Source organism: Aquila chrysaetos, chromosome 2 (genome assembly GCF_900496995.4).
Source record: "Aquila chrysaetos chrysaetos chromosome 2, bAquChr1.4, whole genome shotgun sequence".
Lineage (NCBI taxonomy): Eukaryota > Metazoa > Chordata > Aves > Accipitriformes > Accipitridae > Aquila > Aquila chrysaetos.
Window position 1 is genome coordinate 8,143,003 of NC_044005.1, and position 144,179 is coordinate 8,287,181.

Sequence of the window (144,179 nt, forward strand, 5' to 3'; positions counted from 1 at the left end):
TTACGGTTCTTCACTCGGGCTCTCTAGCCTGAAATATTCCAGCATCTGCATTTCCTACAAAAATGTGTGAGCACATACTATTTTGGGGGAGATACTGGGCATGGTACATTTGTGTGGCTCTCACCTGTCTTAAAATATGAATTGTTCTATGACTAATGAATTCTCTTAAATTCCTGTACATAAAAGATGGGAACAGATTTACTGGTGGAAAGCATCCCAGCTCAGCAGCTTTTCTCAGCCCTAGACAACTGCCATTTGGTTGCATTACTTTCATTGATCTGTAAATATTGCAAAACATGATGAGTTTACATTTTCATGCTTTAATGTGAGGCTGTGGCTGCACTAAAGGGGAGGATCAGGCTGGGAGCTTGAACACCAACCTTGGTAATTGATAAAAACAACCAAGAGGGATAGGGGAGGTGGCTTCCTAGGGTGTAAGTTGAGCATCATCAGCTGCATGGCTGGAAATGTCCTTTTCAGGTAAGCAGGTAGAAATAGAAACCTCTTGACTGAAACATGGGAGTGAAACTTTTCCTTTTTGAGCAGAGCAGTGAGAGATGATGGTAACGGTCTGAGCCCCTTTTCTCGCTCCATCCAAAAAAAGGGGACAATGGGTCATATTTGTTTTCCTTTCCCTGTTTATGTGATATCTTATTGATAGGAAACACTTTGGTTACAAATTTCAGACACAGCAGAGAATGAGCTTTTGTTTGTTCTGGCTAAGCCTCTCTCAGGAATGGAGTTGTAAGCCCCCAGATAATGCAGGTAGCCTCTTGCTGTATTAAATGAGTCTAAAGCTGCCAACTGCTAGTTGTGCTGGGCTGGCCAGCCCTAAGCCCACTCACATTCATTCATTTAAGCAACTTAGACAAATTACTTGACTTGTAAGAAAATCTCTACATAGTTCATAGCTTTGCTGGGATGGTATAAACCCTTGGGATTTAAAGTAAGGATGCTTGCTTGATGCAGAAGATCTGCTGTGGTCAGATTATGTTAGCAGTTGTGAGCACCTGGCTCTTTCAGTGTATGATGTCTGATCATATGATTAGCCTTTTGTGAGCCAAAGAATAATTTTCACATTGGCTGTCTTTTTTCTGTAGTTTTTCTTTTCTAAATTGCTTCCATAGTGTGTATAAATCATACAACCAAACTGCATATAGAGCAGACTTGCTTTTTGGTTTGTGAAGATATGAAATATGTAGCCTCTATTTTGCATTCATAACAGTCCGAAAGAAAGAGTGTATGCTTTTGGAAAGCATCCTGAAGGTATTTTCAGCATCTTCATTTTTAGGTGTCTGGCTTGAGAGCTTTTTAAAGAATTTCTGCTCTGAAAAATTTATTTGAATAAGCAACAGGATATGGGTAAATTCAGGCAACTGCAGTCACTAGTGACTTCAGCAATTCTGAGGCCAGAGGCAAGGAGAGCTACAAGACCCAGTGTATGGAGAAGGACTGACGCATTAGAAGCAGTAATAGGTGGACCCTGCCACATTAATTCCTCCACCATTGTTTGGGATCTGAGAGGTGCAAGACCACCCTATTGTTTTTAAGGTGTGTTTATCATGCTTATGCCAGTCATCAGGATCTGTCTTACTCTATTTGGCAATCATGCCCGTGTCAGATGTAGGTCTTCCCTGGTCGTAGGGGTTGCTTACTATCCTCAGGAGTGACTAGGCAGGGCACTTGTACCTCCTGCATGGTCAAAAATAATGTTTTTCCCCCCATGTATCCAGTAATAGAAGGTAAACAGCTCTAATATCATTTTATTTGCTTCAGGAATGATAGGTGGGGCTCTTGCACAGAAGTGTTAGCTGAGCGCAAACCTACATCAAGGTGGCAGTAGATGATGTAGAGTTACCCATCAATGTACGTACCACTCTTCCAGGCCTTTTGAAGAGTCATGCTCAAGGGGATACAGCTTGGTTTGCTGCAGCTGCACTCTATGACGTGTCAAAAACCCGTGGGATCAGTGCTGGCTCTTTACGTCCATCTGTGAATGTTTTGGCATGGCACTTGCTGAGGGAATTCTCCAGGATTTGGCCTGTTATTAGCAGTTCTAAACCGATGATTGCTCACAAATCCTTTTTAATAGATAGAGAGACTTGTGTCTGTTTAATCTAAAGCCTGATTACTTGGGTTTTAGGTAGCAGGGATGAATTTCGCCCAAAATGGTTTGGGATGCAAAAAATGGCGCTCTTTGTTTGGTTCCTAGTATTATTACATTGGAAATACATAGGGACTGGCTGGCTGAAAGGCACGTATAATACGTACCGTTGCAATGATTGCAGCTCTTGGGGGCTAAGATTGCTTTGCTCTGACCATTATACCTCACTGCATACCTAAGTATGCAAAAAATCCCCTGGAAGTGTACTGCCTGTCATGTCTTATTGCTTAATGATGTAGCCAGAGGCAGACCTGACATTAAGGCCATTCTTTCCTCCCAGTCGGGAACACATCCTTAATCCCATCAGAGCAGATGCATTTAGAAACTGCAAAGGGAGCTTGCTCAAAGCTGTCACTTTGTTACCTTAATGAGCCCATTCTTCAATCAAGGTAGTTTATTCTCTGGGAGCTCACGATGGTGTTTGAATACTGGATCCTTATGGTGTTAGTCCCCGGCTCTTAACAGCGTAATAGCTGAAGGCACTCATCTCTGCTTTCTCAAGCTGGGTCACCTGGGCAAGGGGAGAGGTGGATAGGATGGAGGGCATCGGCTGAGCTTTGCCATTTAGACTATCTCAAAAAAGGACTCCTGAAAAGCTGAAACCTCGTTAATTCCCTTTCCTTCTGGGCAGGACACTACTTTAATGAATCATGCCAGGCAAGGAGGGGGGAAGGAAAATAAAGTGTAAAAATTAGTGAATTTGAAGCAAGGACTGCAGCACAGTATTGTGCTGACAGTGCTAGGATTCACCTGCCTCTGTCAGCAGCTCTGCCAGCTCCATTTGCTTTGCTTAACTTGGCTTTGCTTGTCTTGTTTTGCCTGGACTACTCCTTTAAAGTAATGGCACTTGGTTGTGGCAGAAGTACCAGGCTGGTGGCACGTAGTGTTTGAGGGAAAAAAATCTCTTCTTCTAGAACAGTATCTTATTTTTTTACCCACTCCCCCTTTTACCTAAACTCCTCAGTTTTCAGAAATTAGTCAGAACTAGACAAGCTAGTGTGGGGGTGTGTGCTTATACTGCATATTGAGCCCACACTGGACCCGTTGTGTCAAGCCTTCGTGTGTTTTCTGTCAAGACTCTCAGGACCTGAAACTGTATGAAAGATCCCCATATCCAGGCCCTGCTAATCACAGATTGCTCTCAGGTCAACATGGAGAGGCAAGAGTTTTCTTGTATCTGTAAGCCACGAAAATGCACTTGACCTGGCCATAGGGTTTCCATAGCCGCCTCCTAAGGTTGCTCAGGCTCGTTGCACTTGCTGGGGAAGCAGAGGGCATTGCCAGCCAGCTCTCTGCAACACTTGGTGCTCAGCCCATCTTGCATACTTATTTGCTATTTTGCAAGCTGTCAAATGCCTGCTTGCATGTTAAAAAAAAGTTGCTGTACAGCTTTTAGATAAAATATTAATGAGTGGTTGAAAATTATCAATAAAAGCATCCAACCATGGCTATGCAAAGAGGAGAGTTAGGGCTTTACCAACACCCAACCTTTCTCACCAAGAAGTTCTGCCAGTTGTCCTTCCTGCCACCGCCAGCACTTTGAAATCAGAGAGCAGCTGTTAACATGCCCACACGTTGGAGCTGGAGAGGAGGCAGCAAGGCTGGCAAAATACCAGCAGTGCTTATTAGCTGATCTTGTGGATATTAATAATCTCTTCTAGTCATGGAGCAGACTTGTGTTTTTTCTCCCTTGCGATGCCAACTGTGAATATAATGCTGGATGCAAAGTGCTTCTTGCCCAAACTTGTTTGTCACTTAACCTGGCTAAAGTTACTCTGTGTTATACTAAAAGGGAAAATTCTCCACCTTCGGTTTTACTGTTCAGTGAATAAGGACAAACAGTGATGTCCCAGGCATGCAGGCAGTGCTTCCTGCTACTTGTTTTGGAGAAAGGCTTGGGGCTTAGAAGTTTGTTCCTCCTCCCCCCAGCTATGCCAGCTGATCTACAAAATGGGGATGAGTGTTTAGCCTTGCATAACAGGTAGTTTCAAGGAGCCTGCTCTCATCTCACTTTTAATCATCACGCTGTCATAATGCAAATAACTGGGTGTTTTCAGAGGAAGGTCACTGGATCAGTAACGGTTTCCTCCCTGGAGCTCTGACACACTCGCGAGTGTGTGAGAGATGTTTGTGCATGTCTTATCTTCATGCACTTATTGCTTCTGTCATGAAAGTGCTTGGGTATTATTTTAAAAAAATACATTTCTTTAGGCCTTGTTTTCTTAAAAAAAGAGGTAACGCTCCATAATTGTGTTCAACAAAGCATCATATCAAAATTGTCTCCAGTCCACAGCCTTGTGCTTCAGTTGCTCTCCTCTTCCTGCTTTAAGAAAGCTTTGCTGTTGCTCATGCCCCCAGTACATGACTCACAGGGAAAAAAAAGTCATAAAACCAAATCAAAACAATATTTTTTCATAAATGAAACAAGGCTGTGTGGAAGCTTGGCATCACCACTGATATCGCAAACAAATCTTGTTTACAATAATCAAATAACCTGTTGATGTTTCTGTGCCAGTAAAGGAGGCACTCGGGAGGACAGTGCACAGCAAGCACCACCTGTGCCTGCTCCTACCTGGGACGGGTTATTCTAGAGCCTAAACAGTGTCTTGCACACTGTGGCTGGAGCTCTGAATTTCATTCCTCAAAGTCTTTGTACAAAGGTGTCCTGCGGGTGATGTTCTTCATACTGTGGAGACCTGGATAGGGTTGGGACCAGGATTGTGCAGATCAGGCTCATGTGCTATTTATTTCAGGGCTGCTGTTCTCCTTCCATGGAGGGATTCAAGCCGATGCTACTGAGGAAGGGCACCCCCCTGTCACTGCAATTCTGTATAGGAGAAAATAGCAATGACCCTCACTTCTGCCTGCCAGGATTGTCTTTCTGGCTGACTCATGCTGAACCGTGCTCTGAGGTGGTGACACGGGAGCACTAGTGAGCACAAAACGTGTCCCTTACGGGCTCGTGCTGGTTTACTGCTCTGCAGCACAAGAACAAAAGCAAGCTCTGCTGAGGCTTTATCCTCTGCAGCCACGGGGTTTATGCACAATACACAGCACGGGTCGTGTGGGAGGAGGAAGGTGGAGGTGGGAAGGTGGGAATTAAAGCAAACATTCTGCTTCCTTCATCATCTTATTCCCAAAGAAAAACTCCAGGAGCTATATAGAAATATACTTTCTCTTCTTGAATATTTGGGCCAAAACCATGACTTGGATTGCAGAGAGCAAGAAACTAAGACTGGTGCTTTGGATCAGATGGCAATATATCTACCCCCATACCTTTCTGATAGGGGTAAAAGAAGCCTGTAAGTGCTGGAGGAATTAAACCAAGGTTTTGTTTTCCACAGACCTGAGCAGACTTTGCTTTCTGTATAACTGTGTTTGGTGGTTCCTGATAAATACAGCGCTTGTCTCCCACAGGCAGACAAACACAGCCTACACCCTACACATGCACTGCACAACAGGTTTCCAGCAGAGGCTGGTCTGGGTAGGAGGTAACACACTGTCTCCAAAAGACTGGACTTTCCATCCATGAATTTGTGGCTGCATGGAGCTCTTTCATTGGGTACCTGCTATCGTGTTAGAAAAGATGGGAAACAATTACTCACTTGTTGGCACAGAGGAAGTAGTGCTGGAATTTCTGTAGATCCAGTATAAATTTTCCTTCCTCTTCCACTTATCTCTCTTCCAGGCTTAAATCACCTGGCCTATTTAATGGCTCATCCCTCAGACTTGTCTTGCTGTCCTTCCATGGACTTAGTCTCATCCTATCCTTTTTTTAGACGGTACGATCCTAATCGACGTTGCGGGTTTGTGTGGTGGTTGTTGATGGAGTTTGGGTTGTTTTAAATGGGACCCCAGGAACTGGGAACATGTGGTTTCATGAATGTTCCCACCACAGTGCTCGCTTGGCTGAACAAACCTGAAATCCCTTGAGTTCATGCCCTTGCTTAGGGCCCTCATGGTCTGTGAGCACCAGTGTTCCCCACTGCCTCTGTGTTTTGGGGCTTCTAGTGCCAGATGCATTAAGCAGAAGGTCAGATGGGATGACCCACCTAGTCCCTAATGCTTTATAAATGAATATCAAGGCAGGCAAAAAGCTGAGTGGGAGCTCCCTTTGAGTCCTTGAAAAGTTAATGGTTGTGTCATGTAAAAGACCACACATTTCAAGGCCTGGCATGTGAGTTGTCTCTTGCTAATTAGAGTCAAGGGAGGTGAAACCATCGCATCAAAAGTTTAAGTCCAAGTCTTTATGCATTTATTTACTATTGTTTTGCTGGCTTTTAAACTATTTGCTAGTACTCATCCCAAATTCATGAAGTACTATAAATACTCACAGAGAAAAACTTCATTATTTTTTCATAAAGGACAAGAAATATAGTTTGGAAATTCAGTTTAGTAATCATGCTTCCAAACAACTGAGAGCTTGCTGGGTTCCCATTAAAAGCTTGTCAGATGGTGCCTATGCTCTGGGCCCTGGGTGGGCTATTCTGACTGTAAGATGGAAAAGTTAAACGTTGCTAATTAGACATATTCCCATATGTAAGAGAGACGATCACCCTCTGAAGGCGTACATCATAAATTCTCTGAAGACTGTGGGAAATGCTCTCTACCTATTACCACCTGCCAAGCTACATGTTTGATTTTTTTAGTCCCAGGTCCTCCTTTAGGTCCCTTCATGCTGCCAGATGAAATGGTTTGGGTATAAGTAGGAACTGAATTCTGCCCATTTGCTAATTATAGGAAATGGCTGCTCAAGGTCCCTATCTCCCATGATTAGCAAATAGCTATCTAGGGTATCCTCCTCCCCCAGGACATAATCAATTCCACTTCTGCCATTCCTGACATACCAATTCCTTGACACCATGCATAAACTCTTTCTGCAAGGGGACCCCAAAACTTATTCTCCATCCCATCAGCTGCTTTGCTGAGTGTTAGAAATGTCAGAGCTATGCCAGCCTGAATTTTCATCTGTTATAATTTAAACTTACTACACCTTGCCCTCCCCACCCTGGATGTGGAGAAGAGTTTATTTCCACTGACTTTGTAGCTGCCTTTATATATATGTGAACATGACTCTGTGTCCTCTTAGGTTTCTCTTTTCTAGGCTAAACTTTCTCTGTGTTTCTTCAGAAGTCATATTTTCTAGATATCTGCATCATGTGGTCTCCTCCAGGTTCTCCTCAGTTAGCCAACATCCTGACTGTATTGTAGTGTTGCAGATGGGAAAATCCCAGCCTGGCCCCATCACTGGTGAATGGGGTGGAAAAAATATTTTGCATCCTACAGGCAATGGTCCTATTTGTGTCTGCTGCAGTGAGACACAACTGAGTCAAAGTTCTTTTACAGTTGGAAGTGAAGTCTTCTAGCCTAAGAAATCAATTTTATTAACTAAAGCTCTCAAACTCAGGGCTTCTGTGTCCTTAAAATTTTTGCATTGTGGCAAACTCCCATTCAGAGCATAACAAACTTGGGCTGATGGAAAACAGGTGCTTTTGTTTCTTGCTTGTGGTGACTTGGTACAAGGCCTGTTGTGGTGATGGAGGGCATTGCTGTTACCCTTAGTAGACTTTTACCTCAGACATAATCTGACCCAATTTTTCATGAACATCCTTTTTTTTTTTTTATTACTGTACTCATTATACCCCCTTAAATGATATTTTAAACTTTTTTCTGAGTCATCAAGTAGCTTTTCTCCTGTCCCACCCATTTGTAATATTTTCTAAATATTCACTTAGGTTAATGCTCAATAATTTAGGTTCCAAAATTAATAATCCCCTGATAAAATACTCCAGTTTAAATTACTTCTTAGGCTTAAGGCAGATGTCATATGTGAGTCATAATGTATTGCCACTACTTTGAGAGGAATATTGTTCATAATGTCACATCCAGAAACATCAAATTATCTGCTGAATATTTAGACATCAGTGTATATTTAGTAACTAGAAAGAACAGATATAAATGAATGTTCCAAAGTGTTGTTATTGTAGTGATACTTGTTAGGTGTTTTTATTTGTTGGCTGCAATGTAGTCATTTAAAAGTATCTGAATTATTTTCAAAAGTCAAATGGATAAGACACTCTTAATGGAATATTTGTAAACATCTTCTAAGCTAATCTTCTTGCAAGCTGGAAGAACATTGCTATATCCCTCAGCCACCCCTTTTACAGCTTGGTCCGTACTAAGCTTGCTTCAGTACCAGGCAGTCTGAGAGAGGAGGTAAATGTGCTGCTCTGTCACTGTCCCGTTACTAGTTTTCAGGATAGTTCTCAATGTCTTGGCTTTTCTAGGCTGCCTTTATTCCAAACTCTTGTATGTACTTCTTTCCTATATCAGGATTAATGTCTAGCCTGTGCAGTGCTGGATATCGGGCCTGGGTTATGGAGCAGACTCCATATTTCACACGTTGTTTCCACACATTCATGCTTTTAGCACTGAAGAGACCCTTACACCATTATCTGATTGCTCCCAGTAAAGCATGAGCTGTGCGCAGCACCTGATGTGGTTGCTCCTGATCTGAGCAGAGTGAAGCACTTGGTGTAGAAGGTGTGAAGGCCAAACTTGCATAAAGTTAATTAAAAAAACCCCACCAAAATAAACACAAACCCACTAGAACTTAGTTTTATTAGCTACTATAGTGAAGCAACAGGTTGGAATGACTTTTGAGACTAGGGTGTAATCTTGGTAGCTACATGTCTATGGTACCAATAAATGCATGCCAATAAACCCCCCTACGTTCTTAGCTTTCCTGCAAAGAGCCTGTTACGTTTTCTGTCCTGGAGAAGAAGGAACAAGGGATTGCTGGGGTATGCCCAAACCCTCCGAGAAGGCAGCTTTAGCTGCCTGTTTGCTCAACCCACATCCCACAGAGAGGGAGAGACGCTGCTGCTGGATCATGGCCAGCGGATCCTACAGTCAAGCTTCTGACATGTCAGCTTCTGCTTGTGGAAAACTCCATCTGCAGGTTTACAGGCAGTGATGTCTAAAGACAGATTGGCACCCAAAGCCAGGCGGTGCCCCTGCCAAAGCGCTGACAGTTGGAGAGCGTTAGCAGCATCCCCCAAGCATGCCAAGGTTTTGAAATTAAAACCAGTTTTACCTAAAGCAGCAATCCAGAGTCTGAAAGGTTCATGTCTCCTTCCCTGGGGATCTCACCCGTCCAAGTTGGCACAGGGACCGAAGGGGTCATGTACTTTCACTTGTCACTCTCTCAATTAACGCGTAAAGGAGTCACAGCAGCGCTGGAGGTGCCCAGGTGTAGGTCATTAAAGAACACAACAGATCTGTCAGGACCAGTGAGGTGTGTTGGCGTGGTGGGAAATGCAGGCATTAAAAACACAGTGCCGATGCCCTGGGGGCTCCATCAGCAGAGCAGATGCGGGGGAAGGCCAGGGTCCAAGTTAAAGGCTCAGATCAGGATCCTTCAGCTCCGTGAATGTAGGGGAAGGAAAGCGGGTAGGAAGCAGGGAAACCCTACAATCCCGGGGGGCACTGCAATTCAAGAGGGGTATGATCAGCGAGACATGCTCTAGGGAAAGTGGTGCTGATGATGGACCTAGAAAGTGGATTTTTTACATGGGAAGATGGAAAGAATGGGGTCTCCTGAAAACAGAGAAAACCAAAGGTGAACAGTCCTCAATTGTGTTAAGTGTGCAAGTGGCTTCAAAGAGCAGGGGAATAATCTGTTCAAGTACCTGGTGGGTAGAATTGGTAATAATAAATTTAAATTAAAACAAGGGAGGTTTAAACTAGCATAAGAATTTTGGCTCTAAGAATAGCAAAAAACTGGAATAGGAGGTGGAGCCCTTGTTATTCAACCTGTCCTTAAATTCTTCAAACAAAATTAGTCGAGGATGGCTCAGGCAGAGCTAGAATCTGCCCCCCCCCCCCCCCCCCCCCCGCCTTATTTTTTGCTAGGGGCTGGAAGGGGGTGCAACAAGGTATTTGTGTTTGTTTTTCCTTTCCTCTTTAAGAGTGGGATTCAGCTTTGCTGCCTTGTATTTCGTCAAATCATCTCTATTTAGGTGGGGTCGTGCTCTGAAATGACAGCCTTCGATGGAGCAAAGGGTTTATTCATTTAGGATGAAACTGTAAATATGGGAGTTTTCCTTTGATTTTTGTCTAAACCTTTCCTTATAAGAAGTGGAAAAAATACTACCTTATATTGAATGGAGACTTGAATCTTGTTCTTGATTCTGCCACAGTCTTCCTGTGTTACCTCGGGTAACTCTCTAATATGCATTAGTACATCATGGTGAGGACAGTAATCTTTATCGTTCAGAGAAAAGGGCAGAAGGGAGGCTGTGTGATTGTACTTTCTTAGTGGCAAGGACTATTTCTTCTCTGCACCGCCCCTAATACGTGGAGACACAGTCACACTTGAAACCTTTGTGCAGCTGCGATAGGCAGTAATCTTTCTTTGTCAAAATCCGGGATCACCGATGTCAGACAAATACAAAAAAGCTCCCAGGCAACACTTCCTAGATGAAATCCAGTAATAATGTGTTTAAAGAGTTCAGAAAAAAGAGAAGAGAGCTCACTCTGGAACAAATGCAGATGGACACACTCATGTGAGCCCAAGGCTTTGTGTCTCGGGGCAGGTGTTTGCTGGTGAGACCTTGTCAGGCATTTCAGGACCGCACTGTACAGCCTGCAGGTCTTGCCGTGCAGTGGTTTTGAGTCATTAACAGCTCTGTGGCTTCATTCTGGGAAGCAGTGTCCCCCAAGTGGGACATGCCACCGCTGCAGGGAGCTTTGTGCTGTAGCAGGTCTGCACTTCTGCAAAAGAGGGGCTTTATAAAGCTTTTGCTTGTTGCAGGGGAGAAAGTAGTTCTTCAGGCTTGGAAACTTTCTCTTCATAGCTGTCCTAAAATTTTTGACTTCTCTTCCCTTGAGAAATTGTTTCAATCTACCTATGAGGATCCTGTAGCCCACCTTGACACGTTTCCTCATCAGCATTGCTCTTGGGCATTCCAGAAATGTCACTGGTCAAGTCCACGCTGCGAAATGGCACTGTTTACTCTGCAGGCGGGATATCCACGGCATGCTAGAGAGATGTGCAGGCACCCGATGAGTCTCTGCTGACCAGGCAGTCTGACAGTCAGGTGGGGATGTATCGCTTTTTGGAACGGCAGATCCCCAGTCTTGCTCAATTTCCATCTTCTGTTGTGGACCTTAGGGTTTTATACCTTCTTAGGTCAGTAATTTTTTGTGTACTTGAGTTACTGTTATCATACCAGCAACTTCACTTCCGTGTCCCCCTCCTCTCTTTTCCTTGCATGGTATTAGCATACGGATTATTGCGGTTCACCAACAGTTTTCCAGGAAAGAAGACCCAATTTTGCACAGTGGTAAGCAAGTACAGATGGGCAGCTGAATCTCGGGCTGGAGCTAGAGTTGTTACCTGATGCAGTTTATGCATCGGCCAATACAGTCAGTCTTGCTAATCTGTGTTGAAGATGCTATAGTAATTTTTACTAGTGAAGTGCTGGATTGCACTTGAATTTCTGCCATTCCCTTCTTTTCCACCCGATAGTCAGTAGATTCCTTTGTTAGGGACTGGAAGCTCTACGGGATGACTTTTTTTTTCCCCAAGGTACCAAAACCAGCCCCAGGAACATACTGTGTCAGGGGCTTTCAGATACTAAAGGAGATGGTACCTTTTAAAACACACACTCATTAGCCTTGATTCAAAATTCTCCGTGTCTTGGAAAGTGGCAATGGAAACAGTTTTTAGCCTGGAGAAGTGTTGGTCTGATCCTGACTTTGTAGTGTCAGTCTGTGCATGGCGTTAGCAGCTGTTTTCCCTGGTGCTGAAGCTTGAGCAATGATGAAACTGAGATAGGGAGAATGCAAAAAGTGGGATGGGCTGAGCCCCTACAGACAAACAGTGAAGTATTTCTGTTCTTAGTTGGTCTGCTGCTGTGCAAATCCATTAATTCCCTTGACATTTCTATAAGCTTATGAACAATTCTTTTCCTCTCAGAATTCAAAACCCTGTGACTCTTTTGTTCCAATCTCTTCCCCATCACCAAGCAAATCCCAGGACTTTTCTCTGGGCACTTTAGAAGGTGGCACTTCTCTCTTTACCTGTTTAAAGCAGAAAACTAAAAAGAAAACCCTCCCGCTGCAGGGGAAAAAAAACCCCTGGCACTGACAATAACAGAGAAACGAGATTGTGCATGGAGGGCGGGCGGGCATGTTCAAGATGAGACCTCTTTGGGGAATGATCCTATTTCAGTGGGTCTGTGCAGAGACAATGATGCTTTCTGAGACAGGATTCAAAGAAGAGCCGAAGAGCGAGGGACTGAAGCACTCCTGGATTTGCCTGTGGAACCATCTTCAAGAAGAGAGCAACTGAGGCAGTGATATAATAAAGCCGAGAGAAGCTGCAAAACCTTTGATTTAAAGCTGTTCTGCTTGAATGGTATTGCTATCATGCACCCTTTTTAGGCACTGAAAGCTTTGCCAGGGATAAAGGAAAAAGAGACAAGGGACCCATACAAATTTTACAGCAGCTTGAATGTCTATTTCTTAGTACATGGAAAACTTTTGGATGCCATGGTAGTGGCAGCAGGAAGAAACATGAAGTTGGATAACTCGGTGTCTTCTCCCTCTGACCCCTGTTTTTGTGTACTGAGCAAGGGTGTAAGAGCACTTGTGGTTTCTCGTGGTATCTGAAACCCCAGAATTCACTCAATACCTGCTTTTGGTCTGGCAGTCCCCTCTGTGGAGAGTTCTCCATTTCACGTCCTGCTCTGCACGTGAAAAAGATGTCTGTCTGTCTGAAGGGATAAGATCTCATCTTGTAACACTTGCAAAAATGCTTATCAAGCTGTGGGACAAAGCGCAAGGAACTGAAGTGAGAAGTGACAATCTGCTTTATGCAGCAGGGAAGCACTTGGCAAAGATGCAATTTATAAATGGAAGAGTTGCCAAGGTTTTTGTTATAATTTGTTCTGCTGACTTTTGCAGAAACATAACCTGGGAGATTGTAGGACGGCTTCTCTGTAACAGATTTCTGTATAAAATGTGGCGTAAAAGAACAAGATACAGTGGGGCAAACTCCCAGCTTCTCAAAGATCATTTTACATTTGGTGTCAAAGTAAAGAAGGTTTGAATTGAACATAATTGTAAATGATAGAGCTTCAGTAATTAACAAATAATTTTAAATTCTTGATGGGGCAGAGGGAGCTTGGGGCAGGTCTGTACGCAGTTACTCTTGTAAACAGGGACTTTTGAAAAAACCAAACCAGTATAAAAGATTATGTGGAAACTTTCAGTTTAGCCCTCATTCACATGAACTCAGCTGGATTACAGGAAAGCTGGTCAGAAGATTTTCTCCGAGGTTTTGTTTTTTTTTTTTTTTTCTTCAGAGGAAAACCAAGTTGCCATCAAACAGCAGAAAAGTGCCTATAAGGCTACAGGTTTATTTCTGTTTCTTTTGGTGGGGAATATAAACGGAATGCTTAGCTTCAGCTTAGATTTGACCTCGACCAAAACACTTCAGGTTGTTTAAATTGACTTGCAGCTTAATGTTGCAATCGTCAGGGCACGGCGAGGGCTGGGGGCTCCCCAGGATGGCAGGACCGGGCATCAGAGCCAGGACCTGTCCCACCACCCCAGCAGGGGCGTCGGGCACCCCAGTGGGGACGGTAATGACGGGCCAAGGACAGGACGTCAGCCTGAGAAGGGATGTGGGTGTAGGATCAGCAGGGCCACGGCCAGGCACAGACATGGCATGAGTGTGCTGGGGCTGGAGCTCTGCTTTTCTAACGGGTTAAGATCTGGTCATATCTTCCATGTTCACTTTAATACCAGACAAATTGTCTTGTACCACTGTATGCATTTCATTAAGTATGGGAGGGGTAATCGCACAACAAGGGAAATGTCACACACTGAAGGTTTTGCAGGCAAACTCAACTATGAGAAGTTCTCACATCATCAGACAGTGTGGGCACCATGAGGAAGCGATTTCTCTGACAAAGTCATAAAGAAGAAAGTTCCTTGTTTTGCACAGGGAACAAGGTTCAAATATACTTTTATTTTAAATGTGTATTTCAATTCACTTCAGAGTCTGTCTCTCCAGTTAGTCTTTCTGTCTATGCTCATCTTGCAGATTTATGGAATATTTGGGGTTCCAGTCTTGCTCAAAAAGGTTTTTTAAATTGTTCCTGGATAGGCAGTTGCCTTTTTTGCAGGTTGGTTGAACTCTGTTTGATAATTAGTTGCATGCCAGATATATAAATGAAATAATCTTCTGACCAATTGGAAGTCCCTTGTAATGGCAAAGTAGCTAATTGGAAAACATTCATTTTCCAGTGCTCTGTTCGATCTGCGTACTTGCTTAGTACACGTTCCTTGGCTTTGCTGATTTGCTGTCTGACTGCAAATCTCATTAGGGCCAATGGTGCAGCAAAAATCAGGTCACTTCTTTCTTAATTTCAGACCTCAAGTTTAGGCAAGTCACTATTAACTGCAACCCTGAACTTTTATAAAAGTCTGAGTCCTTAGAGCCTGTGGCAAAGATGCATGAATCTGCTCATTGTAAATAAGGGAATAGAATGCAGGATTTGGATATTAAGAGGGGTAAAAACCAGCATTTGATATGGGTTTCTGCATTTAGAAAAAGAAAGAAAAATCCTTAATGTACTTAATTCTCTGTGGCTCAGCATGCTACCAGTAAAAAAAAAGTCTCAAGCAGATTGTATACCATCAGAAGCAAAGGAATAACAGAAAATGAGTTTGGGAGCAGAACTTGTTAAAGGAAAATAAGAGGAGAAACCGGATCCTTGATGAACAAATCCTCAGGAGTTGTTCTGAGTCAAGCATGAAATACTTGCTTTTAACCAGCTTTCCCAGCCAAACCTGGGAATCGTCTGGGGCTCTCTCCAAAGCCACAACCATTGAGAACATGAGACACTGTGGAAAAAAATACACATTTTAGCATTTAGCGTTTCTCTTAGTGCTCAACTTAGCCAGAAAAGTTGGCTGTGCTTAAGAAGGTGCTTAAGCATGAAAAAAAGTTATCTGCATATCTATCTTCAAAAGGCAATTCAATGAGAAACAAATTCTATTCAAGACCATTGAAATTGCAAGTTCTCAGCTGGCTGGAAGGTGGGGTTGTTTGCTGGTTTGCATTGCTTGGGAGATAAGCTGACTGAAATGGCAGACCCCTTTCATATTCCCTTTTCTGAGGGATCCTAATGTGAAAGCGAAAAATAAATGCCACCCTGACTGCCAGGAAATGAGCAGCAGTTGATACTTTTGTTTTCCCTTTTCCATTCCTAGAGTTCTGTTCAACAAACAGTGCGTGGAATTAATTCCTCCCAGCAGTTTCTTTTTTTTTTTTAAGGAACAATAATTTTATATACTGGAGCATTAGCTGTCATTGCATCATTCTGAGCACACAGACTGTAAAATTCCTGCGGTGCTTGTCACAGGCTGTGCACTTGGAGTTGTCATACTCCATTCTTAATGGTTCACCATTACATGAAATAATATCTTACTATACTTGACCTACATTATTTTCTTCCCTTCACATCTCTCCTCCTTTACACAGGGCAGATGTTCTGATAAAGCTGTATACTTTGACATGTTTATCTACTTTACATGGCAGATTTACCAGGTGTAGAAGTGTTAAAGGTCTTAATTTTCAGTTAGCAGCTCCTGAGGTAGGGCTCACTCTGGGCTACATGAAGGTTGACTTCACCCTTTTCCCATCTATGTCACAGCTTCATCAAGTCAGCTGAAGCTCTCCATGATGGCAGTGATGCACATCCTTATTTAAAATAAGATATATGCATAATACTATGCACGTGAGGGAGGCCTATGAAAACTGCTGACCTGCATGTAGAAATTATTTGCCATGTCAAACACACTGGCAACAATGACAATTATATTAAATAATAATAATAATAATAGTAATTATTATTATTATTGTCTTACAATTACTCCCTCCTCCTCCTCATTAATAAGACATATCATGTTAGGTGCCCAGCGTGTGCTTTGCCTTGTCAGAGAAGACCTGTCTAGAGATGTCCCAGCCTTGCCCACATGCCTAGGCACAGGTCCTCAAACTGGCTATGGACTCAAAGCTATTAATTTCTGCAAGGCCAGACCAATACTGGACTAACAGGACTGATTGTTTCTTATCATAGCTAAGAAAAGGTAAGAAGCAAACACAAAAACCTGGTGAAGCAAAGGCACAGTTTGTAGCCTTGGTGTGATTAACAAACAATAATAAATGAGTGAGCAAAGCACACAAGTTTTCACATGGGTTTATCACGGTTCAAATTTCTGTGTATTAAGAGAAACCAGTTGCTGAAGTGAAGTTAGATAATTCATGTCAGCCAGTACGTGGCAAGAGGAAATGTCTTCTGGTGAGAAGAGGCTCTTTCTGCCTGAGAATGTTCTATGTTTAACATGCACCTTTGTCAAAAATACGTGCAGTGTAACCATTGCTACTCTTGTAAATTTGAAGTGATCTACATCAAAACCCTAGGGAAAACAAGACAACTGCAGCATTTTAGTTCTCTCCCAGAAAAATGAAAATAAAACAAAGCCACTTTTTAGCAGGAAAGATAATGCCTAAGTTAATGGAATGAAAAGTTATATTCTTAGAAATAAGAGCAGACTACTTAAATTCCCTACCTTCGTATGCATCTTTAGTATTGAATCCTAGAAGGCCGACAGCCCAAACATAAGAAGTGCAGAGAAAAGAATATAATTTGTAAGCAAGGGAGACAGAATGACTAAGAAAACAGGTTATGTTTTTTTGGTGTTTTTTTTTTTTTTTTTAAATCTCCAGTATACTCATTTTCTGTTTTATTCTTAATTTGATTTTGAAGCATACAGATTATGGTAAATATTTATGCCAATACCTCAATTAAAGCTAGGTTTCTATTCAGTTTATATGAGACTTTAAAGAAAAATTGACTTGAATTAGATGACACTGTCATACTTTAAATTGATATATGATGTCTCAAGTATGTTTTAGAGACTGTTACCCACCAAATGTGAATGCTAGAACAATTACGTGGTTTTATGTTTTTGCAGTTGTATCAAAACCAAACTAGTTGGATTGCTAGATTAAAGATAATCAAAACAATTGCATTTAAAACGCGAACAGAATCTCCAGTCATATATGGAAATGCTCCATTCTGAATAACCCCTACTACCTACTTTCAAAAAACTCCCTTGCTCAAAAGACAGTCCAGTGGCTATTAGAAGCATTCACTGATGCAGACTCCATCTCGTTCATGAAAATGTTTTGAACGAAGCATTGATTGTCTGGTGTTTATATAAAAAAGTTAATACCTGTAAAATGTTGGCATCAGTACTACTAGGAGCGTGACAATGACATATAAATTGTAGTTTATTGGCACCATCTTTCACACACTGCAAGTATACTTTGCTGAAAATTTAATTAATCAATGTAGTATATTTCCTCCTTCTTACAGGTTTGTTTTAATTGCAATCTCAATTGGAACAAAATCTGAAGCAAATCTTAGGCCTAGTCTACAGTGGGAATCAAGGGGCACAAGTCGTTTACGATATGGGGTTAACTACTGTAGAGGGGATAACTAATATACATGTAGGCAGAGTTTGGGGAAATCAGGGTGGGCGCAAGCGCCTCAGTGCGAAGTTTTCCATGCAATCTCCACTGTATCTGTATTAGTCCTGGAGACAGAAGTTTGTTGCTCTGTTTTGTAGGAAAGAGTCCTATGGACTTTAGTAGGAGGACTCTTTCCCTTCCTACCCAGCGTGAGGTGGGTGGAAGAGGCCTTTTATGCTGACAGATTTGCCCCTCAACAGCACAAGATGTCTCTGGCAACATTTTGGCAAACCTTGATCCACAGTCCCTCTAACAAGGACAAGGAGAGCAATTGCCTGACAGCTCTTGGCCAAGCGTCTGAAGCCACCCTTGTGCCTCATACACCACTGCTTTGCTTGACCAACGGCTGGTGGAAGTCTAGAAACTTCTCCCCCTGATACAAGCCCAGATAAGATGTCATCAGCCCCGGGTCTACCTTTGCACATCCATGCTGAACAAGACTGGGCAGTGTCATCTGCTGTTTTAAAAGGTCACCCGGATGGGAAATAGGTCTTCAGGTCTTACTATGTGAAGTGGGGCAGTGCCTAATTCGCTTGGGTTTTTTGAGTTGCCCAGTCTTACCGGCAGGAACATTTTAAAGGCGTTGGTCACCTAATCATTCTAACTACCCTTTGATTAAAGCATCTGGTTTAAAAAGCTTTACCTCTCTTACAACATGTAGGATAGCTGCAGTATTCTAGACTCAAAGGATGTGCCCCATTGGATGGTGAGATGGATCAACCACACAAACTACACAGGACCAGTCAAGTCCTGAGAACGGAGCACCCCACACTCGCTCCAGATCTAGACAACTACGCTGCCACTGAAGTTACACCAGAGTAAACCAAGAGAAACAGCAGTGAATCAACCCAAGAATCCTCTCGGGTAATCCTTTCTTCTTTCTTTTCCAGTTGTAAAATTAGTGCCAGCCACCAGGATCAGTGCTGCAATTAGCCTTGAAGTACTGCACTGAAAAGTAAATGCTTTAGCAGTCCAAGCAGTGTTCTGAAACTTTAACAAAAGACTTGAAAGAACTGAAAAACAGCATTCCAACCCATGCGAAAAAACACCCTGAAGTTGAAATAAGCATTAGAAAACAAAGATAAAGAATCAACATCAAAGTTTACTGCACCAGAAGTGCCAGCTATAACAACACAGATATCAAAGCCCAGTTTAGAAACACCTGATCTGAAAGAGAGCCCAGCTAAACAAACACCACAGGCCTTGTCAAAATCCCCAAAAAAGAAACAGAAATGAACAACAGACAGAAGAGAAGGAGAAGGTGGAATTCCCATAGATATAATGGATCACATAGCACGAGGATCCATACAGGTAGAAGGTCTGGAAACAGCACTGCTAAAGCAGAATTACACACAACACCTGACACACTGGAAACAAGAGAAAAGCAAGCAGCAGATAACACACAAATGCTAATAATTCAGAAAACAAAATCTGGGATATTTGGAGTGGGGTGGGGATGATGTCTGTGGAGCAATGAAAACTTAGGAAGGAATCTTTAGGGGAAGTTCCAGAAGGCGTGAAACCTGCTTACATATCAGATAATGGCTCTGCTGAGAAAACTGAAAATGCTGGACATTTTAGATTGCCCAAACATTATTTCACATCTCCTTCCAAGATGGCTAAGGGTAGATCGGGAGCTGAAGTTTTTCCAGTCAGAATATCTTTCTTGTGCAGAAACAGAGGAAACTCCTGCTACTCTTTCAAGGAGTGTTGGATCTAAAATTCTTTCTGTCTGTAAGGGGGATAGAGCCTCTACAAATTTAGAATTTCTGGTTTGGGTTTGTCCAAAGTTGATGTTGGTTCTTCTAAAATTGAACAGCTTTCTGCATTACCAAAAGAGGATGCAACTCTTACTAAATATCAAATGAACATTCCAGAAACTGAATTAAAAATGTCATCTCTTGCTGATATGAATCTTTCTGCAACAGATTTTGAAATTTGAAATGAAGATGGTTCTTTGGAGCAAGAAAGTCTGAAGCCAGGAGGGAAAACATCAGCTCCTGAAATATCTGTGGGTGACACAGAATGTACAGTTAAAATACATAAAACCTGAAACCCAAAATTTAGAATTTCTTGCTGTAAGGGAAAACTGTCAGAAAGTGACATTGGTTCTAAAGTGAAACTTCCTAGGGAAAAAAAAATCAAGTTCTGCTGATGAAGATATCATTCAAAAACCACGTATTAAATTACCCAAAGAAGCAGCTTCGGTTGATCTGAGGAACCCTGAAATAGGAATCAAAGGAATGAATATTCCAAAACAAGATATAGTTATATGTGCAGATATAGTTAAGCATGGTGCTGAAGGACAAAAATGCATACTTCAGAATTCACTCTGTCTTCAGCAGAATTGTCAAAACCAGAAATAATTGCTTCAAAAATTGACAAAAAAAAGCAATTTACTAAAAAAAGTTCCCTACGTGTGCTCTGACTCTTCAAGAGCACAAAGTCAAATCACTGGATATAGAGATCCCCAAAGTAGAAAGGTCTACTGAGTTAGGCAACTGAGGAGTAGAATGTAAATGATCAACAGCTGAAATAATGCAGGTGGAACACAAAAATTATAGTTTTCATCTTCCAAAGGAAGCGCTGGACATTAAAAGTCAAGAGGCAGTAATTAAAACAGGAAAGTTTATGGGTGAGATGAAAATTATAGGAGAAGATAGGCAAGAAAGTCGATTAAAAAGGCCTAGGTCTGAATAGTTTATAAGAAAGGGATCAGAAGATGCTGCTTATGTTGCAGCTAAGCTGGAAAATATAATGGTAGAAGTTTCAGGAGTGAAAATGGATGTGAAAAGTGCTAGAGTAGATCCTGAAATAGAATTTCAAGTGGAAAGTGTTGAAAAGGACGTGTCTGCAGGAGTGGAATAGCATGTAGCAGAGAAAGCACAAGAAAAATTATCACCTAGAGAGACAACAACAGGCAGTGAAAAATTTAAAGCTGATGGGACCCCACCTAATGTTCCAGTTTCTCAAACTATCTTTACATCTTCAGCAAGAACTGAACTGATCTTGTTGGAGGAAGAAAAGCATAGTCAATCAAATATTCCTGGAGATACAACCAAATGAGGATTGTCTTTTATCAATCTCCTATGAAAATAAAATAATAATCTACCCATACAGAAAAAAAAAAAAAAAATCTGTGTTCTTAATTTTCTAGGAACTGAAAATGAAGCAAAACCTAAACCTGACACTTATGAACACTTTGTTGTTAGAGCATTTACCACATATAAATTCTCAAGTATATGAATGTACTTTACTATGCACTAATAACTATATCAATTTGTTCATATCTGCCCAAAAGGAAAGAAACCATGACTATTATCTGCTGAAATACCCACTTAGTGACAGCACAGTTTCTAGATGCGGTGGGAATGATTACAAACAGGTCTGAGACTTTTCACCCATTACAATCCTGAGTTTTATGGATGTGCATGTGGAGACATGTCTCTTTTTGCATCCTGTATTATCTTTCCCTATATTCTTCTCCTTAATATAGGGAAAGCAGAGACAGCAAAACATTTAGAAATTGGCTTGTAAAGGAAATGTATTTGGTTGTCAGACCATCCCTAACTTCATGCATTCTTCATTCCTACATCTTTGAGGTAGGGCCAAATATTTTAAGGTGAACTGCTGGCAGCCTGCATTGCTCACATTCTCTCTGAAGAGGCTGTTCACCTAAGTATTAGGCATGTATCAGTCGTTTGGATCATGCAACGTTTCTCTGAAGTTTTTCCCTCTTTACATGTCATTGTTCAATAGACCCAAAATGACCATGCCAGACAGCAATGGCATACACCAGAACTGAGGAAGAGTATCACGATCAAACCAGGAGAACAGAGGCCAGGGAAAAGTAAGGTATGTAACGAGGGACATCCCATTCTAGCAGCAATTCATGCCTACTTGCAAGGCAGCCTCCATGTGAAGCTTGCCAGGAAATTCTGCCCCACCAAGCAGTGTATTGAGCACTTGCAAACAGAGAATTTTTCTTCTTAGTCTTATTCCTGCAAAATTTACCCCCCATTTTTTTTGCTGATTGCAGTGAAAATGTAGCTTTGAGTGCCATCTAGAGGAGCACATACAAGGAAAATACTTCTGTTGGTCAGACACGTAACTTCTCAAAAAGTAACTGACCAACTATTCACAGGTACTTATTGCTGGGCACTAGGAAAAATCTGTCCAGAGGTTGTTCCTGCATTAATACTGTATTAATGCAGCACACAGTCAGTTGTATTTGTTGGTACAGGATAATAAACCCGTGAAACAGAGCTAATGAAAACCAGCTGGGGGGTGTTTCTACTTTGCAAGACATTTTAATTAGTGAATGGAAATCTCAAAATACTAAGCAGAATCTAGAGAGGAAATGAGGGAGGAGAGCACTAAAATCAACTCCATCTCAGTATGTCCATATGTATGTGAATACTCACGAAATTTTAGTGTTATCTGTAGATATAAGTATGTGCCTTAAAAATCTGCATTAATAACGACATGCATTGGTTTGTAAAGATGCATGTATCATCCCTGCACAGGCTCAGGGATGGAGACTGCTGGGGCTGACTGCAGTAAGGGAAGGGACACCGGGGCTCGGAGTGACAGCACGGTGGCAGGGCAGTGGCCAACCTCCCAGAGGGGAGATGCTCTCAGGGCCCATACAGAATTGAGTTTTTGCAATGATGGGAAACTGAGCCCTGGAAGCCGCTAGCTGAGGAAAAATATGAATCCTATATTTAGATAATATAATGCAATGTAGTGCAGTGCTACCCAGTGAAGAGTCATCAAGGATTTGCATACCGTAGAGATGGATTTGGATGGATGGAGTTTGTCCAGGGGAGCCTGCTGTGAAATAATATTGGGTGATGTGAACATCGGCCCCTAACAGGCTGCTGGTACGTGCTAGTGGTTGAAAATGGAGGTTCAGCTGCACGTCTGAGCTGTGGTTTGGTCATGGAAAGTGCTTCATTTGGGGTGAACTCAGAGTTAAAGTATGCATTAAGATTCCTGAATGGAGGAAATGAAAAAATAGTTTGGTTTTGAGGTCAGGTTTGTAGGTGAAGTGAGTTAGTTCCTCAGCTGGTATTAAGTGACATCTTCCCCAATGGATTTAAGGAACATTTTCTAACCTTGAGTTGATGTTACTGTGTCTTCAGATGCAGGGTTTCTTTTCTCTTTGGGTAAATTTTACCTGGGAGGTGAAATTTTGTTTTGAAACCTCTGAGTATTGCAAGTTGGACTGATTGGAGACTTGGAGGGTTTTGCTGAAGCATGCCTACAGGCTCCTAAAAATCTTAATGGAGATGATTTATAGTCTTGGAAAAGAAACATATATATATGTAAGGGACAGAAATAAGGCTTGCTGGAGTGGTCCCCAATGTTCTTTAAAATAGGAAGATGATCTGATCAGGCAAGAGAAAAAACCAGTCAGCTGGGGTGAAAATGTGTTGGTGGTGTGCCTGTGTTTTGATGCATCAGTGAAAACACACTAAATAGACCAAATATTGTGAACCTGAGCTGCTAAGCATTGTAAACTCGGTCTCCTAAAGGCTGCTGAATGCCACTTGAAATCAAGAAGTAATGAGGGTAACAGGAGCCCATGTCCCTTTCTGGATGGCTTCCTCCATTAGGCTACACCAGAACTGGCATCCCTACCACGAACACTGTGGTGGCATGCGTGAAGGGCTGGGTGGAGAAAGAAGAAGTGGGTGTTGCTTTGGCTTGCAAATTAACATAGTGGTTTAAATGCCACATCCCTAGCTGGTTTCTGCCATTGTCAGCCTTGGTGGGGACTGGAAAGGTTCACAAAGCGTGCCCTGCTCCCCCAGCTCTCCTGCTTGCTAGGAAAGATATTTGACGTTGAAAGGGAAGAGCAATTTCTATCCCCTGCTGCCTCACATGGCTATGCAGCTTAAGCCATTATCTGCTTCTCTTTTAAAGTTCAGTTTTAAGAGATTAATATCAGAATACTTAACGTCAACATGAGTAGGGACCTGTCTAGGTCTTGTTCTAACTTCCACTTCCCACTCCCCACAGCATAACTGATAAAAGTCTTTCGCACTGAAAAGAATAGAAAGATCTGTGTTGGTCCTATCTCTATGTGGGGAAGAAAAGCCCCAAATCCCATTAACGTCAGTGGAAATTGTTAGAGGTCACAGTAGTCACTATCACTGTATTAAATATGAGCATTGCTACTGCTCTTGCAGCAATAAATATTAATGTTTGTAATGCCACAGGTTGTGTGGTTTGTGAATTTTAATGTGCCCAGCAGAGCTCCCTAAAGCTGAATTACTGCCCAGAATCCATAACAATCTAAAGCCTTTTCTTTCTGGTAATTTAGAAAAACAATCTTGCTCTGCCATTGTAGCTGTTGGTTTTCAAGGCTTTCATTACTTACAGAGAAATCATGTTTGACACAATACTGTAGTTATTGAGAACACTGGTTATATTACACAGTGCACCTAATATATCAAACTCCACATATCTCTGGATGCAGACAAGATAATTTCTTAATCTTTTTCTGAGTCATGCTGGACAGCTACATCATTGGTAGAGACCACCAGAATTACAGCAGACAGGGCAAAAATATAATAGAATAGAACTTGCTTATATATCAAACAGTAAATATTTTTTTTTTGCTGTAGGTAGGTTATTCTATGACTTTAGCACCATTGTATCACCTGTTGAACCAGCTGATACCTGCTCTTGGTAGCGACAGGATGCTGGAAAAAAAATAATCCTCTAGTTTTGATCCAATTTTCTCTCATTCCTGAAAGCGCTCTTGGAGATAAAAATGTGCTCCATTTTGGCCATTATTTTCATATGTGAACCTTCTGTAGCGGTAGCTCTGTTCTTTAGGGGAGAAGCACACTTCAAGTTACGTGAAAATGTGTAAGAAGACAAACATGACAAGTGTTATTGATGGCGACTTAATTCATGCTGACATCCCCATACTTCTAATTGCTCTGACTCTCCTTTACCTCTTAGGAGATAGGGGAAGAGTATGTACCATAGTAAAGTATCCTCATCCATGAGGAGATTGCTTTCATCGAAGTGGTAGATTTTACCACATAAGGCTGCTGCTGGAATGAAGGAAATTCTATTGCCTGTGCCCCAGACTATAATTCACATGTGAATTAGTTGGGATGAGGGTGGGCATGGGTGGGGGTGGCTCACAATCTGAATGAGGCTTAAAGGAGAGTAGGACCATCATTTTTTCCTTGATAGACTGAGTTCCTGATCAAGAAATGCAGTGTGTGTCTAATACATTACAGATTTATTAAGAATCCCCCTAAGAATATTCAGAATGAGATGAAAATTAATTCATTATTCATTAGTAAAACTGCTTAGATTTGGAAAGTGTTTGTGGTTTGGATTAATGTGCAAAGTTATCAAAATAGCAGTCTCAGTTAAGCAATCTGTTAAATTGCTGCAGTAAGGAGATCGTCACCTGTCTGTGTGCAGTTTTCTGCAGTTATCTGGAGGTAATTGCATCCCAGCTGTTTTGAGTTCTTTGCTGATATCCTATGTTTTAAATGGTCTATAAGGTAGTTTTCTTCAAAGAACAAAGTCTCCTTTCTGCTTTACCAATCATGTGCTCACACAAAGAAAACGCATCTGATACTGGTTAATATTTAAGAGCTCAGGGCTTTGTTTTGTGCGGAGTTCATAAGTGAGCAAGGCAACTCCTCCTTGCTGAGACTTTTATGCTGCATAAGGCACCTCCTGTAGTGCTAGAAGCATCTGTTGTCTGGTTTTAATGATATTCTTCATAACACCCCTGTATGCAACCTTATGCCTAGGGCCCTTCTCTCCGGTCCCCACTTTCACTATGGCCTGTCTCTTGCTAAAGTGATATTGCCTGGTTGTCAGAGCTACACTGGCCTAAGCGTGCTGAGATAGGCTTTGTTGTTTTGAAGTCCCCTTGCAGAGGCTTAGATGATCACCACTTGGTGATTTTTGCCCACTATAGGTTCAGGGTCTTCTCTCTTTCCTTTCCCTTTTTGAGTGAAAAGTTTCTGAGGTTTCACCATCTGCGTTAGTCTTCTTAGTTAGTCGCTACTGGAGGTTTGCCATTTCTATAGCAAAGCCCCGTTTTCCCCATCCAGCAAAACAGCTTACCCTTTTTTTCCAAAAATAAAGGGAAAAAAGTTTTCAAGAAACCTTGGAAATTCTCCCCCTGCCCCTTGTTATTTGCCAGTGGAGAGAGATTATTAGATTATTTTAGCCCAATGCTCGCTCATTTGGATTTCCAGCTCTTGTGTTTCAAGGCATTTGTCATTGCCTTTGTGCAATTGTTCTGGTCTTTTCTGGTCTCCTGACTTTCCCTCAGGGTTTAATAAAACTTACAGCTTAATATTTTCTCAAATTCTTGGATGCCCTTAACAATCACTTTTAAGGCATAAGGATATAATAATCATTTTCAATTCTATTTTGTTCCTTTTATATCCTTCCAGCAGTAAATGCGTATGGTCTTGTAAGAATGTTTATATGGAGTTGGTAAGTTTATTGAAACCTATTTTGACTCAAAAGTAGGATATCCTTTGCTGGAACCTTTGCTTCTCCCAGGCTATGTGAGTGCTTGTTATCTCCTAGGCCTAAATTCTGCAAGCATTTATGCATGTGTTTAATTTTACAAATTAATTTCACTGGGACTGTCCCTGAGTAAGCTTTTGAGGAATCAAAGCCTTTACCAGCTTTCTGATGCTGTGTCCTTCCTTTCATGCAAATCGTCTCTACTACGAGGTGATCTAGTGACGTCTTTAAGGAGAGACCCTGTTTAAAGTGGGCCACAGGACAGATGTCAGAAGAGACTCTGTCTTGTGTTCCCCGAGGAGCAGAGGTAAGCCTCTTGGCTCTCTAGGTGACCACCTAGGAACATGGGGCTTACCGTTGGGCTCCTGCGGTCCACAGTTACTGGTCAATAAATTGCAAGAGTAAGAGGAATGTGCGAGGAGTCTGCTGCGGGGAAACTCCTGCTCAGTGCATGGTACGTGACAGATGTGGTGTGCAACAGAGAGGCATTCCCATTCCCTGAGGGAGCGTGAGGTTGATCCTTGGCATGAAGATAGGAATTTGCACCTGGAGGAGGTGAAGTCTTCCTGGAGCAGAAGAAGTGAGGCTAGGCTCTCTGTCAAGACCTAGGGGAGCATCTTGCAGCAAGGACGATTCCTGAGATAGAGAGGTATCAGTTGCAAAGGATGAGCCAGGAGAGGCGAAGGGGTTGTGATGAGGAAGGGCTTATAACACCTGGACTTGAATGTTGGCATAGGATGGCCCATGGGACACGCACAAGGATTCATCTTCCTCCACTGAAACCCTGAATTCAAGAGGAGAGAGACCAGAGCCAGCTCTGGGTAGATGGCCCCTGTTCTTTTTAGCCCAAAGACAAGCTGTGATGCAATGGTCTTGCTTGAGAGAGCTGACAGGTAATTATTTCCCTATTTTACACATGGAAGGAGATCCCAGTCGTTTTGTGGTTTACTATAGGAGTTTCAACCAAGTTCTTTGATCACTTGGAGGGAGTTGGTTAAACCTTCCATCCTTGAGAGATGGGAGCAATGAGTAAAGAATCTGGCCCATGTGTCTTTGTCATCTTCTGGCCTTGGGATAACTGGATAACTATATGTAGGTCTGCTTGCCTTTTTTTTTTTTTTTTTTTTTTTTAGGAGGGGAGTGCGTGATAAGGCAGTGAAAAAAGAAAATGTTAATGCTTTCCAAACACAGACCTCCAAACACGGGTTTGGAACAAGTTAAGTGCTGTCTATCCAGTAAAAATAGTGTTTGGATTTCTCCTTCTCATTCCTTTGCAAGCTGTGGCTGTGTACACATGCACAGCTATTGCATCCTCAGTATCACAGTGGATCACTTTAAAGAGGAGAATATTATTTTCCAAATTAAATAAATCATGAAAATATGGCATCTTCTGGGGATGCTTTCAGCCATCCCTCAGCATTAAAAGCTTGAATTCAGCAAGTTTTTTCAAGTGTGCAAGTAATTCTGTTTCTTCTTTGGTCGCTGTTTAAAGTGGGTGCTTAACTTCTGCAGCATGGGAGTAGTCTTGTCTCATTAATTTTTAGCCCATTTCTACTTTACATGTACAGAATAAAAGGGCCATAGAAAAGTGACGAATAGCTTGCTTTCTCAGAATACATCCCTCGAGTTTCTGGAGCTGTTCATTTCTGTACCAGTGATAGATCTTGAGCTCTCACTTTCTATGTAAGAAGCAGGATTATTATTATGGGGAAATGACAGTAACTGATGAATAGGTAACTTTATCAAGATTGTTTTCATCGTGCTGCTATGATGAAGAATAATCTGTAATTAGAAAGCTGTGTTGAAGTTTTTAGTCTGGAATCATTCCACATCTTCTCTGACAGGCAGGCTTATTAATGTCTTAATTTCAGTTCTGTGATTGCCCCTTGCTAAATCCATGCCTTGCTGTGCGGTACTTAGTCTGATCATTTATCATATTCTTCTTGTCAGTTAGGAGATGACCAAAGATAAGAGTGTGAATTCAGTAAACTTCAGAACCCTGAAAAGGTTAAAATCCTTTATCTCCATTCAGATAAATTTTGGAATTCATTTGGAACTTAAGTTATGGGACATTTTAATTTTTTCTTTCAATTTTATAAACATCTGAAACTTGATGAGTATTGTAAAAAATTGGCTAAAATTTATTGGCTATTGCAGGTTTCATGTCATCATCAGCAGTGAAAGATTTAAGTGTATTTCAGCATCTAAACTGTCACCATCAGCTCTCCCCCTTAGAGACTTCAAATTTCCTTAGGTAAGTGTTTGAGGCTGCTTGCGAGATTAGGAAAGCAATGCTTTTTCTTGGCTTAGATGCAAGTTTGTTCTCTAAAATTTTGCTTTTTGAAACGGTGGCATCTAGAAACTTATTTTTGTAATAGATACTGGAATAGAGCTCTGGTGAAGGCCACAGCAGAACTGGGAAGCAAAGATTCCTCTAAGTCGCCCTTGCTCCTCCACCCTTTTAACAGGGGCTCCTGGCAATCCTGCTGGGTGGCAGGTTCCTCTTCTGCAGCTTGCTGCCTTGTGGGACATGTGCTGTTCCCTTTCCGCTCTCCAACAGTAGATGGGGATGCTCCATTGACAGAACAGATCCTCTCTACTGCCTCAAAATGCGATGAAGAATTAATTGTACAGTTATTTAGACTTCAGACAAAAATGTCAGCCCCCATCCCAAAGAATCTGATGCTTACCAAATATCATCCTAGCTTATCTGAGCTGTGCTGTGTGTGTACTTTGAGGCAGAAACATGACAATTTAGAAATTGCAGCCTGGATGAACCCTTACCACCTTTTTTTTTTTTTTTTTTGCTTTCCTTTTTTTTTTCTTCCATTATTCTGATTGAAGTAATTGTGTGGTGGATAGTGGCTGCTGCAGGTGGCTAGAGGAGTCAGGAAGCTGCACTTCTCCCAGGGAGTGTCACCATACATTTTTCGATGCCACCCTTCACATTTGTTGCAGCGATTGCTGCCTTGTTGCTGGATATCCTGGACGATGGAGTGACTGGCATCACAGGCTAAGTTCTTTTCCCACATCAGACATAATGAACTCATATTGGGGGTGACAGGCAGTGCTAGGATCATGATTACAGGGAAGGGCAGAGTTGAAATGGTCAAAAGTGGTAGGGAGTGAGGACATGCATGTGACTACAGAGCATATTAACCTGCATAACTGGTGTTTGCAGACTAAGCTAAAAGGCTTGTTTGAGATGTTTCTAGTGAAGTTGGTGCTGATGCTGACAGGAGCAACTATGGCTCTGAGGAGCAGATTAGGCTTGCAATGGCCAAACTGTTCTTCAAGCAGAACCGGGGTTTGATAGACTAGAGATTTCCTTCTATATTGGGGTTTGCCCCAGCCCCCCCAGCCCTGTGTTGCTCACTTGCTTTCCACGTACACCGAAGCCTGAGCCTCTGCACCAGAACAGCAGCGTGTTTGGTCTTTGCTGATACAGAAAGTCATTTATCTTCTTGTGACTTGCTGTGCAGAGCAATAAGGGTTTCAAGCAGACAGGGCTTCTGGTTTCTGGAAAATAAGCTAACAAACTCCACTTTGCAAGATTACCATTTCCTCTTACTATTTTTGGATGTATTTATTTTAGAGCCCTGAAATTAATCTCAGGAATGCCAAGCAACACTTTAAAGAAGGAGGGGTGATGGGGCCAGGGGAGGAGGGAACTAGAGGAGAGCTTATGTCACCAAGTTGTCTTCATGTAATTGGGTTTGTTCTTTAATCACAAAAACCAGTCATCTGGTTCTGAAATAACTGTCATTGCAATGCATCCTCCTCTCTTCTGATTTCTGCCATTTTTGGCAAATAGTGCGTACAGTACAAAGGCCCTTGCAGAGTTATTAATCATGTTTGGCAGCCAGGCTGCACTAATCTACTGTCTGGAAGCACAGAAAAGTACTAACTTGTGTGTTTTGAGATGTAGTGATTAAAGCTTTTGATACCTTTCTCGTCACAATGAGAACTGCAGGAAAAAATGGATGACCACGGAAAAAACAGAACTCCTCAGCCCTTCCCTCCTGCCCCCAGCCCTAATCTGTACTGTGCTGGGACCAGAGTTGGGGCCAAATTTACACCGCTTGCAGGATACAGTTGGTAGCAAAGCACTGGGGAAGTGGTAGCTGTGATGGTGTAACGCAGCTTTTGCATAGCAGATGGATGGGAAGGGCAAGTCTTCATACACCTTGAGGAATGGGGAAGGATTGGGAACTTTCCTTGCCTGATGCCATTAGGAATGATGAAACAATCTTCCCAGTTGAAGGAGGATAACTTGATGGTAAAGGGATCAAAACCTCTTTCTTTCTCTCTAGCCCAGTGGCAACACCCTTCATGCCTACATCTGTAATGCATCAAGTATGGAAAGTGGTGTCAGTAATCGAGAACCTGCAGTCAGCAGAAAGTGACTGTGTGTGTGCGCCTTACTCTATCAATCAGATCTTCACAAATGCCGGGCTAACTGATAAAGTCATTGCTTTGGCTATGAACACCTTCAAGTTTCAGCTGTACTTGAAGTTCAAACACTGACATACATTAACTCTTCCGTATTTGACAAATGGTTCCTATCCGTCCAGCAAGGAGAAGCTGACTGCCAGCTCTGAAAAGACCTGCAGTGTCTCAAATCTGGGTGCAGATTTTTGGTCTAATTCTATGACCCAGCATGTTGGGAATAGAAGCCAGATCTGTGATTACAAAAGGTCAGATTGCTTGTAGCAGACAGACCTGTAGTGATTTTTCACTTCATTGATTGCCAGCACATAAATGCTGTGTCAGTTACATGGAGCAGTATAGCAGTATAGGATACTCTTGGGTGGGAATAGTATGATCCATCCTTCAGCTCTATTATTTTCAGTCACACCTTTTTTTATTTATATACAGTGCTTCAGTTCTGTTAGGAACTTACTGAGCAAGTGGATTTTAAAGAAAGGTTTCAGTTTGCCAAATAATTGAAATGAAAGCTAATGATGTGTATCACTCCTTGTTTAGTGGAAAAAGTGGTCTAGGTAAAGGTACTACTAACTGAGAGTGTTTGGCTTCTTACCAATGGTAAAAAGTTTCTAAAAGAGTGTTAGCAATTTGTTCAAGGTCTGCCTAATCCATTTCCAAGAGAGTTAATGCGCTTCTTTTTTTAAAAATTCAGAAGTTACCATGAAGGTAAAAAGTCAATGTGAGCCTCTTATTTTACCTCACAAAGAGAACCTGAGAGTTTTGGGAAAACCAGTAAGATATGAGCACAGTTTGCCCCAGAAGAAATATTCTTCTTTCTCCTGGCTGAGAATTTATGGATGCTAAAGCTCATCTTCCTCCGGTTAAGGAAGGCCAGCACCAGTGATATTCCAAGATCACATTTTCTTCACGTGGTATGCAGTGACAAGGGCAGCTACCATTGCAGAGAGAACTCGGTTCTGCAGCACTCCTGGGCACCAGGCTCAGAACTTATCTTGTGAAAGCAAAGAGAAGTCCCATAGCAGGTTAGGAAGGATTTCAGTGATCAGTGATGAAACCTTGCATGGCTGAATCTCAAGCGGAGATAGCAAGTGTTAAGAGTCCTCTGCTAAGATCTCTTAATTATCCTAGAACAATTTTAGTTGCATTGGTTTAAGATGGGTGTAGGGACTTGCTGAAATTATAGAGAGTACCTGAACAGGGCAACCTGCTTGAGCTGACCCTGCTTGCGCAGGAGCATTGGATGAGATGGTCTCCAGAGGTACCTTCCAGCCTCCTCCCTCTGGGATCTTGTGGTTCTGCAACAGCACAGGACCTGAGCTACACAGTGCATTACACCGCCTGCTTCCATCATAAATATGGAAAAGCCGCTGAAAACTCAGAAGCAGGGCTAAGCAAACAACTTAATGCTTCTAGAAATGTGGTCTATTTTCTTTTTTTCCTGGTCTTTCATTCAGTTACCTTTTGAGATTTTTCAACCCAGTAAGAAATGACATAGGCAGCAGACTTGTTTTCATGGACTTTATATATAATGGCTTTAAACTGTATTAATTTACTGCCCTGAAAACATAATAGAACAGTAATGACTCAGTGATCTGCAGTGGAAATCGAAAAAGATTAAATTCCCTTTTTTGCTGTACAGGATGACACTTCTTGTTGCATCACACAACACAGAAATAGGTCTGAGGTACCTCTTGAATTTGGTGTTAAGCACAGTGAAACTAGTGAGTATGAGGTACAGAGAGGTCCAGTCTTAATCTTAGCAGCTGAAAAACCTCCTCTGGAAAAGCCAATTTTTTTAATAACAAAGCCTTTTCAAGTAAGAAATGATTTAATGAAAACCAGACTCATTCATGAAATCACATTGATTTCATTTTCCTCTTCAAGATTCTTAAAGAGTTTTGGCATCTATTTAGTTTGTATTTCAGTTATTTTTCTGGGACTGATTTATTATTTCTTTTAGTTTCCTGTAGTTTCTGTCTTATACTTTTGTTCTCCAAGTACTTTTTTGTTGTTGTTGTTCCTGTCCCATTAAGCCTGATGAAAAGGCTCAGTTTTGAACCAAAACTGTATTTATAATTTCTAGCTATTCCCCTTCTTTCTTTAGAAGTGATCTATGTTCCATAGATCAGGATGGAAAGAAATTTCCTAATTACGGATTTTTTTGGCAGCGCTGAGTTTGCTTTTCATCTGTGCCTGCCTGTTATACAGAGTATCACAGGGTGTCACTGGGGATTTGTATGCCAGCCATTGGATTTAAATTTTCAATTGCTGAGCATTGGCTTTGGATTTATTGGTATTCCTGATGAGACTGGATGTTACCTGTCGTGGTTTAACCCCAGCCAGAAACTAAGCACCACACAGCCGCTCGCTCACTCCCACCCAGTGGAATGGGGGAGAGAATTGGAAAAAAAAGTAAAACTCGTGGGTTGAGGTAAGAACAGTTAAATAGAACAGAAAGGAAGGAACTAATAATGATAGTAATAACAATACTAAAATGACAATAATAATAATAAAAGGATTGGAATATACAAACCAAGTGGTGCACAATGCAATTGCTCACCAGTCGCTGACTGATGCACAGTCAGTTCCCGAGCAGCAATCCTCCCAGGCCCACTCCCCCCCAGTTTATATACTGGGCATGATGTCACATGGTATGGAATACCCCTTTGGCCAGTTTGGGTCAGCTGCCCTGGCTGTGTCCCCTCCCAACTTCTCGTGCCCCTCCAGCCTTCTTGCTGGCTGGGCATGAGAACCTGAAAAATCCTTGACTTAGTCTAAACACTACTTAGCAACAACTGAAAACATCAGTGTGTTATCAACATTCTTCTCATACTGAACCCAAAACATAGCACTATACCAGCTACTAGGAAGAAAATTAACTCTGTCCCAGCCAAAACCAGGCCATTACCCCTGACAAAATAATCTAGTCCGCCACTGATAAGGTGCTGAACACACCAGCAAAGTGCATTATTGTTTGGAGCACCGAGGGGGGTTGTACAGTTGCTTTTCTTGTGGATGCTATCCCATCCTCCATTCCCAAGCAGCCCTGGCCCTTTTAGATGCACAAGCAGGTCCACGGCAATGCTGAAAGCTTGCTCCAGTTTACGCAGGAGCAGGCACTGCTGACTCCCAGGGTTTGCATTTATTGGATGGGTTAATGTTAGTGGTGCATTTCCTAAGTTCCTGCAGCGATGTCTGGGGTGAGCTGTCTCTGGACAGCCTCGCCAGCTTGTTCTGAATTTTAAGATGAAATCATGGGGTCATCTCTAAATGTTGAAGCGTGTCTTTTGGTGAAGAAAATGTGAATGTTCACCAACTCCATTATAATGTAATGCAGGGCAAAGTGAGAGGGACTAAAATGGCTTTCCTGTGCCTTATGCTTTACCCTTTCTGGTGGTGATCTGCATGCCTTTCCATAAAGTTTAGGAAGAAAAATGTGGTTTGGGTCCCCCAAGGTTGGGTGTTAGCCCAGTGGGGTAAACGCTTGTGTTTGATGGTAAGGAAGAGGGGAAGCAAATTGTTCACAAAATCCTCAATCAAAGCTTGGCCAGCTGAACCTGTTAGATTTCAAGAAGGTGCAAGTACCAGCTTAACAACAGCGCAAAGTTAAATTTTGTCTGTTTCCTTAACCAAACAAACCAGAGTCATTCCAGTGGATGGACAGAAAGCATAGCTGATGCAGGAATCTCTCCCTCTAACGAGGGGGTGAGTTTCATGCTAAATCCCAGTTTTTACTGTCCTGAAGTTGTGCTACTAATTTGATATTTTGCACTGCTGCTGCATTTTTATGACAGCGTATCTTAAACTGCAGTCATGAGCTGTTAAATTCTTTTAGCCAATACATTTTTTTCATTTTATGGAGTATTTTTATAACATGTTGAAGCCGCAGTAGCTTCACCTGTCTGAAACTTCCGAGTCAAAGAGATGAAAATTGTAGTTGGGATTCCCTGATGAGGAGCCTGCTTTGAAGAAAGGTGAAGTGAGACTGGGAGGATTCTTCTCAGCCTGGATATATCTGAGCCAGGTACGAGATACTCAACAGTGAACTGTTCAGTAGGGAGTTCCACAGGGACAAAGTCATCTGGCTAAAATAATACCACGGAGACTACTCTCCATCGGGCTCCTTCCACTGGCAAAGGAGCCGTATATTCAAGCAAGTAGTAACTGTTGCAAAAGGTGCCTCTGCCAAACTTTTTTCCCTGAGCATCTTCTGAGCCATGGACACGTGAATTTGGGGTGGAGGATACAGGTTTGCAAAGTGCTGACTGTATATACTAAGGATTTGTGGTGATTAATTACATCCCCATTGCTAGGAATTGTCTTGCTGCATCCAGAAACTCAGAGCGTAGTGTGGCTGGGATCTGGATACCGTGGTCCTGGGGTGTTTGAATCATGAGGGGTGTATCTATTCATACAGAAAGCTGCCACTGTGGCCTTACTGTTGCTCCCCAGATGTGAAGCAGAGGTACCGAAGCCAAGACTCCAGTGGACAGGGGGACTGGGCTGCAGGGAGGGACAGCAGTGAGTGTCACAGCTGCAGGATGCACAGCCAAGTATCAGAAGGTTATGTCTGGAAATACAGCGGAATCTCAAAGCCAGTCTTTTCTGCTTTCCTGTACCCAGCTGTGCAGAGAATAAAACACAGATGAGAGAAATAGTGTTGGTGCTTCTGAGCCCAAAAGTGACAAAGGCCATTAAGACCATTACAGTAAACTTAAAAACCTCAAATAAGAATTTATAGGTGAGTTTGTCCTGCAGTGGCTCACTGGAGGGAAAGGAGGCTGGTGCAGAAGACACACGGAGCAGCATCTCCTCTCTCCAGAAGATGAAGAGGGTTGTGACATGCTGGGTTGTACTGCTGCAGCCCTCTGACCACACAGCATCCCCTTCCCTCCCATATCCACCTGCCATGGGACAGCTGGGATCATTTTATTTAATCTCTAGTTGAAACCAGTCCAATACTACTTTACAAAGCAAGGGTAGGGATCTGGGGGTGCTGTGTTCAGTTAGTGCTGAATTTTGATTTGTATCTTCAGGTCCCTCTCAAAAAGCTTAGCTGCTGAAATAATATAAATATTTACGATTGCTTTTGCTTATTTGAAGTCTACAAACATCTTCAGTCCTATGCCTTTATCTACAAGCATTAGCTTTCACATGCAAATCAGATCATTGCCTGAGCAAATAATGACTAAGATTCCTAATTCTTTTGTTTGCACAAATACCACTTGGCATGTGAAAAATTTAGAGTTGTATAACGTATACTGAGCCTTGGCTCCCCAGGCACCGGAGTGGCAGAAGTCAGTAGACAAGGCAGCGTCATGTAGAAAGTGATTTTTAGTTTCTAGCGTGACTCACTCTGATATCCTCCATGACAATCTTTCTTGTCTGCTAAATTAGCATATGGGTGATGTGCTTTAAGTCATAGAATCTCAAATATTCTGCAGCTGGCTTCCAAGGGAAACTAATTTTAGCTCAGACACTTGCGAACAGTTAGAAGAGGTCTTCTGGGTCATCAGGTCTTTCTTTCTGTCTTCCAGAAGGCAACGAAAATCTGTCCTGGAAGAAGTTAGAATTTCCCTTTGCCTCTGTTCTTACTGGAAGATTGTCCAGAAGATCTATTCTCTTTTTTTACACATTGAATATATCTTTATTGTAATGCAATCACAGAAAAGGGCTGGAAAGCACATTTTCAAGGTGTCGTATCTAATTGTCAGTTTATTTTGCATGTAAATTCCAGTATTTCAAAGAGTGCAATTAAATATTCTGACTATCATTTAAAATATTTACAATTCTCTTAGTCAGATAAGACACAATATTTTTAGTTGAAGATATTCCCTAGACAGCTGCTTTTTTCTAGCCCATATGGTGGAATGTGTGCCACATCTTGTCTGTATGTTATGCTGTATAGTTGCTGCCAAAAAGGAATCTAAGTTACTATCTAAAGCAAAGCAGTTCAGTAATCTGGCAAAAAACCTTTCCAGAACTCTCATGTTTTTCACGATGTCTGAGTGATCAGACATCAGTATCATAGTCTACCCTTTGTTTTGAAATGGGTCCTATGGAAACCAAGGAGATCCAGTATATACTTTTTAATGCAGAATTTAGTTCCCGAGGTGTTGTTCAGCTGGTTGGTAGTATCTGTGGCTGGTGCCATGGAGAGAGCTGTTGAGTGTGAGAATCCTCTGGCATGCTTTTTTTGAACAATACATATTTATTACACAGTTATGTCATGAGTCTTCTGTTGGATGGCAGAACAAGCATGCAGATACTATTCTTTAAAAAAAAATTGTATTACTATCTCTCATGTGAAAGTATAGCATGTTAGTATAGTGCCCTGCACCTGAAATTTCTTAGGATGTTTATTATCAATCAGCATCTCTTAGTAAAGTGGCTGTTGAGCCATAGCTTCAGCCAGATGTTACTGGATCGGGCAAACCACTGTGCGTAATGTCTGTAGCAATACTTAATAGATACTTAGGCCTAACACAAGAAAACTCTGAGCAGAAAGCTTGGAAAGCGAGGGAATCGTTGGTGTACGAGCTTAGTCCATGACTCTTTTGAACGAGAGCAAAGAAGTTATTCAGAAACCTTCACAATCCTCCAGCTGACCTGTATCTGTCCTGGTGAGGCCCTGTCACCTATGTATTTTTTTCTCTGTTCTTCTTGTTGGTATAACCCAAAGGCTGCAGTGAAACTCTCTTGGTTACTGACTGGAGATTGACTAACAGCAAAATCATATACTAATGCCTTTTTTTTGCTAGAGATAGCAGTCTTCATTCTAGATTTAGACTTTTTCTGCAACATTTTGGGGAAATGAGGTTTGGTTTAGTCTATTCTCCAATTAAACCATGATTTATAAACCATATTCTGGTATCTCAGTCAGATTAAAATGGCGGTGCTCTGTTACTCCTTATGTATAGATGTGGTGCCAAGGATTAATATAATTAAGACTCTGAAATTTGATTAGAGCTATGTGACAGACATCCCAGGTTCATATTCTAAGTGTTGGTTGCCTTTTGCTCACACCAGAGGTGTAAGTGTGTATGTACATTTTAGCGAGAGCTTAAATCGCTCAAGGCACTATGCTTTAAAACTGCTGCAGTATATTGTCTGCTCTGCAACAACAGGAGTCCCTGAGACTCTCATATTGAGCTGTGTCACCTCTCCTTGCTCTGTGAAACATTTTGAGCAGCTGTGCACTGTTTACATCAAATGAGGGGGTTCTACTTTTATACCAATGTATGTTATTCATGAGTTAAACCCAATGTAGGCATCCAGCTGGGTTTAAAATTACTGCTGAAATGTTTCTGTACCTGGTGCTCAAAGGATATCTTCTTATAAGCCTCTTCTTTCTCCTTTCTTAATGATGTCAGCTTCCTCACCATCCCTATGGAGTCAGCTGCTGTTACTGGACAATTAATGTAGAAAGACATGTGTAAGATATCAGCTCAATAAAACTATTCTTGCTGTGTTGCTTATCAGCTAGGGTCTACTTAGTTTCATGCATTTATGCTGGAGGCAAAAGGCGTTTGCATGCAATCCTCTTACTGTAAATGATATTTTCCTGTTCTGCTGTCTAGCTCAAACATGATGTCTGCTGCAGAAATATTGCGGGGAAGAGGTATTGTGCTTTTTAACAAGGTGGGGAATGTAGGGGATTCTCTCTATTTTCATGTCCTGATCTTGAAAGAGGTGAAATGCAAACACCACCAACCTGTTAAAAACCCATTCCGGTTTTTGCTCACCTTAACCCTTTCCAATTATTTTTCAAGAGTTGCCTGTTCATTTTTCAAGAGTTGCCTGTTCATTTCCTACTGCTGAGGAAGAGGTGTGAAATGCCCCTGAACTTTGTCTTAGTCCTGTGAGTAAATTCTGTTGCTGGATCCTCTCAGTTCAGCTGTTCTCTATTGAGGAGACCTTACAGCGTGTTTCTCAGTTGTTGTCCCTATTACCCATCTGTGACATTTACTTTCTCTTGCTGTGACTCTTGTCCTTCCCACACTCAGCAGAGTGGGTGGTGGGGAATAATTGCACCCCTTTTTATTTAGGTTTTGGTGCCTTTCACCAGAATTTTTATAGGCCTCTTGATATTCTGAGGACCTGTCTTTGCCTTTTCCAAGTGTGTAATTATTCTTGTTATCTTTAATTAATATGTGCACGTAGGTATGCCAAATTACTTCCTTTTCTTTCCTTACCTTATTATAGCTCTTGAATAGGGGCAGTTCTGTTATTTTTTCTCTGGTGAAGTTCCTGGGAGTACTTGTGTAGCTCTTACTAGGTGAGGACCATCAGCACAAACCTAATACTGACTTTCTTGATCGGTGCATCAAAACCCAAGGTGCTTTAGGAACAGCACAGCATACGTTTTACGTTCATCCCACTTCTGGTTTTCCCATTGGCACACGATGGAGTGGGGTCCTGATGTGTTTGGGGCCTCTCTATTCTTGCTTAAGAGAGAGCTCGTGCTGTGATGTGTGCTTGCTGCTTTTGGTAAGGTCACCATCCCTGCTAGAGAGCCCTTGTCAGCATGGTTAGATGGTAGGTTGCAATGAGTCACTGTTCTGCTGAAAGCTGGCTTAGAGAATCAAGGTGAAATAATGTATTTTCAACTACTTTTTCTTGTACTTGAGAGTGACAATGTAAGTTACGTTCATTTACATGTGTTCATCAGTCTGACCTGTAATCAGTGTGATGTGCCAAGACCCTTTGTGGTGTTGGAGAAAGCTTTTATATGACAAAAATGTATAAATATATATATAGAATTATAGAATCATTTAGGTTGGAAAAGACCTTCAAGATCGAGTCCAACCATCATCCATGCCCACTAAACCATGTTATGGAGTACCTCGTCTACACACTTTTTGAATATGTATGTATAAATATATATTAGACCCTCAATTTATGGAGGCATTTGCAGTGCTATACTTTAAGGGATACCTTACAGGATGTGTTGAACTGGAATGTTCTGAGCATGGTCAAATGTGACAATAAATTGTAGAAGTCAGGGCCCATTATTAAGCACAACAAAATAATGCAGATTTCAGGAACACATACATTCGGGTTTTTGCATCTTCTTGGCAGACAAAGGAGCTGGACTGCAAAATTTTGCTGTTGTATATATTTTGTTCCCCTTTGAACTTCTCCACAGGGTGTCAGGAAAGCCACTGGTGACAGAGCTTAAAGTGCCACTGTTGCTGGGAGGGGGGGTCTGCTTTCCTCTTCCTACAGCTACAGAGATGCAGCCAGCAGTCGCCTGTGGGCAAAGGGACTGACCGGAGAGGAGCATCCACAGCTTGGCTAATGAGCCCCAATTAAAAACCTGACCTGGTGTAACCTAGCACGGGGAGGAAGGGTAGAAGTCACAGGTGAGGAGCAAAAGGAGGAAAGCTTTTGAAGTAGCCTCTTATGCAAACAATGCAAAAGCCTTTTACTTGCCTATATTAATCTTGAGAAATTAGCATTTAATTTCTGTAATTAGCCTTTCATGCACTCCAAGGAAGCAAGCATACACTTACACACTCATTCTCATTTCTTTTAAATCTTGAAGGCTTGCCGTTTGGTTGCTAAGGGGAAGAAAAGATTTTAGTCAGAGATGAACAAAAAGAAGAACTTGCTCCCAGGTGTTGGTGAATCATCAGGGAATGAAGCTTTTTTAATAATGTCTAGAGGAAGGGAGGGGGGAAGTGTGTGGGTGTAAATTTAGTTTTCCTGAAAGGTGCTGAGCCTGACAGCCCAAGGGCTGCAGTCCGGTGAGTGCAGAGCACCGGTGGGGACATGGCTGGCTGCTGTGTACCTGTCCTCTCCCCCACCACCTCAGTCATCACCTGGACAGGATGGTCCTGAGCTTCAGACCAGCACCCTGGGTGCTCATTTGGGAAATGGCCAGCGTGGCTTGTAATGTGGATGCTCATCTGCAGGCAGATGGACTAAGGCAGCTGCTCTGCTGCCCATGAACGATGCTGTCCCCTTCCGAAGCCGGGGTCAGCACAAAGGATGAATTAAGGGAAACTAGGAGGGGTTTAGTGCAGGGCAATGAGTGTATTTTACAGGCAAGGAAGCTTCTTCTGAAGGAGATGGCCTGGAGGGAGGCTGTTTAGTGCAGAGAAGAGAGGTTTTTTAAGAAAAGAGAACAGGGCAAGGAGGCATGAAGTCGTAAGTCACAAGAAAATTGATCAAGATTTTCTGTTTTCTTAATTTCAAAAATAGGGAGATGCTAGGTGGAGCAGAAAGCTAATGAATAAAAAAATGAGAACCGGAATAAATTCTCCCACGTAAGTTACTGATCATTAGATAACTAAGTCCGCAGAGTAAACCTAGGGACTTTTATGCCACAATTTTCCAAAGTTATTACTGTTTCTTAAATGTATACTACACTTTCAATATTTGCACCATAAATCTGATCCTGAGAGTTGCATTTTTTAGTCCTGTGGGTGAAATTCCCCTGTCAGCAATTGATGCAGATCAAATTTTGAACTTCAAATATGTGCAGCAATCCACAGATCAAAGATTGTGCATGGAAATCTTATCAAACAGCCTATGAGTAAAATGGAAAAAATCTGTACTCTGCTTGTAGGTAGCTTGCAAACAAGAAAAGCAGGGGGGTGGAGAATGACTTGAGCAGTTTACTATGAAATATCCACTGGGATGTAATACGTTATCTGTGGCTGAACATTATAAAGGACTGCTGCAGCTTTGCCAATAAAATACAGATAGCTGAGTACGAATTGCTGCCCAGCTGGAGCTTTCTCAGAAAACAGACATAATTATTTAGATTCTTTAGTCTTTGGACCCTCATCATGTCAACAAAGACATCCAGCAATTATTAGGTGCCAGGTGATCTGTGTTATCTCTCTATAAGGGATTCACACTTGCCTGCTGTTCTCTCAGCAGCTTCTGCCATAAGACTGAGATGTGTTGCATCATTTTATTCCAGATCAGAAGACTTGGTCTGACTTGAACACTTGCTGGGGGATGGATATACCACCTTCCAGGCTGTGCTCAGCCACCATTGTAACCTCCTGCTCGATGTATTATGCCATGCGTGCTCCTTTCCCCAGGAAGGAGTTTTTCTTCCATCTTATCAGTGCCTCTTACGTGGATCCTGTGGCTTGACCCAGCTGCGGGCAGTACTAGTGGTAACATCCAGCACATGTGTCCTCCTGGGAGTCCTCCTCTGCACCCACCTCCCCACAGCAAAGACTGCAGGAAGATGGCAATGGGTGATTTGCAGAACTTGACCTCAGGTGCTGCTGAAATTCAACTAGTCAAGCAAGATAAGGGGCAGTGGGCAAATGAGAAACTTTTAGAACTCTCTTTCTCAACCCACAAAGAAAAAAATGCTGATATTCTGTACTGTCTGGTTGACTGTGCCAAGCCATCACTTGGAGATGGACAAGGTGTCCTTTCATCTAGTAGGAACTGTAAGAATTAAATACTTTGGTAGCCAAATGTCAGCTTGGTTAGTCAATAATGTTGCTTCTGACTTTCTCCTGATGCTCAAATACTGCAAAACTTTGCCAAGGAGATTATTTTCTGCCCCTGTTTGTTTGGGGATTTTGGAGCCTTGTTCTTTCACTTGCGCACAGTGAATGACCTTGTCTTTGTCCTTCTGTTCTGTAGCGGATAAACTTCACAGCTTTTAATACCTGTTAGGGTTTTAGCATGGTGTGCAGGCTTTCCTCTTGCGGTATGACTGCTATAAAAAGTGTCTTCCATTTTGAAGTATTCTGTTAGATTGAGGTTTTAAAGACAGAAATTCACTTTTTTTTTTTTTTTTTATGTTCTTTGGTATGTTTTCCTCACCCCACCACACTTCTTGTGCCCACCTAGTCAAGACTCTGCTGAATATGTTACTGGTATTTCATCTTGGTTCTGTGAACATCATTACTGGATGTGATGTACGCTCCAGAAGGTTGTTGATTATTTTTATTGCTGTCTTGGAGCTCATCAGTGAGCTGCCTAGCTCAGAGCTGGAACTGGAGCCATTCCCAGGCTAATGAAAACTTTTTTAGGGGGGGATTGGAGCAGAGTCATTCCTCCACATTCTAGTATCAGAGATGAGAAGCAGTTTGTCTTGCTTGCTCCCACTTCTAATAGTCTTGCATATTTAGGATAAGTAAGTAATTTAGGACTAGAAATGTTACCTGTTAATTCCATCTGGAATCAATGAGGTAGATTAAAACTGTATAGTTCAGAAACACCGGAAATAGAAGGAAAGCACTGCAAAGTTACTGGTGCTTGAAATTTTTTGTTATTCCCTGCAAACAAACACAAAGCTTGATGATTCAGTGTGTCTGCAGTTTCAGAGAAATATATTGGAGATTAGAAAGGGAAAACAACATTATATTGCTATGCAAAGCCTGCAGAAGGCAGGAATATACTCTCACACCTTCTGTGGGACATAAACTGGTAAAATCTAAGCAAAAACTTATCACATTGCATGAATTTAATTTGTTTAAAAACAAAATGGGTCGATTCAACAATAGGAAGGGCTAGTTCAAGTTTTTTATGATGAACTTCTCAAAAAAGGGAGTTTATAGCCAGTCATTTTATTCACTTCGGTCTGTGACTTCTCCTATATAATCTGTGTCCAATAGAGAATGTAGCTGGTATTTTGCTTGCTTGCTTTCTTCCTTTGCCTTCTAAAAGCAGAACATGTGGGAGTGTAGGAAGAATACCTTCCAGTTTCTGAAACATTATTTCCTGTAAGATGATTATGATGATACCCTGGCAGTATTTTTGTGTATGTATATATGCACCTTGAAATGAAAATCCCAATAAAAACAAAACCCGAGAACTAAAACAGAATCTTAAACTCCAGGCACTTGTTAAGTCTAAGCTAAATTCCCTGCAGGGCCAGTGCTGGGAAGAGCCTTAGCGAAGCGCTGGGTGGAGGGAAGCGTGACAGTGAAGTCACTTCGAGCAGTCACCTCCACCTGCGCAGGGCTGAAGAACGGGTCTGAAAGGCGGAGGCCGGAGTGCACTGAGCATCTGCCACAGCACTGGTGTGCTTCTTATGGTACTCTGCCCTTTTAAAAGCTCTGAGAAAGCAGCAGTAACATGTGTAGCACAAGCAAGTTTCTGTACGCCTGCTGGTTGTGTTCATGCTGTTCTGTTACAAGTGCCCATCTGTGTCCTAAAAACTAAGATCTCATGCACTGTGATGGATCCTTTGGCTTACCCTCCTAGGTGCTTCCCCTGGGAAGGCTGGAGATAAGCTCAGGATACTTAGAGCATCTCAGAGGGCTCCCACTTACGTTTCGCAGGACCTCACTCCTGCAGTCTTCGTCTGTCAACAGGTATCGTAGCAAGCTGCGTGGCATGGCCCTTGCTACCACGGAGTCCCACTCTAGTATGCCTTTTAAAAAGCTCCTGGCCTTTGAATCACATCTACAGGCAGAATTATTATTAGGTGGTACCATCACATGGTCAAGCCCCAAGCTTGTAACTCACAGTAGAGTGTGGTCACAGGACCTGCTCTTGCACCCTCTGTGTCATTCGTAGGGAGTCTGTGTCATTTGTAGGGACTGTGTGAGTTGGGGAAAAGATTAGCAGTGGCCAGGTCAACCCTGACAGCCCCTCATGGTGAATCTGCAGACCAGCTTTCAAGTGTGCCCCCAGCCAAAACAAGGCCAGGGCTGAGGGGCTGGAGGGACATGTTGCTGTTGCAGAGCTGTTTCAAGATAGGGACGTTGCTCAATTTATGGTCCTCCAACCTACCAAGTTTGGGGATTACAGTTGTTTGCTCTTTGGCAGGGTCTGACCACTGACTGTGAACATGGAGAATCTTCTTTAAAGGTGTCCCCAGGCAGAAAAGCTCCATACAGAGAAGAACAAATATCCTCCACTGCTGCCCGCAGCTGTGAACTTTTGCTGTAGTCTGTAGCGGTCATGGAGTCAGATTGCATTAACATGGGTGAATTTATCATCTTGGACTCCTTCACAAGGGAGCTGGCCGCCTTGCTTAGCTCTGTGTAAGTCAGAGCCCAGAATAAAGGCTTCTTGCAATGTTGCTCTGAGAAGGAAATATGCAACAGAGAAATGAAAATATTGAGTAGATGGCTATTGAGTCGATTGCTAAAAGCCCTGTCTTCAGGCTTGGATGTTCAGATATGCCAGCAGAAGTGCCTATCTTGAATCTGCCTGCCCCAGTGGTATACATGTGGAGACAATTTAGTTAGGACCTAAGCTTTTTTAGCCATATAATCTTTTGTATTTGGTGTTAGCGCACTGGTCCATGTAGAAAAAAACCCTGATTCTCATCTTGCTCTAAAATTGATAACAATCAAAATGAAGCCCTTGCAGTATTCTTCTGTTTTGTTTTGCTTTTTTCCTTAGCTCTATTGAGAGGACTTGCAGGATTAACTTCTCATGTGACTACTTTCCACCCAGGTGCAAATGAGCAAAACCAGTGACTGCATATGTTGCATTCTCTATCATTTGAAGCTGAAGCATCAGGATTGGAAATTTTTCTGAAAGCTGTGTGTTGGGTGAAGCAGAAGCCTTGTGGTTATCATGTGAATGATGGGGTGAACTTCTCTGAAGTGTCACCCAGGAGGTTAGAAGTTAGACTAGGCTAAAAGTTCAATCTTTGCTTTATCTGGGGCTCTCTCCAAGGTCTAATGAGAACCATTTTATTCATCCTATCTCCCTGCTCTAATTCAGTGGTGGTTTGTAAATCTGCAGGGCCAGAAAGGAGAATTACTGGCCATCTATTCTGACCTCCTCCATAATAAAGTCAATAATGTTTCCCAATCTAAGTATTTATATGAACTAAAGGAAATCATTATTTTAAAAAAATAAAATTAAATAATCCAATCTTCGGTTAAGAATTACTTAAAATGGTGAATCCCCTGATGTAAGGCTTGAGAGATAAGTAGTTGGTCCCAAATTTTAACATCCTTGGGATTTAACCAGGTTTTTGAAGTTACCTTTTACAAGACTACTTTTAAGGTTCGATAGAAAAAAAACCCCACAACTCCTACCATGAAGTTCTGCTAGACTTACTATCTACTTTCAGTCTTCAAAGCATGTGTGGGTGGTGATTGATGCAGATGTATTGCAGAGTGAATATAAATGCCAAAAATATTAAAGCTCTTCAAATTTTCTGTTTCTATAGAAAAATGTATCTATTCCCTTTCATTGCTGTAAAATGCTGTAGTTGGTATTCAGTTGTCTTGTTTGTGGAGACTAAGAATCAACATGTGCTACTTTGTTTCGTTTGGGTCTGATTCCCACACTAAATGCGTTGTGGTTTGTCCAGGATTGGAATATAGTCTTCCTTGCTGAAACCAAATACATATTCACATCTTGTTCATATCCGTACGATGATGTATAGGTGCATTTCTTACACAAATTTTTTATTTGTATTTAAAATGTAATAACTACTGCACATTTAAAATATACTGTTAATGCTAATTCTGCAGGAGAAAGCTTTACCCTGTTTTTTAATGGAACTTAAAATGGTTGTCATTATTTTCCCTTATAGTAAGTGGTGGAAGTTTTTATACTCTACAAAACAGTGGTATATGACACTTCATTTGGGATGTCATACCATTTTGTCACCTACTTTTATGGATACTAAGACTTAAAGCCTTGTTTGTGGTAGGCGCTGCACAGACACCTCCCAGGGATGTGGTCTGTGCCCTGATTACAAATAGAGAAGACAGAACCAGTGGAGAGTAAAGCAACTTGTCTCAAGTCACAGAGGAGATCAAGAAGAGAGCTAGGAACAGGAGACAGGTATCCTGCCATTCCAAGCCAGGCTGTGTGACTTCTCGTGATGTATACATCCGAGACTTTCCAAAGAATTGGAGAGTATTCTATCAAGAGCAAAGTTTTGCTGGCAAAGCAATAAATCAGGTGGTCTCTGACGGTCGCAGCTAACCAACAGCATTACGATAATTAATTACTGTTCAAAGTGGAAAAAGGAACCTTTAAATAACATTGTTGTAACTGTTTAAATGCTCACCTTTCAGCAATGACTGTGGTAGCTCAGAGCCTGAAAGTATAAAAAAGTCCATTTTCTGGAGAGTTGGCTGACTGACAGCTGGTGATTATTTTTCTTGCAAACTATTTTGTGTGTGTATATGAAAATATTGTTTGAGAAAATTGGGAACAACACATTACCTATTTCTCTATGTATGACAGGAAATGTGCTACCACAGAATCATTGCACTCATCCCTACCTGTTTGCCTCAAGCTTGTGTGGGGAGTTAAGTTACAAGAACAATAGGCTCCACCTGTGGTTATCACTGCAGCTTATTTATCTGAAGTGAGACTGGTGGACTTGGAAGAGCAGCATCTTTTTGGTGCTCTTTATCTTGACCTGAATGAGACCACACAACTAATTAGTGAATTACTATAGCTTCACAGAGAGAAGGGATGTCACTTATCCTGAAATATACCCTTTTTAAGCAAGATACTTAAATATATGCTTTTCTTGAAGCAGTAAAGAAATTAAGAGAACTATTACCTTGCTTTATCAGGTTATAATTGGATAGAAAATGGAGAATTTTGATAAATTAAGGATACTAGAATTTAAACGGAAGTTACAAAAGAAACAACTGGATACGAGGCAATCCTGGAGATGGCAGGTACTAGGGAAAAGAAGTAGTAAAGGCCATAGACTTTTGGGAACAGAAATCTCATAACTGTTAGCTTTGACCTTGTATATTAAGCTGTGGAGGTGAAGGAAAGAGCTAGGCTTCTGAATTTAAAAGACCTAATTTCCCCAGAATGAGGGAATTGATAGGCATATATAATTGGATGTTATTACTGTAGGGTCATGGTGGGGCAGGGAGGTTAGCATGAAGGTAAGGCTACAACTAATAATGGCTCAGCAGAACCTGTTCGTTCTGGAAATAAATATTTAGAGAGGCTGGAATGACTGTGCCTAATAAAGAAATTATGCATGCAAATTATGAAGGAAAGCAAGGCTTATAAAGAGATTGGGAGGGTTACTAAACATGGAGATTGACCACAGACACAAAAAGTGACTTAAAAGAGTACAAAAAAGAGAAAATTTTACATAGAGTCCACAAAATCACTTAAAAAATTCTTTCTGATAGCACTCTGAAAAACAGTAAAAAGGGATGTTATGTAGATTGGCTACTGCATATTTAAATGCAGGTCAAAATATGTTGCTACAACAATACTTGCTAGAGCAGTCTTTGAAACAGAGAGATGGAGAACTCATGAATTTTTCTCTCACTGTTTGGAGTAGGCTGTAAGGACCCTGGGAAAATGATTATACATTCACATTGCACCATCTTCTAAGTACATGGAAAATGCTTTTATACTATGCCGAAGATTTGCCAGCTTACTACAAGGTCCTTACATCGCATGTTCAACAATGTTCAGCACAAACGAGCTACAGTTATAGTTTGGGGTTTCTCTGAAACATCGTGTCTCTTTTTCTACTTTTCTTTGTGATGTTTTGTTTTTTGTTTGGTTATTTTTTTAGTGTTTCCTCTTTGCTTTTGGTGTTTGCCACAATGTGGTTTCATTAGGAGTGCTTCAGTTTTAGTTTTGGTCAACATGCTTGTAATAATGTCTCCTCCAAAGGTGTCTGAAGGAGTGTGCGTCCTCACTGAATGTTGTAGTCTATTTAAGTTCTTTCATTATCTTATTGTACCTAACGTTATTTTGGGGGTGTGGGGTGGAATTCAAAAGAACCTTAGACCAGATTTTAATGATCATTGGAACTTGTAAGTGCTGTATGAAATATATCGTAGGGTGATTTGTGATTTAGGCTGGAAAGGACCTCTGGAAGTCTAACTACCTCCTCTAATTAAGGACAGATTTTTCAGGTTGCTCAGGGCCCTGTTGAATCCAGTTCTGAATATCTCCAAGTATGGAGACTTCAGCTTGGGCAACTAATTTCAGAGTTTCACAGAGAGAATTTTTTCTTTTTCGGGGGGGGGGGGGGGGGGTGGTGGTGGTGGTGCTGGTGCTGGTGGAGGTGGTGGTTTATGTCCCCAGTCTGTACTTGGAATTACCATTTTGTCCATTTTTCCTTGTCCTATCACTATGTACCTCCAAGATAAAATCTGGCTCTAAATCTTGCTAGTAACTGTATGAGATATTTGCATTTCTGAACTTTTTTACAGCAAGGAATGTATCTCCTCCTAGAGGTCACCTGTAATTTTAAGTGTGGAAACACCTAGAAATCTGGTCATGAACAGGTGGTAGTGGTAGTGAAGGTTCTCCTTTGGTTTATTTCTCTTCCCCAGTAAATTCCTGAATCTGATATCAGGGTTAAGTTGTGTAATACCTCAGAGAACATAGACTAGAGAAATTACTGCCCTGTGAATGCCTATAGATAACAGTATTGTTCCATGATGCTTTGCTAACGAAGCAAAGATAAAATGTGTGTGTTTAAACCAGCCTTTCAAATGCATTTTTACTTCCCCAACAGTGGCTGCTGAGACATCAGGTTTTTACTCTATTTCAGAATGGGTCAGTCTTGGGTTTGTCAAATAATCCACTATTTCCCAGACTTAAAGCACTCCAGTTTTAAATCGATAACTTCAAAAGTCCCTTTGAGTAAGAGGGTGCCTATGTACTATATCCACTATATATTGGTACATAATTTCAGTGCAGTCTTAGTGTAAGTTATTAATTAGGCTAACATAATGTTCATAATCGCATAATTTAGACCTGTTAAGCTCTAAATGCAGATATAAACTTTTTCTTAAAATTGCATTCTAACTTGTAATTAGTGTCTTGAAACAACTGAAGGATTTTCTTTTTTTCTTCCTCTAAAATCACTTTCTCCTCCCCTTCCACTAATTTGTAAGTGAAGCTTGATAAAAATGGGGCATTTGCAGCCAATTCTGGGGAAGATCTGGGACATGAGATACGTACTTGGAAAAGTCTCAGGAAAGATTACAGGTGAACAATTATCCACAGGGATATGTTGGAAAGAGATTAAGGCAGAGAAATGTCAGCTATGTGGGAAATTGTATCTATTTGGATGCATTCACAGTGGAATTGACTGCAAAGATAAGAAATTAAGGAGTTCACTTTGTAAGTGTTACTGATGACTGCAATCATCAGTACCCTTCTTCCATCAGTACCTCTTCTTTCTCAAGTTGCTGAAGCAACAGTGCTATTAGCAAAGCTTCTCACCCCCCACCCCCATTTATTTAATGTGTTCTTTTAATGTGTTCTGGTTTTTGTTCTTAAGTAGAAACAAAGGAGATGGAATTTCAAAGACTCTATTGTGGTAGCTGAGGCATGAGGGTGAGATTAAGAATGCAAACCAGGCAAGAGAGTGTCAGGTTTCTGCAGATGCTGGTGGGTTTTCCTACTCGCTTCCCCTTTGCTTTGCGCAGTAACATGGACGAATGCTGTGGTGTTGGTTCTGATTTGCAGTCTTCACGTTCAGCTTCACAGCTCGTGTGGGGTTCAGCCATTCTCTTGGTGCTCTCTAAACACAATCTTGAAGCTGAATTTTTTAAGGAGTTTGTTCAGTGTGTTGCAACTGGCTGGAAAAATTCAGACCTAGTTAACTTCAAATATCTTTATCTGCCTGTTGGTTGAAGCTGTACTAATCACAAGATGAGGATATCTGGGAAGGTTCAACACTGTTTGAACTAGTATGAAGTTAGAAGCTTTGGTGTCAACACTTTGCTTTTTAGCCCTTCTGCAGCCATGTCTAGTCACCTGACTGGCAACAAATTTTGTCCTAAAGTTTGCTGTGGGGAATGACCCTTTCACTAGTGCTCGTGAACAGGAATCTTCTGGCTTATATATTGCCTTTTGCCTTCAGAAGAAGGGAAGCTCCAGGTCAAAGAATGCAGACATCTTCAGGCCTTGAAAGGTGACACTCTTCCTCTTGGAGAGTCTTTCTTCAGGCTGTCCCATGTGAGGGGGTGTGTTAGATCCTGAGGTTTTCACATGGTCATAACCACTTAATGATGAGCAACACAACCAGCTGCAGCCTGGAGTGGTCTCATTCAGCATAGGTGCTTTGTGAAGCAACACAGACTTGCACCAGCTGAGGATGTAACCAAGTTGTTTCGTACTTTCACCTCAAAGCCTCCTTGTTAATACAGCAGTAAATGTACTCATTGCAATTAAAATTACTACTTCTCAGGTAAACATATGGTGAGGTTTGCGCTTTTTCACTTTGAAATAGGATTTCCCTAACTTTGCTAATTAGTAGTGTTGTCCAAACAGAAAGAAACATATGGCTCATGCCATGCTGACTTGAAGTCTTTGGAGTCCCACTGGAGAATAATTAAAGTGATTTTGATTTACTGGTGTGATGAAGTACGAGCCATTCTCATTTGGCCTTATGTCTAGAAGCTCTGAGACAGTAAGGTACCTTAGCAGGAGAGCTGTAATAATTAACATGAGCCAGACTGTTATTTTTCAGATAGCTTTGTTGCCGCTAACAATAATTTGTAATTATTAAGAGACTTTACATAATCCATGCAAGATCTCACATTTACCCATCTCTGGAACCGCATGGTTAGTTGGGCTTAGTTTAGACTGAATGGTTGAGAGATTCCAGCGTTTCAGTTCTTCTTGAAATCAGGTAGGTTATTATAATGAAAAAATCTCTCGTGTCAAATGGAATCCTTTCCCCTTTTTTTTTACTGCCAACACCAAGGAACATGCTGTCCAGTGCAGTTTTTCAGACGTCTATATTTATCTTTGTTTTTCCCTTTTGGAAACAGTTGATGAAGACAGATGTTCGTGGCAAGTGCAGATTTCTTCATTGAACATGTGGAAAATTTTAAAATGAAAGTTTTGACTAAAATATTCAAAAACAGCTCAACTTTTTGTCTCGAAAACAGACAATAAGAGGTGTTCATATGAGTAAAAACTCAGCTTCCTCCTAGGAAAAAGTTTAGGCACAATTTTTACCCAGCATGGATAATTCACTCTGCTCTCCTGACGCTCACCGTGAACTGGAAATAAGGGAGCCTGTTTGCACTTCACTGTAAATTTTACTCCACAAATGGCTGTTTAACAAAGGTATGTGTCGTCTCCTGCAGGTTACTGAATGTAAACATGAGTGCTGCTGAATAAATGGAAATTAAACTGTGTAATGTAGGCAGCGGATGTCATAAATATACACTGCTTAGAAAATGCAGAGTAAATAACTGATGTCAAAACCTTTGTTCAGAGGCAAACAGTATGAAGACCATGAAATAGGAAGAGCTTGAGCTTCTTGATTGCGAAAGTCTTGCCAATTAATTTTCAAAATAGGTTTCTCTGGGTTCTATTTAATGTAAACTTTTAGTGATGCTCTAAGATATCAGTATGTGAATCTGCATAAGTTGAAACTAAAGGCAAACCACGGTTTAGTTTAGAGTCAGGTTGAAACTTAGGTGCTTGGGAGGCTCTGGCTGAAGCTTAAAAATTGGAAGGGTGTCTGGAATCAGGTGTGCTCATGAACTCTTGGTCAGACACAGTCTGATGAGAGTGGTTCCTCTTGAAGGCTTCATCCTGCCCTGGAACTGGAGTACACTGTTTTGCAGTTTTGAAGTTAAAACTTTTTTCTCTCAGGAGGTGCATCTGAATTGTATTGTCTGAGCTATAGAACTGGGTTTATGCCATACATGGGATTTTTGGGAGGCTTTTGAAAGTTTTAAAAACAACGGAGTCTTTAAACTTGATTTCTTTTAGTTAATAGTGGAAAGTTACTGGGTTTCAGATACCAAAACTTCTAAATCGGTGTACAAATCTTACCTCATAAATGGAAAATTGATGTTGATTCTGTAAAATACTTAATATTTCATGTGCTCCTTTCAGAAAACCGTTGGAAATCTGTGCTTTGGGAATGTTCCTTTCTAAAGTAGATGGGTGACTTTAAGTATAGAACTGCCCTTTTTTTGGAGGGAGGGAGATATATCCTGCGACTCATGTTTTGCTTGTTTTATCTTACCAGGGCCAAATTCTACATTGCAAAGAGCTCCTTATGTTTTTCTTGGCCCAACCTCCTATACACAGAAGTCAGCTTTCTGTTTTAGACCAATCATAGACCTCAGGAAAGTAATTTCTTCCCCTTCCTTGCTGACAAGTTCAGGAGGCAGGTTTCTTAGGACTCAAATATGAGACAGAAATGGAACAGAATTTTGCAGGTGTGTGATGCTGCATATTCGAGGAAGTTGCAGAGGATCTGTGCACGAAGAATCAAGAAGCCTTGCCTTTTGTATGGGAATCTGCCCCGCAGCTCTCGGCGCTGGTGGAGGGCACTATGTAGACTTTGGTACCGAAGTAATTTACAATTAGTTGAAAACTGTTCTCTTACATTGCTAATATATGTTCTACTCAAACAGAAACTGTAAGATTGATCTAAGTGTGAATCTTTGCCTCTCTCTCAAAGAGCATAGCTCTCTTTCAAAAATGTAACGCTGCGTGTGACGCAGGAGTTGCCATGGAAAAATACATTGAGCCAATCATTCATGATTTATTTATAGCAATTAGAATGCACATCCCAAGATCCAATAGTAACTTTGATTTAAAAAAAAAAAAAAAAATCCAGACAAAGGATTGAAGCACATAAATTGTTGGGAACATTTGTGAGTCTGTATGGTTAATATATTATTTAAAAAATTGCCTATGCATGTTCCTGGACAGGGCCTTGAAGTATCAGTGCTGCTGATATTTGCTTCTGTATTTCTGCTGCTGATAATGTTATTACTGCTGCTGTATACTTACCATCTGTTCAGTGACTATCTAGGAGGTATAGTAAATATCAGTTCAAAGTGAGATTTTTCTTCTAATCATCTCTTTTTGAAAATGTTTTTGTAAAAGTGAATGCTTTGGAGAAATCTGTACACCTGTACCTTGCTGGGAACATGGTGCCCGAGGTCCTTAGAGCTGGATACACTTGCCTGTGATGCTTAAACTACAACAGGCAGTGAATGTCTTCCTCCTGATGGCTTTAAATCGCATTAAGGCAGAAACCTTTTATTTATTTATTTTGATAAGCATTAAGTGTATTTCAGTGTTGACTTTTTTTAGGCAACTGCTGAAGCATCAGAACTTTTGTTGATATCCCCCACCCCTCCACCCCCGCAATGTGCTTTATCTTTTGGCAGTGGTGAAAATCAAACAAGCAAATGCACAAGTCTTCAGGTTTAAGTATTTGTGTTTGTTTGTTTAATGGGTGGGCACCCTTTGGGGTTTTCTTTCTTCTCCAGGGACGTGTCTTATGGAGACTTTGACTTCGTTAGAGGCTAAGGAACTCCTCTGGAGTTTATTGCCCTTGTCCTTCTATCATTATGTGGCTTGCTGAGTTTCATTTCAATTTGGCAGTGAGTCGGGAGTGTCAGCTCTCTTTGATGTATAGCTCCCTCAGAGGTTCAATCAATAGTGTTTTAAGCATATCGCTTTCTTTCAATGAGGCCATTGCTGGGGGAATTCTTGCAATTTTTCAGCTTTCATATTTTGCATTGAAAATGTAATGTTAAGGAACAAAATCTACATAACAAAAATCTGAAAGCAACTACTGCATAGCTGGTTTTAATTACCTGGAGTTAATACGTGGAGTAGAAAATGTAGGTTTCACTGCCTTGGAGCTGGGTATGTAAGAGATTTTTCTGATTATATCTTGAGCCTTGTCTCATTCTGTCATGGTTCATGGGACTGATGGAGGCTTTCTTTCCATGGACTGATTTTGTATTCATCTCTTGAGACCTGTTGACCTTCTAAGTCTTTGTGTGGGGTGGGAAGGAAGATGGGCTTTAGCTGGTCATGTGCGTGCCTGTCAATCGCTCAGCAGGCCACGTGAGGGCTGCACTTGGACCCTCGATGGGAAAGGCTGCCACGTAGCTGCTGGAGCACGTGGGCTCATGCTCCTGGGCTTGTACTCAGTGGGGCTTCCTGAGTGTGATTTCTTACTAGGGAACATGCCTCCATCTGCTCCCACACAGCATCCTTCACTTGGTCCACCTCCTCTGCCCAGAGGGCTATGGGGCTCCACTGCAAGCGTGTAAGGGGTAAGGTATGGCAGGGAATGAGAGAGAAGAGTCAGAAGACTGAGGTTTGGGTAGGATGCCTGGGATTGTCAGGAAGCCCTTCTGCAAAAGAGAGGACCTTTGAGAATTATGCTGGCCATGCAAGCAGCATGAGACAGTGGCTTCAAGGCTGGTGCGTCCTTGAGCATCCAGTTTGAGCACTGCTGTTTTAGGCCACAGAATGCATTCAGCTAGGTGAGGATCTCATCCCTCAACTGTCTCTTGCATCCTTGCTTGATTTGGCAGCAGACTAATAACGGCTGCCCCTTGATGGGTTTTACTGTGTCACTTATGCGTGCCATAGACAGTATCTCACTTGTGTGGCGTTTTCTTTGGTGTGTGCAATAATTTTGCCACCCGGGAGGACTTAAAGAAATCATAGGGTTCTTCTGGAAGTAGCCGTAGAGCTGTGTCTCTTGAGAGAACAAAACACCAACAGTGTTGAAGCTAAGTAAAAATTCACCTTACCCTATATCTTTTCTGCAAAACCACAACTCCTAAGCCTCACAAAGAAATAAGCTGCCAAACAAGAGATTGTTTTCCTGCATTGGTACTAGAAATTACAACTACGGTTGACTGGAAGCTTCCTTTGTCTGCAGGCTGCAAGTGTAACAAATGCTCTCCCGTCTTTATTAGTACAGTTTTCACCTCCAGAACTGTAGAGAAATGCCTGGGGTTGGGATTACATTTTGAGCTGGGATTCATCAACTTCAACTAGTAGACACCTGCACTGCAAGCAGCTAATCTGACTTGTTGTCAAGACTCCCTTCAAAGTTGATGGAGTGAAATGGATATTTTTAAGAGGTGATTTATTTCATGCCATGACAGCTATCCAAAATCAGTCAGATGTATTGAACCCTAGAAGTTTCTATTTCTTCATTAGTCAGAAAGGAGTCTGGACAACTAACTTTTTCTTTGTCTATTTAAATTTTGCCTAGATGAATCCAAACCTTGAAATCTGTATTCTTGTTCCTCTAAGCAATATTTTGTTCAAAGGAGGCTAACACCTAACAGTGGATAAGCTGCTCTCCGCTTGTTGCTTTTGGGACAATATTTGCTGGCCATACATTCTTGCTCAGAATGAATTACCCTTAACTTTTCTGGTGATACAGACACATGAGCTTGCCTCTGAATATTTGCATGAATCAGCTGAGCCCCTGAAAGTCCCTTGAGATTGCTGTGGGAATTAAGTGACCAAATACTTTGAAACACTTTGGAAAATCTCAGCCTATGGCCAGTTTTAGTGTTTGGTAGGAAACGGAGTGTGCTTTTCCTCCAAGAAAAAGTAAGTTAAGACAAAGGTCCAGCTCGCTTCTCAAAACTTCTTGCTTCCTCCAGCAACAAATCTTTCAGAAACTCAGAGATGTTTGGCTGGCTCAGGCCCCAGCAGTTTGCTTGGTGGGTGGGCTGCCTGGGCTGGCCGTGTCTGCAGGAGGGCTTCTGGGTAGCTGGAGCTCTTGAGGAGGTTGCCTGCTGCCCCTGAAACTTTGGTGGCATGAATACGCTCCTGTGCAACACTCTTGATCTTTCTGTAGGAGCGTTTTTCTGACAGAAATCTCTTCCATCTGAAAATCTCCAGCCAATTTTGGCAGATAGCATGGATTCACATGCTGAGCTATCTGGAGAACATGCCACATGTTCGTTGCATTAGATAGGGCGAATGTGCAGAGGGAAAATATTTTCCAAGCCTGCTGTGATGGATAATTGAGCTTTACTTCCTTCAGTGAATTCCTCCCGCCTTTCTCCTTTTTATCTCCCCCACCCCCCACTCCACTCTTGGTAAGGTAGGCAGGCTTTTTCTCATCTCTCAGTATGAGCTCTGATATTTGGATACCATAATGTTGTCCATTGGTCTTTTGTTTCCACATACTGCCAACATTATTACATTTCTTTTTAGAGACTTTAGATTTATGTTTCTGCCAATTTTACAACACCGCTATGCTTGGAATAGAAAAGTAAGGAGGTTTGACTCTGTGCATGGATGGATCGCTTATACCTCCTGGACCTTTATTCAAAGCTATGCTTCCTAGAAGTAGCCATGAGATACCTGATGTCTCATGTCATGCAATTCTTTCAGCAGAAATTGGTTATATGACTCAGTTACAATCTTGAGAAGGGTTATCTTAGTGCTTATGTACAGGCATAATATCTTCAGATTTTCAGCTTGCTGACATTAACTGTATCACAGCGAAGATACCAATTGAATTATCTGTCCAGTGAGACTTCTGAGAGCTGGGAAAGTAACTCGGCTTCCTGCTGCTTGGCATGTGCTTGAAGGTAAAAATTGCCTGGCGGCTCAAAGAAATATTTAGAAGTGATCTTTAATATTAAATGTATTCAGATTGATTTTTAATGGTTGTAAACAGAAATACCATTCTTCTGTCAAACAGGAATATGGGTGGAGGATGCTTATGGAAGTTCAACACGCTTGGGGTTTTGGTTTTTTTTTTTTCACTCTGGTTCTTCCTGGGAGGGCTCAAGTTGCTAGAAATAATTTATCTCAAAGTCAGGTGAAAATTCTCAATGGAGATTCTTTAGGTCTTGGCTGTGAAAATTGGAGCCAGCTTAAAACCTTCTTGTCTTTCTCCCATGTTGCTTCTTCCTGCTCCCTCAGTTGTACGAATATGGTCTTTTGGAGCTATGCTGTGTTACAGAAAAGATGCAGGTAAAAATATATTTCTAGAAAAGGAAGGATAGGGAGTTATTTTTAAACTGACTTGACCTCTAACATTATTTTTGTGCAGAATGTGGACATAACTGTTAGAAATTAGCCACTGTGGAAGTAAAAGCTACTGAAAGCTTCACAAAGTGGCCACTCTGTGTGGGAGAGGACATTTTGCCTTAAGTCTTGGACTTTAAGGATTGGAAGCTGAAGACACGGTGCATATTGGAGCAAACACAGACAAAGCACTGCTGTAAATGCAAAGGTAGAAGGCTGCTGGCAAGAGGTACATTATGCTACTCTAAAGCCTGTTAAAATATTTCCATAAAAACTGGTTTTGACAGAAAATTCATTTTTTATTAAACAAGGCTTTTTCTGTAGAAAGCTGCCCTCCCCGCTCCCCTTTATTTTAATACAGGAAAAAAAAAAATTCAACTATTCATCCAGAGATTGATCTGGCACTTGCAGAAATACCAATGAGTCAAAAAATACTGGAGTCAGAAGAGGCTGTAGTTATGTATTTTGAGAGTGCAACTGAGGAGTCCAGTCCAGGTAGGAATGTGAGTCAGAGAGTTATGTAGGGTCCAAAATGCACTTCCAACGAGGCATGGAGGGAAAGATCTCAACTGCAGTTTCCTAGACAAAAGCTGTCAGGTTTTTGTTTAATTTCTCTGCCCTGCAGTCAACATTTTCCAAGGTATAGCTGTCAGATACCTGCTACAGCTGAAGAAGCAAGAAATGTGTTGACCCAACCATAGCATGGGCCTCACCTGCATGCCTAAAGGCTCTGTCACCACATCAGCTCTAAGGGTATCTGCAATTTCCAGCCCTCCTTTTTTTTAAGCTCTGTTTGCTTCGTGTGACTTTCTAGTCATACTTTTTATGCTCAGGTTTAAAAATTCTAAATACAACTGTAAACAAAAAGCTGGGCTACATGTGCCCTCATGGAGAGAATGTTCTTGTGCTGTGAGCAGCTGTAGCACATGGACGCTGCAGTGTCGCTTGTTCGTTCTGGGGAGGGCAGAGCACAGCGCTGCAGCCAGCATCTTAGAGGTGGTTGTGCTTCTCTGCTGGTCATGGGCAAAAGAAGAAAAATGCAGCCTTAAATTATGTGCTTATGCTGGCAAAAGCAAGAGAGCTCAGATGTTTACTCTGGTGTAATTGCCAACTTAAATTGACCTGCAGCCACGTACAGCTGAGAGATGTGATGGAGAGGGGCTGTTCATTTTCTGGCTGGGTTAGCAAGATGCTGGTCAGTACTAGGGATGTGCCTATCCCAAGGTACGCACTAGTGCCCCTTGAGTGATGGCTGAAGAGACCTTCTTTCCCTATGCAAAGCTCAGCTGACAGCAGTCAGACTTGTGCCCTCCGAATCTTCCCTTAACTCATTCATTCCTTCTTTGCAAGACTAACTCTCCTTGAGAAGGTGAGACTGAAGCAATTCTGTCTGTCCCAAATCAGTTTCTACTGGTGGGACCTGGAATAGGTATCCCAAATGAAGCCAAGTGTATGCTCAGTAGTGCCACTCTATTTTTCCCTGAATGTGTTCCTTCGAAAGATACTGGGATAAGAATAGTGAGGGCACTTTTACTTTGCATGGGGGGGCTGTGCATGCAGTAAGCAAGCACTTTAATATTTCATGAAGGGTTCATCTCCTAATGGCAGGAGGATTTCCAAACCTCAGGCTATCACAGGGGTGCCAGTGCTGATAAGAACTAGCAGATTTATGACACTCTCCCCCCTCCCCCTGCCAATGCCAAATAGGGAATCATCAGAAACGAAGGCAGAAGTCTTGCAAAAGCTGATGTGGGAGGCAGAAATAAAGCTGTTCAGAAACTGAGCTCATGCACCTTTGTGTCTGCTGTGAGTTGTCTCTAGTGGGCTGTAGTTAAACAGTAATGGACCGATGCCAATCTCACATCCTCCAAGGACTGTGCATATAACATGCTCTTGTTGGCATGCAGATCAACAGTTTATATTTAACCAAATACATAATTCCATATGTAATTCTGATGTTCCCATAGCACTTAGGAGACAGTCATTATAGGACTCATTTAATATGTACTTGGAAGTATTACAGACCCCAGTATTCACCTCTCCTGGTATCAATGCAATGTCTGGCCACTACCATATTCTCAGGCAGCTGCCAGGAACTTTGGCAGGGTGCAGCCTGCTAAAGTGTGGGTTGAGTGATTCGTGCCCTTGTGTTGTGAAGTGCTACTGACTGTGTGCTGTGACTGTCTGACGTCTGTCCTGGCTATGCCAGTCTGCAGAGGTGGAGACATTTGCTTAGGTCATAATTCTTTGGTACTGTTTTTTCTTTTTTCTTCTATGCTGAAGTGACTTGTGTTTTATTTATTGGTTTGTAATCTTTGCCCACTTACCAGCGCGCAAGATTTGGAAACATAGCCTGTTGGACAATTCCTTTCTGCTCTTACTTGCTTCTCACTGCCTGAAGCCATCCCAGATCCTCCCTAGCGGCTGTTCTTAAACACTTCTCCATCAGCCCGTGCCTGCTTCCTCCTCCTCCTCCTCTCCTTTTTCTGCAACTGGAGGCATCTGACTTTACCTCTTTCCTCCACTAGCTCTGCCTTTCCAGATTGTGACTGGGCTTGGGTTGAATGCAAATTTGGGGAAAAGTTTAGCTGGCCCAAGGGTTGAATTAATTTTGGAACATGCAGTACCATGGTACCTAGAAGAGCAGCGATGAATGCTGCTTGCACTGTGACCAGAAGGAGAATAAACTAATAGCTCCAGCAAAAGAGCTGTTTGTCATAACCTGTGTATTATCCAAAATCACTGAGGAGACAGCAGTGCCATGCTCAGTTTGATGGTTTCTCAAATGGACAACTTCTTATTATTTGCAAACAGCACAAGCATTTCAGGATGGTGGGAGCCAATAAGCTTGCCTGCATAAATTAAGATATCAAAGTGCTCATCTATCTCTTCTATGCTCACCTGGGTTCAGGAGATACGATGAAAAGCTGGAAATGAAACCCAGAGGTTTATTTTGCTTGCTTATTCAACAATAGCCCTTGGATCTTGGTTTGTGACTCAGATTTTTGTTATATTCTATGTGAATCCCCAAGATTTGCCTGTCTTAAGCTACTTACTGTATAGGCTATGTATAATACTTACTTCTGAGACAGAAGATGCACTAGGAATAAATATTCCCACAAGCTATTAAAAAACCCCTCAGCATGTGCTAGGTCATCCCCAGACCAATCCCAATTCTGCATGTAAAAAGTTGTGCAAGTTTTACTCTTTTAAAACACAAAGTTTGAGAAGGTAGGTGCTAGGCTTGGAAAACGTACGGAGCAACCAAAGCAACTGCAGCCGCTATGAGCCACTTCTTATTTGGTGGGTGAGGCAACACCTGTCCGTTAGGAACCCAAAATCTACTCACATGAATGTGAACGTACACCGGGAGACTCCCTGAGACCCAGGACTTTGGCAAGTTCATATCATAAATAGTATAAATTGCAAGCTAGTGCAAAGCACTCTGCTAGAGCATTAACTTTTAGACTGAGATGCTTTTTGTGGGACTGCCAGGCTGAGTCATCAGTTGATGTATGGACAAGAAAGGTACAATGCATATCTATCCTCTCTTGCTAAACATGCTGTGAATTAGAGAAGGCACTTTCGTCTGCAAGTATAAACTTCCTTTATGTTGCTTTACTGCAAAGTGAGGTGGGGGGGGAAAGGCTTGTTACCAGACTTGGATAGACACTAAACATGTTAACGTGGCTCACTTTTTGCTATGACATGGAGCAAAAAAGAACATTTCTGCCTCAAATTGTGTGTGGACTAAGCCGAGGTTCTGACTGGCTACAGAAAGATAATTTGGAAGTGCTTGTGGCTGTTTTCTGTAACCTTCCCCAGGTGATACAGCATGGAGAAGGAGGGAAGAGAGGCCTGAAGCGGTTCTCTGGAAGACTGGAAGGAGCTTCTCTTAGTCATGTGGGAGGGAGCATGGGGGGGGATGTAAGAGGTGCTGGGGTTTGAAATCATAACCACTGTAGACTGGCTCCTGGGTAGTTCTGTGCTTTTGATTAATCTGAGAGATAATAAGGAAAGCAACAATGCGGGTGGCTTTGAAACTAAGGGCAGATGATTTAAATTTGGTGAGATACAGAAGATGACCTGGGTCTAAACTTTTTGTGTCAAGTTTTTGCTCATAAAACAGGCATAATGATCTTTTTTTTGCTCTTGTCCACCTTTCACTTACCTTTATTTTAAATGTTTTATGTCAAAAAGGCCTCATATATTAATTTCCACTTAGCATAATGGAGCAGGCATCACAGTTGCATTTCTTATTGGTGCTGCAAATACCAGGAGTGTATTGCTTGCAACCCCTTTTCATTGTACAGTTCTATATCAGTATAGAAAAATCAATGAACTTGTAATTAAGACTTTAAAAGAAATGTAGGCTAGTACCTTAATCCTAGATCAATTTGCTTTTATTTCATAATAGCATAAAAATTTCTCTGCCAAGAGCATTATTAACTAGTTTAGTTTTTGGACATCCAGATACAACATTTAAGAAAAAGTACAGTGAAATGATTTATTTCACATGCAGCCTGAAATGCCTTACATAATAATAAGCTTTATTAAGGGAGAATACTGGAAGACACTGTGTTTGTATTAAAGGGGGAAAAAAGGCCCTAGATACAGAAGACATTTCCCGCATCTGAAATTCTCATGTCACTGTGGAAATCCAAAGAATATATACTATTGGTATGTTTTTTTGCTCAGGAATGTTATAAATATTTGAGCAAGATCAAACAGAACAGCAAAGGAGCACTGGTTTAGTTGTGTAGCTTTTTAGAAAAATAAAACAGATCCGTATCCAGTGAATATGGACTGGCGTCAGACAAAGCTCAGTGCTGGTGGTATTTAGTCTGGGATATTCTGTTAAGCAGCATTACAAAAACCATGCTTTTGAATACAGAAACGCATGAGGTGATTTCGTTCCTCTAGATGCCCTCCCATGTCCTGTCTTCTGGTTTGTGGAGCAATGGGCATTTGCAAGAGGTGGAAGCCAGAGGATGGGACTTCTCTAAGCAGCGTAGTCCTCTGTTCAGTCCAGTGACCAGATATGAAAACATTTGGCAGGAACTGGATGTAATGTTTTTGCTTTGAGTTTTAGGTGCTGTATTTTTAAGCCTGATAAGGTTATCTGCAGCTCTCCATTTGGTATTATTTCTACACTTTGCAGCAGCCTTTGCTTTCCAATTGTGCTTTTGAGAGCTGAACTTGGCGTTGTGGAGGAGAGGCACTAGTTTGTCCGGTGAATTTTAGTGTCTGGATCCAACTGACAGACAATACCTGAAATCACAAGACATTTAATTATTTGCCTGTGTTGCTGGTTAGGCTTTGTCTTAGCAGATTAATTCCAGCTACTGAGAGGAGGAGACCGTTTGAAAAGCCAGGAGGTTATCGCAGAGAAAGCAAGGCAGTGTTTCATGCTGAAAGAGTAACAGTGCGAATTCCGGTGCCCTCCTGGCCCATGTTAACATAGTTTGGCCCTACAAAATAAGCATCGTGCCTCATGTCAAAACTTGGATGTGAGTTAACCTCTGTAGGGACTGTCCACTATGCATGTGTCCATGCCAATGCATTACACCTAACCTGACATGAGGCTGAAGTAGATCATCCTCTGGGAACTGGTGCCTTCCAGCGAACATTTTGGCTGTATCTCCGTAAGTGTGCTGCAATGGGGAGGGAGCGTGGCTTTAGTGTCACTTGCAGTCCCTGCCAGTGACATCCCTGTTGCAGCCAGGCTGCCTGCCTCTCTCTGTCCTGGCAGTTTCTGTGGTCTTTTGGTGCTTTGTCAAGATAATTTCACTGCCTTTCCCCACTCCGGCCTGCCTGTTTTAGCTGTGAAAACTACGTTTCATCTCTGACATTCTATTTCACTGACTGATGGCCAGAGTAACAATTAATCCAGTGGGACATAGGAGCAATTTTAATTTTTATTCAGGCTGCTGATGGAATAGCGCAGAGCAACTTAAAAGCCTAGGCAGACCTTTCTTTGTCAAAAGGCACAGCCAAGTTACTTGCTTACGTTAGAGGAGGTCACTGTGGTTTGCAAACATTACTAGCAAGTAGCAAGATCAGTGGTTGGGACCAGCATGTGGAAAGGTATTTAGGCACATCATTTCTTCTGATTGCTTGCAGGGGACCTTTAACACCCAGCCCTAAATTTCCCCCCTCAAGGGCTTGAGGTCATCAATATGATGGCTAACTTAGGGTGTCCTGTTGCCTAGTCAGCAGCTGAGGCAGGTACCTGAGCATGTATTTCCACATCCTCCATATCCAACTAGGAAAGGAGTCAGAAACTTAAAAATTAAAATCTAAGGAAAGAGGAGGAGGTTGGCAGTGCTGGACCAAAGGCCTGTCTAGCTTACCATCCTGCCTGTGGCAGCAGGTGCTCAGGGGAAAGTTGTCCTGGGTCCTTGCTGCCCCTTAGCCACCAGTGATGTCTTCATCTTTAATAGCCCAAGGGGGGATTTTCCTTCCATGAAATTTTCTAGCAGGTTTTTGAACTCTGTGCATCCTTCTGATGTCTGTAGCCCCAGCGGCAGGGCATTACACAGCTTAATTTTAAGCTGTTTTTAGAACTGCTTCTGTTTGTTTGCCTTAGAGCCTGATGCCAACAAGGTTCATCGGATGCCCTTTGGCTCTTGGAATGAGAGCGGTGGTGAGCAGCGCTTGCCTTCTCGGTGCTGCTTGTAGTCGTGCAGAGTGCGGTGTAGAGCAAAGCACATCACCCTCCTTGGTGTTTCCTGCCAGCAAACACCTCGCTGCTCTCAGGAAGGTTTAAATTGTACTCAGGCTTGCAAATAGATGCCAGTCTCCACTCAGAAGCCAAAACATCGAATGTGGTGTGGATGTCAGTAGGAGCAAAAGCATTTCCCTTCTGTATGTAGATGCATTGATAGCACCAGTCCTATCTGTTCAAATAGGTCTGTAATTAGAGCTAGTGTCCAGGAGGTGCTCAGCTTTGCTTTCTTTACATCTCCTGCCAAAGAGAGATTTAGACCTGTTTCTTCAAAATGGCATGAAGGGGAAATATAGAGCTAAAGGGCTATTTTGAGTTAGACTTCTTACTCACTTATCGTGAAATTGTCCCCATTTGTGCAGAAGAATTAAATACCAATTGGCCAAGTCCCAAATCAGCCTGTGATTTCAGAGGGAAGTCTGGGCACCAATGGGGCAGAGGAAGATCTCCGGATTTGGGTCTGTGCCCCAGTTAATGTCAGGTTTTATCTTACAGAGGTTTCTCTGCCTGCACACCTTGCTGCCTTCTGGGTGGCATCAGAACTGAGAAAACATCAGAGATCCACAGCAGACACAGAACCAGTTTCCTCTTCATTTAGGTTGTGATCTAACAGTGGAGAAGCTCTGGATTTCAGGACAGCCCTGTGGCAAGACTGAACCCAGCTGGGCATGGGCTGGTTAACATGCAGGCAGTGATGATAACACTTCTGTCTTCCAGAAGCTCAATTTTCTTGCTGTGCTGATCTCCAAATACAGTGATGATTCAAATGGATGCACAGTGATTTTTATCAATTGTACTCTCAGTGTATTTCTGGTGTGGATAAAATATCACAGGTAAAGAACCACAATAGTAATGAAAGGAAGGAATTGACTTCCAATGGATAGATGGGTGGATGGATAGATAGATAGCTTCCCCCTCCCTCCTTATGACTATGCCTTAAAGTCTGTTGTACTATGGAAAGTACTTTGGTGGCTAACAAGATAGAAACAGCAGGTGAAGTTTTTAATGTCTTAGGAAATGTTTCCAAAATTCCCCCAAATCAGAGTGTCTCTCAGTTTCCTGGTGTCTAATAAGAAGGGAGCTTATGTTAAGGCAGTATTGTTTTGGGATCTTTCTTCTCTGTTATTGAAACATTTAATTATTGAAACTGTAGGAATCTTAATATGTTTTGAGATATCTTACTCCTGTGACAAATCAACGGAGGGGTTCAAAACTTTTGGGAGAGTTATGTATGTACACACACTGCCAAGTGGCATCTGTTGTCTAAATTTAATTCTGTTTGGAAATGAAGGCAAAAATGGGCAATGGTGACAGAGAAATGCTTGTCTTCCAAAAGAGATTAAATGAATGATGAGGTTTGAATTTGAAATAGGAAAATTAAATTACTGCTGGAGTAGAGAAGACATTGCTGTCAAAAGCATATGCTTTAGGACCATGTCTAGAGAAAAATTGGCAGTTTTTGTGAATCCCTGGTTTGTGTTAACAAAGCCGGTCTATTATAGATGGATTGAACTCCTTTACAGGATGTGCTTTGTGGATGATAAAAAACTCTTTGAGATCAGAGAAGGAACAGCACAGGATCCTGGTCTGCTCACAAGCAGACAGTTTGGATGCAGCTGTGTTCTTAAATTGATTTTCTGGCAAGCAAAGAGAAAAATGATATATTTTTTTATTGGAAACATATTGATTTATAAAAATAGTTGTGCCTTGCATTTAGAGATATAATAAGTTTAAATTCTATAGGTGAGAGATTTCCTCCCCTCCTGTTATCTGACATGTTTGGTGATAACCTCTAGTGCTATGCTGTCTGCGTCATTCTGTTGGAAAGGTGCAGGATGATAAAATCAGATATTCAGTCACCTGGTTCTGCTCTTCTTTATTAGAACTGATATGATACAGAGTCTGTAAGTAATGGAAATCTTCCCTTTGACCTCAAAAAGCAGAGGATCAGATTTAGTGATGAATACAATACTCTACAAACAGGTCCCTTGCAGGCATGGGGGGAAAAATTGATTCACCTGTTAAGTTGCCTGAGAACGGGAGGATCTGGGCTTAAATTCAGTTTTCAAAATCAAAGATTAGTGTTTTACCAGCAAGCCACTCAGGATCAGATCTGAGCTCATAACAGGCTCTTCAGATCACTCATTGCCTTAATGTTGGAATTGTGTAATATTTAAGCCACTTCTCTATATGGTTCACATAATAACGGCCACTGTGTCAATAATAAAGGCTCCTCCTGGAATCTGCCAAACAAGAATGCTTTGATTTTTTTCTAGTAACTTCCTGCGGTATAAATGATGTTTTGTACATCTGAAAAGTAGTTTTAGAGGGCTGCTGTCTCCGGCTCAGCTTTGGGGTGTTGGGTTCAGAGTTGTTTTTAAAATTTATAGTCCACTTTGACTTGACTACACTTCTGGAATGGCCTTTCTGGCTTCCCTCAGCATGGGAATGACAGAAATAAAAACATCCCTTTTTTCCCCCCACCGATTTCAAATGCTTCAAAACTGCTGATTGCAGCACAGCCTGAACAGCAGGCATTTTTTCTGCATGTTGCTTTTATGCAAGGTTTAGATTAAAAGCACAAAGAGCAGAGAGTAGCTCACGCAGGTACAATGAGCAGAAGTTTACCCATGTTTCTCTGCTGTGGTGGCAGCTACTTTTGTGTCTTTTTTAACTGGTTCCTAGTAGCGGTCCTGACAGAGCCAACGGTGGAAAATACATATGTTTCAGTAAATGCAGCGAGCTTTGCTTCGCGTTGCGGTCCTGCCCAGAGGGTCTCCTGGGAAAGTCAGCACTGGTGCTAAGGGCATGCCAGGTGTTACTTGGAGGAGCAGCAGCTCCTGGAGCAAGGCAGAGCCCTGGCAGGGAGAGCCAATGCATAGGTGGCTTTAGGGGAGGGGAAAAGAGCGATGAAACTGGGCACCACTCGGAGCACCTGAAGAGACCCGTCAGGCCACAAACCTAACTCCTGAGTCTTCTAGACGCTCTGCATTCCCCTGTGTTAGCTTTGTGTCTTGTGGATTCTTGGCCTGATGTTAAAGCTTCTTCTGCCTGTTGGCAATTGTGTGTGAGTATCATCACTTGGGTTGGTCTCTGTGGTTTGAAAAGTAGGAAGAGTGATGCTACCAGCAGAGCTACACCGTGGACGTGACCTTTGGATTAACAAAGCCTGACACAGAGAGCTTTCTCCTGCAAGAAGACCCAGTCCTGTCATGTGCTTGGCGTGCTGGAGTCCTATCTTGTCTCTGTGCACATTACCTGCCCCAACTGGCAGAGGAGACTGCAGCTTGTTTAGGAGTTTTCTTTGGCCACCTGAAAAGCCCTTCAGCAAACCTTAGGGGTATACGTGCTGCTATCTGAAGAGGCTGGGCTGCCCTATTTCTGTAAGCCCTGCATAGAAAGCGGGTTGCTGAAGGACACTTCTTTCTCTTGGTACTCTATGTGTGACTGATCCAGAAAAGATGGTTTTGTTGAGACTTGAGTATTTCTGAAGGAAGGGGTGCATATGCGCATATGCATGTGTGTGGGGAATAAAAAAAGAAACATTAGCGCGTTCTGACGGAGTCACGTCCCCACTTAACTTAATGACAGACACCCACCGACTTCACAGGGGTCAAGATTTCAGTATCCTGTGTGCGGGGGATCTGTCAGTAATGCTATCCTTGTTATAGCAATAGCTGAACTCCTGTTAGCATAACAAGCTACGGGGAACTGCCAGTTAGCAGCTCTGTCACTTATGCTCCCTAATGTGAATGTTTGCATTCGATTGCTATCTTGGTTAGCCAAAAAGTCTTCATGTTCCTGGAATGTCCCTGGAATTACCTTAGTGTTAAAAGACAATGAGGGAAGAGTTCTCTCAAGCTGGACAGCTAAAGCCCCATGTCCTTGTCTTGGGTCATCTCACATGAAGATCACCTTACCTCTGCCACCCCTCCTGCATTACCTCTCCCCCTAGACCCTGTATGCATGAAGCCACCTCTGACTCTCATATTGCAGTTCAACTCTTCCCAGGCTTGGATCTGTTTTAGAGAGGAGTCTTCTGGTCTCTAGTCCAGTAGAGGAAAATAAGCATGGGCTGAGAAATCGCTAGCGTGACCCTTGGGGAAAAAATGAACAAGATGGCAACAGCAGTTTAACGCTGACTTCATACTCAATGAACCCAAACTCTAGAGCTGTAAAGGCCCTCTGAACAATTAACTCTGCTCAAGCCATTTTCTGAAGATGTCTGTTTAATCTGTTCAAACAAACCTCTAATGAGGATGGTTTCACCTGTGCACGGGTGCTCTGTTGACATTGTACTCTTCAGTGCTTAGTTGGGTTTAGTCCTTCTGGGACCCTGTTTGTGCTTGGTGCCAAACAGACAAAAAGTCTGTTTCAGAGTTATCAGTAGGAACGAGATCGAATTTAAGAACAGCTCATCCTCCAAATAACTACAAAATAAAGCATGCTTGAAGTATTACATCCACTGTGGAAGTGTTAATTCCTTCAGCAGTGGCTCTCGGACTAATGTCTGCATCCAGGATGTGTTTGGCTGAAGGTTCAGTTGTCAAGGAAAACGACAAAATCTCTCATGTTTCTGTTCTCAAATACCTGATTCTCGCACTTCCTTCACAATCTATTTGAAATATGACAGCTGATTTCCTGGGACAATTTGCATCTGTTTTCTGACTTTCTGGTCAACATCTTGATAAATTTCCAGATGATGTGATGCATTTTGGTACTCAAAGCTGTTTTCTGCTTATGGGGAATCTCTTGACTAAACTGCTGTGGCACTGCAAGCTTGAAGAGGACTGTATCTTTTTATTCTTTGCACTATGCAACTTCTGGAATTCGTAAAATTTTCCCCATTTTACAACTTCAGAGTGTTGCCAATAAAAAGGTAGTGATTTGAGCCAGAAATAGCATTTTGGAAACTTACATTTCTTCAATTGAAAAGATATTGCTGTTTCTGTTGCAAATGCTCTTCTGCTCTATAAATCTTCTGTTTTAAAACATGGAAAACCTGAAAGCTTTTCAGGTGGTGCTTTTTGGGTCCCACGGAGGTTACATTTTGGCTCTTGTGTTCTTACTTCTGCATTTTCCATGTTCTTTTAGTTGACTTTGTATGCATAGGAATACCCCATTGTCATCACCAGCTTTGCCAAACATGCTATGCAAGTGCTGCAAAGGTTTCTCCTATTAAAGTTTTAGATCTGTGCTCTAGCCTAAAGTCAGCCTTTCCAGGCTCATACAGGCCATTTTCAATTAAAGTCCCTTCCAGTTTCTTTTAATTGGACATCTCTGGCACACTATCTGCTCTAACACCCAAGACAGACACAGGCACCTTAGTTCAGGAGAAGGATTCAGATTTCTCACATCCTGGAGATGTCTCCATGGTATTGTTGTCTGTGCATATTTGTAGGGGTTTGGGTTTTTTTTTTCCTGTTCATGCTTTGTGATATACAAATGATAGATATTGGAGAAAATCATATAGCAATGCTTTAACCAGGATAGTATTGAAACTTGGGAGCATGTAGCTTTTCTTCTTATCAAGAAGAAATCAAAGGCTGATCTTATAGCTTCAGGTTGATGTGGGGAAATATGTGAAGAAGGGATTGTTTCTTAAAATTTCATAAGGCTAATCTTACTCACTGGAAGCTGGTATATGTAATTGAAAACTGGCAAAACATTTGATGAACAAATTATAACTTTCTCTCAGGAGACAGGTGAATTTACAGGGGAGAAACAAGACGTTATTCATAGCTTACTAATTTTAACTAAAAATCTTTACGAGGTAAAGAAAAGCAGAGGCTTAATTTTGGTATGACATGGAATACATGGCAAAAGTAAGTTGCCCTTGATGTGGCTAATGTCTGATTAAATAATTAATGTCTGATTTATTAATTAGGAAACAGAATAAGAGAGACACTGAAGTGAGAGGTCTGGAATGCAGACAATTTTTCCAAAGGACCAGCTTGTTTAAACCGGGGTCCTTTTTGACTAGATGAAAGAACTTGGTAATATACAAGATATTGTGCAATACTTTTAAATTATATAATATTGCTGTAATTAAGTAAACGTAATTTAATATTACTGTGACACAAACTAATACACTTATCTTAACCAAATAACTACTCCATATTTGTCAGAGTATGTGCACAATACATAGTTAATAAGTATATGTGAAGATGAAAGGGGGTTTTTGAGCTGTTTCTAAAGATGATGTGGCATCCTGCCTGCTGCTAATCTTGTTTTAACACACTGGGGTTTAGGTTGGAGTTAGTTTAAACAAATTCTTGTGATGATGATTAACTCAGTATGTTTGGTTTATGTGAACACATTTCTCTGTAACAACTTTGGTCCTTCTTAGCAGTCAAGGGGTTATCAGTCTGAGAAATGAGCTAATAAACCGAAGAAATAATTAGATCTTGCTAAGCAGACAGATGGCAGGGTCATGTCCTTTGATACCAAGAATACCAAAAATCTTGTCTATTTTTCCAATTAGATTGTTTCATCTAATAGTTAAAAAAATACAAAACCAAACCAACAACCAACAACAAAAAACCCAAACCAAACAAAAACCAGTATAAGCTTTGTTTTTTCATGTAGAGGCAATCCTTGCTGCAGCAACATTTTAACCATGATATAAAGCCTGATAAAGCTATTAGTGGGATCCTAAGCATCAAGCCCAACAGAATAACGGTGTGTTGTTAAAAAAACCCCAACACTCCCCCCCGCCCCGCCCCAACCAACCAAAAAAAGATTTCAGGGTTATGACAGCTCCCTTCAAAAGTTAAGCTGTTTAAGCTCATCGTTTTTAGGAACTAGGTCTGGCGTTGGAAGGCAAGGAAGAGAATATGGACTGATTGAGCAAACACACAAACTACTAGAATAGCAGCAGAAAGACATTTGCATTTGTACTGGATTTGGGTTTGCCAAGTTCATAAGAGGACATCAGCTGGGAGGGTGCCATAGGACAATTCAGAGGCAACACTACCAATGGAGGAGAGGACAGGAAGATTCCTGGCCTTCTTGGTGTAATCAGAGTTGACAAAAAACTAGGTTGGAAAGATCTAAGCAGTACCAAAGAAGTGATACCAATTTTCTTATTGCTAAATGGAGAAAGACATATTGGGCTTTAAAATGGGGTATTGGCCAGTTGCTTGCAAGTCCTTGCCAGCAATGTGATGGTCAGAAGAAGGGCTGTGCAGAAGAAACATTCATCAGTGCAGCAATGAGGCTTTTTGGATGTGTCTGCTGAATGACAGATGACACGGTACAGAGGGCTTTTGTCTTTGCTTTGGTAGAAGGCAGCAGACTGCAAGCCAGACCATGGGTAAAAAAAAAACAAAAAACCAAAAAAAACCAAAAAAAAAACCACGACAAAAAGTATGGAACAAGAGCCCCAGAATGCCACATCCCAAAGGGGAGGATAAAACAGTGGTACCTAATCCACAGAGTTCTCTTGGTCATTAGATGAGGTTCAGAGGGGAGCAAAAGACTGCCACTGAGAAAGAAACATGGGAATGTTTAATCCTTCATAGCTGCCATTTGTAGCCATAAGAAACTATATACTGTGTGATTTCAGGAGACTTCAGGCACTGATAGATGTATAATCATATGATGTAGAGCTTTACATACCAAACTGCACCCATTTACAAACTTTGTCATGCTTTGTTCTCTATATAGTAGTAAATTCCTCATTGTAGAACAGCTTATCAAACCTTTCAATCGTTAAAATAATTCCCTACTCACTTCTGAAATGTTCTATAACATCTATAAAGAAGAAAAAATAGAAAAAAATCTTTATGTTCTTAAAATAACTCAGAATGTAAGAGAAGGCTTTGAGTTCAGTATTGTGATTCCTGTTCTCTGCTTTACTTTCGCTAATCCTGTTATTGACTGGGTGTAATGGGCTCACTTTATGCTTTAGCCAAATAGATTCAAGAAGCAATCATTTGGCTCAAGATTCATTCTTTTGTTTTACCAGGAGCTCCATTATTGGATCTCACAAGGCTCACAGTCTACTTATGAAATATGGGAAACGACATTTTTAATTGCTTTGGTCACTACTGTTCTATGGAAAATGAGTATATCAATGGATTTCATCCAATTAATCACAATGCTTCTTTCCATACCAGGTTCTGAAATAATAGTGAAGATCCTAAAATATATAAGTAGCTGTAGAGGGTTGTGGACAACCACAAAGGCTATTCTCTTTCTGGGAGGGTGGCCCCTTTAGGCTTCATTCAGAGTTGATAATGAGAGACATGATCCTCTGATGCTGAATCAGGACATGTGAATTAGGTTCCTGGACTGACTCTTGCTCTCTACAGGAATTTATTTCTCTTTGCTGACTGTGAAGGAAGCTTGGGAGCCTTGTCTCCTTATGTTAACATGAGCCTTTGAATAACTGCTGAAGACTTTATAACCTTTTTTTCCTAATGAAGTCCATTAGTGTAATTTAAATCTCATTAAGCTAATTGTACTCTGTTAGACTATGCATCTCTGAAAATATGTTTAAAAAACACGAGGGATGTTTAACAAAGTAATGTGCTATATGAAGTACTCAATTAATATCTGAGTAAATTTTCCTTGCAGTCATGCTTGTATCTGAAGCAGTTAGGCTAACCGAAGGGATATTCCCCATAAAACATCAGTAAATTATTGTGAAGTAATTGTCTTTTTCTATCAAATATATCAGTATTCTTCCTAGAAAGCTAACCCTTTAAAGTGATGGAAAGATGAAATGACGTTCTTAGAATATTTTCATTCAGGGTATGGAACTATATATCCAAGTTTTGCCATCTATTGGTACCATTTAAAATACAAATCAAAGTGCCCTGGCTTCTGGGATCCCTCTCAGGTGCATTGAGATGAATGCTGTTCCCTCCCTGTGAAGGAATGCTTACAGCTTCCTTTCTTAAGATTGCATTTCTTTAAGAGGTCTTCCAAAACAGAGACATCCCAAAACCCTGCGCAGCCTTGGAAGAATCTTGGCTACTGTCTAAGGCTATAATACAGAAATAGCAGCGTCTGCTCTCCTGTGTTAGAAAGCTATTCGACACATTCGTGTTACTGCAAAAACTTCTCAGATCTTTGTCTCCCCAAAGAAACGTCAGGCTCCAGCCTTGAGTGAACACCTGCTCCAAGAGGTTGGCTTTGCTTGGTGCAGGACTCGCTTCTGACACCGGGGAAGGAAGGCTCGCAAAGTTGTGGGGACCTTCGGAGGCTCTTGCCAGCAATATGCTGGTTTTGGCAGGGCAAATCCAGCCAGCTCTGCTGTGCTGGGGGAATGAAGCAATTTCTCAGTATGCAGATCTTATTTCATGTAGGTTTTTGTAGGTCAGAGCTTACCTCTGGGTCCTCACAAAAGCTGTGGTTCTGACTGGGAGCATACTGGGACTATGCGTTCACAGACTCCATCTGGTGAGTCAGTAGGATTCCTCCTTCACCACATTTTACTTCTGGTGCATATCTGTGATCTGGCCCCCTGGAACCAGTACATAGAAGTAATGCACTCTAGACATGGCAGTGGGTGGAGATCAGGCTAACAAGAGGTGCAAATAAGAATTAGTGTCTTTGTTTCTTGATTACACACAGAAATTCTTCAGTTTTTCATGTTAAGTTATCACTTTCCCATTCCAGCTCAGCTGCATTGCTATTAAAACCTCTATGAACATTCATGGGGATCTCAAACATTAGCAAAAGAACATCTTCCTTTCTTTCCTCCATGTGCTGTAGTCACTTGGCTTTCCAGATTTGTATCTTGGTCAATGGTGCAAATCTCCCTTGGGCTTGTACCCTACTGGGATAGTGAAATCTGTAATGAATGGAAGTGGTGAGTTATGGTGAAAGACTTTGCTATTTGAGAGGTAATGTGAGAGAAGCCTGTACTAATTAGTAAAACTTGAGTTTAAAGTATGTATGGGGTGGGGAATGAGAGAAGAGGGGTTGCTGCAGCAACAAAATCTGTGCAGGTGCTGAATATGTTAATTATAAGCCTGAACTCCTTGGGGAAAAGGGATGGTAATGGCTTATTGCTGACAAAAAGTGATTTAGAAGGCAAATTGCAGTATAACATGTTTGGATATGTAGTAGCATTACTTGTGGCTTTCAAAGCGGCAGAGTTGCTCTCTATTCTGCTTAGCAATGGGGGAATTTAATGTTAAAATTGGGATTTGTAACAGGAGTAGGAATCAGAGAGCAATGAGGATAATTTGGCTTTCAAAATCAGGCTGATAGACTAGTGCAGTGGTTGGTATCAATTCTTGTAATGCTTGGTATATTTCCAGTGGAAAAGTATCTGCAAAATAGAGTTGTGCATTTCCTGAAATGACACAGGAAATTTAAAGTTGCTTTCTAGGTTGTGGTAACATACTGAGGAACAGATGTGGGGCATGACCACCAGCACTGATGTGGCTGGAGACCAAAGAGCAGCAACAGGAAGGTTGCTGTCAGCCAGAATGCTGCCAAAGTTATTTTCATCTTTAATGCTCCCTCTAGTCCAAGAGCAAGGATTTTTGTTGCTGCTGTTGTTGTTTATTTAAAATAAGATGTTCCTTGAATCATATATCTTTCCTGGGAGGAGAAGCAAGAATAAACTATTGACAATGTTGGTCAGGTTACTTGTCATAGTACCAGAAAGCATCATGAATGAGCTCCAATAAAGGAAAAAAGCAGTGTGGGGAAACACGCTCCAACTGCAGGGCACAGAGGCCTGGGGAGAAACACCCTAAAAAGAGGGAGGAGAAACGTCAAAGCAGTTCTGAGCTGGGAAAACTGCAGGATAACATGAAATTTTACACAGAACATTAAGGACTAGTAAAGAGATATGGCAAGTGTTAGTGAGCTTTTTTTGCCCTTGGTATTTTGTCAATGAGAAGATATTCCAACAGGAGAAAAATGGCATATTTGTCAAATTATGAAAGAGAAGTGACCAATAAGGAGGCTAGACTTTAGCTTGAGGTCAGGCACTCATCAGGTTTTCATCTTCAAGCTATAATTCAGGGGAGCACTGAATACAAAAGAACATTCTTTGTGAAATCTGTTTGAGCAAACACTGAGAAAAACATTGAACTATGTCTCTTACAGTTCAATCTGGCATATCTTTGAAGGAGTAATATTCCCCCAAAGATGTAGAAATTGGTATGCAGATCTGCCTGTTGTCTGTTGACTCCCTGGCACCGAACAAACGAATCTCTGTCCTCTTTGCTCTTCTTCTGACCTTACAACTCTTAGGTTCTTGGCTACAGAAGGACTTTGGTTTTTTAATTTGTGCACTGTTGTACAGAAGACAGAAATCAGGATAGGCATGTCAGCTGCTAAGTGCAGAAGAGTTCAACCTGAATTTTGATTTCTCTAATGTTCTTTTCTGCAATCCCCAAATATAGACCTACGTCCAAGAGTGTGGCAGTTTGATACGTGTCCTCTTGACTTCAGCAACGGTTGACTTTTAAGTATCACTTATTCAGCGTACTGAAGTGCGAATCGTTGTGCAATGTGTAACTAAGTAGTGTGAATTTTATTCTTTGAACAGTATTTTTTACATACTGCAGACCTTGACATCACGCCTGTGTCCTTTTGGATTCTGGCCTCAAAACGCTAGAGCAATGCTTGAGTTCAGCTAGGACATTTCTGAGGCTTTTAAAAATGTGACTTGGGTTCTCTCTCAAATATTCTTCTGCCTTTTTCTGCTAGAGCTCTAAAGAAAAACATATCTTTTGTAAAAGATACCCAATCTTGATTGAAAGACCTCAAACGAAAGAGGGTAACATGTGGCATACTTTAGCTTGGGCTGTGGTTAAACACACCTCACGTTTTGCTCATTGCTTTTTGCCTGAATATATTCTAACTTCAACTTCCAGTCCTCGAATCTTGTTATGTTTCTCTGTTCCAGTCATGCACTAAACTGTATCTGAAATCTTGCCCCCAGTAACATTATGATAGGTGAAAGTGCCAGTCTTCTAAAGCAGACACTACGTAATGTGGTAAAACACAATAAGCAACCATTTATTAAAAGAAATATGTACTTATGCATCTCACTGTTTGATTTGAACATCTAGATGATAAAAGGAACCAGCACAATGAGGATACCGTTTCATTCCTCCATTCCTGTTCTTCAATAACCTGAGAATTTGAAAGGCATAAATATGCAATGAAATGTTTGGGGTTTTTTTTTCCCCAGTTCTTTTTATATCACAATGCATGATAAGAAAAGATACTTTAGGTAAGGTATTTTAATATTTGTCATTTTTCAATTGTTGACAATTGAAAAACATACAGCAACACTAAGCTACAAAACCTGACCATGAGGCAGCTTCTAAATAATTACTTGATGATGACAAGGCACAAGCTTGTCAATGCTATATTAAAGCATTATTAAAGTTAGCGGAATAAAATCATCAAGAGCTGTTTATCAGCTTGCTTATGTATCTGGAACAAGTTGGAGCAGACTGGTAAGGGGTTTTCACAGCATGTGGGAAAATGCTACAGTTCTTTCTTTGGGTGGATTGTCCTTAGTACTATTGCTTCAGCAGTTTTGTAAATTGCTCCCTTCTCCTCTTCTATGTGTCCTTGTCCCACATACACAGGCAGAATGGGGCAGGCTTACATAAAAATGAGGGAAAGATGCTTTCTGGTGGGACCTGATTCTGCAAGCTTTAAAATGCCAGCTTTCTGCAAATGTTACTGCTCTCCAAAATAAACAAATAAATTAGTTTGGCTAGTCATTTGACTGCAGGAATCCAGACCATAATGGATGTGGAAACAAAGAACGCTCACCTTGGAGAGTCAGGCAACATTGGGTGAAAAGGTTCTGTGGTGTTTTGAAGCATTTCTTATCCCATGAAGAAAACTCTACCTATTTAGGTTTAGAAATCAAAAACATATTTAATATACCTGAATATGTAAATCAAGCAATCCAAAGATGAAGTACAGGAAACAGAATTACATATAACGTGTGGTAGAAATTAAGTACTTCAGTATGTCTTCAATATTTTGTTCCCATTTTGCCCAAATAAGTTGTGCTAAATAATCCTTTGAGTGACAGAAATGATACCTTTCAGTTCACATACGCATTTTAGTTAGTGAAGTCCTGCTAAATACAGCACAATATACGTGTATCCGGTGACACGAATTTACAGTGCATAACAGGAGACTTAAAATGCGATGTAGTTAACTTCACTGCAGAGCAAAATAAGACAAACTGCGTAGTTGCGTTGAGGATGCCCCTCCTTCATGGAGTATGATGGAGATGGCTGTGTTGAAAGTATGGTTCCCCTCGAAACAGCGCTTCCTGCAGCTTGCTGCTTCTGTGTGTACACATGGTTTCTCTGAACAAACAGGCTTCTTGCAAAAAATCAAACATAGCATGGTCAAACTCAGACGCTTCAGTGGTGTTTCTGAATGCAGCATAACTACAGCGTACAGCAAAATCTGACCAAAGTGGCACAATATGTCCCCAAGAAGACCGACCCAATTTTTTTCTGAGCTTTGTTTTTGTTCCCCGCCCCTCCCATCCTCCTCCCCTTTCCCCTGGAAACCTGGACAGTTTGGAATCTGGAAATGCTGCTATAATTAAATGTGTGGTATGTAGCACAGCAGCCTTATCTCCCTCGTCTTCCCTGTGAGCTAGGCTCTGGGGTGGCGTGCGTTTTCTATAAAGCGCAATGGTTACCACCCATCATGACAGAAGATGAGGGACAGTTGCTCGGGGATGGCTGTGGACAGCTGATCCTCCCTCAAGAGAGACAGACAGAGGTCTCTTCTCATCTCATGTTATTTGCAAAACCAACAGTGTGGTTTGACCATAAGGATGTTCTTGTGTTCTCTTAGCGGAGTATTAAGCCTTTCCTAAGAGGAGCACATCTTGCACTTGTTCAACTGTTCCTTCTGCAATCCTGAGGAAGACAAGAGGGTCGTAGCATGGGCCAAGATGGGCCATGCTTATGTGAATGTATTTTTAGACCTTGCATTTTGGGCACAAATGGGTAGGAAATTCTGTTTAAACATATGAAAACTTTTTTACTGTGAATGTGGTCAAAGAGTGAAACAAGTTGCCCGTAGAGGTTGTGAGTCTCCACGCTTGGAGCTATTCAAAACCCAGCTGGACACAGACCTGAGCAGCCTGCGCTCCCTGGCCATGCTTTGAGCAAGGGGCTTTGACTAGACCATCTCCAGAGGTCCCTTCCAGCCTCAGCCATTCTGTGATCAGAAACTTTCCCAGACCAGGAATGACCAGTCTGCCCTGTGTGCTGTTACCAGTCTGATGCCCTGTGGGTGAGGAAAGGTGGAGTGAGCCAAACACAGCATGCACAGATAACCTGCAAAACTATATGTAGTAAGCATTTTTTTCTGCTAGATACTTCTGTGTCTGTCCTTTGACTAGCACTGTTGAACCCTGTGTCCTACTTCCCAGTATCCCAGTATGTTCCATCCTTCCCAAAGGCCTGACCCAAAGCCAGCTGAAGTCCCTATGTTGTTTCCCACTGACTTTGGAAGACAGGGCTTCAGTTCCTAATCTAGCTTTGTTCTCTGCTGGTGGCAAATCTGGATTGTAAAGAGGAGGCATTTTCCTGATTAATGACTGAGGCTCATGCTGCTGCCTGGGCTATTCTAGGACAGGATCAGATGTAAACTGCTGTTCTTGGTCTCTCTAAAGGAAGAACCTGAAACTCCTCAGTTTTGAGACAGCTGGTGGTACTGCTTGGGATGCACACATTAATCACCCTCCAAAATTATTTGTCTGCAGAAACCACTTCTATGCTGTCACTCCATGCAGCCCCCCACTGCATGTGCGCACGCACACACACACTTCCCTGCCAGTCCATCGTCTCTGAGTGGCAGCTATTTTTGCAAAGCTGCCTTCTGTTTTGTCTCCTGCTTTCCTGCCTTAGCTCACATGCGTCTCTCACTGATGCCATCTCTCCCTTTCATAGGCAGGGAGCTCTTCTCCCACTTAAAGCTGCTTTGCTTTTCATCCCACTCCACCATCTTCACCATCACGGGCAGTGCCCTGAAAGTCATTTCAAAGGACAGACTTCCAGTTTACACTATTGCCAGACTATTTCTTTTAATAGATAACCATGTGCCATATGCCTTTCCTTTCCAACAGAGACTTATTCTGTAGCAGCCTTTGTCTTACAGACACCTGCACGCTCTCTATTGATTTGTCTTGTCAGCTCTCCCTGCTCAGTCTCCGCACTGTCAGGGTCTCTGGCTCTGTTTACTTCCTGCAGCTTTTCTCTTCTCCTTGCATAAAAGCACGGACAGATATACCTGTGAGGCCTCTCTTGTCAGCAAAAATGGACTTCCAATGTGGTCAGAAGCAGAAATAACTTCCTTGTGGTCTCATCCAAAAAATAAATTTAAACAAAGCCCTTTTATCTGTCTGCACCCACAGAAAGTGCAAAAGGCTCCACTACTGTGTCTTCTATAGCTTTATAAATAGACTGTTCCTTTCCTTTCCCTGCTTTCTTATTGCAGCTGAATGAATGCTGTCCAGAGATATTTAGTGCCCCTGCCCCCTCGGTAGACATGGCATTAAAAAGAAAACAAAAAAGCAAAAGGGTTTGATGTAAAATAACCATTTGCTTCAAAAGAACATTGATTGAATAATAGATCAAGCTTCACTTTGGTGCAGTGTTTTTAATGAAAGATGCACCTTTGCCCACATGCTTCTGCTCAGCATTAACTTGGGAGACTGAAATGTTTTGAGTATTCTTTTTAATTTCATAATCAGTGGTGAATTCTCCTCTGGCCTCTTCTGATCCTTTTGGTAGCACTCATTTGCCACTAAAAATATGAAGGTGAGACTTAAATTGAGCTCAAACCTCCAAAGCTTTGATCAGCAGACCAGGTTGGTTTTCTTTGGCATAAACTAATAGACACTGGTGTTCAGATTCCCAGCTTGAGCGAAATAGCAAAGTGCTCCCGCAATCTCTGCAGCAACGTCGGCTTCTTGTGGTGGCACAGCTGATCCCTGTTTAGGGATAGGGCTGATTCAGTCGCACTGAAGTTTTAACACCTAGACTGTCTTATGTTTTCTGGGGAGTTTGCCAGTGGTTTAAAATAGAGAATTTGGGATGGTGTATCTTTGATTCCAGTCCCATGTCATCACAGGTGAAGTATTACTCTTCTCCAGTCCCCCTTGCATTTCAGAAGTGCTGCTCCTCCTGGCAGTCCACACAGTGCCGCTGTAGCTTTTTCTCACAGTTCCTGTCCCATGAAAAATGCCTCCTTTCATCCTCCATGTGAGACTTGCTGAAATTCTCAAGCCCCCATCACATTACGACATCCTCTTCAGCCTGGCACCGTGGGTTTTTCTGCTCCAGCTCATCTCCCAGCTGAACTGGATTAAAGGCAGTTGACCTTCTCAGTCTGCAGACTGACACTGGTGATTGCTTTAACTGAAATTGTACTTCCATGGGCTAATTTCATGCTAAACTTCACGCTGGCTTTTCTGAAAGTGAAAAATAAGATTATTTGTAACTTGTACAGTGTTGATTTGCTACATGTTAGCCTTGACTTTATCTACATTCAACCCAAAGACATTTGGGACATTTGTTTTTACCTCTGCAAGAAGGGAAAGGATAATTTCAGATTTTCATCTGGTCAATTAAAATCAACCCCTGTTCTTCTCAAGGAAAAAAACCCAAACCAACCTTTATATTTTTGCAGTTTTCAGGTGGTAATCTTCTGTACATGGTTTAGAACCTGAGGTCAGGTTTAGTTCTGCTGCCAGTTGCTCTCTATGGAAACTTTGCCATTTACATGAATGGCAATAAAATCAGGGCAAAACTATTAGCATAAACAGTTAGACCACTATTGCTTTAGTCCAAATTCAAATTGCTTGCTGATAATTTGAGCAATAAACTGGCTTTGATAAATTCCTTTCCCAACATTATTTTATCATCATAATTATTTGCTGTTCTGCTTTGAATCTGCAAATTATTTCATACAGTTACATATGCAATAAAAACTGGGTACATGATCTATTGTCTTGCCAACAGTAAAATAAATAAAACAGTTTGTGAAAGATTATTACTGACTTTTTGGCGGAGCTGTAATAAATAAATAAATAAATATTTAGATGATAGATTCTTAGAAGGGATAAGTATGAAACAAGTTTGAGATGCAACACTTAGCATATACGCTGCTGTGGAAGTTTTGTCTGAAGGCTAATTCTAAAGCCATATTCAGATTAGAAATGGGATTGCAATAGATTTCTCATTTTGAAACATATGCTGATAAAATATTCCTCTGTAAAAGGAACATAGTCTTTGAGCATTTGTAGGTTAGCTAATAAACCTGTCTAAAAGGAACAGTGGATGAAGGTACATCAATTGCATTTTATGATTATGATAGCAACATGGCAAAGAAGTAATGTACCAAATAAGTGTTAAAATTGATGGCTGTACCCTTTATAGGTTATAAAGAATAAAGGCTTGTGAGATGTATATATTTTCAGTATTGTTGGCAAATTACTCGGATATTTTGGATACAAATATTACAAAATCAGATTTAGAATTATTGGCATGCATTTTTATTTCCAAGAATGTGTAAAAAATGCTGATTGAGAAGGACCACCAATCATGTGCAGAACAGAAATCCACTCAAAGGCGTATTTCGGCAAATATGTCTTAGAGCCTGCTCTTGTGGTTTATACGATCCTTTAAATTAATTTTCTGCATTTACTGATAAACCAAACCTTTTGGTTAAAAACATTTTTAATGAAAGCAGTAAAGTGTCTGAGAGTCTTATGTGAACATATTTAGGTAAAAGTTAGCAAAAGAAATTTGACTTGTTTTTCATTTTGTAGTTGACCCATGAACCTCCACATCACCTTCTAGATTTGGTGACAAATCAGTACACTGTATGTACTGAACAATACATAATTCATGAGCAGCCTTCACTCTGACAGAAGTTGAGAAAGACTGTTGCAGAAATGTAACTGTGAAAAAAAAAAAAAAATCATGGTGGAAGTGATTTGTGAAATGGAAATGGGTCAACAATGTCAAATTACCGATTTCTTCTGAATGACTCACCCAGCTGTAGTACTTACAGTAGTGTACAGTCAGCAACAAGGAATCAGGACAATAACTATGGATTTCCTTCCTTCTTCCCTCACATTGGGCTAAAATGCAAACTATCCAAAGTACTGCTAGGACAGGGTATATCTTACTACCTCTCCTGGGTTTGTCCATCGTTTTTCCAGTCCCCCAAAATCTGGTGGCAGCTCTTCAGGTTAGCAACACCTTTTCTATTGCTTCATCTTCTCAGTTTTCCTTACCCAAGCAGAGTCAGGCTTGTTCCCTGCAGTGGTGTAAGCCTTCCGTGAAAAATTGTGGTTACCCTGCAAAGCTCTATTGAAATAGGTAGTGCATCTCCTCACTGAGTTAGCGTTTTAGGTATTGTATCTCTGTGGTCAGCACGTTCCCGAAAATGTCATGGACTGAAGGAGGTGATAAAACCATGGCCATAAAAATCCTTCCACAAGACTCTAGACGTTTTCTCAAACAGACTTTAGGTGACCCACTCTGGGTAACGAGGAGCCTGTAAATAGATCCTAGTGCAACCAAGTCACACCTCACCTTCACAACTGACAAGACCTTATTCTCTGCTCAGAGATCACGTACATGAGTTAGTGGGAATCCTGCCTGGACTAGGAAGCCCAGCTGAGACGTATGACTCGTTAGTGCTGTTGTAGTCATTTGCTACAGTCTTTACACTGCTTCCAGCCCAGAGTGGCCTTGTGGCCCAATAGCTCAAAGGGTGAGGAAATCTTGCCAGTGACATACTGTGTTCTGGTGGCTCAATATGCCTTCAGAACCGCCTCAGTATGTTCCCTCCGAGACTTCTGTTTGATGCAAACGTCCTCTCTCTCTGTTAAACTTGTGGGGGGTTGTGTGTGGGCAGCCTGGCATGTCCTGAAGGACTCTGCATTTCAATGTGAGTGATTGATTCTTGGGTATTTGAAATATTTGTTGGGTGTGGGTTTTTTTTTTTCCTGTGCTTGTTCTTCTGCTAAGTGTCTTCTGATCTTTCAGGATAGGAGGCCTTACTCTGTAGTAAGTCAAGATTTGTTCATTGTGCTGAAGAAACATTAAAGAAGGTAAAACCCCCTTAGGTTGAAGAAGAAAGGACCAGGCATGACCCTAACCTAGTACATATGCAAGGGTTGATCAATTTGCCTGTAAGGAATCAACACAGACTCCTTGCATTTACATAGAGAAGTTTGCAAAAGCAGGGCAGAATTATTGCAGGCAGCAAAACCCAAGTTGTTCATCATCAATTCAGGTGAATCAATTCAAGGGGGAGCTGCAGCTGAAGCTCAACATGTTTTTTTTTTTTTTAATTTTATCTTTGCGTGCAGATTACTGCACTTTAATGTCTTCTTCCAACCTGCAATACTTAAAAAATTACTTTAGGTTTCTTGTAAATCAGCACTAATAATGGCCATTGAAGTACTCTCTGCCAGCCTCCTTGCACGGTACTGAAAGTAATGGACTCCTCAGTGTAAAAGTAATATGCATAGAATGCAACATTCCCTTGGGGAATAATTCATCTTCCCATATTGCCTTGCCCATACCCTTCAGGTATACTTTCCTTAGCTGTGATTACTTTGCAAATAAGGATATTGGCTTTCACATTGCTGCTTAAATGCTGCTGTGTATTGTTTGCCTGGGGTAGTGGTTCTTTCAGCTTTAGTTCTGAAAGACTGTTACAGCACTGAAGCAAGCTATTGGAGTAAGTCCTTCTGGCTTTTACCTACACTGGCAAATGTGGAAAAAAGTTACAGAATATGAACTGTTTGCATAGAATGCTCTTTTACCTTGTACATGAGTTGTGCGGGGATGTCTGTATTAGTTTAGAAATACCTTTGCTATTGGGCAGAGCTATTTCCACCCAGACTTGCTCTGGTGTGCTTCTGGAAGGTATCCCTGAGACTCATATGCCTTTCCATAAATATGTAGACACCTTTCCAGACATGAGAATGGGCAGAATGGACAGGGGTAAACTGCACTGAGAGTACTTGTAAATGCTTTTGCTTGCCTGTGTAAGGTGTTAAGAGGTCCATCTATCTGGAGGCTTCTGTGGTCCTCATTTGCCTTGTAGCACCTTGTAGTCTTCACTGGACTTCAGGCTTGCTAAGTTCTGCAAAGAAGAGAAGTGGAGTGATTATCTTCAGCCAGGGAAGCTGAGATCCCTGTCAGATCCAGGTAATTTATGAGAGGTTGTGCAGCTCATACTGAACTGTGATTTGAACTGGAGTCTCCAGCAATGTCTGGTTCTCTTGAAAGAAATGAAGGTCTTTCACAGTTCTCACCAGGAGTCTCTTCTAATGCAGAGAACAGAGCTACCATGCTGAAGACTCTTCTCCTGGACTACACACATCTGTTTCCAGGTCTGCATGGCCTTTGGCTGTAGGAGTACAGAGCACAGTTTCTATCATCTGCCACCTCTGTTCTCTGCTCTTGCTGCTTTTGAATGGGTGAGCCTTGAGCAGAGACAGGTAAATTCTTGGCTGCTCTTTCTCAGTGTGGCAATCGGTGATGCTTTGTGCATGAACAAGGGGAAAACTTGGAGTCAGGTGATGACTCCCAGAAACAATGTATTTTCTGTCCCATTTCTGAAGGGGTGGAACCTGAGGGTGTTTCTTACACAGGGCTTGTGACCAAATCACAGGATATCCCGGAGCTACTCCTCTGCCGAACCTTTTATCAAGTGTTCGGGAGTCGAACTTTATGGAATAACATGGTTACTACTTGATAGCTGTTTCACTTAGCGAAACTGAAGCACGCATTACCCTGTGAATATGACTAATAGCACTCATCATAAAGGCAGGAGAGGAAAATCTCAGTCCCTGCGCTGCTGCAATGCTAGTAGGGCTGATTATTGGCAATTAATTATGTCCTGGAGTCTTGTACATCCTGTGTCTACCAGAACCCCTTACAATTATTGCTCACCTTCCTTTTACACTGTGTCACAATGTGCATATTGTGCTCTGAAAGCACTAAGTGCCTTGATAAGTTCAGAGGAGATTAGCTCAAGGTAAAGAAATTTCAAGGTAAAGAAATACGGGTTCTGCTCTTTAGAATAAGCCCCAAGGGATGTGAAAATCTTCCCGCAGTTTCAAGAACTTTATCATTCCAGGTCCTTAGTATCCATCCTGCACATACGATATTTAGACCTCCCTGTAAGGATGTCCAACTCCACTAGCATATTTGGGCATTCCCTTTTTCTTGGCAAGTTGTACTTTGCATGAACAAATTAAATGCACCTGGAAATGTAAAATGTGAGCTGCGGAAATGGACAAAGGAGCCAGTAACAGCTCATCTGGAAAATGTACTCACTCCCAAAAGCCATTTAAATGCTGTCTGTCAGATGTTGGAAAGGCACCACCATGCTAATTTAGCAGGGATGGGATAGCTGTCACCCAAATGCTAAATCAAAGGGCTTTACAAACTGGAAATGTGGGCTCCTTAGTAACATACACAACCTTCTAGGACTTCTCCTGCTTTGAACATGGTAATAGGTTTTCAATGAAATGTCTTCATTTCTGCACAACAGGGGAACTACACTTAGGATTTTACCTAGTTCATGGGGGTGTACCGAAGCAGTGTTGCACATAGACACCAAGGAGTCATGGCAGTAGGGGCAAGGAGTTTCAGCATGAAAACTTAGGGTCTTTTTGTCACCTGAGTAGCAGAAACCCTCCACTAAACCAAAATATCATAGCACTTACAACTTCCAGCCACTAGCACGTTCGTTAAACCAATGCACAGGTGTTCTGGCCTGTGGGTACGCACTATGTATTTGTTGTGTATCTTGTGAATTATACTAAAGATTGATTGAGCTGCACTAGCCTCTCTTGGAAGTCATCTGACTCAGTGCACTCTAAAACCAATATAAGTTTGTAAACCTATTCAACCTTCCCATTTGGGAATGCGTTTCATTGAATATAGCAGCTTGATGTTCATTAAAATTGAAGATAGAAAATATTATTAGGTATTGCAGCCCTTTTCCCTTGGCAGTGTACAGCTGGCACCTCCTTGGTGTTCCAGTTTGACCCTTTGTGCTGTTTGGAAAAGTTGTAATTTATTTTCACATGTTATTGGGATATTTTCTCTGATTGATCCCCGTACTTCTTGTACATCGCCATCACCCAGACTATCTTTCTCCATTCAGATACTTTTGGGAGCATGGAATACCTACAGAGAAGACTTTTACACCTACTGGTCTTCCATCTAGCATATAACAATAGTCAGTTTAGGACATGGACTCACTCTAAGCCAAAGAAAGGAGATGTAGCTGTCAAGGTACAAATAAATGTTTCTTGCATGGTGGGCATCACTGTGGTTGGTTGAGTCTAAAATAACAACAACAGTAACACTAATTTTGTAGATACTATATATTGGTTACAGCTACAGAAGTCTGTTTCCAGTGTTGCGCGTATTGACTTGCTGGATCAGTAACTGCACGTTTTTTCAACCTAGCACAAGTCTGACCTCCCTCAAGTTCTGGAATTGGGCTGATTTCTCTCAAAAGGGAAAAACTGGAAATGAGTAGCAGTTTTAAAAATGTTGAATGCGGAAGATTATGTTTATAAAGCTGTAGCCCCAGGACTAGAACAGTTACAGATCCAGAAAGGCAATAAATAAATATTAACGTATATAGACTCTTTACAGAACATCAGGATTAACATAATGGACCAAATGCATCCTGGGTGTTAAGCTGTCTGAGGTCACTGTTGTACCAGAGATGCTGCTGATGTATTACATGAAAGAAAGTGTGCTCTGTTTTTTTTCTTTGTGGAGACTTGTTGCTAAGCAATCGGGAAAACAGTAAGGCAAAAGATATGAAAGCATAATTCACTTTGTAAACAATAAAAATCTTTACAATTTTGGAAGAAGCTGCAGCAATAATACATAACATCAGAAAGGAGAAGCTCTACAGAACATCAATAGAACATTATTCATGCTTTTTTTAAGAGTGCCAGATGATTGATGACTCTATGCTGATGTAGAATTGAGTTACCATCACTGATATCAATCATTCCCCCACCATGGTGCACAGTACCTAAAACCACAATAAAGTTAGAGAGGCACACACGTGCACATGCTCACACTGCAGGTTTATTTCACCAATGTAACTTTATCCCATCAAAACTGGTGATAAAATTTTCCAATTTGCAGGTGGGGAAATTTTCTTCACATTAATCTGATTTTGTACAGTTAGCTCTTTACAGATAGTTTTGTGTTGTTGGCTTTTTTTTTTTTTTTTTTTTTTTTTTTTTTTTTTTTTTTTCCCCCCCAAGAGTGCCAATACACATCTATGTTGCAGTGGCTGTTGCCTATGTATTAGTACAGGAAGCACTGATTTCTCAAGGACAGCAGAAAATTAGCTACTGCTTGTCCTTACAGATGAACAGGTTTGGGAGATGAAAGCAGTCACACCTATTCTTTCCCAATCATAGCATTAGCAATTTCTTGTTTATCACTTTTCCAAATGGTGTTGACTCCCTGGTTGGGCAATTCCAACTAAGCACCTACCTGGGGGTCCTGCAGCATTTTTCCATATACCAATCCTTGTCTGATTAAATTGATGTTGCCCTTTTGAAATCAATGGAATGAAGACATTTTCCATTGCCTGAGGAACTGTCCCAGTGTAGAAATCCTTTTCTATCAGCTCTACCAGCTTCAGTGGCGTTTTCATCCAGCTTGGAGGTGAGTTTGAAGACTGCAGTATACTTTTATCTCTCAAATCAGCTACCAGTACATTAAGAAAGGGTGGCACAATCTGTTCTCCTGTTATCTTTATAAAAACGATTCAATCTTTTCTTTGAAACTCCCAAATTTCGGAGTCCACATGTGCTCAGTGCTCCTGGGTACTTTCTGAGGGGTTGCTCAAGCAAGATCATTCATGTGTTTTACACATGGAGATGTGGGAAGAACACACCTGGATATGTGAAACTGATTGCACAGAAAGTTTTCTTCTGCTTGTGTTGGTGTTTAGTTGTATTTCACCATGACCTCTTCTCCTTCAGCAAATTTAGGGGAGAAAACGCTAACATTCCTGTTTAAGTGTGGACTGTGACATTCGGAAAGAGCTCTTGTTTTAAATCAAAACATTTCTCTTGTTTATTTTTTCACAGCTAAGTCCTTCAGCTGATTTAGAAAAAACCTTTTCAGGAAACTGTATTAATCCTTTCTAGCGGCCAAGAGAGTGAAAACTTTTTGAGTTAACATTTTATCCCTTTTGCCAGCCTCTCTCATTTGCACTTAGCTGAGGAAAAAAAAAAAAACCTGATCCCAAAGCCACTCCTTAATCCTCCTGCTACACCTCTGGATCGCTGCCAGCTAATGCTGGCAAGTGCAGTGTACCACAGCTTATCAGATCAGTCGTCCCTATTACCAAAGCAAACACAATTGCAGCAAGCACTGACTTCATGCATCGCCTCACCCGCGCAAACCCATGTTGCTCCTACCTTCTCTTTTGTTCCGTTCCTCCATTGGTTTCCCCCAGCCATCCGACGTTTCTCGGTGGGATGGGGTGCCGGACCTTGCCGAGCTGTACGTCTGTGCTCTCCTGGCATTATCAGGAGAGCTTTTGCCTTCGCTCCAGCAGAAAGGAGAACTGCAAACAAGATTGTAAATCCTTAGGCGAGCAACGACCTTTAATGTCTGCCCTGAGCAATGGGACCTCTGGTAGTAAGCCTTTAATTAAAGGTCTGAAATTAAACTCTAACAAGTTGCTATGAAGCCTTATGATCCTTTGAAATCAATGGCCCAAATCCTATGGATCGCAGTGGATCTGGGCTTTGTCCTAAGGTGTTCCTGCTTTATTCACATCCTCAGAAATGCTAAGGATGCCGCAGCGTCTGTTCGTTTGAGGAAAAGCCCTGCAAGTTCACAGAGGCAGGCAGTGGGTTTTGGCCTTCTACAAACAATATGAATGTTTGTTTTTTAAAGTTTCAATTTGTGTTTTACATTTTCATTAAACAGCAGCAATTCACATTTAATTTTCTGTGCAAGTCTGGTAATATAAAGAGTTTGATTGGTACATAGGTGAACTCATCCATGACAAATTACATGGAAACTATGGAAACACTCTGCTTAATGGAGTACAAGGTCAGGCTGTCTCATGCTAAAAAATTAATCATTCCTCTGCTTTTTTGCACGGGGTTTCTTGGGAGGTGGGGAAAAGAGGTTCAGATTAGCAGGACACAGGAAGACTAAATAATGGAATTGTTTAGAGTTAGTTGAATTAATCATTGAGAACAAATTACCTGACAAATTTCATCTTTTTCTTTGTAATTGGTTCCCTTTATGTGAGAGGAAGTGTTCATTTTTGCAAGTGTTGATCAAATGATTTACCTGAACACATTTCCATTTCTGGAGCACTCACATCACTCACAGATGTGCCCTTGTGTCCCCTGGGACTCATGTGGGTATTGAACAATTAACAGCCCAAACGAGGACATAGGGTGGCCCTGTGGGTGAGCAGAAGCCCCAGGCAGGGCTGGGACCCTCAGGCATCTCTTGCTCTTGAGTGGCTTTGCTGGTGGTGGTTGAAACAGGCCTTTGTGCTATAGCATGCCAAAATATTTTCAGGACATCAGACATGGATACTGTCCACTCAGCCTGACTGCAGGAGGGTTGGTTATGTACTGGGTACTTGGATTCATCCCTGTAATGAAATTTTGTGTTTGCCTTCGTGACAGCAATTAACTTCTCTTTTCCACAGAGACCTCCCATCCAACACAGGTTTATCTAACAGGTGTCCCGCAATCACTGCGGTGCTTAGCAGAGCAAAGATAATTTTTTATGGATTTTATCTTAGATTTATTTGGGTTTGGGGGATTTGATAAGATTTCCAGTTGTTTCCCCCTTTCAGTATTTTCAGATTCTGATAAAAGCTGAACCAGCTTTATTCTTTTAATACTGAGATAATCCAAATGTTTGTTATTCAATTTACTGTATAAGAAAATAAAACCGTACCTATGGTTTCATACCATATGAAAATTACTACTGTGAAGAAGAAGAGATGTTGCATATCTGCCACCTGTATCTTTCTTTCTTGGTCTTTCTCTTGAGTGGAAAGTGATACGGTCAGATCTGTTTAAAAGAATGAGTTCAGAATTCTGGATGGGGAGATTTATGGATTTCAGAAACAGGAGAAATGAGCTGCCATATGTCACCCTTAGTCTAACTTTATTTAATGCAAATACTTAAGATAATGCAACAGAGTAGGCTGTACTGAGTAATTTGACCTCAATAGGATTTCAGCATATACTTGAACATTATGCTGATTTCAAGTTCAGAAATATATTTAATTTTGAACATTTTGATGAAACAATGCATTCACAACTACAGTTTACCATAGAGGTGGGTTGTTTATAATGATATTTTCTTTAGAGAGGCAGAAAGGGGAGGAGGGGCTGAGACTCCACTACCAGCCAGTCTGACTCTGGCTGGGCATGCAGGAGACACCTCTCCAGGTCTGTACCCTGCCTGTGTCACAGACCTCTAATGTGTAAGGATCTTGGCTGTGAACCAGACTCAGTGTTGAACCTCAATCTTTCCCATCTTCCCCATCCATTTATCCTGAGGAGGGTAAATAAGCAAATCTGTATTTCCATGGCTACATTTCCACTCAGAAAATTTCCCCAAAGACCTGTCTTTATCAGTGTTCTTCATCCAGGAAGATGAGTGACCAACTTCCAGAACAGGTTGAGTTTTAGAGGTATGTGAAGTGCCTGGACAGTAGATGTGTCCATACATATTTTCTGGCTCGTGAACACATATTTCTGCCTGGAGGTTTGGGTATGGAAAGAGAGGAGCCCAAAACCTGCTAATTTACAGGCAGCTGTATTTCCAAGCAAGCAAGGGGCAGTGTCTGATGGGACTGGTTTGAGCCTGTATGTTATGTCCCTCTGAATCATTTTTTTGAGTGGCAGCTCTGGAGGGAGGGAGATTACTTTGTGCCTGGGGGACAGCGGAGCCTGACCAAGGAAGGACATTTCCAGGGTGCAGGTGATAAGAGGAGAAAAACAGGATGAGCATTACAGCAAAGAGTCGGAGAAGAGCATGGGCACAAGACCTCACAGAGGATGGAGACAAAAAGCTTCCTTGGAATTAGGGGGGATTCACCGACTTTTTGTGACTGAGGAAGTCCTTGAGCTGGCCACAGCAAATCCTGAAGGCTGGAACTAGGTCTGCCAAGATGTAAAGGCAAAGTAGCTGGTAAGCCCCTTTTTATTTGTCTTCTACCTTTCTAGCTTTCCTGGTGATTTTCAATTATTCTTTCTGTAAGAATTCTATTCTGCTTCAAGTTCTTATAAACCTTGACATTTTTGAGTTTTTCCTTTTTTTTTATCAGATAGGAAAAGCTTTCACAAACCCATCTGAGAGCTCTGTTCACCTGGGCTCATCTCACCTCTCTATTAAGCTCCTGACCAAGATTTGTCATTTTTTCATAATCCTGAGTGTCCTGCAGCTCCATGACATTTTATTGTTTTGCCTGACACTAATTTCCCAGTTTCATATTAGAACACTAGTATTTAGTTGAATATTTTGCGCAGACATAGAAAATGCCACTTTCCCTATCAATTATTTCTGTGAATTTGGTTTCCTCTTCACCCTGCTCTTGTTCCTGGATGGTCTATAGCTCTGCTTTCCTCAAGCTTATGTTATAGCTGGTATTCTCTGAGTCCTGCCTAGCTGGAATTCCTTGCTTAGCATTTACCTAGGCTGGTATGAACTAGGAATGTACGCTTTTTTTTCATGAGCATACCCACTACTCTGTAAGGCCAGAAAACTTGCAAAGATCTGATTTCTACTCTCCTTCCCATTTAGGGTTATAGACACAGACACACCTGATCCTTTTCTCTCTGAAGCTGCTTATACTGGGATGAATGATGCATGCAGGGAAAGGATAACTTAAACCTGGGAAGAAATCTTTGGTTGCCATTCAGATTCCTACAATTAGACCCTCTGGCATGTATACCTAGAAGGAGCATGAGTCATCCGGCCTAAACTTTTTCGTAGCTGAAATTCACTTCCCCGCAGGCCGATTCAATATTGCCATAACCCTTATGAGGCAAGGCAAATGTTAGCTTCCTGAGTGTGAGTTCACCCACCTTTTGTTCAATGAAAACAAGCTCATATTGAGCATCATTAATAACTGCCCTATGTGTGGATTACAAGTGGGTCCACGTTTACCCTACTCTCAAACTTAAAACAAAAGTGTTTCTGAAATGCAGTACAAACTTGTTCTCCTTCTGCCACCCCCTTTACCTCCATCTCAGCAACCTCCTTCTCCAGGCAGATGGTTCCCACCCCCTCCCAGCTCCCCTTGACACCCTGCCAACACCATGCCCAACCACCCTTGTCATCTGTCTCTTGTCTGTAACCCAGTTCCCTCAGATATGACAGACTACAGTCTCCTCTTTTTCCCTAAAAAGAAACACTGCACCAGCATGCCAGTACCCGGAAAACCTGGTCAAACAAATGTGGTCGAGGATCAGAGAGGGGGTGGAAGGCTTCCCTATGGAAGATTTTTGACTTTTCAGCCAATAAAGCTAGAAACTTTCAATTTTTAAGCTATTTATTTCTTCCTGTCCAAATAAAGCAAACACATGCTCACTTCCTCCTCCTGGCCTGGTTAGGAATGTTGCTGAAGCACAACGTGGGAGCTCTAGTTCAACGCCTTGTGCACCCATTCTCTCCCGAGGCTTCCGGATCCCCCCTCCTCCCAAACCACCCCTCTAAGCCTCCTGAATCCTGTCTCCGTGCTTCCTATAGGAAACCCAACCCAGAGAGATGGAGAGAGCATGTGGCATTTCAACATCATGCCAGACACATGTCATTTTTTTGGCTGAAATCTGAGAACTTTTCAAAATCCAAGTGCTTTGGTTTTCCATTTTCTCTAGCAAGTTGAAATTTTTCAAGAAGAGCAGAATCCCTCTTTTTATGAAAAAAACCCCAACCAACAAAATGCAACCCAAACCAAAAACACTAAGAAACCCTGATTCCCTTGATTTCTGTTGAAAATGTTTTGATCAACTTCAGTAACAAGCTGTCTGCTGTAGTGTGTAAGGTAGCCATAAAATGTGACTTTTCTTGAGACATCTCTTTAAGATCTGCTGGCTCCAAGCTCAATAGGTTTTTCGTCTTTGGTACTACTGAAGTTGTCTGATCATAGTACTCTGGTCAGGTTTTCTTTGCATATTAAAGAATGTTGTGTTCTCATCTCCCAGCATTAGGCTTGCACATAAACCTTTATAAATTGGCCCCAGGAGATCCTGGGGAATTTATAATCAGGATCATAATATATCTTCAATCAAGTATCTTCATATAAGATTTCACATTTGAAGTTAGACACATACCTTTCTAGTTCAGGGAACAAAATGGGACTGCGTCTGCCCTTAAACTCATATTTATAAACTTCACTTAATCCAGTGCCTCCCACCGGCACATTGGGGTTTCAGTGATCTGTTAGGCAATATGTTGTCTTTCTCTCCACTGATCCTTTGTTAGTTTAATAATTTTTGCATTCCTCAGTCCTGCAATGATGTGGTTTCTCGGTTGTGTTTGGCTTAGTGATACTGGAGAAGGCATGTTTAAGAAACACTTCTGATTCTCCTTGCCTTTTTAATACCGCAGTATGGAAGCTCTGTCAATAGAACAGTGCTAGTACTGCATCGGGTTGCTAAAGAAGTTCTTTTAGAAAGTCTTTGAGGTTTCTCTGCGATTGATGTTATATATGTAAGAAGATGCAACCGCAGGTAAGGGAGCATAAGAAATCAAGGAAAAGGCTGCTGTAATTTGTCACCATGTCATATGGATATATGTTATCACATGAATAGATATATATCTGTACCTTGACAGCATGCCAGTGGATGTAGAGAGGTGCATTCATGCTGCATTCCTCAGTGTTGTGGCATCTGCGGGAATAGCTGTTCTTTGAGTTTTAATTTTGCTTTACTTGTATCTTGTACACATAGAGTTATCAACGAGAAATGTGAGCTTAACTTTTGGTGGGGAATCTGTGCTAAAATTTGAAAACCTCACTAATTCCTTTTATAAGCCTAACAGAGGTCTTAGAAGTGGTCACTGGCAAACCGAGTGAGCTGCTTTCTTCTGAGACATTGAGCTGTTATCAAAGAGTCTATAGGGCTGAAAATCCCATCATAAAAAACGTAGCCATGCACTCTATGACTTTTAAAAGCAGCTTGGTGTCTTGGGTGGCAGTTGATACACTGAAAATTAGTGAGACTTTTGCTCTTAAGCAATTTAGGTAAAAAATCCCCTCCTGTATTTCGTTTGATGCTAAAGCTAAGACAGGCAAAATCATGAAAGTGAGAGGGGAGTCAGTACTGTTGGTTCCACAAAGCTGAAACAATGATTGACCAGGCTGGGTTCCCACTTTCTCTAGAATTACTGAAGCTCTCAAGGAGAGAGTTGTGTGAAAGGTCTTAATATTTTTGCTTTTATCTAATTCACCCAGGAAGACTTTTTAATATGTTACTGACTTCCAGTGATTTTTACCACTAATTCTGCTTTTGCATTTATTTCAGCCTGGACAATGGAAATTTCATTGATCTATTTCTAGCCACAGAAGATTTTTTGTTATCATGTAGCAGCTTAGCAATAGCAGTGGGAATTGAGAAGAAATTTTTTGGACTTGATAAACCTTACCAAGCATAACTGCATGTATTTTGTATTTAAATTGCCTGAAGGGGCACAAATCTGCCCTCCTTAGCTTTAACACAAAAAAATGTCATGTTCTTAATGTAGTTGTAAAATGCAGAAGAAAATGAAGAATAATAAATTGGGACCTGTGATCAGGGTCTTTGTCTTTCCTAAAACTCTTTCTGAAGAGTTAAATGCATAAAGCTATTAAAAAGAAGGTGAATAAGTAAACACTATCTTTCTGCAGCAGCTTCTTCTGGGATGCAATCTAACCAGCCTTGTTTAGAAAGCTTCAGGCTCCATGATGTAATTTTAATGACATTTAAATTTAGCATTCATATTACAGAACAAAGAGAGAGTTGCCCCCATGCAGCAAGGCTTCCCATTTCCATGTAGGAGTGAAGTCAATAAGGTTTCTGCTCATGGCACCGCGGATAGTGTCCAGAGACACGGTCATGACTGCAAGTGAAAACAACTCCTCATTTGCCCCCTCATCGTTAAATAAATATTTGGCAAATTAATAAGTGCTCATAGTTTTAAGCAGTTAGGTTAGCATAAACAGGGAGAAAAATAATCAATTTGTGCTGGCTAGGGCAGCAACCCTGCTGACTGCTTGAATGTGATAAACAGCAAGAGTGGAAGAGGGAGCAGACATTCACAGTCATGCTCAGAGACTGCAAATACACTGAACATGTGCAGAGAAAATATTCCTCATTTTTCCATCAAGGAACAAGGAGGTCAGTCTGGGAATCAAGATTTGGGTAGTCCATGTAGCCCGTGCTTCCTTTCAGCCCCATCCAAAGACCCACTCAGCAGCTCTCCAGGGAATTGGTCTACACCAGTGTTACCCATCCTAGGTCACTGGGGACCTTATTTCAAGAGGAAGCTCTGCCTGCTCTGCTCACCAGCTAGCACATTCCCGTGGCCTGAATTCTGTCCTCCTCACCAGATATAAGTGGCCTGTGTAGCACTGACTACCTGTTGGTGTTTTGGTTCTGCCTCTGTTCAGAGGAGAGTTGCGGGTTTGTGGTAAGGCACTGAAATGCTCTGAAAACACTATTTGCTAAACTGATTGAAGTCTACATTGCTGCCAAAAGCCGGGGTCTTACCTTCCGCAGTCTCTATCCCATCTCATTGGTTTCCAGCCCAGTTCACCATGCACCTAGGGCAGCCACCATGGGGAGGTAGAAGGGGGACAGGGTGGCCTTAGGGCAGGAACGGGCAGCTGGGTGTGTGGGGACAAGTACTCCAGAGAGGTGGCTGTGGACACACAGGCGAGGCACGAGGGCAGGTGTGACCCTTGGGTATCACAGGCCAGGTGCTCTTGGTCAGGAGGTGAGGAGAGGTGGCATTAGAGACCATCGCCGGAATAACATGTTCAGTTCTGGTGGCCATCCTGGAAACTGAGATTGGAAAACTTGGAAAAGAGCTACAGAAATGGCTCCAGACCTGAAATTGTGCCCTGGAGAGACTGAGCTTGAAGGTGGCTTTAGCGTACCAGCTCTGTAGATGGGTGACCTCTGAGATGGGGGAATGGTCTTCAAATTAGCAAAGACAGAATGTGATCAAAGAAGTGAAACAGGAAATTCAGACAAAGTCGTGCTGGAAACAAAGAGTGTGATTTTGATAACAAGGATAATTCCCTCCTGAAACTGCTTATGAGCAGATATATGGGAACAAGTCACTGCCCTAGACTTGACTGAACAGCCTTCTAAAACATGGGCAAGAGTTTCAAAGAAACTGTGGGTTTGATGCTGGTTTTGGGGTGGGGGATCTTTGATCCACAAGCTGTAAGATGGTACAAGGCTCTGAACAATTCTGTATACTTTAGAGAGAAGACATTGTTGGCCACAATATTTGTCGTTACACACTTGGGGTATTTCTCTGTGTCTTGGAACGAGTAAAATGCTAATCTTAACGTTACGTTGTTTTTCATTTAAAATTGCAACATTTGAGTGGGATTTTTTCCCCTTAGAAATGTATTCCTTTTCTCTATTTTTATGGCCTGGAGGTTTTCTCTTTCTTTTTTATTTATCATCTCATATTGCTATGGTTTGAAGATATACAGCAATGACGCAGGCTGCTGTTGAGTTTTGGTTCTTTGACTGGTTTCTATTTTTAGAGTGTTCTTAGTTGCACTGAAAACAAGCAGCAGCAACTGTATTGACCCCAATATATAGCACAGTTTTTGTCAGAAGGTACAATGTGAATAACATAGCTTGCCCTATATTTAGGGACTATGCAGAACATGATCCTTTTAAAGAACATACTCTACCTATAAAAGTAATATGTCTTGCTGTGGCTGCCCAGATCCCCCTTGGACAAATGAAACCAGAATTAATCACCTCGGCTCAGCATCCTCACTGAGACACAGCACTGTGACCAGCTGCATTAGCTCACCCTACAGAAAGTGGTGAACTATAGCTCTTCTGCTGTCTAACTGGCCATTAAATACTTAGCAGGCGCTGGAGCACATATGTACTGCTTTGCAGGTGGATGCCCTAAACAGCCCAGAGGATCAGCCTGCCTGTCTCTTCTGCCCAAAGTTTGATTAAAAAGTGGAACATCACCTCCTAGAGGGGAAGAGTCTGGCACCTCGAACCTCAAAGCAATTAGAGATGACAGACGAGCTAGGATTAACTCTTCAGTCTGAGCTGGCAGAGCAGTGCCTCTCCCTCAGCTTGCCAGAGTCCAGGTGAGCATCCTTCATGCAATTAGTCACGGTCTCTCTTCTTTGCCCAAGCAAAAAACATTGAGCCCTAATTTTCTCCCAAGGTATTTCCATGGGTCAAAATAAATAAAATTTAAAAAATCCCTGCTCAGTACTTAGTATAGCTTTTTATCAGTGTTTGTGCTTTGGTGGAATCAGGAATTCCCAGTTCTACCCTTTCATGCAGCCACCTTCTGTCTAGCTCAAATTCCCCATAGGAGAAACATCCACTTGGGATAAATAAAATTAAGTAATTTTGCTAGCAGTTTCCTGTATAAGAAGCTTTGCCTGTGAAAGGGTTCTTGAAATTTATTTTCCTGATATGTGATTTCCTTTTTTAAACTTGAATTTCCTCTGAGGTTTTGTCTCTCTATTTTTGCCTGATTTACCTGAAGTAAGAAAGTTTTAGCTGAGCTGCTTTTGAAGAAGGAACACCAGTATTAAGAAAGAAAGATTCTGTTTGTCATTTCTACCATTTAAAAATAATCCTTAATTTTGGATCCAAAAAAAAGGAGCTGATAATGGTGAACAGGGCTAAGTGAATGGAAATGCAGACTGAACTGTGGTGTGCTTTTTGAATAGATTTTGAAAAGATGCCTTTTCCCAGCCAGTGTGAAAACATTACCCATGCCAGGCATTTAATGCTAAGGCACAGTTCTGTTAGCTATATAAATCTGCCCTGGGTGGGGGAAGACTCTTGTACAGGCTGTATTACTTCTCACATTTTCATTTGACTCCTCTTCCCGGTCATGTTCCCAGGTCTTGCCCTGTTCCTGTGGATATTTTGAGCAGTGAATATCACCGAGCAGACCGTGTCCATGTTGCAAAGTGCGGGTCCAGGCCCTTTCCTGGGGTTGAGCTGGTGGCCCAGGACTGTAGGCATCAGTCAGGCACCATGAGATTTATCTGAGGGAAAAGCCTCAGCATGCACTCAGACTCCTTCATACCACATGGAGAGATCAGACACAGTCCAGGCAGTGAACTGGAGTATCTGACAGCTCTGTCCCTAGCAAGTATAGTCATAAATGCCTGTTTTAAGTCAAACCCACTTAAATCTGCCAAGAACCAGCTATATGCTCAGCATCCGCATAGAGTGTGGCTCCTGATATGTTTTATTCCATTTGACATCCTGGTTTTATCACCCTTTCTCCAACACAGACCATGGGCCGAGAAGTACAAGAGAGAACCTCACTGTCCTATTTTCCATCTTGAATCAGATCTCATGGACATTTGCTTTGTGATTATTCTTAAGTAATTCTGTCTAGCATCTGATTTAAAAATATCTTAGACAAAGTCAAGCTTCATGCAATATCATCTGTTCCAGGCAACACCTAAACTGAACTGTAACTGTACCCTCAGTGCCCCTGCTTTTTTCTGAGGAGGAGTGAGTTTGATCCAGGAATGGAAGGATTTCTCCAGCTTCTGTATCCACTGCTCTAAACTTTTAGCTTAGGATGTTTTCTGGACTTGTAAAAGGCATAAGACCTCTTTACATCTCCATCTATTTGCAGTTGTCCTTATTAATTGCTCCTTTTTCTTGCCCAACTTAAAATCAAAATGTCACGTGGCAGTATATTTTGCCCTAACTAAAGGCATATTAGAAACTGCTTGAAAATAGTTTGGTTGTGATTTTGCAGCCCACAGTAATTGGAATTTCATTAAAATACCCTTCTCTATATCAGCCCTGAGTCAGAAGCCCTTACAACTATTCCCAATATCCAGTATTTTCCCTCTTGACATCAGTCAGCATTAGCCTGAATTGCTCTTTTTTCCCCTCTTGTTCTTTTGTGTGCATTGCTAGTGGCTAAGCGTGGTCCTAATGTCATTTCTAGGGCATGTTCCTCTCTCTCCTGCCTGGTACCCCCTTCCATAACGAAATACGTTGTGAAGCTCTGGAGGAGACAACTGTGTGTGATGAAACAGGCAATACATGGGGTTAGGTATCATAGTACCTTGGTAATCACTGAATAATTTGGGTTGGAAGGGACCTCTGGAGGTCTTCTATTCCAAAACAGGCACAGCGCTCCAGATGCGGTCTCACGGGCACTGAATAGAGGGGAAGGATGACTTCCATTAACTTGCTGGCTATACTCGGTTGGTCTTTTTTGCTGCAAGGACACACTGCTGATAAACTATAGCCAAATGTGATTAAAGGTTTACAAATGGCCCAAGAGGGTGAGGCACACTGCTGCAAGTGGTAATGAACTGAGAAGTAAGTGTGTGCATTGCTCACACCCCCACTGCCCCTGTTGTTACGAGCATCTGGGCAGCCTGTGGTCTCCAGAGAGACGACTGCATCCTCTTAGGCGAAACTTGCGGGATTTACCACAACATCACAGACAAGCTCCAAAGCAGATGTTAGAGGCACAGATGAGAGTGGGGAGCACCGGTGAGATTAAGCCTGCCCCAAAGCTTGAACTCGTGTACGGATGATGTACCAGCCTGTAAACCTGTGCACAGCATGTGTTCTTCCCAGGGAATTAGCTTGTCCTAATATCAAATATACTTCCCTTCTCCCTTTTCTTGGTGTGTGATGCAAGTCACCCTTCTCTCCAAAGCAGCTTTTGGGTTTCACCTGGAGTTTCAGTTCACCGCCTCATCCACAGGGTCTGCCTATATCATCCCTTACTTTGTTTTAGACCTGGAGTTCAGGGCCCACCCTCTGTGTTTGTCCTGTTAACTTCTGAGACATTAAGGTTCGAGGCAGATGCCCTCGAGGGAGGTTGCAATGGAAGGAAACACCAACATTTCTTCTCCAGGGCTTTTGCTGTTGCACAGAGCCACAGATGGGAGTGATGTCCAGGATGATGTGTGAAAGCAGCGCTGTTGAGGAAGTTTATTTAATGTTTCCCTGGCTGTGGGCTTGAGCTGTGGATCCAGCAGAACACCAGAGAGCAGGGTAAAGGGTCAAATCCTGTGTGTCCTCCCAGGGACTGCATCCCTTGAGAGTCCTCACATGCTCAGGGAGATGAGGTTTGTACTTCCCTGCACCAGAAGGCGGTGGACCAGAAGGCCATAATTTAAATCCAGAAGAGGATGTTTGTAATACTCCATTCCCAGCTCCTGCCTAACACGGGCCAGAGAATTCCTCCCAGTAATTCCTGCCTTGCGCATTGCATCCCAGCCTCTGTTTGAGCTAGAACAGATGTCTCAGAAATAGGGGTTTATTCATGTTTTAACAACACTATAAGGTGCAGAATTTGCTGCTTCCCTTGGTAATCTTTTTAATCTATCCAAGCCCTTGAGTGGGAGAATAGGCCTCAGAGTATTCCTGAATAAGTTGGGACTTTAAACTATTTTATGAAATATTTTTTGAAATAGATTTGCTAACTATTAGGAGCTTAATCTTACAATTCTTCATCTCGAAAAAGGTGACTTGACATCAGAAGCAGACCTGGCAGGCACTGTAAGTCCATTTCATTTGACCTTTTCCTCTGGATAGCTAAGAAATGCTATAACTTATTGCTCCACTATCTTAAAGTTATTCTTATAGCCATTACCTTTTCCAGTAATGCAAATATGTGACTGGTGTTGATGCTGTTAATTAATCACATTTATTATTTGAATCTCCTTTGGTAACATGCATTCCAACTGCTTATGCAGATGCCAGTCAGGCAATAAACCCCCCCACCCCAAAAGACAAAATCATGATGGATGGCTTTCTCTCACAGCACTCATTGCCTATGCATTTGTTGATAAGTCCAATGCTTTTTCTGCATCATTAACCAGGAGTATGAGACTCCTGTTCTTTTTTGTTAGTAGCTTGTAAAATGCCATTTTGACATTCCTTTCTTCCTAAATGCAGCCTGAGATCTGGGTGAGGCTTTGGCTGTGCAGGCAAATGATCTGATTGTCCTGAAATTCAGAGATAGTTAACAGAATTGAGTTGAAGTGCTAATACTGTCTTCCCAGGTCTGTCTGCTCAGCCATGGAGAATCCTTCAAGGCCGTGCTAGGTATGAACGTGCTCAGCCCAGGCCATGCCAATCAGCTCTCATTTCAGATTCAATAAATTCACTTCTCTGCTTCCCTGAAAGCAAGGTCCAGACAGCTTTTGGGATCTCCAAATGAGTAACTGCTGTTAGGAGGTGCCCTTGGTTATTAAGGTAACCTTGGTAAACTCTAAACCTTGGGGATAACATGCTGAAATTCCCCCTACCTTCAAGGGCAGCAGTGTGGGTTTGAGAAGGCAGTAATTCATCAGTGTCCCAAGAAGCAGCAAGCAAGAAAAAATAACGGGGTGAAGGACTTCCCTGAGAAGCTGTTGAGCTGAGGGATCCTGTTAGAAAGATTTTGTGAGCCCTGTGCAGATCAGGGATCCTTTAACAGCCCAAACATATTCACAGCAAATGTGATGGTGCCTGTTTGTGTGTGCGGTTCAGCCATGGGGTGCATGAGGGCTGGACTTGTGGGACTCCTGAGAGGTATTTGTGCATCCATAGCAGCTGTTTGCAGGCCAGGTGTCCAGCAAACAGTGGTTGCCTCAAAAATTTGGGAAAACTTATTCCCTGGATACTTTTCTCAAAAAACACATCCCTACATAATAGGGATGGCCTATGTTCCTCAGGGTATCCAGCAATCAAATCAGTCTCAGATTTCTTTCTGTCTAAGGGCTGAAGGTCTGAGCTCCATGGGACTGTTCTTGAACTATGTATGCAAACAGAAGAAAAGGGGTAGAAGGAACTTTCTGCACAAACGTGTCACTCAAAGCCAGAGAATCCAGGGCGATTGTTCTTTTGGAGAGATTATTAAGTCCTCTGTAGTGGAAACATTGCTGTACTTCATACCCGTGGCTGGAGCTTCACTGAAACTCTGCTGTGTGGTGATTCAAAGCTGTTTGCTGTGAGCGAGGGCAGAGCTGCGTCCCCCTGACAGCAGAGGACCGGCTGCAGCACAGGCAGGATTGCGCTGGGGAATATGATGTCGGTACCTGCAAGTATCTTTCCACTTGAGTTAACTTTATTATTATAAACTTCTGACCTCACTTCAGGGAATTGCTCATGCCAAATTAAGTTGTGCCCCACAAGACTGCTAACGTGATCACAGCTGAAAAGCTTCTGGGGATAAGAATGGGATCTGAGATTATACCAGAAACTCTGCAGTATCTGCTTACTAGTTTAAACTGTGATGGTGACTGCACCCCATTTCCCTTTATTTTTTTGTCCATTTTTTTTAGAAAGTGAAATATTTAGCCACCTTCCCAGCACAGCCAGGTGTCGTACCTGGTTACAGAGTAACACCTCTGGCAAACTCTGTGTGGAAACGTATTTCTTCTGTCAGTCCTGATGAGAGCACACACTCCATTTCACAGTTAAGAGACCCTAGTGACAGAGATGCCAGGGCAAAAGGGGTTTTATTATGATAATCCAGAACTGGATTATAATACCTGAAGTACTTAAAAGCCGCGCCATGAGGGTTTCCCAGAGCCTCTGTCACTCCTACAAGCCTGCATGTGTTTCCAGGTTTTTTATAGTGTAATAATCCTCCCCAAAAATGCTCCTTAAAAACACATTGAAATTACTTTAGGGGGAAGCAGTCTGATCAAATAAGTGTTACTTCAAACCTCCCCTTCACAGGCCCACTGAGCCGGGATGACACAAGCCCATCACCTCTGCATGGTGAGAGAGAAAAGGTGCCATTCTAGCAGCAAAACCACTTTTGCTGGATTTTCTGACAAAGAGCTGTTACCATCAACAGGTGGCATACATACCCTGGCAACATACATATCATGCTACCATATTTCACAGAGTTTAAGCCATTGTAATTACCTGGTTTGGTATCCTGCACAGAGAAGCTTGTTTTTCTTGGAGTCAGGTACTTTGTGATTGAAATGGAGTATACATTTTAATAAAACACCCGATCCTCACTTACAAAGGTCAGATGATGGTATACTATATTATAGTAAAGCATTCTGCTCCAATGCGTAGTTATTTTCACCATTCAAAATGTCTTATTCTGTATTTGGACTTTGCAGACTTAAACCTCCAAGGATTGGAAATTGTTATGTTTGTTGGTTTAACGTGTCTTTTGCATGGGGCCTGTTTCCACTGTTCCTGTCTCTTACCTTCATTTAAATCACATCTTAAGTTTCTCTCTGATAAAGAAAATAGCATAAATGGAAATCGGAAGTTCTGTTCTACAAAAGATAACGGATTGTGGTATTTACTTTAGTTGGGTCAGAGCACACCTTCAGTTAAACTGTATTGGCAAATGCAGGTAACCTGTCGGAGCAACATCAAGCTGCAGTGTTTTGATATGACATAAATACTTCAGTCTGTGTGGTTTTGAGAGAAATTTTATTTAAACGGACAATTTTGTGTTGAAAACTTTTCATATGAAAAGATAGTTTCGGATGTGAGATCAAGCTGTTGGAAAATTACTGGTTAGCCTGGGCTCCTTCTCTTTTCTTTCAAGATAGGTCTTTAAGATAATGCAGTTTCCCAACATCCTTTTAGAAGTGTGGATGTTCCCTTGTTGAGTTTTTATTCCATATGTGGAGGAAATATAAACAGAGTGTATGACACCCCTTTACAAATATATCCAAGGACCTTTTAGGCATTCTTGTCTTTATATTTTGTTCCTCTTATTTAATTTTCTTGCACCAGCTTCCTTTTCAATAGTTTTCCATATTTTGTTGGTCAATTACACAAACAAGCTGCTAAGGAAGACATTTGCTGTCTACTCGTGTCATTGCTGTGCATAGTTTGACCAGATTAGACTTGCCATGCCACCTTGCTTTGAATCTTTCTGACACTTATTCTGCCAAATGCAACGTTAACCTATTTTTAATAAGTGCAGTTTAGTGGGTTTATTGTCGGAGACTTTATTAGCCAATAAACCACCTCACAGCTTCTTGTTGCCTTCAGCTTCATAACATGATCTGCTTGGGAACCAAATTACTACTTCATAAACAATTCTCATTTCTTTTACAAACTGTAGACATCTCTGTATTCTTTATCTTTGCATATTTTTACAAGTGCTTCTCACCCTTACTGTTTGGTATGCCGCTGATTGTCGGCACCGGTATAAATCCACAGAGGTCAGTCTGTTCACTCAGCACGGAGCTGCTGAGAACTTAGTCCCAGATAATTTCTCCTCCAAATTTTGTACGCTTTCTTTTCTGTTAGACTGGCTTTAACGATGGCTCCCTTCTAAAAATGTTCAGAAATGCACTTACGTTATTGCTAACTCACTGATAAGCCTCTCTTGTGGATGGAAGACCCCAGTGGGAATGGGTTACCTTACCAGGTGTGGACATGAGGGAAGATGGGGACGATGCACAGCAAGCAGTATTGAAGTGTTCTTCACCCACCAGTCATACGTGTAGACTTTGGGAAGATGAGGTGCATGCCACATCGCTGTGGTCTTCCTGTCAAGTGTCCCTCTGTTCTTGTGCTGGTTCTGCTGCCATGTTAGGCCCCACAGCCACATTTGCCCTATACACAGGTGTTACTGTGGCATCTTTGGTGGGAAAACTTTAAAATTTCTTCTGATTGTCATGTTTTCTTTTATTATTGTATTTATAACTCAGGACCAGGGTCTGAAGGCTAGGACTATGCTGTCCTACTTGGTCTGTGACCTTTGTTCCCTGCTGTTTTTCATCCCAGACAGGACTGATGTGTACCTTGTGGGAAAATTCTGTTCTTTAGGAGGTCAGAACCTTTTGATCTTCAATTGCAGACGGTAACTGTGAAGTGTCTGATCAAAGGGGAAAGGACTCAGGAGACGTAGGATAAAGCCATGTCCATGAGATGAGATTCAGTCCAAGTGTGTTTCCAGCTCCAGAATGTATTTCTCCCTCTAGTTTTATCCCTCAGATGAATTTATCCAGTTTCTAAGTGACAAATGGCTACTTCAGCATGGTCGTTGGTTTCTTTTCTATGTCCGCTGTTTTGCTGATATATAACCTTGACATGTAAACTCTTCCCTATTCTTGGGGAGTGAGTGTCCTAAATCTGAGTCTGCAGAATTGCTGCTTTCCCCACTACTTTTTATTTATGATACAGAAGGGAACAGATCCAGCAGGAGAAATGTTGAAATGAGACAGACTGTCACCATTAGCCAAGTGCTTGGTTGTGAGAACATTTGCCTAGATTGCAGGAGATTTGGGTTCATAGTCTCTACTGAAACCTCATACACCTACTGGCACACTCATATTGAGGAAGAATAATCTTGTTAACTGCCCCTTTCCTGTTTGGGTTGGGTGAAACTTTGTGTCTCATTTGAATCATTAATTCTGCGCTGATGTTAATAAACATTGCCCAACCAAGGTTTTAATCAAAATCAGTTTATTTATTTCCCTGAAAGAGTTTGATTTCAGTCAGTTTTTGATGAACAATAAAAGTAATTTTATCTCCCTCCCCCAAAATTCCAGACAGGTCTCCTAATTACATGTCTAGCAAAAGATCACAATTCTGGTTAAATACTCAGTGGTAGCAGATGAGGTCTGAATCTTGGAAAGATCCTCTGTTCATCCAAGTATCAGGATGCATAGCCCAGGATATTGCATAAGTATGTAGGCTATCAATGGCAAAGAGAGCACAGGATTGTGCTTAAAATAGACAGAAAAATATAGAAAATGATATGTCAGCAAAATCATCTCCAAGCATGTTTCAGAATTTTCCATGAGGCATCAGGGATCTTTGACCTAAGCTGAAAAAAAATTATTCTGGCTTTCATTATGTGTCTTAGTCACAGAACGACACTTTAGGTTCACTTCAGCAAAGTCTGTGCCATCAGAATTCGGCATGAGTTCTCCTGTGACAGCATTAGATCAATCATGTTTTAAACAACGCAAGTAATTGCATCTACTCCATCTTCCCAGATAGTCCAAAACTGACACTTTGGGTTTACTGTAACCTGAGTTACTAACACAGGTTGGAAGGTGAGAGAAAAGTATCACAAAGCTGTATTTTTAATATTCTTATCTAGAACAAGATGGGTTCAAATTAAAAAAAAATATGAACAAAATACCTGGAATTAGTATTTGAAAAATGCAATAAAACTCGCGGACTTCACTGAACCTAAAGCACTGTTAGCCCTTATTGAACATACACTGAAGTTATAATTTTAATGGGTAGGTCATGGTATTTGAAGTTCAGACATCTGCAATAACCTCTGTGAACGAGGTCTTTAAAGGGAATCTTTACTACAGTGACTGATCTAAATAGAGAGTATAAAATGCCACTTGGGTGTTACTTCTTGGTGAATTCATTATGAAGGGCTGGTACGCATGGTCTTTGAGAAAAACAGGTTACAAGCCCAGCTTGAAAGAGCTTTTCCTTATGCTGTAGATACACATTAAGGCAATCATGATATGTGCATCTTTGCTAAACTTGCACTTCCTTTTCATAGTCTTGTATGCAGGCACTGGAAATTCAAGTCAAGCCAAAACCAGACTAGAAACAGACTGTGTTTTTCATGGCAATGGCAAATAATCACTGGAGCAAATGCAAAGCATTCTTGTCAGTTGTCTGTTGCTGGCATCTCTTAAAATGAAATTAGGTATTTTTCAAAATGGCACTGGACTTGAAATGGGGAGAAATCCTGGGAAGTTCTCGGTTCTACATTACACGGAAAGTCAGACTAGCTAATAGCAGTATTTCCTCCTGACCTTATAATCTAAAGGTATATTAGATACCACATGGTAAGGCTGTACCACCAGAGAGGAAAGGCTGTGGGGCAGTGGGAATTAAGACATTTTCGCTGCTGTGAATTTGTATTCAGAGAGCAGTCCCTCTAGCTTTACTGCTGCTATCCTGCTAACAGAAATGCCCTACGCATTTCTCCTTCTCTTCCCATGTCCCTCGAGGGGCCCTGCTGGGTGAAAAGGTCCTCTAAGGGCATCCTATGTCTGCCCCTCCTGAAGGCTTAGCTGAGTGCTCTTGTATGTGAAGGGGGATGAGAGACACTAGACCGGCTATTGCCTTCCCCTCCTTTGCCTCATGTCCAGATGAAGCTTATCCCTGGCATTTTATTCAGGTGGCAGGAGGGTGAGCACTAAAAGCAGTAAGAATTACATCTTCCCAGTTCTTTGGGGTTTCTAGCAGGTAGCAAGTCAGGATGGACCAGCACAAGTCCTACCAGATAGCGATGGAGAAACAAAGGCTAAGGGAATGATACAGGCACTAAACTTTCTCCTTCCCATTTCAAAATATTCTCGTTAGTCCTTCTCCATCCACAGGTAAAGATGTGTATTTTGTAGTCGCTGGCTGTGACTAGACCATGAGTGTAAGATCTGTGATGAGGTAATGAGGACATACCAGGATAGTTTTGTCTCTTCTCTGCGCCTTAAACCCTTCAGTTTTCTACAAAGAAATGAGAAACAAAAGGTTATATTGATAAAATTAATCATTTGAATCTGTTTTTCATGTGACCTTGATACTGTAAAATCAAGCACCGCACTCCTGCCAGGCATTAAAATGCCAGATTTGAGGGTCATTAAAAACAGCAGCGTGCTTAATCAGGAGCCCTTACAGAGCAGCACAAAGCTGCTCCTCCCTTTCTGTACATGATTTATTTTTTAATAAGGGTGACCAAGATGGCAGCCCGTGCAACGCACTGTGCTGTGCGAGCTGCTCTGCAGTGGGACGTGATGATTTGCAAACTCTCTCTGCAGTGTTAATGTCTATGTGAACAACTTGGAGGAAACAGTGCCGCCTTATTGCTTTAAATGCTTTCACCAGTCATATGGGCCTGTCTGATTCTGGGTAAAGAAAGCAGTTGCAGGACTCATTATGCAGATATGAATTTTTAAATGGTGTATCTTTATTACCTTCTGGTTTCCTACACAGACTCCAATATTGGGTAACCCAAGGTACAGAAGCTCACTCCCTGGGTCTTTTGTGAACTATCTAGCCTTCATCAGAAGATGCTAGCTGCCCTTTACGGTAGGCCTGGCTTATTAGCTTCATCCTCAAATCACAAGCAGGATGGATGTGGGACTAGATGAACTTCAGCTGAGTTTTTTAGCATGGGATTCATCACTCAAGTTAAGCACGGGGTCTCCTTGACAGGTGGCATGGACCTCACAGTGTCATCATCTTCAGAGCAGTTTGGAAGCCAGGCCACGTGCACCAGCTATCCACACATTTTATACAGGAATAATATGGCTTCATGTGTTCCCATCCTGAAAAAAACCAAGCAACCAACCTACCCCGCACGGTCTGCTACTGTCCCTTCATCCTTTCCGTTGGGATTCACTGCTCTATCTTCAATCACCACAGCCACAGTTGCTTGGAGGCTGGGTGGCCCTTACTACCTCCTCTCTCCAGCTCTGCCAGCCCCACCTGGAGTTCAAGTCATCAAGCCCGGCAGCACCTTTTGGCTCGGGCTGCAGCCAGCAGAACCTCAATGGTGAAGGACCAGAGGTTTGCAGCACGCAGCCCTGATATAGGTGCGCACCCAACTTGACTGCTCCTCCTGTAGCAGAAGTGTTGCAGTTAGACCAAGTACCTCAGGGCACGGACCTGTCAGAGGTCAGGCTGGGATATAGCTAGCATGTCCCAGAGGACTGCACCTCCTCTGTCTTCCCACCTTTTCCCCTTTGGGATACATTACTATTATGCTAACCTTCACAGAAAGGCAAGGTTTTAAAGTGGTAGAGGACAGCCGCAGGGAAAGCTGGCGATGACATGTGAAGTCTACATGAGCGAGATAGGTACCTGCTGTCCTAAAGCATTTTCCAATGTTAAAAAAAAAAATATAATTGGGGGCATAAGTTGAAAGAGTGCACAGGGAGCTTTAAAAGTGGAGGGCTAGTGCTTACATGAAGGATTGCCCTTTCGTCTCTCTGATCTTGGCAGCCTCCAGGAGCAGTCATATTCAAATGGCTGAAGGATTAAGAAAAGAAGTTCCATGTGGTGGACAAAATAAGTATCACATTTTCCCTTTCCTTTCAAGTCTTCCTTTTTCATTCTGAGTCTTTGCTAAATAAACAAATCCTCGCACTGCGAGCTACCATTTATTTGTCTGCATTTCTGACATAAACCTGCCTCTTTCGTGATCTGTTTTGTGAGCCAGGGAGACCATTCTGAAACCCTGGAGAAATGCAATTGTGCATCTAATTTCCTAGTGGTGGAGGTGAAGGTTTTCAAACGGATCTGATGACTGTGGGCAACCGCTTTGAGAGAAACATGAAGGGAACCTGCAACTCAGAAAATGCTGAGCCTTTCGAAAGCTGTCTGCTTAGACAGAATTTGATGGAGGGAGAAAAGTTTGCTTGTTTTTTCCTTTTTTAAGCTTGCAGATGGAGCTCCATTCTTATGAGAGCAAGGAATGAGTAGCATGGATATGAGCCAGACATAGGACTGGTAGGCTGTGTTGCGACTGCCCCAGATAGATGTGTTGATCCCTTGGCGTGAAGTATCCTCTGCCGTTCCCATCCCGAACAGCTCCTGATCACAGACTAACAGCTGAGCTGTGGTGTTGATTATCATAACACTCAGGGAAGGTTATAAAGGAGCCTGCTTTTTATCAGAGACTGAACTGGGAGAGTTTATTTCCCTCTAATTGAGCCAAAGTTTTCAGACCTGGTGGGTACGTTTTACTGATCTTGTTGCACAAACTCATCCCGCTTGTGTGGCCCCGAGACTGAAATATTTGAAGATTACCCTGTGTTTGCTAAGTATACATGAGCTGGTTCAAAGGGCAATGAAGACAGGAGCCTCAGATTCCTCTGCCTTTTGTGCTGAAGGATCCAGAGGCATCTCCCAAGTTATAAATAACCTACACCACTGAAGTGCCACCATTTTTAGGAGTGACATATACTGCGTAGCTGTGGGTACAAGGATAAGTAGCCAAAGGATGAGTGAAATCATGTCGTGAGGACAAGAAGATCCATGAACTCCTGAATGACCGTGTAGCACAAGCAGGATTTAGCGCTCATTTGAAGGACCGAGACTGGTTAAACACTTGGTATTCTTCTTCTGTATTTGGGCATACTGAAGTGCTGAAGGGACCATGCCAGCGTTTGAACTTCTGCCTAAAAGACATTGATAAACTTCAAAGAAGACGAAGTGTTATAATGATATCAGGTGTTTTGCTGTGTGTATCCTGGTGTAACTATAAGACAGATCTTATGTTTCCATCACCATGGTAGTTCTTTACCTACCTCTTGCTTTTTTAAAAGAAACCTATCCAGCCCCAAAATCAACCCCAGATCTCCAACAGGCAGCACTGATCACAGCATATGAAAAGCCTCCAAGGGAAATATTTTGAAAATGTTGCAACTTGTTATTGATAAAAGAATATTCGTTGCGCTTCTGCCAAGAGAGTTTGGCTTGGCTTGGCTGTACTTCTCCTTTGTATGTTAGTCCAGAGCCTGAAAAGGAAATTGGGACCAGGCAACCCAAGTCAGCACTTCCCCATGCTCCCAGTCACCACCTGCCCCACTGCAGGGACAGGCTGGGGACACTAGCCCTGGAAGGCTGATGGCAGCTTAGGCTTGGAGGGTTGTGGGTGGGTGTCCTTCTCCAGTCCCATCACTAGCTTACACATTACTTTTGGCGTGGAGCCCTGCCTTTCTGTCTGTACTGCCCTATTAATGCAGTGTAGGTAATACCTAGCAGTTTGCTTGTGAAGTGCTCTGAACTCAGACTATTTCATTATAATTGTGGAAAATGTGATTATTTTCTTCCATGGTAGAGATGAAGCGTAAAGTTGCAGTGAGGTGACAAGGGGTGGTGTAGCAGACACAGGCTATGTCTGGCTCTGGCAGCCTCTCCTTGAGGAATGTGTGAAGAGGGCAGCCACATTCATATGTCAAGATAAAGTGGTTTTGGAAGGGTTAAAGCCCTTTGGAAGGTTAGAAGCCATTAATTTCTCTGGGTTTTTTTTCTGCCTTTTATTGTCTGGCATTGTTAATATTCCCAATGTGTGGATTTTTTCTTGTAAAGCATGAGATAAAAGGGCAGATCAGTAATGCTGAATAAAATAATTCCAATTATTTCAAAAGGATTTTTGACTGTGGCTTAGGTGAAAATTTAAATTTTCTTTGGGATGATCTTTTCATTTTGTGAACTGCCCCCCCCCCCCAGAATGCACACAAAAGCCAGCAGAGCTGTGATATGACCACAGAAAAGATTTTCTTTGAATCATCACTGTTGCATGGCCTGAAACAGTGCTAGCTTTATGTGTGCTTGCATGCTTAAGACATGAAGCATCAGCGGGGAATACAAACAGACCAGAGTTTGACCTAATGGACATGGAAGATACACATATCCCCTGGAAGAAAATCTCCCAGCAGGGTCTGGATGTGTATGACATGTTCTGGCCTTTCAGACAACCGTTCATTTCTCCCAGATACTTTTTCCCCTAAAAATAATGCTGCTCCTTAAAGACCTTTCTGTCATGCTGCTGAGACCCTCCCAAACAGGAGCACATTAGTATTAGCGAGCCCACTTAATGAGTATTCATAATTAATGAATATGCCATAATTTGTATTCACTCAGCTATTCCCCACCCCAGCCCCCCCGCCTCCATGGAGGCATCAAAGTAGATACAGGGGTTTTAAATGTGAAGGGCTGATTAAGAGGAGAGGGGAAGACAAATTTCACACTTCAGTTAGTGCTTTTGAGTCAGTCCCTCTGGTTGCAGATTGCCTAATGCAATCGGCTGCTCCCCACAGCTGCTGCTGAACATGAGAAGCAATCCAACTTGCCCTGAAGTCTCTGGGTAACAGCAAAGGTCATGGGAAAGCAATATTGTGGTATTCGACAAGTTAACACTGCAATTAAAGAGAGGCTAGGAAATAGAATCCTGCTGATGGTTGGCTTGTCAACGTCGTATCTCCGCATTCTGACTGATATTCAGGACAGATGCCTATGAAAAGCAAATGAAATCTGTCCCTATTGCACAGCCTGCAGAAGGAGTATGTCTTTCACACCAGGAAAGGCACAGACAGGACTCAGAACCGCTCAGATGCACGCCCTGGTCACATCCTGGCAATGGGCCCCTCTGCTGAAAGCAGCATTTGGTGCAGCGCAGCCATCTCCACAATCTCTCCAAAAAGGTATTCGGCCATTTGTTCTTTTCTGCCATCCCCAGGTTCATGCTTGTGGCCTCTTTCAGACCCTTTAACTTGCCCCCCCCCCCCCCCCCCCCCCCCCCCATTTCCTACCCATTTTAACTCAGATGTAACTTGTGATGCCTTAGACAACCACGTGGATTTTGCTGCCAGTGCAAGGATCTCGAAGGGTCAGGCTGAAGGACATTGCCCCTCGCTGCATGGAAAGGGTGGTTTGATAGGGAGGCAGGATGGGACAGAAGGACACCGTGTGTGCTGGTAAAGGTCACATTAGCAGCCTCTTGGCTGCTAACAACCTCTCTGGTCCCCCCAAAGGGTATCGTTGTGATTTCATGGCATGCATCCCACTTGAGGGACCAGGCAACACATTGGGGTCTCTCTGGAGCTGGCAGAAGTCATCAAACAGCACTTTTTGGCTTTTATACCATGGGCTAGCAGAGAAAGTAGAGGAGAAGCCTAGACCTCCCTGTTGTACATCTCTCCCTGCACAGGGCTGTGCAGGGCACCAAGAGGACCTATTTGGATCCTATCCCATTTGAATCCAGTTGGTTTTCTCATGATGCCTGGTGGCTGGAGTGGAACAACATGCCCTGCTGCTGCCCCAGCGCAGAGCTGTGCATCACAGCCTCTGCATGTGCATGCTGCCTTCTCTGCTTTCTCTTGGGTAAATTTGCTCAAGATTTTTGCAGTGTGCAATGCTCACCTCTGGAACCCTCCATATTATCCCACAGCTGAGAAAGCACTATTCTGAGATGTGAAATTTATCAGTAAGGGAAAAAAAGATAATATTTATATGCCCTCAGAGTGTGCAAGCCCTTGAGTGTGTTGGAGAGGAAGCGATTCCTTAAATAAACCTCTTCGTGTGAATCCCCCAGGATGCTTCATCTCCGTTGCTCCCACTGCCCCGGTGGGGGTGGTGAGCTTGTGCAGGCCAGAAGGAACCACAGAAATACCTGTCGTCTTGTCTGTTTTCTGCAGAAAAAGACCTTTCCAAAGTGCTTTCCCATAAGGTGCTCACCCTCCCAGAAAAGCAGGGTCTGGTTAGGAAGGAAATGCACACCAAGTGAGTAAAGGGGGTGCCTCTGCACACAAACTAAAATTCTTAGGGGTGTCTCCCTCCCCTCTTTCTCAGACACAAATTACTTAAAAAAAAAATAAATTAGTGGAGGATATGAGACTATTTAAGTTATGAAACACAGGGACAAACCATTTGTGACCCATTCTGTCTCTGCAAATTTTGTGCAAGACCCACTGAAGTCTGCCATGGGTAAATAGGTTCCCTTAACTCTATCTCCTTTTCTTCCCTTCTAGTGCTTTCTGAAATAGGTTTGCTTTTCTTTGGTTTATTAGATTTGCCTGAACCTGGCTTTGTAACATCTTGAAGTGACCAAGACCTCTCCTGGCTATTATTGCAGGCTGAATGTGCTGCGTGCAGCTCACTGCTGTTGCCTATGAAATATTCCTTGGTGCTTGCCCTGCAGGAAGAGGAGGAGGTTCTGGTAAGGTAATAGGCCAAGAAACAACTGGAGCAGTGCCCCATAGCAGTGTATGAAAATAGGCCTATTATATTCCTCTGAATTACATTTGAAATTCTATTACTGAAGGTGGCTGGTCAGAAAATGGAATTTTCATTCTGCAGGAAACTTACAATTTTATTTTCAAACCAGCACTAGAAGTCAAATTAAATACCATCTGAAGTTTGGGAAATTTTTTGTTCCTGAAACATTGAAATTACTTTCTTGAAATGCTTCGTAATGGTAATTTAGAACATTTTGCTCTTATTTCTGCTTGTCATAATAGTAGCTAAAATTATTCTATTGAAACAAAATGATTTAAATGTATCACAGTGAAATGCAATTTCCTACTGAAAGGACTCATGGAATTCGATACCTTCCTGTAAAATTTCCCGATTTTGTCAAAAAAGCACTTGTTGTAAAACTTGAACAAGCAGCCTTTTTGGACTTGTTTTGATTCCATTGTCATTTGTGATATTTTCTGTAAAAACAGCAAAAATATCAAAGCCACAGAACAGAAAGGCAGGTTCAGATGTCTTAGATATAGATAACTAACACGGAGAAAGGAATTAGGGTTTTTAGTCCGTGTTGAGTGTGGTTTTCTGTTCAGCTGACCTAATAATTTAGTCTCACCGAGTCCCCTTCCTCCCTTCATGGTATCTGTCTAATCACGGAGATGTAAGTCTAGCACATGATGACAGGAAAATCCATTAAAACTTTGTGATGACCATCTTCCTTCTCATCTTCCTTCTAACATGGAAGATACTGTGTTTTTGCAGCACCAGGCTGTGGTACCAGACCTGAGAAGACATTCTCTCTCCATCCTGACTGGACTGGTAGCCACGTCTGCTGCACTCAACATTTTTGGCAGTGCCTTAGAATCTGCCTCTGCACAGGATGCCTCCAGTCCCCAGGATGCCTACAACGTGCTTAGTCTCTGCTCGGCTTTCTCTGATAGAGGCTGTGACTGTATTTATTTCTTCTAGAACTGAGCTCGAAGGGCTGTAACAGCTAGAGAGGGTTATGTGTAGCGGTGGAGGAGACGATAGCTATTAGATGCTGTTTCACAAACTGCTTCTCTTTCTGGATCAACTCCTTCCCATCTGTGTTTTTTGAAGACCAGTCAGCCTTTGAACCACTTGGGAACTATAAATGATAATCCTTTGCATCATGTAGGCAGAGGGGCACCGTTAATGCTTACAGGGGCTCTTGAATAGGAAGATCCTACCCACATGGAGTTACTCACCCGCCTTTGCAAGCATGGCAGCTCTCTAACACTAATGCTCCTATTACTTCTAACATATCGACTTTGCTAGGCAGGGGCATAAAGCCCACATTATTAGCATCCAAGATACATTTCTATTAATAGCTGTTCACCAATTCTTAATTAGATAGGCATATATTGAAGATATGTAGCTGAATTAAACTAGACTGAATAAAGAGCTACTATCAGACTTTCCAGATATTTAACTGGATTTTCCATTGTTGTCTTGTCTTTATAACTACAACGAAATTTTCCTTAGGATGCTGCCTTGACAAAATACAGGGCTCCTATAGAGAGATAATAAATAACCTGGCATACATTTCCCCCCACCCCACTCCCTTCTGCATGATTGAATTTTTCAGCACCTAATAACAGTTCTTGCCAGCACAGCAATATCATTTCTAAATCTCAACACACAGAAAAAGACTAAGTTTAGACAATATTGAAGTGAAGCAACTAAAAGTTGGAATTGAAGTCTTGGCACTGAGTACGAAGTCTGCCATTTATTCAACTTCTAAAACATCCCAGGCTCCATTTCGGAACAGGCTATTGTGGATATTTTAATTCAATGTCTGAGGACTTTGTGACTTCATTCGGGGCTTTTAGAAAGTCTATTAAATGTTCCGGTTGCTTTTGCAGAATTCACAATTGTCCTCTGTGACTGACTGCTTTTTTGTTATTGGGTGGGTTTTTTTACCTCCAGCCTCAATAATTCATACCTGTTAAGTGCTGACTGATTTTTTTAATGTCTTGAAGAGCAGTAAAATTTCAGCCAGGTTCTGTAGATAACTTGTTCGTGCTATGAAAATTCATAGGATTTCCAAAAGACCTGGCTTGTTCCCACTCATGATGCAACTGTGCCAACTGATTTTAACACTTTTGACAGACATACAGTGATTGGTGAAGGCAGGCGAGGGAGAATAATATATCACCAGAGTATAGGATCAGTCAGCTATAGCAACAACAACGAAACCCAGCAAAGCTGTCCTCAAACTGAAATAGAAAGTAATGTTTTCAAAAGTAGACACTCATTCCTCCAGTGGGAGTCACTTGCTCAGGATGCCATGCACCCACGTTTCATGTACCCTATAGGGATATCGTAACATAAGCTCCATGGCCAACAAGTATTTGTGCTTTTATAACACTTAATGTAATGTAAACTAACTGCTGGACAATGCCTCAGAAATGCCTGTATGGCCTCTAACTTTGCTTGCGTCAAGGGATTTTATTTGCTTTTGTTACACAAGCCAGTAGTTGAACTCACCTAAATGTGCCAAATCAGAAATGCTGGAGTGAGATTTCTGCAGGAACTTCTTGTCTCTTTGAGAGGTGCTACACCAAGTTGGGGAGCGGGGTTAGCATGGAGGTTTGCTGCATCATCTACATTAATGTGAAAGGAAGTGAATAATGAAATGACTCAATGACTTTACTGATGGAATTAAACACTGTGATGAGAAACGGAAAGTGCTGGAAGTGAAAAGACAGTTCAGGAAATGGGCAAATACATGAAAAGAAAACCTGTCATTTGTCCATAGGTATTAACTTCAGAAGAGACTGGCTAGGTGGGGGCATGGTAGCTATTCTAATGAGATATCATTAGACACCTCAGGAGAAGTTCATCTCATACCCAATCTCTTTAGTCAAGTCTTCAGTTAAATGTATTTTCATTCCTGTTGTATATCCTTAATAATAGATATGTGCTAAACAGAGGAGGGTTGGCTCTCCTTGTACAGCAGGCAAATGAGAGAGAGGCATGACTTGTGTTATTCAAAAGGTCAGCAGCAGACCTGAAACTAGACAGCAGATCTTCTGTTTGTGTCTCTAACCACTAGGAACTGATGCTTTCTTTTACTACTTGTATCTTGGGAGACCACAAATGAAAACACTAAGAAATAATACCACAATAAATTTACATGTTGCTATTATATGGAGTTACACAGTGAGTATTTTTAGACAACAAAGCTGATCATAATTAAACTAGCATTATAAAGACATGCCATGGCTCTTGGGCTGTCAGTTGTTTTAGTGTCAATCTGGATTAATTGACCATATGAGAGAATCTGCCTCAAATTTATACTGTTGTAATCAAGATTGAGAGCTATCCAGTAATGCTGCATTCTTGCCTGAGTCTGTAGTGTTTGAAATATAGTTTTACTCTGAAATGGACAGTTGCATGCTACTGTTGGTGCAGATTTAGCAATTTAATAAAAAATCTGCATATTTCCAATTAGTATGTGTTATCTTCTGAACAAGAAGATACAAAACTAGGAGCTTTGGTCCTGAATGCTGGTCGTGAGGCATGCATTGATTCGTATCCTGATGAAAAGAAAATAGCTGGGGTTGACTGCCCACTCAGGCTATTTGTGTGGACAGCTAACAAATGCTCCTTCAGCATCTGTTCTTCAAAATCACAGACATGTGTAATGGTGGAAAAGAGCTTTTGTTGGAAAAGAGCACATATGCTTCTATTGTAAGACAGTCCCAATTTCTTTTCTTCAGAAACTGCATGACCCAGTAGAACACTCTTGTCTAACAGGACCCTTTCTGCTTGGCAGCATTTTAGTATCCTTTCAGAAGAATCTGAATATTAACTATAGACATCATATCAAGGTCCTTGGTTTGCTTGGACCTAGGCCATTATGTGATAAGACATTTATATTGAGGAAGCCTTCATATCCAGCAATGTACAAAACAATGATGTGGGTATAGCGGGTGTTCATTCAGACTATTGACTTTGCAATCCAAATAAATGTGTGCCTATTTAAAGTGGGCTCAGTTCAAGAAAGCTTTGGTACTAGTCTACACAGAGGCTTAAATGCCTGCATGTATAACATGATGTCTTAGCCACTCAGCTTTAAGAACTGTAGATCCTGGGAATTCATACCATAGCACTGGGATACATGAAGGAAAACCAGAGGTTTGCTAGGGTAAACCACACGGTGCTGAGGCCATCACTGATTTTCTGCTTGAGGCAAAGCAAAAAGTCCTGCAGATGTTATTTGGCTGAAGTGACTAACAAGCTCACCCCAGCAAGCACCCTGCTTGGAGGTTAGAAGTCTGCTGGTGAGGATTGCTGAAGTTTCTTAATTTCTTTTCTCTTGGCCTTTGATTAACAGACTGTCAGGGCTGTTCTTCGCTTACAGCCCTGCAGCACTGGCAGATATAAGCAAGACAAATGTTGCTCTGAATGAACATGACTGGGGCAGTGCAGTCAATGGTGACCCCAAGAACTGAATGGATGTGTCATTGTCAATATATTTGCTCAGAGCATGAGCACTTCAATCCGTCAAGGTGGTAGCCCATATCTAATGGAAGCAGAAGGCCAAGTGGTGCCTTGCTACAGGATATTTTCAAAGACTGGAGCTCAAATATTTCTGTTCCTTGCTCACTCTGGCTTTGTGACTAGTAATCCTTGAAAACACATGTGAAATGTGTCACCTAGTGTGAGGAAAACAAGCTTCTTGCTGACCACACGGCCAGCTGGTTGCAATGATTTCTGGAGTGCTTCGCAACCCTCCAGCTGAGCTTGAGTCAAAATCTTGAGTCGTTTTTTAAAGGAACAATTAATGGGCTCTGGTCAAACTGGACTGCTCACAGGGCAGCCCTGGCACAGCCAGCGATCTGCAGAGGATGAGCAATAGCACACACTGTTGTGACTATTTTCAGTTGCATTATTTGGTTTGTCCTTTCCATAGAGGTCAGTACTGTAGGTCAGAAAGGCAGAGGCTGAGGGAAGCAAAGGCAGCGAGAGCCCAAGCACAGCATTTTCAGAGGTGGCATTTTTACAGTGAGCTTGTCCTCTCAACTGCACCAAGCAGGAGGAAGGTGTGAACAGGACCCATCTTGGGACCCCAAATGCAAAGGAGATGCGTTCAAGGGTATTTCCCAGCCACAACCTCATGCTCCCATCCTCAGGCGAAGGTTTCCTGGAAAGAAAGGACCCACAAGGTTATAAGTCCCCACTCAGTCTCCTCCTTGTGGTCATTGCCTCCCTTTTGGGCTTGCTGAAGCCTGGCTGTGGGCCACAAGTTTCACTTTCAAGTCTCAATCTTGCCTGCTGAAACAGCATTGAAAATGTTTGATATGATCTATGTTAGCTTGTAAAGAGACATCAGTGCTTGTCTACCGGCTTCCAGTGAGCTCTGAATGCTCAGACTCTTAACGCTGTCTGCCTGTATTCCTTTCCCTTGACCTGCCTCTGTTATGAATTAAATACTTCTGACTGGAAAACTGAAAAGAACATACACCTGATGGAATACCTGTATTTTGTGTCTGAAGGATGTCCATTCAAGCAGCATACCTTGCATTTAATGGAGAACACGGGTATCCTGCCATTAATATTCAATACTGTGAAAAATATTTTACATTGATATCTATGTTTCCAGAGCATCAATATTTTATTTTCTACAGAGTATGGACATTGGAAAGATTCACATACTTTCTGGATTGTGTATTATTCAGCACCCAAGAACTATTACCAATGCCAGTTAACAAATGAATCCACAGTGTTGGTGAATACCTTCAAAATCAATTACTGTAATATTTCGAGTCATCGAGGACTTTTTCTAGAAATCTTTGTGCTAAAATATAGAGAGATAGTTTAGCAATTGTTTAAAAGCAAATGTATTTCTGTCTTATTTGTATTCATGTTACAATGTTTGTTCCATTATCCATAATATCATTATATTATTAATCAGTGCTTCTAGGAAGCTTCCAATTACGGATCATAGATGATTTTCCTAGGCACTGGAGAAAGCATAGCAAAAAAGATTTTTAGAAGATGGTTGTTGCCATAAGGATCTACTCAATATATGTGTACTGGAGTGTCACTAGACCCACATACTGACCTTGTAGGTGCTGTATCACCCATATATGAAACAGAAACAAATGAAAATGTATCAGACTAGAAAGCCAACACACTCGCTACAGTGTTTTTAAGGGCAAAACAAGTGAGATATTTTTCCATGCAATAGTTGTTGCTTTTAGAAGCTGAAACTGAATTGCCTGTAAAGCACATTATGTAAACTGGCATTGTAACATTAGCCATTGCTCTAGAGAATCTGCAGAGTAGGAACTGGTAATCAGGATGAGTAGGAAATAAAGTCCTCATAAAAGACTGTGGCTCCTAAAAGAGTGGCCATTTTGACTATATGGTTAAAATGCTGCAATAAATTGCTCTTGTACTGTGGGAAGCCTAATGTTGCTAGCATGGTCTGAAGCAACTGTTATCTGGACATTTTTAGCAAAAGTTTGGCCCTCCTTCTCCCTTTTCAAACCCTTAAAAATTGGGTTCATGGCACTATCAGAATAGAATGATTGCAGGAAACACATAGATATTATGGAGCATTTTTGTAATGTATAGAACCCAGTTTTTAAGTAGGTTTGCTTAAGACACTAAAATTGTCAGGTTCATGTATAGCTGCAGTATCATGTATAGCCGCAATATAATCTTAGAAGCGTGGTAATGTTTTGCCTAATTGTTGTGAATTGTTGGGGGTTTTGCATTTAATGAAGGGTAAATGAAATATAAAAACATTGGCTTGGAAGAGGGCACCCAGAGCATTGAATGCAGTCCTTTGCAAGAGCAGGACACCAAGCAGCAGTCAAAAAGGTCCACAGGCTACTCCTCACACCAACAAGCACCATAAATCATGCCCCATTCGTGACCAGTCTAAGACCTGTAGTAAATGAGCTAATGCCATAAGCATATGACAAAAAGAGGACAGAAGAGGTTGAAGGAATCACCAATGTCTTACACCTCTGTAATACTAGAGCACTTCATAAACAGATTTCCCTTGGGATTGTGGAAGAGAGATAAGGCACATGACAGAGGCAAGCCAGAAAAGCCTCAAAATTTCCTGCCAACCTTACATGGACGGAAAATTCCCTCCTAGTCCCAAACCTGGTTGTTGAGTGCAAACACTGCACACTTCAGAGAGCAGAATGTCATTATGAGGCCCAGAAAAGCAGCCTCCCTCTCGCATTGAAATTCGGCTGCACTTTGGTGCCCAGAGAAAGCAGAAAAAAGCAACCAGCCATTCCACAGCAAGATAAGAAAGAAATGTGAAATTCTTACTGGCCATTGCATGTAAGCAGTAACAGCTCTGACGTCTGAGTCTTGTATCATGTAGCTGCAAAACTAAAAAAGAAGTCACCAGTCACCTTCTCTACTTACAAAGCTGCTTGGATATATTAACAAATCAGAGAAAATGCTTTATTCTCAGGACAATCCAGGATGATTAAAATAGAGCATGAGGTGGTGTAAGGCAGAGACATTCTGGTTAGTATTTCAACAATGACTCTGCAAGTGCTGGTTTTGCCTTCTGTTAAGACAATCAGGTAATTGTCTTAATTACTTTTAATTTTGCAAAGACCATAACTCCCTCAGTGCATCTGTAATTATGTAGTTGTTCTGCTGCCTGACCAGGATTGTCTATCTTTTTTAGGCTGTTTTGTGCTTTCTTCCTTTAACAGGACTTGGTATGGACTAGGCCTTTTTCTGCAAATCCAACGAATTTGTCTGCTAGACCTATTATTTCTAAAAATAATTAGTAGAATATTGGTGATGGTCAGCCAGAACTTCTGCAAAAAATGCCCTCAGATGGAGTGGGAGCCTTCAGGTATCTGCTTAGAGTTGATTTTAATCCCAGCATAGGGTTTTGAACCTGCATTGACAGCCTCGGCCTCCAAACACCGCAAAAGTCTAGTCAGACAGACTCGCTGAAGAGGAGGTGTGCTTTTAGCTGCACTGTAAGAAGCACTTCTTCTCTATCCCTTATAAAAAGAAGAGTGAAGTTAAATGTGAAAAACAGCATTGCAGCATACGTCCCCTGGATATACAATTTTCCTTTTATACCCGAGTAATAAAACTGCAACAGGGCTTCTTTCCAAGACAAGTTCTCCCACTCCTCCAGCAACCACTCCACAGAGAATGGCTTCATTTTCTCACAGCTGTCATCTTTTAACCTCCTTGGTAATAAGGTCTGTACAAATCACCTGCTCCTTTAGCAACTTCTGTCAGTAGGCTTCAGGCAGAGCCAAGGGGTGCATCTGCCCAGCTTCCAAATTTGCAGATAGCTTGGCAGGTACTGTATCAGCTAGTCCTTGGATTTTGGGATAGATACCAATAATCCTCGCTTTCTTCTAGTCTTCCCATCTGTAACAAACCTGCTTGAAGCCACTTTTGATGGACAGCTGTGGCTAACTGGGTTTTTTGGGGCATTTGAGATCATTAATGTTTCTTTCAAATAGGGCCTGTTTTGGGGGCTATGGGGTGAGAAGTGATCAAAGGGCATCATTTAGAGCTAAGGAACTTGGCAGAGGCTTGTGTCTCCAGTACTTCAGCTCCTTCTGTGATCCATGTTGGATAGCTTGAAGCTCTCAACAGCCCCATAGGTGATTTCTCAGGGGAGCTTCCTCAACACCCAGCTCCTCGTTTCCCTGCAGTAGCCCCTTGCTGCTGAGACCTGTGAAGAATGGCATTGCTGCTGCCAAATTTGCCCGTAAGAAAGGAGCTAAAATGGGGAGGCATCATCCCACTGGGGTGACTAGATCATCCCCTTGGTGTGGCCTTAGCTCTTCCCATGCCTGAGACTGCAGATGGTAGGCAGAGGACCACTCTTATCAGAGCAGCTATTGGACTCATGGAGACTTCAAACAGAAGTCTTAGGTGTTCAGGACCCTTTTTCATGCCACCTCCCCACTGGGTGGGTTGTGCAGTTATTTACTTTACTTAGCAAGGTAAAGCAGCTCCCCACTAAATAGGCTTGTCCTCAGACCTCCAGCCCAGGAAAGCCTGGGTTGGACTCTGGAGGAGTCTTCATTTGAGGAGACAGTCCATGCGTACCCTGCCTTTTGGGGCATGGGTTGGATAGCCCCAAGGGGTAAATACTTCAGTGTGCCTTAGTTTTAGCCACAGCACTGGCCTATGACAAAAGTGCAGGAGAGTGAGCAATGCTTGAGGTGAAACAAGACTGTGTGGCTGAACCAGTAAAGCATGGCAAAAGGAGATGCAGTGGATGGTGGTCTTTACACACCTTGATTTAAAAAGCCGAAAAATTTAATATCTAAAACTTAGTCCTAGGATTTTTTCTTCCAGTCCAGGATTAATCCCTGTTAAAATAGCCTTCTTGTTTTAAAATGAAAAAAACACCTGCTGTTGTCACCTTATAAAAATTGCTTTGGAAAAGGCATGAATTCAATTTAGAGGCCTTTGGCCGAATTCATCAGTATCCGGCCTGACTGTGTGCCCAACACAGGCAGGGAGCCAAAACAATATAAACTGCCTGTCCTTCTCATTTGTGCAAGAGGGCTTGAAAGGGGCATGCAAGAAGATGCTGCACCAGGGACCCTCAAAGCACTTTCATCTGAGGAGATATGGCCGTTCGGTGGTGCTCCTACTCCACTTCATTCCTCCCTTTCTTTCTCCCCCACTCTCCCTATACCTTGCTGTGAAATCTCACCTCCTCCCACTGTCTCACTGGTGTCATAACGTACACTTGGCATTAGGCTGAGTATCCAAATGTGGCTGCAAGGCAGCAGGGTGGTTGCTGGATCAGACATTTGCTTGCAAGGTGGATCCTTAGAAGGGAAGACAGTAACTGAGCGGTGCGGGAATTGGCCCCATCTCCCTCTCGCTGAGAGGTGGATTTTCCATAATGAAAATCCAAGTTCTCTGTGCTAAGATTTTTAAATGTCTTTTCCATTTACATAAGCAATGGGCTAAATCTTAAAAGTTAATGATTTTGCTGAAGGGGAGAAAAAGAATCAGCAGCTAAAGTTTGGAAATCTTACTGTAATTACCAAACTGCTGGGTTACTAGGAGAGGGATGGCTGGTGAGTGGCTGGAAGAAAAATGAGGGATGAGGATTTGGAGGTTCAATACCCAGCTCTGACACAGTTGGTAATGCATGAAAAGTTTTTTAACCTCTTTATGCCTTAGGTTACCATGGTTGTACATAGTAGTACTTGGTTATCTCCCGGACGTTTAGAAGATTTATGAATATGAGGCTTGAAAAGTACATTACCATCACAGAATGAGGGATATTACTATCAACAGATGCCAAGAAGCGTTTGTAGCCTCAGCACTCCTAGTGAAGGCTGAACACAGAAAACGTTTAGAAATAATAATAATAATAAGTTAAAAAGGGAGCTGTTAGACTTTCCTGAACCTGCAAAAAGATATGGTGCCGTTGGTTTTGCAGACTGGTCCAAAGTTTAGAACAGATTAACCATTGCTAAAACTTCTCAACCTTGTAGATTACTTTTTCTCCTGCTGGAGAAAAACAACCATATGTTATTCATTACTTGGTATATGGCATTTACAATGGAGTCACTGTACACAGAAAGGCAGCTCAAGGCGAGGTGCTGTGCAAATCCAACAGAAGCCCCCAGAACAAGAAATGGAGGAGCAGCACAACTTTCTTCATAAGACAAGCTTGACCCTCAGCAAACTAAGCTAAAGAATTATATATTAAAGTCTAAAAATCTTCAAGTGGAAAATCATGCCTTTAAAGCCTAGAATTTTAGGCTCTATTTTTAGGAATTTTAGGTTTAACTGACTGACTGTAGTCAGTACAATACTCCATTTTTAGGTTCTGCAGGTATTGTAAGTCTGATCCTCTTCTAATACCCTGTTGCTAGGAAAGGCTGCATTTGATTTCTTTTCAGGCAGTTCAGATAGCAGTGAACAAAGTCAAGCAGGAACCAAATGCTTACAAAGCAGAACTTATCTGAGAAACATTTCCCGAGTTGAACTTGTGCTCTCTGTCCTTTTTTGACTCACAGGAGTGGAGAACAAGCCTAGCTGGGGCTGTGATGGAGGAGTGAAGTAGAAAAGAATAATGTGTGGCTTTGATTACTGCTAGCTGAGCAGATGTTCAGGTTTGACTGTATAGCGGCAGGCTGACGACTGTGATATGAACAGTTTCTCCTCCAAAGCGAGCAGCAGGATTTACTCGCAGGCCTGCAGGCAGGTAGAGGTGTAAGAACAAATTCACTGCTGTAATGATGGCCCTGCAGCTGTGGGCTGCCAAACACGTTTGGGAAGACAGGACTAAATGTCCTGTTGGTATTAATGACCCAACGTTTGTGGCAGTGGGGAAGTGCCATGGCATAGTCTGTATGTCTTCCCATCCTTCCTGATTATTCTTCATTCCTGGCAGACCGTCTGAGTTAATGCTTCCCTTAGTTTACCTTGAGTGCCCAGGAAAAATTCGATGCACCAGAGGTCTTTCAGAAATGCCATAGACTGTGATGGGAAAGAGTCTAATGAGGGAGTAGGAGATATAGGAGATGTGAGACCTGGTAGTATAACCTCAGAAGGGACTGCAGCAACTAGGGTTTTTATTTTCAGACACCCTCACACGGCTGAGGCTGAACCCCCTCGTGCTGACCAAGACCTCTCCAGTTCCCACAGGGTTCCTCGTGAGGAAGCCTCTCCTGTCCAGGTTCAGGCAGGCAACCCAGGCAGCCTGGCAGGCAGGATCCCCGTTGCATGAGCTAAATAAGCACGGTGGAGCTTCTGCTGACGTTAATAATTTAATTCAGACTTGGAATTCAGAGTTAAGGGAAGCTTTTGACATAGTCCTCCTTGTAGGTAGCCACTAGAGACATGGAAATAAAAACACACATGGAAAAGTCAGAAATTGCTTGCTGCTTTAGGCTTATTTTAATTTGTTGCTCAGTAGGGAATGCATCAGTCCTTCACTTTGCTGGTGTAACTAAAATTATTAGTCCTTCAACTTTGTTTTTTGTGGTGGCTCTGGGGCTAAGAAACTCAAAATAATGAATGTACCATCTGCCAGCAAGTTTAGCTACTATTACTTGGTTTATAACCAGGAGTGTATGTGACAAAAGGAACGAGTCTTCCTAAAAAGGAAGGAATGGAGAAGTTGAGCGCTTTAACAAAAGGAAATAGGACACAGAAGCTGAAGATCCTCTGAGCAAGGGGAGATGCTGGAGGTTTTAAACAGACCTAAGTGTTTGCTTTCTTCATTTACCATGGTGTAAGGAATTTGTCCCCATTAGGCAACTTGTGAAGGGATTTGTTCCCATCACACAAACTAAAGTAGAGTTGATGTGTCCATCATGTAACATGTTGCTCATCATGCAACAGAAGCCACTCTTCCTGTTTCCTTCTGCTGGGACAAGTCACCTGCAGGCCCAGGAATCTGCTCCCTTACCCCATACTGAGAAAAAGAATGGTATGAGAGGGGGCATCTCTTGCCCACATCCAGGGACAGAAATCACATTCTGAAGAATGCGTTTGGGAATAAGTGTCTGTCCTGTCCCACAAATCCCTACATGTGCTACTCATCGGATCTCAGTTTTGTCACCCATTTCAACTTGCCAGCTCCACCATTCCTAGAGGCAGCCTGTGCTGTTTTAGGTAATGATCAAGAAGTCACCCAGCAGCTCTGGCTTTGGGTCCTCTGGAAACGTTAGACAAATGGCCATGGTGTGCACACACCACAGAAACTCTACCTACAAGGGAAGGTTGGTGCTTCAGACTCACTTCTCTTGTGACACAGCCAACCTGTGCAGAGTAGTGGGGGAGCTAGACCGGCTGCATGTGCAGAAGTGGTCTGCAGCAAACCTGGTGTTCCTCACGGCCACGGTACTACTTACGAGCTTCTCCTGCGGCAGTTAGTGTCTTCGGCTCCTTGTGTGGTATAGCTCAATCAACATCCTCCAGTGCCACTCTTTCAGTTTGTACAGTGGAAACCAGTGTCTCTATTTCTTCTTTGTGTCATTGGAGCAGGAATTGCTTTGTGTGTTATAATTGCAGAACACCTCTGGCTAAGTTGCAGAATACTGAGGGTGACTTGCTACAGAACAGGGGTGGTCAGTTCAGGCTTTGCACCCAATTGTGTGGTCATTCAGGCTAGGAAGCTAAAGGTTGCTTGGTTGTCATGCAACCTATTTCCCTCCCCTGTGTCCCATCAAGTTCAGGACAAGTGAGACATAGTGGCACTAATGGGATTGCCTGGCTCAAAAAGATCTTAGCATCTTGTTAGTGCTCAGGGTCATTCAGGAGAATAATTTTGGTGGGAAGCAGGGGAAGCACGGACTTGATGGGCTGGTATCCAGATCACTGGGTGATAGTTTGGGACCCCCTGTCTGTTGTTTTTTCCACCAGTCGCATCAAAGAGTCCGGACCCTCAAAATATCTTTGCAATGGGAAAAAGTGATTTTACTTTGATGCAGTTCCATTTCATTGATGCTGTTTCACCTTCTGTAATCCTGGAGAGAGAAACCTCTTGTCTGGCTGCTCCTAAATGTCTCCCTGAGAAGCCTCATTCCTGAAAGCCAGGAATGTGAGTCTGGAATCAGAAATAAAACAAACCCATGGGCAAGTTTGGGCCTCCGGCTCGCTGGAAACCAGGCCCAGGCTTGTCATCTCTGCTGCATATCTTCTTGATTTGTAGAAGGAAAGATCAGGGAAGTGTTAGGTGTGCACTTGTCTGTTTATTCCTTGACAAAGCCTTTCTCAAGTGTCCATACATTTTGTACTTGATGTGTTTGTGCATTTCCAGCACACTCACCCTGGCTTCTCTTGTCTGGAACAGACTTTTCAAATTCCTCTACTGCTGCAATGATCTTTTAGAGTAAACATGGGTTTTGTCTTAATGTAGTGCACTAGGCAAACTGTGCACAATGTACGCGCTCCCTTCCTGCCTCCGGGAGTGGACATCCTCTCTGTGTATTTTATCTTAATGTGCTCCCTTCCCATGCTGCTGGGGGTCATAGGCACCCGAACTGCTTCCCTAAAAGTTAGTACAGCTGGAAAAGGTTTAGTCACATCAGGATGATGCTTCATGAAGCAGGCATCATTGGCTAGGAAATGATGCCATGCCAATGCAGCTCCAAGATGGCATCTCTGCGTGGTGCAGCCCTGTGCCCATGACTGTAGCAGTGCAAACCATCTGTGTCCCTTTACCTGGTGACAGACTCTTCACACAGGGGCCTCAGTAATGAACCCTAGTGCTGCTGACCCTCTCCAGGCCTGGACGAGGAGCTCCTTTTCAGAACCACTTTGGCTTTGGACTGTGTCTGTCATCTACAGCTCTCATCAAGCCTCTGAGCTGGGTCTCCTCACTCTATCCATCCCTGCATGCTGTCACCTCTCACAAATCCCCTTCCCTCCTCATCCTATCAAGCCTCCCAGAACATCCCCAGTCCTGCATGGATCATGGAGCACATTAGGAATACTTGAGCTGAAAAAACCCTCAATGGGCTTCAAAAAGAGCATACATTATCTTCAAATTTGTATCTGGTTATTGATTTATGCTGCCACTTCAACACACAGACTTTTTTTTTTTTTTCTCCACTGATCCACTGATTTTAGTAGTGCTTGGAATCCATAAAGAAAATTAATTCAGTTTAAGGTATTTGATGTGTTTGTTAGAAAACCCTAGACTGAGTTTGAATAATTAGAAATAGTTTGTTTTTTCACCACTGTCAGGTCCTGGCTCTATCAATATGAGTCTGTTATTTAGATCTAAAGGTATGTTGAAGCCAGTAGCTTATTGGACTATATTCTTGTTGAAGCCAAAGTGTGGTGATAAATTGTTCATAAACTGCATCACAGAACACTGCTTATTATGTCTTTGAGTTACATCACTGTCTCCCTAATTGGCTTTGATATCGCTGTGCTTATTTTAGGACAACTCTGATGACTGAAGAATTTTCTTTCTTCCACTTCAATATAACTGTACTATCTGTAGTTCCTTTTGCACTCCGTTCAAATTTTATTCCAGTGCTGTGGAGGACATTAAACCAATTTCATTGCATTAATTTCTGCCTGTCTGATGGCTGCCCCGTTTCTGTAGGCATGAAGCAAACCATTAGTCAGAACTAAACTGAAAAAATGTAACATATATATTAAAATATTTTCTGAAAACTGTCAGGTTTATACAACTGTTTTGCCCTCAGCTGGTTCAATGGGCTCAGCTCTCCTGAACAGTGGTGAAGTTTGGCCTTACACCAGCCACAGATGTAGTTCGGTTGTCATGTCAGCATCTGACATGGGGCCCTCATGAACCGGGTTAAGTGCAGCCAGAAGATCCAACTTGATCAGCTCCAGACCACACACAGCATCCGAGCGTCCAAACCGGGGAGTTGCAGTTGCTTTCTCTCTAAGGTGCTCTCCCACTGCCCTGTAATTCCTGTGCTCCTGGCTACTCGATGTCCCAGGAAAGGCAGCAAGTGTCCCCCCACCCTCACCCCCCCAGCAGCCCAATCTCACAGTAGCCAGGTGGCTCTTGCGCCCTTACACAGGCAACTGAGATGGACTGAAACCCCTTCAAGCAAAGACCTGCAGCTGAGGTTATTTCAGGCCAAGTCCGCTGACTGTTGGCTGTTATGAGGAAGGTGGCAACTGCCCTACTGAGTGCATCTTTCACTGAGTGTAAAAGTCTGAGGCTTTGGAGGTCCAAAGATGATAGTTTAGCCGAGAAAGTATTGCCTTTTCTTGTGGATGCCCAAGGAACCTTCTGGCCACCTCAGAGGACGTGGTAGAGATTCAAGGATTAAGCAGCGCTGAAGAGGAGACAGGCTGCATCAGTACTGGGACTTGAGCAGAGTTTAGGCTACCTAGATGTCACCTGCAGGATCTGATTGAGGAGACAAAAGAAGCACGCTCCCCATCCATCTCCACCCCTTTCAGGAGCAAGTGCCCTCTGTTGGGTCATGGAAAGAGATTGTTTCGAAATCTCACTCCGCTTCTGAGTATTTGGGGATGGACGCATCATGTGGCAAATAGATAAAATATTCAGAAAGGAATGTACCAAGTCCTAAGAAACATAAAATAGTAATGAAACTACTGCAGCCAGAGACAGCTGCAGCCAGCAACTCCTTAGAAAGTTATGGTAAAGTAAGAAAATCCCCTTTGTGTCTGTCTGAAAATGAGGATGTTGTGGACAGAACTCATCCTGCTGAGCTTTACCAACCAACAGAGAGCAAGGAGGCAGGAAACCAGTGAGCTCCTTAGCTTATTAAGCATCTCTTCTCTCCCATTGCTTTCATCCCCATTTTCTATGACTCCTGAAGGGCATGATGCCTGAATTTTTAGTCTGTAGTGCCCACTTTCCTCACTCTTCCCTCTTCTGATTCACTGCAGGGTTTGACACTCGCATTATGTCTTTTAAGGCAACTTGAACTCCTAAATATGGGGAGCAGCCGTATTCTCCTGAGCATGAGACTTACTTGGCTCAGATGTTTTGTGAAAGGATAGGAACAGACTTTTGCATGGTTTCTCACTGCTTTTACTGTCCCTGCACTGCAGATGTTGCAGCCCATGAAAGGGCTGAAGAAATGCTAAGTCAAATGGTTTGAAGGGACAAATACGTAGTCCACATCTAGTCTTGTGTGCGTTAAGCAAGGTCAAGGAAATCTGAGCAGTATTTGGAGGCCAAGAGGAGGAGCACTGGGAAAGGTGAGGACCAAAGCGGGTGCAAAGAGGATTGTCCAGAGGGACCAGGAAGAATATGTGTGAGTAGCAGATCTCTTATGTTCATAGTGCTTTACTTTAGAGTGGTATCCTGGCTTTCAAAAACCATTTGTAAATTGAATCTGTGCTGATGTGTGCCCTAAGAAAGGTCTCAGGAAAATAAATAGGTGGTTTTCAGTGCTTCCTGCCCTGTAAATACAGTCATCCTGCATTTTCCATCTGAAAATGATACAGAGTTTACTAGTTCAAATGAATCACAGTGACACACTCAAATCATTTCTTTCAGCAATGTAAGATGAGATTTACACAAGATATTAATTACTGAGATCTATCTTTGTGTCAAACACATAATCAACAAAGAAATCTGATTCTGACAAGTGCAAAGGGAAACCACCATTTCCAGACTGCTCCTCCTGAAAGCTACCTCCTTTCAGGGGTGTTTTCTAGGTGTCACTTCCAGCCTGTGTTTCTCACAGAGTGCAGAGATTTCTGGTCCAAATTTCTTGATTAGAAGGAGAGTAAGGGAGTACCCCAGCCCACCACCCTTTGTGGGAAGCTGTGTCTCAGTGAGGATGGAAGGACACTTGGACCACACAGAAGCATGGTGAGAGCCGTGGGCCGTTTCAGGGATGGTCAAGGATCACAACCTCCCCACTGCGTTGCACATCTATGATGATGTGTAATATGATGAATATTGTACAAGTCACCTCTTGAGCTACAGAGATGGGAGGCAGAAAGAGGGAATCTGGTTTCATTATGCTCAGGATAGTAACTCTGATGGAGCACTTCAGTTAGCTATTTATTTTAGTTTTCCTTTTTGCACTCCCATGTCACTGGAGAGACAGCCAAGAGATCCTTAGATTAGCTCCTGGTGAAGCTCGTGTTACAGCTGTGAGCCATTAGCTTGCGGCAGGCTGGAGGTCTGTGCTGTGCCATCGCGGAGTGATTAATGTGGCTCTTGGGCACGTCCAGTTCTGAAATTCTAATGGAGTTTTGCCTGGAGAGGGGGAATCACACAGAACGACACTCGGTTGCTTTTGATCAATGCTGGGGAGAACTCTGGATGGCATTTCCTGCTCTGTGTCTCCACTAATTGACTATACATATGTGTTGATGTGAAGTTTTGGCAAGAATTTGATATGAGAAGTTATAAGGTAAAAGTTTGCAACAGAGTTGCCATATATCCTGAACCCTAATGAACTACCTGCATGCCTTCCTGATGCCTCTGGGTGGAAAGTCAGAGTACATCTAGTAAATAAATTGCTTTCCACAACTGCCTTCAACTCTGCCTCCTTTAAATGAGCATGGACGTGAAACACAGCTGTGAATCTATGCCACGATTTTTCATTTTAATTTGTGATTTTATCCAAAGAAATAGTCTTCTGGAAGCTGGCTTCATCACAGTTCAAAGGTGTTCAACGGAACATTAACTATTGCTAGTGCAGCTCCTCAGGTTTTCAGCTTGCTGGGAGAACTGCTTGTTGCTGTTTTGCATTCAGGGCTAGCTGCGTGCTGCTGGGGCTCATTCCACTTCCTCCCGGATTCATATTTAAGTGGGGTCATCTCTCAGGAGGAAGGCTAAGTTAACTTGCTGAAAAAGCAAAGAGCTTTCTTTTCATAGAATGAAATTGCAAGTCTCTTTCAATCTCATTTACGTGGCTATTACACCAGTGTGGACACCTGATTTACAGTGTTGCCTGATTTACAACTTTCTGAGATCAGATTTAGCCCTAAGAGTTTCTTGAGCTAACGTAAGTGAAAACATAGCTGAAAAGAAAATGGAGAGGAAAATGCAGTGTAATGGTTGCTAATAAGAGGAGTAATTATGGGTAACTGGTGATACGCAACATGACTGAGCTAAAATAGTGACATTCAGATTTATGTCCAGGTGCAGCAAAGGGCGAAGAGATGTACTCACCTTCAGACGTGAATGTGCCATGTGCTACACCTAAAGCTGAGCTTGTGCAGAATCACTTTGCTAAGCTGAGGTCCAGGAAACCCGTTTCTCCTTTTGTGCTCTCATTTTCATGTAGGGTCATGAAAAAATTAGCAGCCAAGTGCAAACCCTTTCAAGTTGCTAACCTGATGGGAGAAAACACTGGCATGCTCTGCTTCTGAAGATGTTGGCTCCAGCGATTCACTGACTGGGTGATTTTTCCTTGTTTATTAAGATTACAGCGAGTTGGCATCAAAACCATAAGGTCAGGAGTCCCAAACTAAGCAAATAAATACACTTTCACATCTACTTTAAAAAAATTTCTGCAAATATGCTTTTCTATGAGAACAGATGGTTCCATCATTTCTGCTTCTGCAGAATGTTTTGTTTTGGTAGCATACAGTCGTTATCTCTGTCTGTTGTTTTTCTTAAGCTTTTGCTTTATGTCAGTTTTCACTATTATCACATCTCTGGGTGTGTTAGAAACCAACTCTGTGACTGCAACAAAGAGAAAGTGGCTTTACCAATTATTTTCCTAATTTCTTAAAATACTTAAGGTTTTCATTCTAATTTGCAAAGAAATAGCAAAATTTCCTGCGCCTAGAAATTCTCGTGAGCTCTCACTTTAAAGCAATGGGCCAAGGGACAGAACTTAAAGCACTAGATAAATAACTTGCATGCACTGCCTACACTGAAAGAAGATGGATTGCATGTGCTTCCTTCTCTCCTCTTTGTCTTGTAGAGTATCTTGTTTGATGGACAGCCAAGCAAGGGCTGAAATGTGCTTTAGATAGACTTCAATAGGGTTCTTTTTTCTCTTTCCTGGCCAGTGGGATTTAACTTGCAATGTTTAGCACAATGTTTAGCTCCATTTGGTACAACTTCAAGAGCACAATAATTACAGGAATAAATCACTAATATCTGCTCAATGTTTGTGGAAATGAAGATTATAAAGCACTAGAGAGCTGCGAGCACTAGCAGCTAGAGACGATGGTGCTGGAAAGTAGTTTGTCTCTAAAGTTACCTCCCTAAGGAAGAGAGTTAATTATGATAATAATATTCTATTCTTTTGTTTCTTTGGGGACCAGGACTTTGGAAATGGGTCTGAGCAGTGGTATAGGCAGACAAATCTAGAAATGCCCCCAAATATAAAATCTGCAGTATTCAAGGCATCACCCTCCAGAGAGAAGAGCATGGAGGGTACTTTTCCTACCTCTCTCAGTCACATTTGGATCTTGACCTTTAAAAATATTCCAGCTTTTGGTTCCTATGGAAAGTAAGGGAGGTTAAGATGTCTAACAGGTGTTTATGTCTGCTATGTAAAGTCATTTTTACGCTCTCTGTCCTCCTGAAAGAGTCACAGCTAGTGCAAATTTACAGTCAGATTCACTATACAACAAATTTAGTTTGGTTTGCTTGGTGTGGGATGCAGAAACCTGCAAGCTTGACTCTCTTTCTGCCCCTCCTCCCCTTGTCCCAGATATAAGTATGGCAATACTCAGTATTGCAGTAACGCATGTTTGTGGATGCTGCCTCCCAGTTGTGGCTCCATACAGTACATTACCAAAGAGCTCTGCAGAAAACTTTCTGGTGTGTATACAGACACCCAAACTTTGGGGTTTTTTTGGCTTGACATGCACTAAAGCAAGCAGCAGCTCAGCTACTGAGGAGAGGTAAATTTGTTGCAGACAGTTGTTGAGATTAAATGCATCACTTCATCATCCTTGAAGGTTTTTGGGAAGGTTCCACATCTCCCCCACATTTCTTGAAGGAGTTCTCATAGAAGGATCCACCGTGGCTCCTTCCAGCATGAGCAAAGAATTGAGGGTCAGGACAGGAAGAGTGATAGCTGATAAGGCACAACAAATCATAAATGAGATACCTGGAGGGGTTTTAGACAGTCCTTGAGAGTACGGATTGAGTTTCTGCTGTCTTCAGTTGACTTACACTGAATGAGGAGTGCAACTGGCCTATTGGTATTGATTTAGACTACCTTGCCAAGGAAAAGCTTGTTATCCAGGTGAGACTGTATAGTCCCCAAGTAAAACATTACATAAATGAGACCAAGTGCCTAACATTCGTATCACTGGGCTGGCTATTTTCTTTCTGTAATAAATGCCAATGCTGAAAGGCAAACAAGAAGCAGAATCTATTCTATTCTTCAAAATTTTGGATAATGGAGGTTCCAAACTGTTTAAATTTGGAACCACTCAAATGCTAAAAAGACATCAAAACTAATATAAAATATTTTATAAATATAGTTCAATACGACTCATTCATTTTGCTTTGATTAAAGTAAGAACAAATCTCTTGTGACATTTTCAAAACAAAATGGGACAACCTCAATAAGTCATTTACTTTTTTCTATCTAATAATAGTTTGAAAACAATATCCAGAGGAGCATTTCACTTTCAATGAAGCTGCAAGGAAAATCTCTACTGGCTAAAATATTTCAACCAGCTCTGGGATTGAAAACATCCTGGGTTAACATTTATTTTACAGACAGTCAGATCTATTTCCTGGCAAGACCACCTGGCTGGTGAATACCAGGGGATAAAACCAACATATACAAGTCTCAGGATAAAGGTTTCTGTCACAAATAAATCAATGTCCCAGCAGTACATAAATGGAAAGTGGAAGAGGAGAGACTGTAAGGTTGTGATCATGTGAATTTATTAGAATTCAGGTCATGCTGATGTACGAAAAATGCTGTCGGGGAACAATAATTCACTTTACTTTGGACTAGATAGATTAGGAAATATGGCATCTTGCCTTAGTTTTCAGAGCTGGTATTTCATATGCATGGGAAATGTGAAATTCACTGTGTTAGTAAGGAATGAAGCTGTAGGGGAGAGAAAACCTGAGGCTTAGCCAAAACTTTCAAAGTGACTAGTGACACTGGATTGTTAATGGAATCTTATTTTTGGACGGGTAATCTAGAAACATCTGTGTCTCTTTGATGCCTCTTCAAAACTCGGCACCCAAAAATTGAGGAACACATCCTAACGTAATAACTCTTAGTCTTAGACTCTCTCTGGAAGAGAAAGCGGGTACCTATACTTCTCTGGACAAGAAAGATTGTATATTTGTAAGTAATTTAGCAGTTGTCAACACTGGTTTACAAGAACAGTAGACAAACCCATAACAAAAAACCACAATCTTTTTATAGTACTTTTTTAGCATCTTGCTTTCCCATTTTCAGACACATTAGTCTCAGAACCTTTGTTTATTGCCCAGAAGTGGGCTTCATCAAGTTTATTAGCATGGTGTCAAGTGACATCAAGTGGTCATTTGAAGAAATCATTTGTGTCTTTCCTTCAGAGCAGTGGCCTTTGACTGCTCTCCAGACCCCCAAAGGCTGAGATGCACAGAACCATAGTAAGAGCTCAGTACTGATCCATGCTACTGTATTAAAAACAAACATTCATAAATGTGTCCACTCTGTGCACATACTTTGTGCAGTCCGTAAAAGACTACAGTCTTCCCATGATTCCACTGAGCCAAATATTTGGGAAACAAATTTTTGAAATTACTCAGGATTTCTCTACTTCCTCAATCAGCTACAACTGTTGGTTATCAGCCAGTACATTCCTAAATATATTGAAACAGGGCTCGTTATCAATAAACTTCATATTCTAACCTTAAGAAATCCATGGACCTGACCATCAATGTTCATTTCACAAGTGTCTGAGAACTTTTGTAAAATGCAGGTGGGCCATGTTCTAGGAGAACGGGTGAAACAACAGGCTTGGTAGACGAGCAGCCCTGAGCAACCTGCTCTAGGAGACCCTGCTTGCGCACGGGCACGGGACTAGGCAGTCTCCGGGGATCCCTTCCAGCCTCATCCATTCTGTGAGCCTGTGATTCTGTTTGGTTGCAACAACATTGAAATACTTGTTTTGAAAACACTTTTATGCGTTGGTTTGTTGCTGGGTTTTGTTTTTTTTTTTCCTCAGAATTGTCCCTATCCTCACAATATGGTTCCAATCTGCTAGAGTGTAATTTTCTAGTGTAAAAACAGTCTTTCACAAAACTTTCAACTGCTGTAGTTCCCAGAGTTGCTGTGTGAAAAACTTCCAAATCCATAATAATTTGCCCAGCTCTGGGGGCAGAGACACCAGTACTTGAAACCTTGCTGTCTAGACCAGTTCTGGATTCCTACCAGGTCTGATGTATTGCTAACTAGATTCTGTGCATGTTTTTCAGGGAGGCTGAAGACAACATAAATGCTATAAATTCAGCTCAGTTATTCTTTATGCAGGTTGTTGCTGTCTCAGAGTCTCAGAGTTCTAGCAACAATTAATTGCAGCAATTTTAAAATTTTCATCTCCACTTTTAACAAGTACTTTAGATTTAATAAACCTAGTAACTAGATTAATGTCATCTCATGCATTTCTCTGGCTTCCCTTGTGATGCTCTAGTGGGATTATGCAGCTTCAATCTTTTTTCAGCTGTTAAGGTTGTATTGATAAATATGTAATAGCACAGAAGTGAACAGAGTACTAAAAGTGCTGTTAAGAAGTTGTGAATTGAGATTGCTTATAGCACCTGTTGTATTCATGACCTGCTCAGAAGTGATTTGTTTTTCCTCAGCATTTTAATTAAGGCATGTTGAAATACTTTGAGGTGTAACTATTAGACATGACACATCCCTCTATCTTTAGAGGTTAAAAAAAAAAAAGGCACCAGCTTGTCTAGGAAGTAGGAATACTGACACATTCAGGCAGTGTTTCTTACTCCGTGATGTTCATTTCTACCAAAGATTCCCTGTGCCTGATAATCTAAAAGAAAAGTGGACAGAAGTTTCCTGCAACTTTGGGAAAAATAGTGACAGCATTTAATGCTCTGTGGTGATGGGATGGCTCCAGATCCATCTGAGAAATGTATTTTTGTGTTACTAGACAAGATCTTCTACAGGACCTCGCTTCCAGGCCCTGTGAGAGGGACCAACAAGTGTGAGGGGCTAGAGACAAGCTCTAATGCTCATACAGTAACCCAGGATAGAATCTGTTCCCATCATATCAAGGTACCTCCTGAATGATGCCATCACATAGTGATGATCAAAACCATCAAGAAATGAAGGAACCAGTTCCCTCCTTTGTAGCATAGAGATAGCTACAGCAGATCTCCTGTTCCTGTCTTGTTCCAGACAAAAAAAGCCCTGAAAAATTGTCACGACCTGGGCTGGACAGACCAGGGAGTCCTGTTTAATTCGGAATTCCCTCAGGCTAAATTAAGGTGAAATGACACCAAATGATCAGTTAAAGATTTTATTCATGACAGAAGCAAACTGAACTAGGGAGGCATAAAAGTAGGTGGCAGGGTTTATCACAACAGGAATTGGCATGGGACTACTTCTGTAAACCATGTAACCATATACATCGATTCAGGGAATAAGGAGATCCCTCCCGTTGAGTCACGAGGTTCAGAGCAGACCCCCTTGCTTTCCAGACTCCTCCTCAGAGAAGGGTCTGGGGGCGGCTGGATCCACTCTTAGTCTCAGACTTGGTCAACGGTTTATATCTTGAAACGGATGAGGTGTAGGGATTGTAGAAAAGGAAAAGGAAAGAGAGAAGACAGAGAGAGAAAAAGGAAGAGAGAAAGATTTCACTGGTCCTGGGTCCAGCGTTGGTCCAGTCAGCCGAGGGGTCCGGTCCCGGTGGGCTTGCGCACCCAGGGCTTCAGTTGGTGTCCTTTTATCATCCTTGCCCCTCCTTCGGGCGGGCACTTGAACTTATTAGTCTAATGAGCAGTTTGTGAGCCTTTGGGCTTGGGAGTCATCTGGGAAGTAACTTCTTCCCTGCAGACCTGGCCATTGTTTGATCTTTGTATCAGAACGTCTCATCAGAAGAAGGAGCTGCGCACCCTCCAGCACGCCCTCCCCCTCCTGTTGCTGATGTCTGAGCTGATGGGCTTTTCACCTGGGTTCCTTGCTCTGCAGGGTTTGTTCTTAGGCAGAGTTTGTCTTTAAGCAGAACTCGCCCCACCACAACGTTTGAGACATTAACTCTTTCAGTCTCCCACAAAAATGGAGTTCTTTTATTTTTAAAAAATGACCAGAGAAGATAGGCCTCATCTGTAAGTTTGTTAGGTGTAGCTCTGAACAGAGCAGGCATTTCCAGAGTCACTGCCCTGCCTGATTTCTAGATGCTTAGCCAGTCTTTGGTAGGAATGAGAAGTCCAGTACTGGGAAGAGTAGTTTTGGTGTTGAGCTAAAGAAGAAATGTCAGGAGGTAGCTGAAAGAGGTTGACAGCACAGGGTTGCTGTTAAGCAGAACTTTTCTGACTTGTAATTTTGGACTTCGGGTCAATTTTGGATTTTTCTCCTGCTCTGCTCACCGTCTCCCATAGCAACGAAGCAGCTTTAAATGCTACTGGAAAAGTAGCAAACTCATTTAAGAAAAGGCTCTCCTTTATACCATGCGAGTTCAGACTGTGGGAAGCTTTGGCTCAGTCCCTCGATGTCATTTTTCAGATGTCAGTGCTTTTATTGCAACTCATCCCACTTCAGCCTGGGTAACCAGCTACTGAATCCAAACTTTACAAAGGTCCAGCAGTGCTTCCTGTCCCAGGGTACTCACATTTCCATGTAAAACTATATTTGTATCAGTCATTGATCAAACCCTCAAAATGCCACTTTACCATTTTTGTAGTCACCCTCCTGCATATTTTTCCTTCCCATCTTGAATTTCTTCCAGACGTTTCAATCTCTTTAAAACCTTTGTTTTTACAGGAGCGGTAGTGCTTTTCCCAATAGGTAAAACTATTTCCATTCCAGGTATTTGCCGAGCAGTTAATAACTATGTTCTATAAATCAAATGACCTAGTGTTTTCTGAAAAGCAATGGAAACTTTTCCATCAGTGGGAATGTGTCAGTATTTTAATTAAATGCAAAATAATACTCATTACATTTAACAATGCAAGTAGAAGAGGTTTACATTTTATCCAAATAAATGAGCAAACAGCACAAATCCTGAGAACAACAGAATGAAATGGAATTAAGCTGCCTGTGATGGTTTCCTTCTAAAATAATCATTCCTGGCCACTGTATCACAGGTGCTTCCATTTTTCAATTTATTTCTTAATTACATTTTCCTTTCAGAATTTTTTCTCCGACTTCAAGTGCCATAATTCATCTATCTCTTTTCCTTCTTTTCTGAAAGTTACCTTAGACTCAGTCAGAAATGGAAGTGGGGGAGCAAGCTGGAGCACTGATTGAAATGGAAAATGGCATCACTCTATTAAAGTCCAAAATAACAAATAGAAAAGTTTGCAAAAGGTAAAGAATAATAAAAAAAAATTCAGCTGTGTGTACAAAGTACCCTTTGGTTGAGTCGATTTTGTCCTGTATGTTAAACCACCAGAAGAATCACCAAAAGGGTTGGCACGTGCAGGGGCTTTAACATGCTTGGAAAGCGCAATGGGACGTATGCCAAAGCACTGCTGCACGGGAATGGTGAGTGTGATGGGTTGACCCTGGCTGGTTGCCAGGTGCCCACCAAAGCCGTTCTATCACTCCCCCTCCTCAGCTGGACAGGGGAGAGAAAATATAACAAAGAGCTTGTGGGTCGAGATAAGGACAGGAGAGATATCACTCATCACTTACCGTCACGGGCAAAACAGACTCAACTTGGGGAAAATTAACTCACTTTATTACAAATCAACCAGAGTAGGGTAATGAGAAATAAAACCAAATCTCAGAACACCTTCCCTCCACCCCTCCCTTCTTCCCGGGCACAACTTCACTCCCGGCTTCTCTACCAACCCCCCCAGCGGCACAGGGGGACGGGGATGGGGTTTACGGTCAGTTCATCACACGTTGTTTTCTGCCGCTTCATCCTCCTCAGGGGCAGGACTCATCACACTCTTCCCTGCTCCAGCGTGGGGTCCCACCCACGGGAGACAGTCCTCCACGAACTTCTCCAATGTGGGCCATTCCCACGGGCTGCAGTTCTTCACGAACTGCTCCAGCATGGGTCCTTTCCACAGTGTGCAGTCCTTCAGGAGCACACTGCTCCAGCGTGGGTCCCCCACGGGGTCACAAGTCCTGCCAGAAAACCTGCTCCGTGGGCTCCTCTCTCCACAGATCCGCAGGTCCTGCCAGGAGCCTGCTCCAGCGCGGGGTTCCCACAGGGTCACAGCCTCCTTTGGGCATCCACCTGCTCCAGTGTGGGGTCCTCCCCGGGCTGTAGGTGGATATCTGCTCCACCGTGGACCTCCCTGGGCTGCAGGGGGACAGCCTGCCTCACCATGGTCTTCCCCACGGGCCGCAGGGGAATCTCTGCTCCGGCGCCTGGAGCACCTCCTCCCCCTCCTTCTGCACTGACCTTGGTGTCCGCAGGGTTGTTTATCTTACGTGTTCTCACTCCTCTCTCCGGCTGCCGAATCTGCCTGTCCCAACTATTTTTCCTTCTTAAAAATGTTATCACAGAGGTGTTACCACTATCGCTGATGGGCTCGGCCTTGGCCGGCGGCGGGTCCGTCTTAGAGCCGGCTGGTATTGGCTCTCTCTCGAACACAGGGGAAGCTTCCAGCAACTTCTTACAGAAGCCACCCCTGTAACCCCCCCCCCCCACTACCAAAACCTTGCCAACAAAACCAATACAGTGAGGTGCCCGAGACGGGGGATCCAGGCTCTGAGATTCAGCATGTGGGCACCTATGGAGCGCTGCAGGCGGAGGATCTGCAGCCAGGAATTCAAGGCTGCGAGTGGAGTCTTACAGCACCTCCACGCTATGCCACCACCTCGTGCGTAGGCTTTGCTCTCCAGCACCACGGGGTTGCTCTGTGTTTTCATAGTCCAACCACACAGCAATGCCCTACCCTTCGCCAGGCTTCTAGGGAATACCTGTGCTGCTCAACGAAAGACAGGGAGCCAGCTTAAGAGCTGGACTCCTATCGTCCACATTGCTTAGCTGATAACTCACTCTCCAACTCTGTTGTCGACATCTCCAACTCATTTCTAGACAAATTGGGGATGGAAAGGGTAAGCTCTAAACAGCGTAGATGTGAGCCAGCTGGTTCCACTTGCTCTTGGTGTCTGAGGCTGTTTCCTTTAGCAGCACAGACATGGCCCAAGCAGCTTTCTGGAGGAATTGCCTGGTTGGTGTTGTATCCCAAAATAATGCTTGCAGTTCTTTAGGGTGGAAAGTTACCAGTGAGGCACTGAGTTTGGGATCTCTGTTCATTCAGAGACTTCACAAAGAGACACGTGGAGTAGCTTCTACTATCAAAAGGGCCTGAACTCTTTGAAGTGAGTAAGAGAATATCCCCTGGCTCCAGGGGTCCCGTACGTGACCATGGTTGCAGAACAGCTCTGGGGACTGCTGCAGAGACCAGAGGTGGGGTGGCTGTGCATGGGCTTCTAGAAAAGTGCCCACAGGGTTCCTCTACATCAGCAATAGCCTTCTGCACGTTGCCTGGCTGTGTTCTGGCCAGTTGGAGGAAAGCAGAGTTTTTGAGCAGTCCATCATAATGTGTTAGTGCCTTTTCTGTCCCGTTTGTATCCCATAGGCGCTGTGCTCTATAGAGATGTATTTTTGCTAACAAAAACTGAAAGCCTATTAGGAGTGACTTCTGTGTCTTTATCAGCAAAAATGCAGATTTAATCTGATATGAAAACTACTAATCCATCAGGACTTGGACATTTCATTAGCATGGAGAGAAGCTTTTATTGCCTGCTCAAGCTCATAAACTTGTCTCCAACTGGAAGGGAATGGCATGTAGTTTGAAATCCCAGAGTGGGGTAGTACATGTGCTCAGGTGCCATGTCAATCTCACTTGCCCCAGGGAATGCTTGTAGCACTGTACTAAGCCTACGCTTAAAGGTCGCATGAGGAGAGACTGCTCTGCAGCCAGCAGCTTCGCCTCTGCAGTCACGGTGCTGGGAGCTGAAGCGTTGCTTGGGAAAGTGCTACTTGAGTAGGGAGAGATATGAAGCTGCTGGCCAGCTAAGCTGTCCCTGTGAGCCTCTGACATCTAGGAAACAGGGGAAGGGGAAGGGGAAGGGGAAGGGGAATGGAAGAGAATTTATTGAGAGTCATAGGTGAGGACTTGGCTGGGCTTTCCACCCAACAGCATCAATTCCTGCCTTAGAGGGATGAAATAGTGAGTGACTCACTGGAGGAAGTCTTGCATCCTTTCTTCCCACTGTTGCTCTGTGCTGTCCCACCCATGCTTCTCACAGTCCCTTTGGCTCTGTATCACCCTCATCAGTGCTCTGCCTCCCTGTCTTCTCCTTTCCCCTTCTCCTCTCTCTGCCTCTGCATATGCCTAACTGGGCTTTCCTACTCTGCTACTCCTTCTCTTATGTGGTTCATCCAGGTTTATCCTCCTACTTTTGCCCAGCCTTAGGAAGGGTTCTTCTGTGTTAGCTCTTTGTCATAAACTGTGGAGAGCATAGATTTGAGCCTTGAGTGAGGGCACTTCTTGAAAGTGGTCCTGGAGGGGACAAGGAGGTTTACGGCTGGCTCTACTCCTGGAAAGAAAAGTTGAGTCTACTGTTTTCTCCCCCTGAATCTTATATTTCATCCAATGTTAGAAAATATTATACATCAGCTATTGCTGTCACAAACATGGTGTAGATCTTTTGCAGGAAGATTTATGCACAGTATTGGTCGAAAATGGCAAGAGCTGGTCCCTGCTGCATCTTCTGCCACTATTACTCGGGTGATGGAGCTGCATTTATGGGATGTCAGGGAAATTCTAATGAACTTTGGTACAGTCCCCATCAAATTCTTAATACAGGTGCTCTATTCAACCTCAAGGCTGGCACAAGGTTATTCAGAACACCTAGCATTAGACCCTTGCATTTGAAGGCCAGTCCCCTGTATTGCTGATGTAGCTGTATTCCCAGTGGAGGGGGGACTGCCTCCCCTAAAGAGCAATTCAGAGTGATAATACTACCTCTTCAGACCCGCCTCCCCAGTTATTAGCAGAATATAAAGTGAGGGTCTTCTGTTGCCCCTCAGACTCTCAACTGCTTGCCTTTTATGTTGTACATTTAACTTATCTCCTGAGCAATCCTGATAGAAGAAATATGTCAACGAAATAAAACTCAGTAACCTGGTATGGCAAAAAATGGTCCCGATCCAGAAGTACACGATCCATTAGCAGAAAGAAAAAATGCTCAGTGTATTTATCTGACCACTTCAGCTGTTACACAATAGCTATTTGCAAACCCAGGGTTATGTCTCACAGCTGGCACAGCCTGGCTTAGATAAATATAAAACTTGCTGTAAGGGAATAGCTCGTAATTGGGTTATGCACAGTGTTTTAATTAGATTTACGTAAATGCATACAATGCATTGCAGAAATCAATAGCTTGAAGACCGTCTTTGGTTTTATTGTTTAATTCAGCAACACCAAATCAGCTGAATTTAATAGCATGCTTACATTTACCCCAACCATCCCAAAATGGAACTCTTAACG